The following is a 144,179-nucleotide window of genomic DNA, read 5'->3' as shown; positions in this document are numbered from 1 at the left end:
CCATGATTTTTTAATATTTTTAGAGTATTACAAGGTTATGATGATACATAAGTAATCCGGTTACTGTAGTTTTAGAGAATACAAATTTATTACATAAGTCTGTGTAAAATAAGTGATACCCATTTCAAAGCCATTTTAACTGCAGGACATCATACAATTTAATGTATTTAGTTTAACACTAGAAGTTCTCTTATTGGGTTTTTCTACACAAGTCTATTAAGCCGGGTGGCTCTATAAGCAAGATTCATTTAATATGTTAAAGACACAAGATGATGGTATATGCTTAGTATCTATGCTCTATGCTCTGTGCATTCTGCTTTTCTAAAAGACTTTTATAAAATTTTTACTATGTAAAATCTATTTACAGTCAGTGACGAACAGAGAGTTTTATGTAACTTTTAAAGAGCAGACCTGGGGATGATTACATTGATCTGTAATTGATTTAATTACAATTACTTTCAGATTTTATTGTAATTGATTAAGATTGATTACTCACACTTGTCTCTGTAATCAATTAAATTACAATTATTTTATGAGAGTAATTGATTGATAATTGATTACATTCAATGTAAATTAGAATCTCTACTTAAGACCACCCCTGAATTAAGACCACCCCTTATTTAGACTATTTTTTACAAGGTTCTTTATGTCAATGGTAACATGATCCAGAATTAAGAACAGCCACTTATCCACTTTTAAGACCACCTGATTCGGTTCATATTATTTGCTTTATTCTTAATTTTAATTAACAAGGTGTGAAAAACTGTTATTATTGGGTCACTGTATGAAATAAGGTGAGAAAGTAAATTTTAGAGTGGTTTAATGTTGCTTTCAGCTTTCAGAAAAAATAATTTTTATTTGATGGGTGATTTATGTACATCATATAATAATTGATATTGAAATCTGACCAAAGAGAATTTTATGTTTATTATGTTAAATTTCTTAAGAAATATGTTTTCCTCTCATCTGATATCAAAGCACACTTTTATAGTGTCTTTTATATTGTATTTGTAGCTTAAGATACATGCTGTTTTTTATACAAAATGACTAAAACAGACCATGGTCATAAAGTATGTAAGCAATGATAAGAATATTCACAATTAAGACCACCCCACATATAAAACCACTTTGGTCCAGCCTAGATGATGGTCTTAATTAAGGGATTTTAATATATAAATGTAAAACAAAAGTTATACTGTATCATGTAAAATAAAGGCACCCTTTGAATTAAAGTAGTTTCCTGTTAGATCTGAAAGTAATCAATGCCAATCAAATTGTAATCATAATTACTGAGTGAATTTTAGCTGTAATTGATAAATTACAATTAAATTAATTAATTTTGGGCAAGGTAATCAATTACATGATGATTACAGTGTAATCATGTAATCGATTAAAAAATCAATGATTACAATTAATGATTACCCCAGGTCTGTTAAAGAGGTCTTCTCTACTTGACGATGTTATACCGGTATGTTGAATATCTAAGTTATAGGCATTGTAGTTCTCCAAAGGGGGACTTACATGTGATTCCCTATAAAAGTCTTTCAAAACTAAGTGCCCCTCATGATAGGCCTTTTAATCATGCTCCTGCAGTCTAAAAAAGCTTTCCCTGGTATATTACTAAACTTAAAACTGTCTTAAAAATCTTCTCCAAAACTGAAGTTCCCAGAGCTGAAAAAATATAAAAAAATCACTCTGTGATACTCTATAAAAATTATGAATTATTGGCAAAGGACCAAATCACTTAGTTTATATGGACTCATATAGAAATATAACTATATGGTAAGTATCTTCCCCTTTGCCCCTATATTTTTTTTATTTTATTTATCCCCTCCCTTCCCCGGGTATCCTGTCCCCTGCCCTTGTGCCCTTTGACTTTATGTGCCTATTATTCAATCATTTATTTGTTTTCTTCTAGTTTCTTATCAGTTGCTGATGATTTTAGTGGTTAGCCTGCCCATGCTCTGCTTTGTGCCCTGTCCTGTTTTTGTTTGGGGTCCTCCTGGGCTCCTTGTCACTGGCTCTTGTTACTTGGTTGGGTGGGGGTTGCGTTCATTGAACGCCGCCTCTCCTTATTGGTCTTGTGTGTGAAACAGTTCCTTTGAGTACCTCGATATTGGACATGTTTCCTTTTGAAGCGAACCTTCACAAATAGTTCATAAATCATAACAGGAAGTGATGAAAAAATGATACTCCTTACATGATATTATCTTACTTCTGTATTAAAGAGTTATGGCAATTTTCCATCCTGCAGTGAATATTAGGTCAAGGATTGTTTAATGGGGAACATGAAATTTGAATATTCTTTGACAGACAGTTAGTTTATATTTCAGATCATCAGCAACTATATGTGGGTCAAGCGATACTATTGATATACTTATTTCACTACACAGAGATCATATGATTTATCAGTCGCCTTAATTTTACTTTGTATCTGGTACAGATATGTTATTCTATAGACAGTGCTAATTCAATTATACCTTATTACAATGACATGAAAGTAGACATAACTTTGAATCATAGACATACTGTAACAAGCCTTCAGTAACACTATGATATCTAATGCAAAATTCATTTTTCTCATTGTGTTGGCTTTAAAGCGATTTTTATACCTTATTACAATGACATGAAAGTAGACATAACTTTGAATCATAGACATACTGTAACAAGCCTTCAGTAACACTATGATATCTAATGCAAAATTTATTTTTCTCATTGTGTTGGCTTTAAAGCAATTTTTATACCTTATTACAATGACATGAAAGTAGACATAACTTTGAATCATAGACATACTGTAACAAGCCTTCAGTAACACTATGATATCTAATGCAAAATTCATTTTTTCTCATTGTGTTGGCTTTAAAGCGATTTTTATACCTTATTACAATGACATGAAAGTAGACATAACTTTGAATCATAGACATACTGTAACAAGCCTTCAGTAACACTATGATATCTAATGCAAAATTCATTTTTCTCATTGTGTTGGCTTTAAAGCGATTTTTATCTTTTCGTAAAGAAATTGTAAAGGAATTAATTGTATTCGTAAATTAGACAATATATAACGCATGTTTTGGTAATGTACATGTATATTAAGTCTACTATCGTTACAGTTAACTGATAATATTAAGAATATTGAAACAAGTTATATCTTGCAAACAAATTCTACAACTGACTGTATACACATGAATGTATGTGTATTTTAGCACACCTTCTAAACCTGAATGAAGACAAAAATTCCTTTAAAAAAATAACAGTTAATATTTTTCTGAGAATTCAAAGAAAGTTTAACAAAAAGCAAAGAAATAAAATTAACTAACAAACTTCGTTGTTTTGGTTTTTCAATTCAGATAAATTTACCCCACCCACTTTGACAAAATATAAAACCAACAGATTTTATGTTTAAAATAAACACATAGTGTTAATTAAATATCAAATACACTAAAAGAACCTAGGTAACTTTTGAGTTTTGTACAAAGACCTATTAGAAAACCATGTTAGAGAATATGCAAATATTGGCACTTTTTTCTTTAATATTTTTATAGATACTTTTTGGATAAATAACTTAAAAAGCTTGACTAACATTGTGGTTTACATATAATTTGATTATTTTTGATATGTTTTTACACTTTTTATCGAAATATGCATAATTTGTGATACAAATTATATAACAAAAGAGATATATCAGTTTTTCATATTAGACGCCATCTTGAATTCTGAAGAGGTATGAACGCTGATTTTGTTCAAGATTTGAATTTTTGTAAAGGAGAAACTTTATACATGCTTTAGTGTAAGTTTTAGGTCTGTACAAAAAAAATCACTGAATGAGCTATTATGAACGTCAAATTTATAAGGCGGCCATTTTGAAAATGGCGGCCATCTTGGATGAGCAGAGATATTTTTGGGCCCACTTCACTTTTTGAATCTCTACAGTCTTAAGATGATTTCCTGAATGTTTCATGCTTGTATCACAATTTGCACTATTTTGACAGAAGAGACCTTATTTCCCGCTCCACTACGAGAAGATTAATTAAAGAAGACAACCTTATGATACCAAGGTAGGACAAGATTTAGTTGCCTTTATTTTATCTTAAGTTGTACCCTTGCGTGATTCTATAAATATTTTCAATACAATATTATAAGTGTATGGCCTTCATCATAAATACTTAATAGAAAGCTAATATTATGATAGGAAGTTAGATAAAGTTTCCTTTTAAAAAGACAGGCTTGCCCAGTTGTGCCATCACCCCATCCCTTTAAAAGTTTTTTTTTTTTTAAACTCCTAAATCAACTCTTAATGATAAGGAAATAATTATAAAAAAATAATAAATTGACCTTATATACCAGTAAAAAAACAGGTACCTATGTTTTTTACAGGAATAGAGGGTCAATTTATTATCACTATTTTTTTGATAACGGTATTTGTATATCATAAAGGGTTTCTTTAACAGTAACACTTCTTTTTGTAAAAAAACGATTATTTGTTTGTCAAAAACGATTTGAAATATATTCTCTATTGTTTAAAACTAATAAAGAAAATAATCAATCGTAAAAATACTAACATTGGCTCTCCCACGTGGATGAAATAAAAATATCTATCTATCATACTGAAGAGAAACAAGTGTACACATTTGATTTTTTTACTTTTTTCGCAGAGAGAGTCATTCGTTTTGGCAGTTGCTAATTTCATTTAAGTAGCAGCTTTATAGACAAGTAAATGCACTAAAGGACTTCGTTTCGTCATTACCCGCATTCAAAATTAACAAAGCCAACTCGCTGGTAAGTCAATACGATAAATCAAATGAAAATAGAAATCCTATCTATATAAATAAACTTGCAATACCGAAGTAACTAAAAATAGCTTCGATTTCCGTAATATGTCTTCGTCTGATTCGGGAGTAAGACGCAATCACCCGAATTGTTACGATTGCAGCGGAAACCTAGACTGGTTTCCCGTTCAATCATGCACTAAGAAATGTATGCAGGAAACCACCTAACCGGAACAACTTTTTCAAAATACATAGCTTGCGGCTATGGCCGCAAGCCAAAAATATAACACAATACAACGTTGATCATATTACAATACCTGTCAATAGTATTTTGAAATATAAACTGTTTTATGTATTACAATCTTTAAAATCATTTTCATCCTAGTGAAAAAAAATTGTGTTTATTGTTATTGTCTATCAAGATGTCCAATATTCTATTTATCACATACCCAAAATAAAAACCGTTTAAAGTGAAATAAGAGTCATTTTACATTTTCGCGCCTACAGTTTAACGCTAACATTGAGCGCGTCTTTACACTATGTTTGTATAACGCTAATGACGTCACGTCAAAATATATGCACGGCCGTGCAATACCATATTTACGGAGTCGCAAAATCGGCACGGGTGTGCGATAATTATCATTATGACACTTTGCATTACTTCAATATTGATATTCTGTGCACTTTATTTTGCATGCTGCCCTGTTTGCGTCCCTTGATATGCAATATTGTACTTTCTGTTTTGAATCGCCTTTTAGGTTTAAGCGGGATTTTACCAATAATAATTAACAATATTTTTTGTTTCATTTTAGGTACTTTTGTACATATGTTTTCATAATGCAGACAGATTTTCTCTTTATTGCAGATACCCAAGTATGATAAGATAAAACGTATTTGTTATTTTACATTTTTATTTTACATAGTTGCTGATATCACATTAAACATGCCATAAAAGCACAGTCTCAATTGGTTAAAGAGTGACAAACTTCTACAAAATAAAGTCTATTTGGAATTATAACTCTTTTTTTAAACAAAATTAAATAACTTTTTTATAACAAATATCTAAGTCACATTTACTTACGTTTTTTTTTTATCTCCGCTAACTATTTACACAAAAAGTTGTTCGCTTTAAACTCTTTCCGATCCTTCAAATGAATGTTATAAAATTGATATTATTACTTTGGAAAGTTGCCAACATCCTAAATAAAGCATTGAAGTCATGAAATCGAAACTGAATTGTCGATTTTCAAAAAAAAATGATTAAGGTCAATTGACGGAAATCACCTTGGTATGGTAGATCCTTTTGTGATGTTTTCTTTATAGGAGGGGTGATTTTTTTTCTTCTTGTTTTTTGGGGGTTTTTTTTCTTGTTTTTTTTTTGTTTTTTTTTTAAATAGAAAAAAAATCAATACTTTTTTCAATTTAACTCATATCTTTAACTAAAGACTAGATGGGGTTTCCTTGGCCGAGTGGTTTAGATCGTTGACTTCAAACGACTTTGCCCTCATCGCTTTGGCTTCGAGTCCCGGCAGAGATTTTGGATTCTTTGATGTGAGGAAGCTATCTAGCTAGCATACGAAACGTCGGTGGTTCTACTCCGGTGCTAATCCTGCCTGAATTTATTCCTCCACCAGTAAAGCTTGAAAGTCATCAATTCACCTATACTATGTCGGCGCGACGTAAACCCCAATCATACAAACAAACTGACTAAAGACAAACAGTATCATTATCCGCTTTCCAATTTGAGCAATTTCAGCTTTTAAACCGGTGTCGCGTAATTATCCAACACATGGGAGTGTTTTAAAAAGCATGTATTGCAGCTATTTCTAATATGACAATCTTCGATATGAATAATTATATTCCTGTTCTAATATATAATTTTTATTTCTAAAATGTTGTTCTGCGCCCCCGCGGGGCGACGTTTTATTAATCAAACTTCGCCCCGCGCCCTCGCTAATGAGCGTCCCCGTAATTTAATTTGTAAATTCTCGCATTTTCGCTTGGCGGGGTCGTGGGGCGAAAACACGCTGATTATTATATCATAATATTTATTCAATTCTGTTGAATATTTGTTTATCATAAAAAAATATTTGTGTGCGATAATTTTCTCTATATATATTTGAAGATATATATGACGCACTACGCGGAAAAAACCCGGTCTTAATGACATTTTTTTTTTCGAAATTTGGTTTTTATCTCATTTTTGTAGAGATATACTTTCTGAATAAGATAGTGAAAACTATTTTTAAATATTTAGATACACCTATTTATAGAACGTCATACATTTGAACACTTTATTAAAAAAATAAGTCGAAAAATTTAGTTGGCGTTTATTAACTGAAGAATTTTAAAGCGGCAATTTTATTTATCTTAAATCAACTCAATTAGTTTCAAAGTTTATTTCAGAACACACATGCCAATATGAGCTATAGCATATAAGCATACATTACATAAAGGGGCATAGCATACACATGAAAATAATAATATTAATACAATTCATCTTATCAAAATGGAGAGTGACACACATTTCCAAGGACATGATGGACAAATAGGTAGAAATCTATTATCAAATTTTGTTTCTCGCTTTCGGGTGTTATTCTGACCATCACCGTATCCAGTGTGTCCCACTGGAACGGAATATGCTGTAATTTTCTATCAAAAGAAAACGATAAATATCCGTAATGACAACTGTTACAAACTTATTTTCTAACATGCCTCTATAAATCACAGTGTGGCAATACCACGTGACATTGACGTCATTTTCGGCATCATTTCCAAGACAAATGTTGCTCGATTCGGAAAAGAAAAAAGCCGTAAATATTTTATTTCTGTACCAATTTCTTTGGGATATGCACCAGTCTACGGGGAAAAATATAAGCTTTCCATAGAATATTGGATCTTCGTCAGTATATAAGCCGTTTTATCAAACACTTTGCCTAACCTTGGAAGTTGCTTGTTTTAGAGCGGGCTTCAGTTGCAAGCTATTTCGTTTTCTGGCGTTATCTGGTCTACGCCATGATTAAAAAGTCAGGTTTACATCAACCGGGAGTACGGAAGGCAAAACTCTACCTAAATATGTTCATTTTTTTTATTATGAATGACATAAATCTTACATTTTTCTTCAATTGTCAAATCTGGCACCAGTTCCAAGTCGAAAAAAAGGACTACAGTTTAAAGCCGATTTTAGAATCCGTTGCAAATGCGAAGCAACATGCCTACCGTTCTCTTTCTATAATTATGTTAACCATGAAAAACTTTTTATTTTCTATACAATTTACATAAACACAAATGAATATTTAAATAATTTTTCCTCGCTGCGATATTTAAGTGATTTTAAAAGTAGTAAAATTGTTGTCTGTACTGCAGTATTTGTAAAGAAATTGATTTACTCTTTAATCATTGTTCTTTCACGGTAATGATTATGAAACATTTATTTGTGTCATGTAGCAATACTAAACATGGAATAGAAAACAGAAACCCTAAATTTCCCCTAAAACGGCAAAATTGAAAATGTTTCAGGCTCTGATTGACTTAGCTAGCCTGTCCAATGAACGTGCACATTCCGGATCACTTCGATTTGTATGCTGTAAAAAGGGTTACGCCTCAACGCGGCAATTTTAAAGTAAAAAAAGAGCTATTTATACGTATAACCATATACATGTATATATAAAGAACCTGTAGCAATCTTTTAGTATGATAGATTAAGCTTTTTAACACAGTGGCACTCGTTGATAAAAAATATTTTTATATCCTGTTTTCATACCCACGGTAACCGTTTTCGTGAACTGGATATAACTTCGTTAACTTAAGAAAACTATTAAACACTATCTATTTTATAATTGCATTTATTTCTGTTGATGAACTGCATATCTGACAAATTTAGTTAATTATATCAGTCAACTCAGCTTTATCAGAGAGCTCACCAATATACATTGTAAAGAGAGGAAGGGAACGGAATATTTGTGGTTTGAAAACATTTAAATCGAGTAGAACTTTTTTAACAATAATGTCTCTTTCAACTGAATAAAAACGATAGGACTATTTGGGACTATTTCTTATCGATGTGGCCATTGGCTGTAAATGCAAGGATTATTGCACGCGGCATGACCTGCAAATGTCCTAAACAGGCTTTTTGTAGCATTTTAAGATTAAAAAAGGATCGCACATTAAAATCTAAAACATGATAAACGTGACGCATATACTAAATAAGTGATTTATCTGATATGTAAATAAAGAAGTAAGTCATTTGACAGTTGAAGGATAAGAATTGAAATTACTCTTCAAATGTAATCGTAATTTTACTAAGCTTATGTTAGCTATCAATTATTCAATGGACGCATCAGTGGCATATGGACCCCAGTCATAGATCTTGCCGATGTTGCTATTACAGATGTTAATGTAAATATTTATATAATTATTGATAATCATTGTTATTTCCGTCTTGTTGAATGTTTTGTTTCAAGAAATTTGATTTTGATCGATGGATGTTGGTTTGTAAAATCATTTATCTGTTAACTATTTTCTACTTTGTTTACTCCACATGGCGTCCATTCTCGTTCTTATTTATGACTATTTTGGGTCTTTTTGATAAATAGAGAATTATAAGTAATGCAACTAAGTAACAATTCTATCAGATTTACAAGGCAAAGTTCCAAGTTCAAATTGTGTTTTAGTTTATCAAACTCTATAGAACTTTATTATACAACAATTCCAGAAAAATATATACCTTTTAAAAGTCTCTCTTTTGAGGACAGAAGAACCTGTTCGTCACATTCACGAGTGTCAGTGTTTGTCAGAATAAACTGAAAAAATACCTTTAGCTTAACAACACTCGCGTTAAAGTGTAACCCTTTCCATATCATACAAAAGTGTTTTTATATTAACTCTTTCTCTCACTGAGAGCACATATATTTCTTATCAATTTCGCCATTGTGAAATAGAATAAAACACATTTAACTACATAGGAAAGGATGAGCAATACTTTAAACATCTTCAAAACGAAACCAAACATTATTTTCCGACAGGACTAAATCAACGTGATTTGACGTGCACTATTGCGATACAAGTAAGTGTTGTTGCTTTAAGGAACAATCAGTTTTTTCATAATCTCTCTGTGAAAGATCAACAATGAAAAACTAAATTGTAGAAAGAGAACGGTAGGCATGTTGCTTCGCATTTGCAACGGATTCTAAAATCGGCTTTAAACTGTAGTCCTTTTTTTCGACTTGAAACTGGTGCCAGATTTGACAATTGAAGTAAAATGTAAGATTTATGTCATTCATAATAAAAATATGAACATATTTAGGTAGAGTTTTGCCTTCCGTACTCCGGTTGATGTAAACCTTACTTTTTAATTATGGCGTAGACCAGATAACGACAGAAAAACGAAATAGCTTGCAACTGAAGCCCGCTCTAATACAAGCAACTTCCAGGGTTAGGCAAAGTTTTTGATAAAACGGCTTATATACTGACGAAGATCCAATATTCTATGGAAAGCTTATATTTTTCCCCGTAGACTGGTGCATATCCCAAAGAAATTGGTACAGAAATAAAATATTTACGGCTATTTTCTTTTCCGAATCGAGCAACATTTGTCTTGGAAATGATGCCGAAAATGACGTCAATGTCACGTGGTATTGCCACACTGAATCAACAATATTAAATGTTATTGTGCACATTTTAAAATATTTTAGTTGAAAGAATGGAACAACTTGGACAGCTCCGTATAATGGTCACGTGACTGAATTTCACATACTGTTACTGTCAGTTTGTAAAATAATAAAAAGTATGACCATCCTAACCTATACATTTCATTTAATTATAGAAGGATTGAAAGAATTCATCTATTTTTAAAATCTTTTACTAGATTTGGCTTAAATATACAGTAACTCTTTAAGGACCATGAATACATTCTTATTACACAGTATGGACATTTGTTTACTTCATGTTATTATAAAAATGTAAGTAAAGTAAATTAGAGTTACTGGTACACGATTAATAGAAACAATACACCCTTACACTTTCGTGTATAAGATATTTTCTCAGCAACTCTGACTTTAAAATTAACAACATTTTCTTTAAAACAATTTCATTTGAATGCGATAACATAGTTTACCTTATACTTGAAAAATATCTAGAAAGGGTTTCCACTGCTGCCATGACCACTGAGGGTAAAAAACAGCGCCTTTGGTTGTAGACTATTTCTCTGTAACATTGGCTAGCTGTTGTATTTTTTTATATCATGCATACGGAATTTAATCTTTAGATGTGCAAATCCCATATCAACTAAACATTGCGCATGTCCTTAAAAGAAAATTTAAATTATTTTGAAAAATGAAAAAGCCTTACCAGCTACGATTAAAAAGGAAAACAATATACATGTATGTGCTTTTTAACAAAACTACAGTGTTTACGATACGATTTTGTCATTGGGAAAATCAGAAAAAACTGTTAAAATCAGTTTAGATTGCCGAGTACCTAGAAGTAAGTAAGAAATTAAGTAATGAAGATTTCTTAAATCAATACCTGACCTGGTACTTTCATATGATACTCGATCTTTTCATTTTGTCCTGTCATAAGGTGACACAAAAAATCGTAACGTATCTTTACCATCTGGACCTATTGTTTGACCGTCGTCATTCAGGAAGTTGCGTTGTTGTAGGGTTTAAAAATATATTTGCCCAATCTTGTGAGAGAAAAAAGAGGCAAACTGACATTCTGACTGAAGGGACAAACTTTTCTTCAGTGTCACGTGTGGCAACACCACACCGTATACCCTCATTACCTATGAAATAACCAAAAATGAGATCCAAAGTTAAACATAAATTAATGTGACATTATGCCTATCCAAGTATAAATGGTGGGTATAAATGTCAAAGTCCAAACAACTTCAGATTTTTACTTAATAGGTTTAAAATTTAAATTATAGATACTAGTCCATGTGAATAATCAATAATCCACATGAATCACAGTAATTTCTAAAGATATGTATAGGATATCGACCGTGTACGAGGTCTTTCTGTTTAGGAAAGACCTGGTCACGAATTTCATGTGACACCGAGAGCGCGTAGCGCTCGAGGTGTTTCATGAAATTCGTGACCAGGTTTTTCCTAAACAGAAAGATCGATGTACGAGGCCGATATCCAACTTACACACCGTCAAAGTAATTGCTTGAGTAATGGCTGATCTGAAACATTTGATGTAATGCACAAAGATTATTTTTTTAACACCGCTCATTTACAGGTAAGCTTCTATCAACGTTCTGCTTAAATATAATATATATATCTTGCATTTAACACTGCTTTTCCCTTTAAAAAATAATAAAAAATGTAAATGTGCAATTTGTCAATAATAAAGAGAATGGGTCTGTAATGGAAGGTTTGTTAAAGAATGAATAATTATGTTGATTGTATTTCGTATAAGACATTGCAAATTCTAGGACATTTGCCCCCTCCCCCGAACAGTTTTCCTCTCGGACGAGTGCCCCCTTTATGCTGTGGCAAATTGTTACTTGTAGAGGTAATCTCGTGTATGAATATTATGTATTGTATTTTATTTGTTTATGTTTTTTTGTTTTTACAAATTTGCGCAGTTTTTGTTTATTTAAGCACAATTAGAATTTCGACAAAATGCGATAAACAATTCAAAATTAATTTTCAACATTTTTAAAACATGGTGGGGGGAAGCAAACGTCCAACCCTTCCAAAGATATGAAGGGGCAAATGTCCGCTACTGAAAACATGGAGAAAACTTCCGAGGGAACAACTGTCTGAGCGGCAAATGTCCGGATACCCAGCAGACCAGGAAATACTTACATATGTTTCTTGTTGGCAAGTGTGAGATACATTTGAAGATGATCGTATAAAGAGTTATAGAATAAAGTATGATCGCTCATCATATAAATCGTTATACTAAATCACTTATAACTTTGCATTAACATTTCTTTTTCAAGATTTCTTATAATAATATCCGAATCGTTTCTATCGCTATTTTAATAACTAATGGGAGATGTGCCCAATATAGACCAATCCACTTTAAGTACTTGTATATGCATGTCATTATAAGCTAGCTTTGGATTATACCTTTAACGTTGTAGTGTAGCATTCTTTGAAACTAAGCCCTGGATTCGAAGGTTTTCAGGGGAACATTATCTTGTTTAAAAGAATGTATCCAGATTTTGTAAGACAGGAATATTATGACAATCGTTTACATTTTATTTTCATTTTCAATTTTTGATTGCATTTCATGTTTTCTTTGTCTGCGCATAAGCAGGTCTATTTTTTCACGTGTTTTTCATGACCGGGTCTGTCTGACTAGAACAGACCTGTGCACGTGCAAAAGATAGACCTCATAACGGACTTTCTTTTGTTTAAACAGGTCTATCCGAAAAATATAGACTTGTCACAAACAATAGAGGAGGTGTGTAACCTTCGGAATAGGTCGTTAATGCCCCGTTGATAAAAAAAAGAGGGACATGCCTGTTATATTTCAGGCAATTTATGATATTTTATCCTTGGCAATTTTCATAGTCAACTATTGTCCAATGGACATTATAATAGGCAATCTTTTTAAATATTTAGTCAATTGAACTCAACAGATTGAGCGTAATGTACCTTGAAGATATAGGTTAAAACAGCTTTTTTGAACCTTATTAAAGCAACGATCTGTATAATTACTGTAACAAAATCACGATATCACCTGAATAGGTAACAAATGATACTATTTAATAATTTTTAAATTATTTAGTGTAGGGAGACAGCAAAATGGTTATTCCTACGATTTAAATTTTTCTTTCAATATTCTATAAATGTCCTCAAAATGAAAAGACTAAGCAGTCAAAGGAACAAAACTTTTCTTTTTTAAATAATAAAATGGTGGTTTCCCAACATGACACACGTGTGTCTTGTTATATCATTCAGTCTTAAAAATAGCTGTTAATATAGAGAACTACGAAAACGTTAAAGTATCTGTTAAATGAATGACTAATACTTATTTCAATATATGTAAATATAATTACGCTTCAACCCCCCCACCCCCACCCCCCCCCCCCCCCAAAAAAAGTATATAGTATTTATACAGAAATTCATGCTAGGACTTAAGAGAATGACATTTTAACATGATTTGAGTAAATAAAATCAATTTACTATTTTTGTCATTTATTTGTGTAAGTATCCTTTTGATTAATTCTATAAAAATATACTTTATAGTTACTTACTTCAAACTCCTCCTCCAACTTATAATCTTTCCTCAAAATTCCGACGTAGGTAAACTTTAAAAACTTCAATTACACACAATAAAAAGCATTTCCCTGTTAACTAACATGTGTTACGCAAGAAGAGTGACGTCATTTAAATCGCTATAGTGCACATTTATTTTCGTGTCATTAAGACCGTGTTTTCTCGAGTCGTGCGTCATATTGTATATTAAGTGTAGGTTTAATACTTAATTTATTGAACGAGTTGAATAAAATCATATTATGCGAGCCTCTGGTGAGTATAATATTGTTTTATTTAACTCGTTCAATAAATTTAGTAATGAATATTTACGAGTATAATGCTATATTTATGATAATATATCACATAAGACATATATAAAATAAGAACGGTAAACCGTTTAAAAGAGTCATTTTATATTGACACGCTTATAGTGTAATGTTAGCGCGCTTTAGCGCTATGTAAATGACGTCACGTCAGTGTTATTACACAAGACTAAGTGTAAAATCGTTTTTTTTAATGGATTTATTACACTCCTATGCCGAGGTTTATATTATAAAATTTAAAATATATATTGTGTAGATCTACTGAAAAATATTTATTCGATAATTTGAATCATGGGATAGAACACATAGCATACTAAGCCCTGCCTATTAGTTAAGCACGAATTTCTGATAAAGCGTTATCTTCCTGATTAAACGAGATTATAGTGTAGTGGAAATGATCAGCGTCCCTGTGACTGTCACTTGTAAACAGTGCATATGCTTATTCCTCCTTATAAATATACATGTATACGTATGTCTAAAGAATGGAAATAGATTTTAAAGTCTTCAGGACATACAATCGTATAATAATGGTTTTTCTTATGCCTAATAATTTAACTACGACATGAAACTATGCGAGGATATCATGTAAGATGCATTTACATAAAAGTACACGGAACAGAAATCAGAATATATCCCCTATATGAAACGAAAAATACCAACAAAAACATTAACAAATGAAAATGTTATGCCGTTAATGCAATGTGCATGTAAAGCCACCAAGCGCACGGTATAACATTTTAACTGAGTAGCTCTTTACTCATTTACGAAGTAGGCCAAAACGTGTTTCACATGTTGTTAATTGCGGCTGATCCACTATATATCTCTGTACACGTCTGTACTGTAATAGACTGTATGGTAATAAAGAAGCTCTTGTAATGACGCAAACTTTCGTTCTGTCCTTCTGTAACTTGATTGCTGGAAAAACGCACATGCAATAAACTATAATGTGTCTTATATTAATATAATTTTGCTGCATGATAATAAGAGGATATTTTTTTTGAGTGAAATATGGAATATATTTTCGTGAACATATGTGGCATTTTATCATGTTGGGGGAAAATATATACCATGAATCACGAAAAACGAAAATAATCTTTTTATTAAATTTCATTATCAAAGAAAAATGGTAACGAATACCCTTGCTTGCTACGCAACTGCAATTGTACAGCGCGCAGTGACTGTTTTTGTACGCTACATCGTGACTTCATGTAAACAACTTTTTAAATGTCTGTACAGCGGTAATGACTTTTTCAAACAAAATGGCGAAAGAAGTCCCTTGAAATAAATATGAGTTTTGACTTCCCCCGCTTACAAATTTATATTTCATATTTGTTTTTAACAAAATGAAATATATTTGACTGATATAGCACCATATTCCATTGGTAAAATTAATTAAATTATGTATCATACATACAAGAAAATAAAAGAAAAATACAACGAAGAACATTATATTCTTTAGATATTAAGTGGATAACCAATTTTGAACGGGACTGTTAAATTGTTAAAATATTTCACCAAAAGACCATTACGTAGAATAATAAAATAGTTTATACAATTGTAAACCAAGAACATAATAATCACACTGTTCATAGCTTTCGCAGAAGCAGTGGGTCCATCGAAGCGGCGGTGGAGATTTTGTCGCAGAAGCGATATTGACGCAAATGACACGTGCGGTTTTATAATATTAGAGTAGAGACACCTGTCTGGTGAACCAAAGTGTGATTGCTACGTAAAGTAAGATTAAGCCGGTTTTTTTATTTTATTTAAATACATTTTGTTTGATTCGTCACGGAAAAAGATGACCTTTTATATAAATCTTTTGATTTTCTTACTTAGATATAAATCTGTTAATTTTTTAGTGATTTCCACTTGTCAAACAGAATCAGACTTGTAATGTTTAAATCAGTTTACTCCTATCAATAAATTAGTATATTGTACCTTTAAAAAATCACAACAAACGAAATATCATGTTCCCTATAATATCATTACGATACTTGTACAATATTTTTAGAATATCTTTGATCTACCATATCACATTTAGAAAAGTCGGGATTGTATTAGATATATAGAGATCCCGGGATTTGACCACTGCCATGTCACATTCAGAAAAGCCTGGATCGTATTTAACAAAGAGAGATACCGGGAATTGACCGTCTGCCAAATTACATTCAGAAAAGCCGGGATCGTATTAGATATATAGAGATCCAAGCTGGATCACATTTATAAAAGCCGGGATCGTTTTAGACAAGGAGTGTCTATCATCACCATCATCATCGTCGTCATCAGCATTATCGTCATCACTAATAAATCAAGTTAATATAATATAGGGGAAATTATCATTGAGTGGCATGTGCGGCATAGTTTAAATATATATAATAATGGGTATATAACGAAGGTCAATACAAGTTGGCAATCAATTAATTCTATGATAATATACATGTATCTAAATCATATATCAGTAAGGTAGAAGTAGCTAGTTCATTTTGAACAAACACAAAACAGAACAGAACTTTTATTTCGGATTTATACATAGTACATCATCACATACATACGGAATATTATGTTGTAGTAGCTTTCTGATGCTTTGTATTTTTCTACGAGCAGCGGTGGAAAATTGATATCTCGCGAGACCGAAGGTCGAGCGAGATATCAATTTTCCAACGTTGCGAGTAGAAAAATACATAGTCTCAGAAAGCTACTATAACATAATTTTCCTTTTATTATATACCTTTTCGTTTTATTCAGAAAATGAAATGCATTTGTCAAGAAATAAATTCATGACTGACGGATGAATACGTAATTCTTGCAAACTGGCCACGCCTTTAATAATTTTGGTTCCCGTTTCCAAATGCAACGTTATACAAGGCTAAGATCGGAACCAACGTCAAAAATTGTCCGGCACTTCCATATATGGTACCGTATTTGTCACTAACATAATACGGAAATTTCTATCCGCTGAAGCGTATTTGCGCTTCAATATTTGCGTGTATTTTAGCGAGAAAATTTATAGGTATATAATAAATAATAATATTCAGGAAACATGTACTTTCAGTGCACTCAATGTAAAGAAATCATGATATAAATATTATAAAGTGATCAATAATTGTAATGAAACTTACGTTGATTGTTATTAAGCCTCAGTTGAGGATGAACATATTTAAGGAAGAAAATCAATATCAAAACTTTAAAATAAAAATTTTTGATCTATCATTGAACATTATTTAATAGTGAAGTTCTAACAGTCAAAGCATTTTTGTAATAAAATGCTAATTTACATAGCTCATTTCTATTATTACTTTGCACCAACGCAATAAATTTGTACATACTTGGGTTAACAAAATAATATCTTTTAATATAAAGGTTACGAATATTTGTATAACATGGAGATATAAAATCAAGATAAAAGTCGTCTTCTAAGTCTCTTAAAGCAGCACGCCTCCAGATTCATGCTAATTTTCATAAAAAATTTGAAAATGTTTTTGAAATGTTTTATTGTGAAAATAACAAAAATTAAGCCCATTTATTACATTATCAATGGCACTTACAAGCCATGTAAATTACTAAAACAGTGGTAAAAATATGCATAAATAGACCTTACTGCGTTCGTAACGCAGCAGAAATATAGTTGAACATTAAAACAAATCAGTCATTAACACAAACATGTAAAATATTACTTGAATCTTGAACCATTTTAAATGTTTCCTAAAAAGTCGTAGTAACATATTTCTCAAGTTTGATTTGTCAAAATATTTTGACTAATCTGGAGGCATGCAGCTTTAAAGAACAACATTGGCAGTAGCGTTCATTTCTATTGTATTGTATTTATTCTGTTTCTAGCAAATATCTGCCAGTTTGTATTCTTAGGTTGTGTGCAGAAAGTTCGTAATCTATAGTTGACAAATCGTCCTCAAATGTTTCGCAGCATATATATCTAAATAACTTTACGTATACAAAACTTCACATGTACAGACATGTAAATAAACACATGTTTCAGTATGATAATTCATTTTAAAGCTGCATGCCTCCTGATAAACCAAAATATTTCAAGAAAATCAAACTCGCGAAAAATGTACCAATTAAGATTTTAAGAAAAGTAAAAAAAAGATAGAAGTTTCAGGTAATAATTTACATGATATACGCGATTTATGCCTGATTTTGTCGTATTTCTGGGACATAAGATAACTTATGTCCCAGCGTATTTATAACGTTAATATACGTACCTGTTATAACCATACATATTGATTGTATTTCATTATGCGGTATAGAAATCTTACAAAGAACAAGGGATGTATATTATATATAAACGTTCCTGAAAAATCGAAAACCATGTGGCAATGACTTTTTTCAAGTATTCGGATTCACAATAGACGAAAATAAGATTATTGTTGATATTACAAATCTATTCTTATAAAATAATAAAAAAGTATTATATATGATTATGACACAAATTAACAAGGAAGAACATGTACCGTGGTAATAGTAAAACATAAAAGTATTATACAAGTAAAATAACTTTGCCTAGTACATACAGTTTCACAATTTTAATTAGAAATGCACGTGGTTAATCTGTGCTTCGTAATAGCCTTCGATCTGAAGGTAACAATGTTCTAAAAATAGATTTTACCTTATCACCACTACATCACCTGTACTGACTTTCGGACAAGGGATTAGGGAGTTCACACTATACATGATGTTAATCAGCGTATATTTACTTTGTTTACATGCAATATTTTAAGAAATTGTAGAATGCAAAAAAGTTGGAAATGGAATTTAGTGTGAAAAGAAAAGGGACAACTACACACTGTACTTTTGAAAAGTTAAATTTAAACATATGTCACAATCTGCTCTGGCCTCTATATTTGTCAATAAAACGGTTTTGTCATTCAGGCGGAAAAAAAGTTTGACTCTTTTGATTGATGAGGCGAAGTTTTACAAAATGCACCAGTAATTCTAAATTGGCGATGATTTTTAACAACAAATATTTTGTGTGAGACATAAAATAAAAAACAAATGTATTTTATTGTCTATACGTAAACAGTGGATGTTAAATCACGGACCTCAATTGTCAATTCAGTTTAAATATACATGCAAGCATGCATGTACGTATACATTATTTCTGATAAAGTAACTACTAGAATCGGCATTTTTTATTAGGTAAAATAGGAAAAACGCAGAGTTTTGCGTATTCTAAAATTATTAAAGAATTAATTTAAGATATTATAGTCATTAATCTAATACTGGTAGCACTTTGGTGGATAGATTCATGACTTCTCCAATCTGCGTATTTTACATAGAAACAAAAAATTGTACGGTATATCTGGGACAGAAAGATACTTTTTCATTTTTAGTCCCAATTTCTTAAAATCATACCATATCATATCACCATTTCTAATTTTGATAAACAGTGAAACAAAAACAAATTGCCAAGCGCCGGCATTTTTCTCAAATTGACATGCAGGGAAAGTATTGCCCCGAAAGTTATTTCTTTTTCACCATATCATCTTTTTTTTTTCCTGATGGTTTTAAACCATCTCAATCATGCTTTACACAAGTTTAACCCCAGGAACATCATTTCCATTGAGAGAAATGTGAATAAAGGTATTCGTAACCATTACATGTTGTATAATCTACATGTAGATTAACCAGTTTCCTTGTCCGAAAGTTATCGATATGTGGCTATTTTTAGAACAGGTCTCTTATCAGTGACGTATACGATGCTTATCTCAGATCGTTCCCTATTAATTTCTAAATATTTATTTTATACGTATAATTTTTACAAATGTGATTAAGAGTAATATGTAAATTAATATAATCTTAACTGTCACAGAAATTATTTCATTAATACAAAGATTTGTATCTGTAAGCGACGCTGGGCCAATCAACAGGGTGCATATGTTGTAATTACAATTAGGCGACACAGGGCCGTGATACCATCAATCAACAGGGTGCATAACATTACATCAGTTAACGTCACTTGTGCCAGTTATTTAATTATGATCCGACTTTAGCTAAATGATCATCCTAGGGTTTTATGACATTGGCCATGTCTCACTGATTTGATCCCAAAGAATGACTTCCAACTGGTATTAATAAACACAATTGTTACAGAAATAAGTATTTTTCAATTATTAACGAAATTTCTGTGTACGTTTGTCACCTTGTTTATAAATACGCTAAATGAAGAAAAATATTTTCTTTACATTATCTAATAAGCAGAATATGAAAAATATATAAATATTAAGTTGAAAATATCACAATATAATTCATTGTACCTTTCATCACAGGAACTTGAAATTCTATCAATATTAATGATAGTATCCAAAATATACCCCCTATACAGTATAAATATACAGGGGTAAATTTTGGATACTATCATTAATATTGGTAGAATTTCAAGTTCCTTCGCTTTCATAAAATATGCAGTGCATTAAACTGGCGTGAAGTATAATTTTATGATAATGCCTTTTCATCTTTTCTCAATTAATTCGCTTTGTGACACAATATTTTGATGTTGCAAGACTCAAACTTGTTTTTATTGGCAAAAGCATTATACAGTGTCAAGTTATTTGGTCTTTCTTTTAAAATTGCATTTTATGGACCGTGTTTCACACTGTGTTTACAGATATCTTGTGTAAAGATAATATATCTTACATGTGTGCACTAAAATGTGTTTATTTTACATTCAGAAAGAGAAATTATCAGTATTATAAAATATCAAGTTTAAGTATAATTAATCTTTAATGCAATAGCTATTAAATTCGAATTAAGGTGTTGAATTTTTTAATTGCTTCATCATTATATTTTTCCTTTACCATGATCTTGCACATATAAATTTTCATCAAGTTATGTAACGTGAATTACTATTTTCAATGTTATACGAACCGCAGCCAGAAAAGCCGGGATCCTATTAAAACATATAGGGATCCCGGTACTCTCCTGCGCATCGGTCGAATGTTCCGCTATCGCTCACTTTCTTACAGTCTGAAGTAACGGGGGTGTATTCAGTAAGCTGCAAAGGGAGCGTAGGATCCCGAGAATTGACCAGTCCAAGAATATATTTTTCAGATAAGCCGGGATCGTATTAAACATATAGGGATCCCGGGAATTGACCAGTCCAAGAAGATATTTTTCAGATAAGCCGGGATCGTATTACATGTAAATTAAAACACATAGGGATCCCGCGTATTGACCAGTTCAAGAATATAGTTTTCAGAAAAACCGGGATCGTATATTAGACGTACAGATAAAGAGTAAATTATCATTCGGTCTATTGGCCATAGTCGGAAGTGTCACTAAACACCTTTAATACACCAATTTTAATTAACACCAGGGACGATACGTTTTGGGTCCTGTACTGGACATATTTTTTAAGGAAAATGAGGTCCGCTACAGTTCTTTTTCATTTTATATTAAAAATTGACAAATAATTTGTTCTTCTTTTAAAAATATTCATTTTAGACATTCATATCTGTTTATAAGTGAAACATGTTATTTTTATACGATCCATGGAACTTGATTACTTGTTAAACATCTGTAATATATACCTTATGTTTTACATTTGTATTCTTTCTTTTTTCTCTTCAACGTGAAAGCCTTCTGGTATAGTATATATCATTGGAAAAACAACAACACGTTTGTTAATTTGCAGATAAATCAGCATTTTTATATAGTATTTTACACGCCTTTTACGTAAAATAAGCATGCAAATTAAGTCGAACTTGTATTTACAATAATCACGGATTTATATTACATGTAATATAAATCCGTGCAATAATGTATAAATACTCAACTATAATGGTCACGAAAAATAGTTGATTTTCCTTATTAGATATAAGAGATCCCGGATAATCGCATTAAGAAAAGCCGGGATCGTATAAGATATATATATATATCCCGGGAAATTTACCATTACCATCTTGCTTTCAGAAAAGCCGGAATCTATTAAACAGTACAGAGAGGGAATTGACCACCTGTCATACATGTCAAAAGTTTTTTTTTGTTATCAATTATGTCAGGTACGTATATTAACAATATACGTACCTGATTATGTTAAGTATATCTTCTGATCTTTTTTAAAAATAATATTTAAATACATGAACATAAAATTAAGCCAAATATTGTATTAACAAAAACTTTGATTTTTCCAATTATACTATAATTACAAGTATTGTGATTTCCGCATTTTAAGTTTGTTAATAAATAACTCGAAATATATTTAAATCTTAAGTTAAATTCATTTACTGTTCATTACATACAATTAAAGAAATAAATAGTTAACGTTTAATCGCCTCTCATTACGACAATAATCAACACAAATATAGTTTATGAGTTTTCCCTATATATCTAATACGATCCCGGATCCCGGGATTTTCCTCCCACCCTTATACGGTATGTTTAACTTCCGGTATTGAATCGGTGAAACTCGACAATTTCCGTCACTGATGTACATTGTCGAGCTCACCCGTGCAATATCGTGAACAGTGGTCACTCGTTCTTTGTTGTATTTGTCCATTTGTTTTGTATGTTGTATATGTTTCTATGTGAGAAAGATATTCATTGGTTCTCTTAAATATTCTTAACTTCTGCGCACTGTTTGCTTTTCCTGTCCCGCTCACTCTTTACCGTCATCTCTTGCGAGTCAGACATATAGTAAATACTACTTAATTTATTTAGCATTAGATCTACATTTACTTTTTTCAATTTATATTGAAATAGTTTATATAAGTAAATATCTTCAACAGGCGCTGTGGTAAGAAAGAATATCATTAATATTGAGATATTGATTGTATATCTTATTCATGTATTTTTGTATTTTCTTGTTCCGCGTCGATTGTGTATATATTGTGTTTTCATTCTATTTTTTGTTTTTATATGTATTGTATTTGTAAGATGTATAATTATTTTATTATATTTTTAGACCATTTAACTTGGATTTATTGATTAAACATCGAACCTACGCCCAGAGTTTGTTTCTGTGATCCCCCAAGTCCAGAAATATTTTACCCTGCGACACATGTATGATAAATGCACAAAACGACCATATTTTGGAACTTTTGAAGAGTGTCATGCCTTTTTTATAAAAAGAATTGACAAAAATTGATTACAACGCAGATGGCGGTTGATTGAAACGCAGTGCGTTTGTTCCGAAACAATTATTGTCTATTATGAGGGTTTACTTGACATAACTCATTTTTCAATAGAGTACAACACTTTTCTTGCAATGACATCAGAGAAACGTGTTTCTTTAGTTTAATTTAAATAATATGATTATTTATGCAAATAGATGTTCGAGTTGCGCTTCCATTTTCCTTCCATTGTAATTCCTTTGGTGGAATAGTTTACGTTCAGCCTGGGACTTGAAAATACCTCGAGTTCGAGGTTCAACAACAGACATATAAAAGAAATTCCCGTACACATTAACAGAACATGTTTCTTAAATATGAAAAACAATCTTAGTTTTAAATGTCACTGTGTTAAATTACCATACTGAGAATTGTATCATAGTTTGGGGACGTTTCTGTTGAAAATGTGTCATAGTTCAATCGTATACATATACGAGGGTGCATCAATCAATTCGTAAACTAGTTTAAAAGCGTCAACACTACTGAACTTTAAAGGCTGTTGAAACAAATTATTTCAAATTGAATCGTACTATGTACACAACTTTGACGTCATCACTTATGACGTCATAAACCGTAAATTACGTCACGTTACGGGCGTCCGTTTGAAAATGGCGTCACACAGCGTCAACGAACAGCGCATCGTTATATAGTTTTACATAAAAATCGTAAAGTATTTCTCCGATATCCGTGAAGATTTGTAAAAAAAGTTTACGGAGAGGCTGCTCTGTCAAAAGGTGACATTTCAAATTGGATGAAGCGGTTTAAAGACGGTAGGGAGGCAACTGAAGACAACAATCGTGCAGGTGACTGTAACCAGTGACTGTAACAGATCAAGAAACACTGGCTGCCATTCAGGAGTACATACTCCGAGATAGACGAGTAAGTGTGGAGCACGTAGCAGATAAGTTCACTTTTTCATATAGTCGAGCTCACGGCATAATGACTGATAAATTAGGAATGCGCCGCGTTTCAGGAAGATGGGTGTCTCGTTTGTTGACGTCGGAGCAGATGGGGGTAAGGGTAAACATGTGTCAGCAGTACGACAGGAGGTATCGTGAAGAAGGCGATTACTTTCTAAATCGAGTGATGACATGTAATGAAACGTGGATGAACTTTTTTGAGCCGGAAAGCAAACGTCAGAGTTCTGTCTGGAAGCATCCTTCCTCGCCTTCCCCTACAAAAGCGATAATTTCCAAGTCAGCCGGGAAGGTTATGGCCATTATATTCTGTGATACATACAGTGTAGTGCTAAACCACTTTGTTCCTCCGAAAACGACAGTCACTAGGAACTATTATGCAACATTACTTAGAACGAAACTCATGGCGGCAATAAGGAGATAGAGCCTTCATCTACTTATGTCCGAATTCATATTACATCACGACTACGCGCCGAGCCATTCAAGCAACGTTGTCATGGTTACACTAGAAAATCTCGACGTCGAACTGTTACCGCACCCACCCTCTGGTTCGAATCCTGACCAGCATCACGTTATGATTTATTAATTTACTTGCAAGAATTAATTTGAAATCGTTTAACTACAACTGGTTTTAGAATACCTTTTAAATGGTGTTTTTATACACAATTATATTTTGTTATTTCATTACAGAATCTTTCAACCGAACTCTTTGTGAAATTATGCAATCTTATAATTATGCTGTAGCTCACACACCCTATAAAGGCAGATACATGTATTAAAAATACTACACAGATAGTGTCCTGTGTGTCAGTGTGTCCTGTGTGTCAGTGTCGCAGTAGTGTGTCCTTTGTGTTCTGTGTGTCAGTGTGCCCGTTGTGTCAGTGTTGCACTAGTGTCCTGTGTGTCAGTAGTGTCCTTTGTGTTCTGTGTGTCAGTGTGTCCTGTGTGTCAGTGTTGCACTAGTGTCCTGTGTGTCAGTGTTGCAGTAGTGTCATGTGTGTCAGTGTTGCACTACTGTCCTGTGTTGCAGTGTGTCCTGTGTGTCAGTGTCGCAGTAGTGTACTGTGTGTCAGTAGTGCCCGTTGTGTCAGTGTTGCACTAGTGTCCTGTGTGTCAGTGTTACAGTAGTGTCCTGTGTCTCAGTATGTGAGTTGTGTCTTTTGAGTTTGTGTTGTGTGTATAGTGTCACGTGTGTAAGCATTTGAGTAGTGTGTGAGTATTTTTAGTTATTAATAAACGAAAGATTGTTAGTATTTTGTTGAAGTAGAAAGATTTTAGTATTTTAGTGGAGTAGCGGGGGGTCGAACTCGCAACCCCTAGATTTGTAGTCAGACAGTGTTACCACTGCACCACAGCGCCCGCTCTGATTTATAACTATTTTGGAAATCCCTTTATACATTATCACATTAGTAAACTTGAAATTGAGTAATGCAATTTAATTTTCACACCTTAATAGTTAATATAGCGGTAAGCTCTAAAGTGTTTTACAATGGCTGGCATTCGTATCCTTGCTCGAGGGGTTATGATAAAGGACTTTACAAAAACGAGTAGTAAATAGAAAATAAGTAAGACTGTTGACATGCAATAAAAAACATGCCAGAAAAAAGCCATGTTTCGTTAAATAGAATCGCAGTTCTAATATTGACAGTAAATAAGCGAAATTAATACTTGTTATTAATGATAAATGATGGTTTGAGACAAGTCTTTTTAATCTAATTTGAATCACATGTTAAAGATAACACTGTTAGTGGAAATTAGGTGAAAGAAGTATGTTAAAGCAGCAAATCTCCAGCCTCATACTAATTGTTATGAAATTTTTAAACATTAAATGTAAATTAAAGGTAAAACATTTTCGAGGGAACAAAAAAACTAATTTACATATCGCAAAGAACACTTTCAATCCACGTAAATTAGCAAATAAATTTCCAAATATGCAAAAAAAAGCAAATATATGACACGTTAGATGAATTCTACCAAATGGTATTACCCCGCACTCTACGTCGACCAAGGCACACAGTTGGTTATTCGCGTGATACCAGAATGTAGTTGGTAATTCGGATATTGCATGTATATTAACGGTTAACAAATGTTACGGTTATATAACAAGATATGTGTTTCCATAATAAGGTAACACCCCTTCACCATACATCGACCAAGGCACACAGTTGGTTATCCTATTCGCGTGAATCAACAACTACCTATCAGCAGGTAGTTGGCAACTCGAACTTTGCATGTTTACCCATGATAACAGAAAGTGTTTTTTTCCAGAATCAATATGACGGGTATATAGCAAGATAGATGTATTTTTCAACATTGAAAAAACCCGTCTTCCCATGTCCTCCAGGGGACTCAGTTGGTTTTTTGCTTTATACAAAACTACATACTGGTAATTCGAATATTGCATATATTCCTCCGAAAATAAAGTTTTTTTTTTCTGAAACAAATGTTACCGTTATATAACTAAATATGTGTTTTCTATATGTATAACATGGTAACACACACTTCACGATAAATCGACCTGGGAACTCAGTTGGTTATTAGCTTGAATCCCAAACTGCCAACCAGAAGGTAATTCTGGTAGGTAGTCTCTTAAAATAGAAAGAAAATCACAAAAAGTAACAGATATATGACATGATAGATTTATTCTACCAAATGGTATCACCCCGTCTCCCTACGTCGACCAGTGGACCCAGTTAGTTATTTGTGTGAATCACTAACTACCTACCACAAGGTAGTTGGTAATTCGAACTTCTGCCGTTAGATAGTTTGGGATTCGCGCGATAAACAACTAGGTTCGATTTCCCGCCTTTATTCTGTGTTTTAAAAATGTATGATGTGTTCTAACATTTCATGCTGTTTATAGTGGATTGAATTGCCGACTACCAGCCGTTGAATAGTTGGGAATTACGAATAGGTAGTTGGTTATCCGGATATCCAACTACCAACTACCTACCAAATTGACGCTCATTCATTGTTGTATCTTTAAAGGGACTCCACTGAGGTTTTTTGACATGATGGTTCTGAAAATATTTATTTCAGATAAATGGACAATTTGATGTAGGTTTAGACCAGTAATCTTTCCGCAAAGTTTCAGATCATTCGCGCACTTTTTTCAGAATAATTATTTAAATTGTAAAAAATGGATCCAAAATGAAAAACCTTTAATCACCATTCACTGAAATCGGGCTCAGAAAAGCATAAAAACACGATGTTTCAATTTATTTCAACATGTACTTTTCTAAATACCTTTGCATAATTTATATTTCTGTTTAAAGTGTCTCAGCTCATTTATGTAAGAAATTCAAATGTTATGTTTTAAGGCTTTTAAACCTAAGTGGAATCCCTTTAACAACATTACGGTTAGCGGATAGAATACATTCTATACATAAGCCATCAGTTTTTAAAAAAAAAATCACATTTTATAAAGTTCCTGAAGTAGATAAATGTGTGTTTTGGAAAGTGTCCGCATAAAAACCTAAATTGTTTGATTTCTTGTAAATGACATGCAGAAATAAACGCTAGATTAATGTAAAGTTCTTGCCTACATTTTTGAAATGTATGCTTTGAAATACATGTACGTAACGATTTTATGTTTTAGCGTACGTAATGTTACTTTTTTTATTTCTAATGGGTCTTTAAATGTTCTCCCTTGAAAATGGCTTTAGGGGATACTATTAGAAACCGGATAGCATACGGACATTCTAAAACTAATAACAATTGCAATTCAATTTTTTTTAAAAAGAGAAGAAAACAAACTAATAACAAGGGTTAACATTTTATCTAGAATCTGTGAGCAGAGTTTATATATTGTCAAATGCTTAGCTGGTCACTAAACTGTAAAGATATTTGTTATTATTTTGGTAAATAAATGCCAGTGCGTTATTGAATACGGATGTTCTCTTTACATGTAAGCTTGTTGTTTGTAAATATTTATCTTATATTATTTCCACACCGATCATTTGCTTTCGAAATTGAACCTCGTTACCGCCCAATATACTTGTTTTTTCTGTATTGGAAACTATCCAATATGAATTTTTATGTACCATTAAGGATAAAAGCCGATATCGATAAAGTATCCGAATGATGTCTGTACACAGAAAATTCAATTTGGACTCACCAGGCGACTTATCCAATGTATGTTTACAAACTACATGTATTCATTGCCAAATATATACCTTATGATTTTACACCTTATAAAATACAACCAAAGAACTTTCAGTCTTTGAACCACGTGATATTTTCCAATATAATTCAATAATGGATCCAATTTTATCAATTTAGCATTGATTCGATTTCCAAAGTCCATATAATCCATATTAAAGACATATCGTACCCCATACAGCCTCGTTTTCATTTTCAAAATCCAAAATATTTATATCAAATGCATATCGTACTCCATCTAACCTCGCTCTCATGTTCAGAGTTCAAAAATCATATCAATTCCTTAATTGTACTCGAAGTAAGAGTTCGGACTGTGTACTCGAGCAATAGAATTCAGTATTATACCTTACAATGTAAAATAACCTCGAATTATCATTAATGTAAGGAAATAGGATGCCTTCTTAATTATAGTTGATAACCAGAGAATTGTCCTTATATTGTTAATGTAATAACCTCTTGTACTGTTCTTTTTTCTATATAAAGGGTGTCCGTGGCCAAGTGGTTAAAGACGTTGACTTTAAACTACTTGCCCCTCACCGAGGCGGTTTCATATCCCGACAGGGACTTTGGATTCTTTCATGTGAAGAAGTTTTCCAGCTAGCTTACGGAACGTCGGTGGTGCTACTAAAGTTCCTGTTCGTGCCTGAAATAATGCACGGAAGGGCAACTGAGGTAAAGTTGGAAGTCGCCATATGACATATACTGTGTCGGTGTGACGTAAAGCAAACACTTTTCTTTATAAAATCTTATATAAATTTGTGTTTTTTTACCCACACAGACTGACATAGCGGAACAGTTGTCATTCAAACGGAAGACAGCAACCTGGGTATTCAAGGAGCATCTCCGACCAATGATATATAATTTATGGCTGACCAATATTTAAGCATTCATGGCGAGTTCACTTTGTACCTAAACAACACGTACTACTCGGAAAATATCAGTAAGATTTTAAAATGAGTTTGAAGAAAAAAAGAACATAAATGCTAAGTACTATGGTTTTATCATGTATAACGTTGGTGTAATGCGTTAAACAATCTGTACTAAGTTGTCGATATTCTGTACTGTGTTGTCCACAATCTGTGCTGTGTTGTCCGTACAATGTTTTGTGTTGTCAGTACTGTGTTGTTCGTACTCTGTGGTGTGTCGTCCGTACTCTGTGCTGTGTTGTCAGACTTCCCGAAAGTTAAAAAAAAGTGTCAGACATTAGGTCTGACAAACCATGAAAATCTGTCGGACCGAAACGAAATCTGTCAGACCGAATAAAATTAATCAAAACCAAAGGAAAACTTGTGTTTGTATTCCTAAGACACTTTTAGGTTTTATTTTTTTCGCCGTAAAAATCGGCACAGTCCGTACAGCTCATTTTCATCTCCTCCCTGTCATACACCAACGATTCACGGTCCTGCTTCCATTTTTCATTAAATTTTGTCTCAGATCTATTATTTTCATCCTTTTAAGTACTGCTGTACTGCAAGCTCCGCAGGCGTAGATTACGTTTGGCACCTTTAGCGCCGCCATTTTGTATACATGCTGGACAGTCGGACCGATCCGGAATAAAAAATCGTCGGACCTAATCAAAATTTTTCGGACATGTCCGTCGGACCGACGTATTTCGGGAAGTCTGTTGTTGTCCGTACTCTGTTCTGCGTTGCCCCTACTCTTTGCTGTGTTGTCAATACTCTGTGCTTTGTGTCCGTACGCTTTACTGTGTTCTGCATACTCTGTGCTCTGCAGTCAGTACTTTGTGCTGTGTTATTCGAACTATTCGCTGTGTTGTCCATATTCTTTGCTGTATCGTCCGTACTCTGTACTGTGTTGTCCGTACTCTGTACAGTGTTGTCCGAAAACTGTGCTGTATTGTCCGTACTATGTACTGTGTTGTACATGTACGTACTTTGTATTGTGTTTTCTGTACTCTGTACTGTGTTGTCCGTACTCTGTGCTGTGTTGTCCGCATTATTGACTGTCCGTACTATGTGCTTTATTGCATTGTGCTGTTCATCAGTGCATGCACGAATGGGGTAATCAATTTAGAAGGGCTTCATTGTTTAAAAACACGTATACAATAAAACAGGGTCCATGCGTGTTACATTAAAATCATCATGAATATCGTATAAATTCGTATAATAATCATGAATATTTAATATTTCTATAAAATATTGTGTATATAATATATTATGTAAACTTATCATAAATAATTTGTACCTGTAAATATATTGTAAAATGAATATTATATAGTTATGTAAATATCATGAATATTTTATATCTATGTAAAATTATCATGAATGCATTATTAAACAATATCATGAATGTTTTTAATGTTCACCAGTTATAAATATATGTAGTCTACGTAAAACTGTCACGAATACTTATGAAAAGTTATCATAAATATCTAGAAAACCTTATATTAATGTAAAGTTATAATCCTAAATATGAAGAATATCTTATATGAATGTAAAGTCATCATAAATATCTAGAATATTTTATATTTATGTAAAGTTATCATTCATATCTAGAATACCTTATATTTATGTAAAGTTATCATAAATTTCTAGAATACCTTATATTTATGTAAAGTTATCATAAATATCTAGAAAACATTATATTTATGTAAAGTTATCATAAATATCTAGAATTCATTATATTTATGTAAAGTATCTAGAATACCTAGCATTTATGTAAAGTTATCACATATAATATTAATTTTATAAAGAGTTATCATGCGTATCTAGAATATCTTATATTTATGTAAAGTTATCATATATGTCTAGAATACCTGATATGTCAAGTTATCATAAATATCTAGAATATCTTACATTTATATTCAGGTATTGGGACGGACGAGGTGATCATTTTACAGTTATTTTTTAGGGCTATTGATGAGGCGAAGAAAGCGTACTTTGGTCAGAATATTACAAACGTGATGTCAGAGAAACTTCTTGATATAGCAAGAACAGTTGGGTCACCAAGGAAACTGAAGGTATGACGTCATCCGCCAGCTACTAACTAGTTCTATAAGCTCTCTGGTTTAAGATTATCAAAACATTGTCACACCATCACATGTTTATACATGTTTCCTGCTTTGCTGCTGGAGCAAATTTTCAGCTGCGCATGAGCAGAGCTATCGATCTTCCGCTGTTGCTAAAACTAGATATTTTTCCTAAAATAGATAATTTTAAATGAAAAATGAAATTATATATTTAAAAGAATTCAAAGTCCCTGGCAGGATTCGAACCCACATCGGTGAGGAACACGTGTTTCGAAGCTTAACTGAAGGAATACCTTAAATGTCTCTTAGGTATTGTTTTAAGCGCGTAGAAGCACCAATATTCAAGAATCTAGTTGGGGATAGCTATGTCACATAAGAGATTCCAACACCCAGGCAAGACTCGAGCCTACAGCTGTAAGAAGTAAGTGTTTTGAAGTCATTGGCCTTAAACATTCGACCAAAACTGCCAATTTAGTTATTTGTATGGAGGTTTAGGGCCATTTTGTTCAGTTTTTCCTACTTATATGGCATATTATAATGCCTAGCAGTCAGCGCTACTTTCAGGTGATTTATACGCTTTAAATTCGTTATACAATGTAACAATATTACGTGATATATATTTGTTTTCTAAAGAAGAAAAATGTATTTATTGCTTGGGTTTAACATGCCTCATTAATTAATGAATTATTTGTAGATAATTCATTATAGAAGTATACAGCTGAAAACACAATTATAGCTTGCTTTACACTTTAGTGCCTACATTTTTAGTTTGTCATAAAATTGTTTCATTTAAAGGCAGAATGCAAAATTCGCTTTTTTATTATCATATTATGTTATAAGTCATTTTCTGACAGATAAAAACAATGTGTTTTTGTGAGAAGGGCTTAAGGGATGAACAGCACCGGCCACAAAAGTTACAGGAGATATAATTTCAGCAATGTACATGGACTGGGCAATATGTACATGTGTAGTATTGTCCGACTATATGGGTAGTCCGGCCTCGGTGACAAAAATGATGAAATAACATTGTGTTATTATTTTCAGTGTCTTAACGTTAGAAGATTCTTTCTCTTTTAAAATGTCTTTTTATAATAAATGGTATACAAATTTTTCCTTGTAAAGTAAGTTCAATTTAACATTTAACCCTTTAAAAGATAATAACCCTTTTCGACGGATTGGTTTTCAGAACAGAAATGCAAACACAATGTATATAAATCATAATCATTGTGTAAAATGCATTGGAATTTTCAATTATAACATCAATTTAGAAAGATTCATACAACTCTCTTCTTGATAGAGCTAAATTATAAGAATATTTAATGGAATCTGACTTGAAATGGAAAAAATGATTTATCATTAGTGGGTGGGATAATGTTTTATACCAGTCTGAATAATTATGTATTGATTATGCAGGGTTGCGACTTTTTGAAAGTAATGAATTTTTGTTAAAGTGTTTTAGATTAAATAATTTTGTGTATAAATGTGTGACTTTTTAATGACGAATTTTTGCGAAGAGTAACAAGGGTTTTTAATTTCACAAATTTTTCTCGTTGAAAATTCATTAGATTTTAATACATGACATTTTTAGCATTTTATACTTCGTATTTTTTTGAGGATTTTTTCCTGTAGCAACACATATATAGTAGATAACAAATATGCAAATATCTTTTCTGAAGGAATTTTGTCATATAAATAAATAACGTCAACAGCGTACACACTTTTTTATTGTAACAAAGTTGGTTTCATTGATGTCAACAGTATTTTAAAGGCTAGCATTTTAAACTTAACTTGTTGGTAATTATTTCATTTCTACAAGTTATTATTAACCATGTCAGGTCAAAGAAGAAATTTATCTTAATATGGTTCTTTTATAAGTAATCTTTTGACCAAATATTCATATATTGTTTATGTCTTTGATTGTTAAATTGATGGTGGATTTAAGTAATATCGAAATACCATTGAAATAAATCTTGGTAAACAATGTTGTGAAAAATCATCGACACCAAGAAAGAAGTTTTGTGATATAGAATAATCAACTGTTTGATTACAAAACCTCGCATAAAATGGAGAACCATAAAGTTCGCAACACATACTTTTTAAATATAGTTCAATGCAATAATGAAGTATGTACACTATGGAAGGAACCTTTATTCTATTCGCATTAAATATTTCAAATGTATGCTGTAATATGTATCAATAAGTTATCAATTTATAATTTTTACTCAAAACGTTTTGCTTTGAAGTAGCGGCTGAGAATGTATGAGACTACGTTTAGATCATTTTCTGATTCTCAAAGGACATTACATACAATTTATTGTATATTATACTTTTTTACTTCAAATTTAATTTAACACTTCATTTTTTTAGTAAATAGATATTTATCATTCCCTAAAGATGTTTTATTGTCTGATAGAAAATTATCAATAAGAACTTATGACATTCCCAGAAACTTCTTTACACTTATCAAAAAGAAAAACAAACCTGAAATGGTATAAGAAGAATTCCATGTTATAATATAATGGTTATATGACCTCAAATATATAATATAGAATAACAAACAACAAAAAATATCAGCAGAAAAATAACAAATTAAAATGAGTCGCGTCACGACGAAACCAACATTGTGCGTTTGCGACCAGCATTGATCCAGACCAGCCTGCGCATCCGCGCAGTCTGATCAGGATCCATGCTGTTCGCTATCAGTTTCTCTACTTGTAATAGAGTTGGTAAGCGAAAAGCATGGATCCTGATCAGACTGCGCGAATGCACAGGCTGGTCTGGATACATGCTGGTCGCAAACGCACTGTGTTGGTTTTGTCGTGACGTGGCTCAAATATAGATAAATAAATAACAATTTTTACATAATCTCTATTAATCCCATTTGACATATGGAAAGCTCATTTTTCACTTTAATTAAGGGCATTGAGACAAGGGGAAACTTGTGTTTTTTTATTGACATGATGTATTTAAATTCATCGGAGGACTTGACATGCAATGCTAAACATTGGGTGTTAACTTTGGGCGTCCTCATAAGATTAGCTTCGGTTTACGTGTATGGCGCAAAAAGAGATAAGATGTGAATTATACCTGCTTTGAATTTCTGTCAAAGTTAATTGAATTAGTACAATTTTGCTAAACTTTAATGAACGCATAGTGATGAATCTAATATTTAAAACCTGTTGATAGACTCTAACGGCACGGCATTAAATGGTCTGGAGTGAAGGAAATATAAGTACATGTGTATATCAAGAATGGATAACGATTTCGGAGAAATTTTAAATTGAGCTTTATTATGTAAAAGGTTTGGTTTGATTTTAAGTGTTAAATTAAGAGTCAGCTCGTAAAGAAAATGTGCATTAACTGACTAATTCCTAAGGATTTAATTGGATCTTCCAATTGTGCGTTTTAATAAGCTATCAGTGTACAACATCGGAAAGTCTCACATTATTTGCGTTAAATAAATTCCGACCTGCAAAAATATGTGTAGCTTATTTTTTATATTTTTCATTCATAGTATTTAATAAGCGATTATAAACAAACATTAAATGTTATATAAAGGCCTTACAATTTCCTATAACAATGGAATTTTGATGCGTGGATTGGATAACAAAACACAATTGTACATACCATATGAGCCATCTAAAACATAATAAAAGGGGTTCTGCTAGGCATATATTTATGTATCACTACCTAACGTTTTTGTATTGTCTGATAGAATATTATCGGTAAAATGTGCGTCATAATATTCCCATGCACTTCCTTACAAGTGTTAACACCGTAGGGAACGTGTTACAGTATCGCGTTTTCCGGTTACAGTTTAGAATTTTCAAGATGGGGGATTATTTATGGGAAGAGAGGTAGGTGATCTTTATTCAGGTCCATACTACAAGTAGTTTAGTTTCTAAAAGATGTTTTTGTGCTTTGCTTGTAAGGAACAGAATCCGGTATCTAGTCATATATTTATTTAAACTCTGCACCGCAGATTTATCGCTATACTGTCTCATAAATATGCATATTTGACAGTTTGAAAATTTGAATCGAGAGACCAACGCATTTTTCTCCAATTTCGACATTATTTATGCATGCCAAGAAAAAGTAAATCTGCAAAACGTTAGTCCTTTATGTTAGGAAACGTTTATAAAAGTAAATGATCAGTTGAACCTATTTTCCTGTTCGTTAAATGCGTTTCAAAAAATAAACAATGTTACAGTATAGAGCGATGTGATTTGTGCAGGGTTACAGCATAGACCTAGCGATTTTTATCCGATTTTGTTACAGTTTATACCCAGATTTCGGTTACAGTTCAGACTTCGATACTAGGTAAAATGTATAAGTGTAACTGTTACATAAACTTTTAAATCTCTGTGAGCTTATTGGCCCGACGGCTATTCGTCCGTCTGTCGTACACATGTGTGTGCAATCTCATCTGCTCAATAACTACTTGACTAAATGTGATGAAATTTACATGACTTTCTACCAATTAAGTTGTTCAAATGGTTTCGGTTGTTTCTGTCTATTACAGCCCTGATTTTGAAAAATGGCAATATTTAAAGACCCTTCTCATCTCGAACCAAGTTTGAAAGTTATAGAGTATAAATTAAGGTCAGAGAATTCCAATATCTTCTCTAGTGACCGTGATGGAGGTACATAATAGTGCAAGAGTCGGCGGGATAAGGCTGTCGACTTCAAATCATCTTTCATTTACTGCTGTAGTTGAAATCCAATCATGCATTTGGATTCTTTGTATGTGAGGAATCTATCAAGCTAATTTACGGAAGGTCGGTGATTCTAGTCAGGTGCCCACTCGTGTCTGAAATGTTTCACAAAGGGTATCTGGGGTCTTTCTTTACACTAAAGCAGGAATGTTTTCACATGACCTCAGTGTCGTTGAAACTTAAAATCCAAGAAAGCCAAACGTTACAAACCCTAAATACATTATGGTAGATGGAAATTCCAACTTAAAATAAAATTTAAGGTTGCAGTATTGCTCACTTAAATACTGTTTAATCATTCTTAGGGTATTGCCTGCTTGTTAATTGTGTCTTTTGACAGCTTATCTATGGTATGCAGGCTTCATAACCTCCGATCCCCTCTCAAAATTTTATTTTATTTAGTTTCACTCATTGTATTCTCGTTAAGGACACACGCAATTTTTAACCTGGGGGTAATATGCCACTTTTCATAGAATGGCAATAACGTGTCACATTGAAGGTTCCATGATAACCGCCATATGAACACATCCACAGATGTTAAAAAATCTAAAGTGTACCAGTTCATGTTTAATGTGAATTCTGCTGAATCCGGTGCTAGGAGGCGTGGACGGTAGCTTGCAGTTACCACTAATGTCCATGAACAGGTTTAATCAAACTGAGCCTGCAACAGTTTCATGTTTTCCGTGTTGGACTTCTGTTAAGGATTCCTTTTTCTCTATTTTATTACTAATAGGCATTATTATAATGTGTAATGAAATCAAGCAATACTCTTTCTTCTCCCAATACAATTCGATAAAAGTTGTTGTCGTGAAAACAGTCCTTACTTAGGACATTACTTATTCTGCAAAAAGTCTCAATCTGAAACTTAAAGTAAGAAAAAATAGCAAACTATAACTTTTCTGCTGAAGAAAAAAGTAATACAACCTTACAAGAACGTATTAAATAGAAAGGTATGAGTTATTTCATAAAAATAATGTATACACGAACTTTGTTTGAAATTTTGCAAGTATCTAAACTGTAACTGAAATCTGGGTATAAACTGTAACAAAATTGGATCAAAGTCGCTAGGTCTATGCTGTAACCCTTCAAAATTAACCTCGCTCTATACTGTAACATTGTTTATTTTTTCGAACGCATTTTACCAACATGAAAATAGGTTCAACTGGTCATTTACTTTTATAAACGTTTCTAAACGCAAAGGACTAACGTTTTGTAGATTTACTTTATCTAGGCAAGCTTAAATAATGTCGAAATTGGAGAAAAATGCGTTGGTCTCTCGATTCAAATTTTCAAACTGCATAATCTGCATATTTATGAGATAATATAGAGATAAATCTGCGGTGCAGGGTCTGAATAAATATATGACTAGATACCGGATTCTGTTCCTTACAAGCAAAGCGCAAAAACGTCTTTTAGAAACTAAACTACTTGTAGTATGGACCTGAATAAAAATCACCTACCTCTCTTCCCATAAATAATCCTCCATCTTGAAAATTCTAAACTGTAACCGGAAAACGCGATACTGTAACACGTTCCCTACGGTGGTTAAACAGAAATAAAAAAGCCTGATGTCACAGGGTGAGAAAAATGTGCAGCCTGATAGGGACTCGAACCCGGGACCGTCGGAATACCGTACCGCGGTTCTACCGACTGAGCTATCTGGCCGCTTACACATGTTCTCCCCTATATAGTGAACAGTTCTGAACCGTGACACTGATATGCTATTAGACGAATTTCATGTTATCATGTAACGGTAACTTGAGTTATAAATGTACGTTGGAATAAAAAAAATTAAATGAGCAAATAAGTATCCACAATAATAATACCCCATCCCCGGTCTCAAAGCGAATTCTGATGACAAAACCTATATACCCTTACAGTATAAATACAGCAAACTCATTTTTCACTTTAATGTATGCCAATGAGACAAGGGGAAACTTGTGTTTTCGTGAACATTGTGTATTTCAAGTAGTAATTCACGAATTCGAAAACCTGAACTCTCGCTCTCGCGCTTCCCGAGATTTCGAGCTCTGGGGAATCGACGCCATCATTGACGCTATATGCCTATAGAGGGAATGCTTGATGATTCTGCGATATAAACGATAAAAATACGAATTAAGACTGTAAAACATTGTCAGCTTAACTGGAAATATGTAAGTTAAATGCCAATAATTCGTTATAGGGTCAATAATGGTAGAGTGACTATGACATGAAAAGTCTCATAAAAAATAGGGTAGGTGGGACAGTGATTGCAACAAGCAATGTTATATACCAAAATGTTCGTTAATGCTTGTAGTTTATGAGACCACCAGCATAAATTGGCATAAATGATGGCATTCAGAGAAATCCAAGATGGCCGCCAAGATGGCCGCTTTTGATACTGAACTTCACCCTTAACTTTACATGGCTAAAATTTTGCATATAATTGGATACATTTTTAATATTTATAACATATTCAAGTCACTGTAAGGACTGTACAAAGATAAACATATCATTTAAAACAAATTTTCATGCATGATTTGTATTTTCTTATAAAGATTTGTTGATAAAATAGAAGTTTCGCAAGAAAGTTTGCTTTTAGCAGTGGGTTAACAATAATTGTTCTGCAGGAATTTTATGTTATTCTACCAAATGAAGATTTTTGGATATGAATGGAAGCTCACATTTGATATTCATTGCTATAATCGACTGTTAACGTTGTTTTTCTTTCGTAGAACATGATAGAATATAAAAATAAAACGCACGTTGGTATTTTCATGGCAAATATATTTTTTCCAGTTAAATAAAGAAAAGTTTATTTAATTTTCAAAGATATGAATTCTTTTGGATCATTTTAGAATGCATAATTTATGAAAAGAAATGTTAAGTTTATCAACTCTTTTCTATCTTGACCTCTTTTCTATATTTTAGCAGTTATATTGCATGCCCCCCCCCCCCCCCCAATAAAATGGAGCATACGCTGAACACGGGTACACTAAACGTATGATATAGTCTTTTATATGTTAAAAAGACCCTTCATCATTTCATTACGGGTAACCAAGTAATTATTATTATCAAATTTGGAAAATTATATTTTTTGTCATGTTCTGAAAAAATTGTTTATGTACGGAGTACTTTAATCACTGTCTTAGATTACTTGTGACGGGTTTCCTTACCAATTTAACATGCATGGGGTATGGCAAGGAAGTATGCAACATCAATACTTTTGCCCTTCTTGTTTTCTTCCGTTAGAACAATATATTCAAGATTCAGGCATATTTGCTGTAAGAGAATTACAGATTTACAGTTGAGTTAAGAAGGCAAGTTTGTTGCTAAACTAAGTAATGGGTGTTTTCATTCTGTACAGTTTGACTATATCCTTGAAGTCACGGAAAATAAAGCACTGGAATCCTCTGGAAGCATTAAAGGTCTAACCCATAATGACTGTGCTCTCTCTCACTGGTTTCTTGCAAGGCCATTAATTGCTAAGTATGCTAATACTAATGCACATGATTCGTGTATAGCCGACTGTTTTATTTTTGATGCTACTGCAGTATGGCCGTTGTTCAGCTGCTGCAGCCTCAGTCAAGGATAAAAACAACATACCAGATGTAGGCTTTATCATTCTGATAAATTGTAGACATTTTGTCACATAGTCAAAGTGCACTGCACATAACTGAGTTATTGTCAGATCTATTTTAGAAAGCCTTAAAAACAAACACCCATAAACCGAGGTGAAATTGTTGTAATTCAGCCAAATATCCAAAAGAAACAAGAATTTGCAACAGAGTTACCAATGTTCCCTGCCTCAGGAAGCATAAAATTGTGCTATTTCAAAAAATTGAGGCATAAAAATTGAGGTAATTTTCAGTATGATCAATACCAGATCTGCAGATGCAACAATAATTTTTTAAAGAAATAAAATGAAACAAAGAATTTAAAAATCTATCATGATCAGCTTTGACCTCTAAGTGTGACCTCGACCTTGGAGGTAGGGATGCAGCTGTTGTGCATGACAAATCTTCTTATTATTGTAACTATTTGTGCAAAGTATTTTCAAAATCCCTTGAACTATGAAGTAGTTATAGATGGGACACAAAATGTACCCTATCACAGACTATGTTAATCTTTGACCTTTAAGTGTGACCTGAGAGGTAGGGACCTTTTGTTTTGCGCCTGACACAGGTGTTACGCATGACATATCATCTTATCATTGTGACTATTAGTGCGAAGTATCTTTAAAATCCGTTGATCTATGAAGAAATATACCAGACTCCGTTATTTTTTTACCTATAAGTGTGACCGTAACCTTGGAGGTAGGTGACTGTTTTTTGTGCATAACACATCGAAACATTATTGTGAACAATTGTGGCAAGTATTGACAAAATCCCTTCAAAGATAAGAAAGTTATTGACCGGACACGACATTTACCTTCAAATAGACCTTGAATGAGCAAGTGTGACCTTGACCCTGGAGATAGGGGTCTTATAAAAATCATTTGTGCCAAGCTATGTTAAATTCCTTTGATAAATGACAAAGTTATGGATCGGACACGAAAGTGTGACGGACGAACAGACGGACGTAGCCTGTTTCTATATCCCCCTTTTTTCTTCGAAAAGGCGGGGGACAAAATCCACCCACAAAATTCTCTACTTGATATCTCACTGAAAACGGTCATGAGTAACTTGTCCTCATAAGAGAACCACTAATTATACAGCATGAGAATTAGATGAACAGTTTTATAAATGACTCTTTCATGTGTGGAGAAGTTCCAATATTAGATTCAAATCATGAAGAATCTAATAGCAGGATTATTCTGCATGTTGCTGTCGCTACCTCATTAGGTGTACAGCAAGCCTGTTGTTTTTAGTCCTTATACATATTTTAATTGTACTTCTTATAAAATCATTTCTCAGAGCTTAATATGGAAAGTATTTCTTAACTGGTAGTAAAGGTATGCTCAGAGACCTGACAAGATATATTCCGGTACATACAGTAAATACATTCAGTGTTCTGCCTCCACAACAAAGAAGTATCATACTTTCTGTGTTTTATCTTTTATCTAAGTTTGTGATGCCTGTCATCATTCCGTAGCATAGGAAAGAGGAAGTCTGTTAATGATCTTAAAAATCTGACCTAGGGAAAGATCTGGTACTTCTAATTCATGCAAACACTGCTGCATTTTAAGTTTGTTGGTCTCTTGTACAGTATATCATCCCGGGTTCGTTGCAAAAAGGGGGTCATATCAAGGAAATGACCTTCAACAAATGATAGCTTTATACTTCATTTACTGCGATGTATACTTCAGTTATTTGTATGGCGTTCATCTTAGAAAACAATAATTCCTCCACTTCATCATCTTCGGATAAAGTTAGGAATGTACAATCCACAGCTTTTGACACAACCTTCAGCCGTACCGGAAATTTTGAGTGACCATGTATATACTTGTTCTAACCTTTGCAGCGATGATCGTGTTTGTTTAGGCAATGCACAGACGTGTACCATAACAGTCTGGTCTTGCAAAGGGGTTCTACAAGGGCAAAACCATTTACCATGTCGGCAAATTTTGAGACAAATGATAATCGTGATGATTGTTGTCCATAGTGAAATTGAAAAAAATACACTAAATGTTACATTGACTGTGGTTTGGCATAAATAACAATATATTTTTTAAATCACTGTGTCATATACGCATGGAAATGTACTGTAAAAAATGACATTGAAAACCCTTTAAATTTTATCAAATTGAACCACTATATTTGTTTTGGTTTTGCTGAATTTTTACATTTATGTAAGCAAATGTATCAATGTTTATGCAAAATAAAAGAAGTTAGTTACCAAATAATGTTACTACTTGTTTCTACACTCTTAAATGCATGTACATGTTTGAACTTATATAATGGTTTTCATAGGTTTTGAAATAAGATAAAGATTTATTTAAAAAATGTAAAAAAAAATCAAGCATCTATCTTAATTAAAAAATAAATAAGATTGGTGCCAATATATACATTTTTTTAACTGTATCTTCTATGATTTTTCACTTTATTCTTAAATTTGACGCTGCGTTGATTCAGAAACTAGCAAAATAAGTTTAAAATTATGGAAGCTCCTTTAATAAAATGCTAAAGGGCTGATACAATTTATTACAATTCAAAATTTGCAATAAAAGTATAGCTTAAAGAATATTTCTTGAAAATTTTTCCATGATGGCGGCCATCTTGGCGGCCATCTTGGATTTCTTTGATCGCCATCATTTTTGCCAATTTATGCCGGTGGTTTCATATAGTACAGACATTAATGGATATTTTGGTATATAACATTAATTGTTGCAATGACTGTCCAGGTTCATCATTTTCTAGGCCCTGATTGTCACCTTACCATAATGTATATTATTTATGTAGTTAGTCTCTGAATTAGCGGTACTTTTTAAACAGTGGGTGGGGTAGGGGTAAGATGGAAAGTAAACAATAGCTTAGAGTTGATGAATTTGTTGTTTACTAAATTAGTAATTATGCTTTAAACATGCTGTTATGTTTAATTTGAATAATGAACTTTATGGAAGCATGGTCAACAAATATTTTTATTTGATCAGCTGATCAATGACATCGAAACTAACTTAAAAAGTGGGTTAAGATTTTTTAACTGAACAGAAGAGTGAACAGGTCTAAGAAAGTCACTCGAAAAAAGTATATAAATACACAATGTCTCATAATTAATAAAAAATAAAATATATTCATTTTCTTTTTTTTCTTATTAAATTGAATGCCTTTTCCTTGAATAGCTCACCTTAAATAAACAGTGTGATAAATAGATACCTTTTCCCAGCCGTTACACCTTCACCATTTACCTGTTTACTTGAAAATGAAAGAGCTGATTTTCTACAGTTTCATATTGAACTAATCAATGTAAACAGTTGATTTGTTTTATATACATCATGTATTTCACTGTTTTCAGATTTGATCAGCCTGGTAGAATAATTATCAACAAGGTGTTACCATATTTCCAAAAATTCTGGTGCCTGATTTAAGTGTAAGCCACAATGAAAAGGGAAACGCCAGAACACAGATTGGTGCCTCTCCAGATAGAATTTTCAGATGTGACTGTCATGGGCAAAGGCTAGTAGAAATTAAAAGTCCCTACAATTGTGTAAGTAAAGGCACTTCCGTTGAAAATCTTGACTTCATCTCTAAGAAAGGAACACAGTTTGACCCTCAAAGAACCCCACGCATATTACAGCCAAATACAAGGTCAGATGGGAGTATCAGGCATACCCATTAAGTGATTTAGTTTATTTTTGATGAAAGGAAAATCCATGTGATAACAATAGAATACAATGAATTGTACTGGAAACAGCTTGAATCCAACTTACAGTATTTTTTTGAACAGTTTGTGCTACCAGTAATGACTGCCAACCAATATGAGTCTGGTAGTGCTCTGTTTGGTCAATATAGTTTAAATCAGAAAAGTGCCAGAAACGAAGTACAGAAAGAAATTAGTAAGCTGAGTGGAAACTACTTCTGTGGCAAATGTAATGACAAAATAATTGAGGAGGTCAATGACGACACTGAAGCAAGTATTTACTGCGAGTGTTTTTGTGGATGTGGAAAATGGTTTCACTGGATTTGTGTCCAATATACACCAGATACAGACAATTTTGATGTTGAACCAGAATGGTTTTGTTCAGATTGTATGAAAAACTGTGAAATAGAATTTTAATATAAATGGCAACGTATGGTTGAAATAGAAGCAAAACTAAATCTTCCATGCTGAGAAATTAGTGAAACTAAAAAAAAGAGATTTTGTTTTGATATATAAGGAGCTGAACAAGTATTTTTGTTATCTCTCAAGAAATTTTTCAAGAGTTTCTGCAATGCTTGTAGTAAGTTGTTCACCCAAAAAAGGGAGATAGCCATAAATGCCTAATTGTACCTTTAATGTGGTTTTTGTAGTTTGGTACATTTTTTTATTATGTCCCTGATCCTTCTTATAAACTTTTGAGATTTCAATAATAAGATAAACTAAGTGTAAAGTGATTTTCAAAAAGTGTAAACTGTGTGGTATTGATCCAGCTTTAACATTTAATTGAAGAAAAACTCAGAGGCATTATCAGAAATTCTGTTAACATGTAGATCAAGTATTGCCTATAAAGTGGGGCAATGTATAAATGATGATAAAGAAATATACTAAATATTTATTTATTAATTCCTTTTGTGTTTTAAAATAAAGTTATTAAACATATTAGTTAAATGAATGTTTTTCTCTTTATTTCTTAAGAACATAAGCACTTGTAGTAATTTTTGTGATTGGTGATGAATAAGTGATGATTGATATTACCAATAATGAGTACAGAAATATGGCTGATTACACGAACTCGATGGAATCGACTCACTGGAATCAAAAACAAATTATATTTCCCAAGAGTTTAATCCTAATGGTTTGCATTACCTTAAGGAACTCCACTGAGGTTCAAAATTATAAAATCATAAAATTTATTTTGTTACACAGATCAGCTGGGGCACGTAATACAGGAAGATATGCAAAAATAATTCAGAAATATACTAAAAATGAACTCAAAAGCGTATTTTTGTGCTATTTATGAAACGATTTTCACTCAAAAGCGTTTCAACGCTTTTCCATTTGGTCATTTTTCACAATTTGAAGTATTATCCTAGATAAACCACAACAGCGAATTGATCTAAAATTGCACACAAGTTACTGATCTAGACCTAACATCAAACTGAGCATTTATATCGAAAAATTATTTCCAGTTTTGTCATGTCAAAAAACCTCAGGGAGTCCCTTTAAGTAGGTCATCCTTTAACAGCTTTGAGATGTATACTAGGTGTTCATTTTAAGTGATAAACCAAAGAGTTCTTAAATGTGGACTGGGTTTAATTATTGAAAAAAACACAGGAAACTGTTGAAAATACTTTTTATTTCATCTCAGTATCACAATAAACAGGATTTAAATCGAGCATTAAGAATATATCACAAAATGAGAATCAATCATCTAACTATGTATGCGAGATTATTTATCATCCTTAAGCAAATTATTTCTGACAGTAATCTTTCAGTTGTATATAAAAAATAATGGTAAATGTCACAACTTGATATGATACTTGAGTGTAAAATATCCAATTAATATAAGTAAAACAAAAGATCAGTAGTATTTTCCTGAGAAAGAAATGCAACAGAACTAGTACAACAGATATAACAAATACAAAAAAAAACTTAAAAAGTACATGTTACTCAAGTGTTCATGTCCTAATAGTTAATTACACACTACAGCAACTAGAAAGCACCTATTGTGAAAGACATGACAAATGGAACAATATTTACAAAAACAACTTGCAGAAAACTTTAATGATATTCAGGTCAGCACATCTTTGTGAAACAACCTCACAAATTGACTTAGTAACTATAAAAATAAATAGCTTGAAGTAGAACTTATGAGCCGCGTCATGACAAAACCCCAACAATGGTTTGCGACCAGCATGGATCCAGACCAGCCTGCGCATCCATGCAGTTGATCAGGATCCATGCTGTTGGCTTACAATCCCTATAGTAAGTAGGGAAAACTGATAGCGAACAGCATGGATTCTGATCAGACTGCGCGATGCGCAGGTTGGTCTGGATCCATGCTGGTCGCAAACGCACTATGTTGGTTTTGTCATGACGCGGCTCATATGATATCACAGCCATGATATCACGTCAGCACTTAGTGTGAACACCATTACAAATAGACTATTATCTTTAAAAAGAAATAACTTTCAGTACAACTTACATATCAGGTCACCACATATTATGAACAAAGTAACCACTTACTATAAAAATAAATAACTTGCAGTTTAACTTATATGATATATACACATAATCATGGCCATGAGGAACCCACATCTCCTGCTCTACGCTTTCTTCCTCTTCGCTTTCTCTTAAATGACTCTGTCAATGAAAAGATATTATTAATATAATGAGTTAAATATTCTATTACAACGTTGTGTAATTTATTTTAGTCTTTGAAAGGTTCATGAAATGGATACTTTTTCATAAACACTTTATATTGACCTTGTTCTTTTAAAGGTACATGAAGGGAAAACTTTATCATAAACAATTTAAAGAATAGAATGTAAATTAAAGGTGTGTACATAATTATCTTACAAAAAAATACTAAAACAATGGCTTGTCCCCAACAGGGTTTGAACCCTTGCGGTTAGCAAGCATTAGATTACTAGTCAGACATGCTAACCACTCAGCCACACTGCCACTTATGTGAGACGTCTTGCTAAAATATATATATTTGTTAATTTTACTATGATAAGTTAATAAGTGAAATTGCCCAACCGGTCAACTTACTAGTATCTCGAAGTCTTCATTTTCAACCTCATCAACTCTTAATTGTTCATCTGTTGGAATGTCGCTCAAGTCATTATTTTCGCACCGTAATGGAGTTGCCTGAAAAAAATTAGATCTAACATTTAAATATGATCTGAGTTGCCTGGAAAAATTAAAGCTAACATTTTGAATATGTTCCATCATTTAAAAAGCAAAAGTTAAAATTAAAAAAATTGAGTCATATGATTATGTATGAATGTGATGTGAACTGTGACCTTATGTAGCAATTACTTGTGTGTCGGGTTATATTTTGCATAATTTTGTCTTATATTTATTTCAGATTTCTTAAACTAAAAGTTATACAAAGTTTAGAGTGTATTTAAAAAAACAAAAATTAAAATGAAGAAGATGAACTACTTACAAAATACAGTTTTCTTGGTTTACTTTTTGACATGGGAGGAGTATATTCTCTGTTGGTCGCCTTTGAGGTGGTTCTCTGCTTTTTTGTGCTTGTCAATCTGTTAGGAAATATTGATGGCAAAACAAGTTTTCTTCCAGGCTTACGACATTTAGGATGTAAAATTGTAGATTTTTCCTCCTCCGTAAAATGGCAGTCACAAATACGATGGTTATCTGTTGCTTCCCACTTTCTGAGTTTGCCCGTTTCATCTTTGTAATACCTTTTAATGCGTGCTTGCCACTGTTCATATAGCCACTTAGGTTCTGTGGGTATTGTGTAGAAAGTTTGACATGGACTATCACGGCTTCTCTTATGGTTGCACAAAGGCACACAGCAATAATCATCACAACCCATAGTACCTGCAAATTAAGTTAAATAAATTAGTTAGTTAGTATAATTTGAGTGACAAATGTATTATTAACAGTTACAAATAACACCCACGGTAGGCCTATTGTTTACCATATTTATCACACTTTTTTGAATTTAATAAACCTAATTAATGAACAATGCAGTAAGATAAATATTAACCAAAAATTAAGTCAGTTATTATACATTGTTTCCTACCTTTAAAATAAAATCGGTGATAATTTATGGTAAGTCAACTGATTTTTGTTTACATTACCCCACCCACTTTTTACGTGAAATTGGAGACAGTTTTACCTCTAATTTACGAATGCATTCTCATACTGTTCCAAAATTCTTAGCAATTATGATAAAATATAAGTCCAATTAACTTACAACTTAATGAAATGCCTTAAATCAGCGTTTTGGTGGTAAACTTTATTTGTTTACATGGTTTTCCATCTCAGTGCACCGATTCCCCAGAGCTCGTCATCTCGCGTTATACGGCGGTCTCGCGAGACCCGAGATTTCACCTTTTCGAAAAGGTCAATCAGAGGATTTGGCATGCAATGTTAAACATTAAGTGTCTTCAGCAGATAACTAATAAAATTAGTCTCGATGCCAAAGAGTTGTTTTACATATTAATTAAGAGACACAATTATCATATAATGACAAACAACATACACAAATTTGAATGAATCGTAAGCTATAATTATTTTGTGGAGAGTTCATACGATGACAATGTCAGCATAGTATTTGCATAATCTGCATAGTATTTACAGACCAACCCGGTGATGATCTAAAAAGGAAATCTGTTTCTTTTGTTTATTTGACGCACTGTATATCTTCACATTTTGAAATACATTTTGTTCTGTTTTGGCATGTAATTCAAAGTTAAACCAGATTTTTTTAATGATTTTTTTTTTCCATTAGAAGAACACATCTCCAGCTCAAATTGTATAACGACGTGTGTGTGTGTTAAAGTACACTAATGATTAAAGTACATCCGTCATTAAACAAGGTCATCTAATTATATATACCCAGACGGTAATTTGTTCTATACATAAATTATACCAACAATTTATTTTAGGTGAATTCGTCTCATATAAGGTTCAGCAATAAGCTGGTGTGAAAAAAGGCTTATTCTGCTTCATTTGTTTCCTGTTTAGGTCAATAAGCAATATTGCTCTGTTTACCAAACACTTCAATGTATGTGAGATATTGCTTCTACTAAATGATTAACAGTTTACCCAGATAACTTAGATTGATAGCTTAAATGACTTTTACATCGAAATATTAACAAGTTTTATTTGTTTGCACTTTAAGTCAATGGTGCTTTCCCAGTACACTTCTTATACACTTGCTCATCCACTTCCTGTTTACCGACTGAGTTTAATTTCAACATTAATGCTCAGTGGTAAATTTTTATCTTAACATTACAGCCTCAAGATATTTTTATACAAATGAAACCCGGCCTTTTCTGTCTTTGACCCACTTTTTTAAAATCTTATTCAGCGTCAACATGACGGACGCAAACGATGATTACATTTGTCGACACGAATTCCTTTGATATGTGTGACCATTGTCTTTAACTCGAACATGTCCTTGTAGTAAATGACTGAACAAAATCCTATTGTGTTATCGAGAATGGTATCACTAACAAATACCTGTCTACAATTTCAATGATGATTTAGTCTGTTTCAAATGATATATTATTATGTAGTGTAACATTCTTTATGTATTCTTTTTTCTATCTATTCATATGATGACTGTGACACACTTCGATTATTTGTGATTTTTTTACGTAAAACTTTACGTAAAAAATGCAAACATGCCATTACACTTAACGGCAAATTAATAAAATCTCTCATGGATAAAAATACTTGTGAAAATTAATTATTTGTTTGCCGGTTTGTTTGTGTAAATGTGTAATATATATAGTAAGCGATACATGTATGAATAAAACATGTTCCGCTCCATACAAATTGCTACTAATTATCTAATAATACCCAAATCACATTTTTGAAGTTTCTGCTGCGTTTTTTTAAATGTGCTTAACTTCCCTGGGTTTTGGCGGTATTTAGTTCTGATATTGAACAGGTGCAATAGGATGAGTAAGAATGAAAAATGTTGTTTCTATCTTAATTCGCTCCCTGTGTTTGAAAACGTTTGTTTACGAAACATCACTATATGCAATAAAATTATGTCTATTAGAAATAGAAAACAGTCGATCATGTAGAAAAGAACACTAAGGAAACACAAGTTTACCTTATATCGGCACTGTAATTGTTACTTAAATATTAGAAACATCACCATATGCAATAAAATTATATATATATATTAGAAATAAAATACATATAGATAAAAACACTAAGGAAAAACAAGTTTACCTAATATCGGCACTGTATTTGTTACTAAAATATTAATCATGTCTACACAGTTTGGCCTGACATACCTTATTTAAAATAATTAGTATATAGGAATATAGGATTGGTCTGGCTGTGATGAAATATAAATCAATCGTCCTGTATATGGTTGGGATACAATATAAAACAATGGTCATGTCCCTGGCTGCGATAAAATACAAAACAATCGTCCTATCTATTTGCAGTATATAAGAAGATCAGTCACAGCCTACAAAATATGATAAACATGTTTAAAGGCACATAATGCCCCATAATCGAATATCTTTTCATCGTAAAAAAAGGAAAACATATTTTTATAGTTTTAAAACATATCATATAAACTACACAGCACGCTTAGTTTAGTTTTATCATATTTACTGTACTTAAAGCTCGAAATAAGTTCTTGCAACTTAAATTAATCATTTTTGAACCCGCTTCCTGAAACCGACAAGTACTTGTTTCATATGAGGAATCATGATCGTGATCCGAGTAGAGCTCCAACCCACGATACCTAAGTGTGGAGGTAGAGAACGTTACCATAAGGCCACCTCTCCCTTTCTGAATGATGTATAAATTACTTTTTGCAAACTACCATTATGCAAAACGGAAATAAACATGTAAATACTTTAAGACATTGAAATCGATGAAACTTATTCATACCCTGGAGAAAAGTATTGCCTTAAAGTGTAGTAATTAGTAAACAATATGATTTAATGATATCCGTATACAAGGGTAATTGATTTATACATTTGTCCTTAACACAAAAATTACAGCTGCACAGTTACTTGTCCAAGAACATGTCTAATTCAATTCCAGTAACATTTCAGGAGAAAACACGATATCATGCTGTACTTGCTTCCGGTCAATAAACAATTGCGTTTTGTCGAACAAACAGGATATTGCTTCACAGAAAATTGCAGAATATCGCACTAAAAATGAATGATGCCTAAATGACCTTGCTTCCATCGACATAAACAAGTTGTTAGACAAGATTGCACATACAGACATGGTCAATGATGCTTATAGAAAAAATAACTTTCTTCATTATTTTAGATTGTTTATCGTATCGTTTAATGACTCTATATTTTAGGCCAGTACGGAATCAGATAATCATATTTCCTAAACTAAGATGAAAAGCATGTATTCTTTGAATTCAGTAATAAAAATGAATTAGCATCATGTGATATATTACCTACATACCGAGGTAATCAGTTTTGTCAATATTCATTAATTAATTAAACTATTTGCTCTTATCGTTTTGTATTCTTTTTTAATTTCCGATGGCATAACCTGTTCTTCCTTCAAAAACTGAAAGAAAATAGATAAACATATTCAATTTTACTTAAACCATGCATAACTTAATTACTTACATATATTTGAATGACCAAAACAATGGTTATGGCTATTCATTATGTTAATTTGTCTGAAGAAACGTTACAGGTTGCATAGCCAAGTAAAATTATTAATTGCAGGACTAGACACAACAATAAGAGGAAACGCCAGACAGTCTTTATTTGATCTGAGATCATGCCTTGTAAAATAAGGAAAATGAACACTCAAGGTACACATTAATGTCAATGTAGCAGCAGTTAGTAAAGAATCATGTTTTGCAGGGCATTATAGAATGTTGTTTTTGTTAAATGAATAATTGTTTGCACTTTTAAATTAGATCTTACCATTCAAAGTGTAAAAGATGTACAATTGTCATTTATTTCAAAAACAGATTATTAGAGTGTTATACATTCCAAATGATGGAATGTTAGAAGTGTAATATTTTTTTTATTTAACCTGTCGAAAAAAGATATAATTGTCTAAATAAAAGTATTTAAATGTCTACGTTTAAAAGATCGAATTCAAATCAAATTGGAACTTATTTTTTAAGAGTTAGTGCTTAATAATATTAAGTCATATTAAGTAAAATGTCTTCTTTTCTTTTCTTGCTTAAAATAGTCATTTATTGAATTATGCTGCTTATATTTTATTATGCAAAATACAGTTATATTAAAATAAAAATGTTTTACATATATTCGTGTTTAGTCTTAATGAATGCAATTGGGACACTTTGCACATGTCACAACCGTCTTCCATTTGTTAACAAATGTAAGTATTTACCTGAATAAATTGTCTACAATACATGCTGACATACCTTTTCAAGGAAAGGATAATGAGTAAAAAAAATGACACATTTTTATATAGTGCGTTATATATAATGGATCAAAAACACTCAATATTAAAAATCACATACAAACAAACAAATCAGCATCACGTCTCAAATATTCTAGGCTAATGTACATTTATTGCACGGCTTATTGACCTTCCTTACAAAGCATTTTTAGCTTTTTGCTTTTTATGCTCAAAATTCAGAAGTTTGGAACAGAATAATCTGTCCTTTTATCTTTGCCCAACCAGTGATTTAAGATGAAAGGAGCCGTTTTTGGTTAGTACATAGCACATGGTTAAAAATGAATCCAATTTATTTTGAGGTCATTAAGTCAAGATCAACGTGACGCATTGTGAAAATACTTGTCCGATCAATGACTTTACATTGAATGAGCTACAGTTTAGTTAAATTGGAAGGGATATTGCCCTTGGTCAGTATGTGCTCCGTATTAATTTTAATGGCATTGGCTTATGGGCACAGTTACAGGTAAAGTAACACCCTTGTCTAATCAATGGCATACACTTGTGTTCTCAGATTTAGAGTGCAATTTTATTCCTGTGTCCCTATACTAGGTAAAGGATTTGTACAACTGACAGTATATTGACACAAACGATTTTTGAACATTACCATAGTTCATTCAACAAATATTAATGAACACAGACTACAAACATTTAATGACTATCTATGCTGTATGTTAATCATGTCTGTAAAAGTACAATAAAAGTGACTGAATCTTGCCGGTCTTGCAAGTATATACTTGTTCATAATTAAATAAAAAGACGTGCCACTAATCGTTAGCTTTTTAACTTAAAACCTGAAATAATTGTCAAATATGATTTTAATGTATGCAAGGGGCATACATGTTTTAATAAATATACATCTGTTAACATTATTGAATTTCTGAAGGGTCATAAAGTGTTAAATCCTTGATGACGTAAGCAGACGCTCTTTTCCAGAAAGTTTGATACTAAATAAACCGTGATTTATCTCAATGTCTTTTTGTTCACACATTTTTTGTATCAGGTCGAACATCAGAAATGGACATTTAAAAAAGCCAAGATAATAAAATATTCATGAATAATTCTTACAACGTGTGTAGAATTGATAAACATATATTTAACGATGCGTTTGTTAATTTGTTAAGCATACACGTATGTAAACATTACAGAGTAATTAAATTTTTATGATACAGTAAATGACTCCTAAATTCTTTTAATATTTTAAGTTTCTTAACGAGTGTTCTGTTACTATTATAGAAGATGCTTATTTAGTTTTTATTTTACCCTTGTTAAATTTCGTCGTGATAATTATAATTATAAAGGCTAGTTACGTTAATTATGTCTTATTTAATTCCTAAAAGTATTTCTAAGCTTAATTTGATTTCCAACAATAATATACAAAAGTCTAAAAATTCATCATTTAGCTTTTTTGCGGAACTGATCTCAAGCGGGATGCCCGTTTTGTCGGTTCACTTGTTGCTTACTTTACTGTTTGTAGGAAGCTTAAACAAAGTTGTTATGTTTCATTCATTAGGAGTGTTTAAAGCTTAATTCTGATTGCTAAACCTAATATTTCCTGACGAGTCTAAAAAAAGATATAAATTTTAAAACTATGTTCAATACACATCACAATATACTCTGAACAAATACGTTTAATGTCATGTGTCATGGGGATCAATTGCTGATATATATGAATGTAAACTTCATCTTGCTTTTAATGTAATACAAAGAAATAAATCTGTCTAAATTCCACTTCAAAGCACAAGACGAAAAAAATTTTTTTTTCTAAATATATTGTAACTAATCCTGTATTTACTCCTTAGTCATGTACATTTTTATTTTGCTAAGATTATTGGTATCTATTTAAAGGCACTCCACTTAGATTTTAAACATAACAGGACTGAAAATTATTGTCCCATTTAGGATTGTGATCGTTTAGAGGATACTGTTCACAGCAATATAAACGGCCGATGATAGCAAGAGGCCGCATAAAATGGTCCCTTTTTTGACCTGCGATTAGTTCTGTAAGTTTTTAAAGTCTAATACATTTTGTTAAAAATTCACCATGTTCTACAGTCTACCGTTTAAACACCATTTGGCTGATTCCGCTGCAGATTCGTTTTTGTACATCTTTGGATGGTCTTCTTTGCACAAAATGACGACCAAAGTCCTTACCGAAACAATATGTCCGGGTGATATCCGCGTGGCATGGTCATTTTTGGGACCGGCGATTTGTTCTTTTGGTATATAAATTGCATTGAAAACAACACATTCTAGAGCCAACCGTTTAGAAATTATTTGTCAGATTCCGTTACAAATTCGTTTTGGTACAACTTTGGAGGGTCATCTTTGCACAAATTGAGCACCAAAGCCCTAACCCAAACAATATTTCCGGGAGATTTCCGCGTGGCATGGCCATTTTTGGAACGGCGACCTGTTTTCTCCTATAGAGATAAAGTGCAGAATTTTTCGTGAAAAAAACACCATAGAGTCTACCGTTTAAACACCATTTGTCTAATTCCATTGCAAATTCGTTTTTGTACACTTTCAGAGGGCCTTCTTTGCACAAAATAAAAACCAAAGACCTAACCCAAAAATACGTCCGAAAGATTTCCGCATGGCATAGCCATTTTTTGACCAGCGGTTTGTTCATTCTCTCTATAAAATGCGTAAAAAACACCATCTTCTTGTGCCAACTATTAAGACAACATTAATCTGATTCCGTTGCAGATTCGTTTTTTGTACAACTTTGGATGGTCTTCTTTGCACAAAATGACGACCAAAGTCCTAACCCAAACAATATGTCCTGGAGATTTCCGCGTGGCATGGTCATTTTTGGGACCGGCAATTTGTTCTTTCTGTAAATAAATTGCATAAAAAGCAATATAGTCTAGAGCCAACCGGTTAGACATTATTTGTCTGATGCCGTTGCAAAATCGTTTTTGTACAACTTTGGAGGGTCATCTTTGCACAAATTGGACCAAAAACTTTGTCCGGTTGTCCGAGCGATTTCCGCATAGCATTGTCACTTTTTGCAAGAAAAATAAAATGCAAAGTCACACCATGGAGACAAAAACCTCCTTAAATTTTATTTTTCATTATTTTGATCGATCATAACATAATTAGAATATCGTTTAGTGTAGTTAGACAGAACGCGTTTTGGAGCACGTTCTCACAGGAGTTGTCGTCTTGTACAGCTAGGCACTGTAAAATGAACGCTACATACTTTAAACAATTGAATTATCAAGTATAGATTGTGATGGTTTAGAGGATACTGTTCACAGCAACATAAGGCTGATAAAACAAGAGGCCGCATAAAATGGTTGCTTGTTTAAACACGGATTAGTTCTGTAAGTGTTACAAGTCTAAGATATTATGTTAAAAAAGAAACAACATATCAATCTATATAACAATCTACCGTTTAAACAACGTTTGTCTGATACCGCTGCAGGTTTGTTTATATACATTTTTGAAGAGTCTTCTTTGCACAAATTGATGACAAATGCCCTAACCCAAACAATATGTCCGGGAGATTTCCGCGTGGCATGGTCATTTTTGGGACCGGCGATTTGTTCTTTCTGTATATAAAGTGCATAACAAAACAACATATTTTAGAGCCAGCCGTTTAGATACTTTTTGTCTGATTCCGTTGCAAATCCGTTGTTGTCAATTTTGGACGGTCTTCTTTGCACAACATGAGCACCAAAGCCCTAACCCAAACAATATTGCTATCCAGCTAACTTACGGAACGTCGGTGGTTCTACTCAGGTGCCCGTTCGTGCCTGAAATAATGCAAGGAAGGGCACCTGAGGTCTTCCTCCAGCAGTAAAGCTGGAACGTCGCGATATGACCTATATACTGTGTCGATGTGACGTAAAACCCAAAACAAACAAAAAAAAACAATATTGCCGAGAGATTTCCGCATGGCATGGCCATTTTTAGACTGGCAACCTGTCTTCTCTTATATATATAAAGTGCATAATTTTTTGTGAAAAAAAAAACACCATATTTTAAGGCAATCGTTCAAACACCATTTTTGTGATTCCATTGCAAATTCGCTTTTGTACAGCTCTACATGGTCTTCTTTGGACAAAACAAAGACCAAACCCAAAGAAATTTGTCCGAAAGATTTCCTCATGGCATGGCCATTATTATGACCAGCGTTTTATTCTTTCTGTATATAAAGTGCATAACAAACCTTGAAACAAAGTGATCCCTCGGAAGCATTAATCAAAACAAAATTACATGAACATTAGAGACTCAGTTTGATTGAATCTGTACACCGTCCAGTTTGTTACTTTTAAATTAACTTCTTATGTTATTTACGATAAGTATGGCCTCATGTTGTAAAAACATTTTCTAGTGCCGAAATTAATTTTAGTGGATGGGGTATGTTGCTTGTTTCTCCTATATAAAATATATAATATAACAATTGAATTTATTACTTATTACTTTACAATATTCTTTCCAATGGGTGTATAGAAACTTGAATTTGCACGACTGAACAAAACATTTAAACATTGAAAAAGAAATGCTTTACAATTTCATACCAGTTTGTGTTGCCCAATCTTTCCGACTCTTCGTTTCCGTCAAGCCGCATAATTGGCTCAAACTGGTAAGGTAAAGTCTGTATTTCTTCATCTTCACTCTCAGAAAAAGCATTATCTGACGAATATTCGCTCCCGTTGTCATACGTTTCTTTGTAGTCGGCCATTGTATGGACTCGGAATGACGTCACACCCAGCCAGCTGGGGAAAAATGCCGATCGGCACTTTCCGGAAATATTTCCGTCCCTTTCCGTACAGGTGTGTTTAAAGGGGAACTTTATGGGTTTATAAGCAGGTAACCATTCGGTATTTTTCGTCGATAAGAAGTGCATACTTATATCTTGCTATATTCAAAACGTAACAAGGTCAATCAATGGGACCTTTAAGACAACCATTAAGACAACACTTGATTCCGTTGCAGTTTCTAACCCAAAACTTTTGCCCAGGAGATTTCCCCGTGTCTTGGTCTTTTTTTGGACAGGCGTTTGTTCTTTCTTTATAGAAAGTGCCTAAATTTTCTTAACGGAAATCCATGCCCGGATCATGCCTTATGGAATGCAGTCCAGGTGGCAAGACCCACGTTGATAGGCCTTTTTCGTAGTTATTAACGGCAAAGAAATCTACGCCCGGTTTACGCTTAAGGGAATGCAGTAATTTCTTAGCGAACAAGCAAGCCCGGTTCTAGACTCAGGAAATACAGTCAAGCTGACCAAACCCACGGAGATAGGCCTTTTAATTAGTTATAAACGGAAATACATGCCCGGTTTTAGCATCAAGGTAGACGGTCAGTCTGATCAAACCCACGCTGATTGGCTTTTTTAATAATTTAACGGAAATCTTATTCCGGTTATTGCCACAGAGAATACATGGTCATGGTGATCAAACCCACGGTTGTAGATTTTAGCGGAATCAATGCCCTGTTCTAGCCTCAGCTAATACAGTCAACCTGACAAAAATCAGGATGAAAGCCCTTTTATAGTTCTTACCGGAAAACCAAGCCCGGTTCTAGACTTAGAAAATACAGTCAAGCCTACCAACCCAACGAAGAAAGAACTTTTAGTAGTTTTTATTGGAAGAAGAAGCCCTGTTCTAGACTCAAGTAATACAATCAGGCTAACCAAACCAGGAAGATAGGCCTTTACAATAGTTCTTAACAACAAACCACGCCCGGTTCTAGCCTCTTTGAATACATTTAAGCTGAACAAACCAACGGTAAAAGGCCTTTTAGTAGGTCGTAGTTGAAATCCATGCCCGGTTTTAGACTCAGGAAATAAGGTCAAGCTGACAAAACCCACGGTTATATGCCTTTTTAGTATTTCCTAACAGAAATCAAAACCCGATTAAAGACGCGAGAAATAAAGTAAAACTGACCAAACCCACAATAAAAGGCCTTTTTTATAGTTCCTGACTGAAATCCATGTCCGGTTCTGGCCGCAGAGATCACAGTCAAGCTGAACAAATATTTTAATAGTTATAAATACATGACCGGTTTCAACCTTAAGGAATACAGGCAAGCTGAACAAACCCATAGAGATAGGCTTTTTTGTAGTTATTTACGGAAATTGAAGTCCGGTTCTAGATTATGGGAATACAGTCAAGCTGACTAAACCCACGGTGATAGACCTTTTTTAGTAGTTCTGATCAGAAAACAAAGCCCGTGTATAAACTCGTGGAATAAAGTCAAGCTGACCAAACCTACGGTGATAGTCCTTTTTCATAGTTACTTACGGAAATCGATACCGCCACTAGTTTTAGGGAATACAGTCAAGCTGACCAAACCTACGTTAATAGGCCTTTTTAATAATTCTTATCAGAAAACCAAGCCCGCTTCTATTATCGGGGAATCCAGTCAAGCTGACCAAAATCATTGTGAAAGGCCTTTTTAATAGGTATTATCGGCAACCCAAGCCGGGTCTCACATCAGTGACTACAGTCAAGCTGACCAAACACACGGTGATAGACACTTTAAGTAGTTCTTTATGAAAATCCACGCCGGTTCTAACCTCATGATTTGCAGTCAAGCTGACCGAACCTACGGAGAGCAAAATCACGCTGATAGGCCTTTTTAATAGTTCTTAACGAAAATCTATGCCCGCTTCTAGCATCAGGTAATACAGTCAAGCTGACCAAAAATATGATAAACAAGATCAACAAGGAATCCACGGTGAAAGGTCTTTCCAATAGTACTTAACGGTAATCAATGCCCTGTTCTGGCCGCAGAGATCACAGTAAAGCTGACCGAACCCACCGTGATAGGCCATCTTAACAGAACCGAAATCCATGCCCGGATCTAGCATCATGGAATACGGGCAAGCTGACCAAACTTACTGTGATATGCCTTTTTAATAGTTCTAAATTTAAATTCATGCCCGGTTCTTGACTCGGGGAATAAAGTCAAGCTCACCAAACCCTAGGTGAAACGCCTTTTTAGTAGTTCTTAACTGAAATGCAAGCCCGGCTCAATACTTAGAAAATAGAGTGAAGCTTACCAAACCCACGCTTTAAGGCCATTTTTGTAGTACTTTGCGGACATCTTTACCAGGTTCTAGCCTTGGGGAATAAAGACAATCTGACCAAACCTACACGGAGATAGGTCTTTTTAGTAGTTCTTATCGGAAAACCAAGCCCGGTTCTAGACTCGGGGAATAGTCAAGCTGACCCAAACCTCGTGATAGACAATTTTCATAGTTATTAAACGGAAATACATACTCGGTTCTAGCATCAGGAAATAAAGTCAAACTGACCAAATCACGGTGATAGACCTTTTTAAGAGTTTTTATCGGTAAACCAAGCTGACACTATCCTATTCTAACACAATCAACCTGACCAAAGCCACGGTGATAGGAATTTTAATAGTAATTAACAGAAAAACATGCCCAGTTTAGCATAAGGGAATACAGTCAAGCTGACCAAACCCACAGAGATAGGCCTTTGTAGAGGTAATAAACGTAAAAACAAGCCCCGTTCTAGATTCAAAGAGTCAAAGTCAAAGTTCCAACTTCATGTTAACCTTAGGTCATAGCACCAAGGAATATAGCAACACAACTCTTGGTGTTTGACCTTTTAAATGGTTCTTATGTCAAGTTCACTCACGCTTATAGCCACAGGGAATACAATGACGCTCACATTACCCACAATGATAGCCATATCTTATAGTTCATATCTCAAAATACCCTGCCGTGGTATCTTCAGGGAATACATTGAAGCCCACACAACCAACGTAATAGCCCAATTTAATAGTTTTTCTCTCAAATGAGCCGCATTGGCAATTTGTTCTTTATCTCTTTGTCGATTTTTCGAAAAACAGCACTATTTGGTACAGCCCACCATCAGGGAACCATTTGTCTGATTCCGTTGCAAATTAATCATAACACTAGTTTAGAGGTTCGTTGTCGTGGCAATATAAGGCAGGAAGCAAGGAAAAAGCTGACAGAGAACCACAATACATTGCCCTTTTCTCGCTTTGCGATTTGTTCTTTCTCTATATAACATAAACTAATCTTTTTTTTCGTAAAAAGCCCCCTTTTTACAGCTAGTCCACAGAAAACCATTGGTCTGACTTAAATGCGAATTAGCCATAACAATAGTTCGGAGGTTTGTTGTTACGACAATATAAGGCACAAAGCTCTAGCCCAAGGGAAATAGCCGTCAGAGCCCATTTTTGATTGGCTATTTGTTTTTTCTCTATATATTAAGTCTTCGATTTTTCGTAAATGGTGCTGTTTTCTGCAGGTTACCGTCAGGGAACCGTTGTCAATTAATCACACCAATAGTTTTGTGGGTTCGTTGTAACGGCAGTATAAGCTAAAAAGCTCTGGCCTAATGAACTGCCATCGCTTTAAAGAGTATTCATATATGCTAGGACTATTTTCAATATATTGAAACTTAACCCTGGGTTCAAACCCCAGAAGGGTCAACATTTTTTTTTCTTTTCTTTTAACATTATTTATGCATCTCTTATATCACTTTTGGGAAGAAAAGTGGCTAATTTTAATTATTTATTTAAAATAGGTATTTGTTTGTTAAAAAAACTGATAACAAATATGGTACCTGATATATTCAAAGTGCAATAAAATCCAAACTAGACGGTCAAAGTATGTAAGATTTACCAAATTGAATATACTTTTAAGAAAATTTAGGAAAGCTTTGAAAACAGGCCCTCATTTAAATTAATTTAAGGATAATTTTTGATTAGGCTCTCTTATTAGGAATTTGGTAAAAAAAAACGTGTTTAAATGGATGGGGTAGGGTAACATTTTTATACATTTTTCATAAATTTTGAGAAGAAACAACAATTTTTGAATTGTTAGCTGAATGTTACATTTTATTTCTTACCAAAATTTAATGCGAAAAAAATTTCATATGGATGATATTGTAAATTGTTTAAAGTTTCGGTGTCCTTCTTTCAAGATTAAATTCAGAAAAGCGGCAATAACTCAATTTCCGTACGGTAAAACTTTTTTTGTATCGTAGTTTGGAGACCTTTCTGTTGAGAAATGTAAGGGTTAAAACGTAAAATCGTATACATATACATGCACAGTGCGTTAACTGGAGTGCAGGTACATGCTCATTGATTGGCCCATTTTTGCTGGAGTGAGAGAGAAAGGAAAGTTGATAGAAATATCATATTAAGATGCTCGTTTGTTGGTTATACTTTTTTCTGGGGTATCATATTGTGACAACAGGGAGTGTGTTTGACTATGATATAAAAATTTTGCATACATGTTGTCAATTTTTTAATTCCTTATAGCCCGTTGGGATTAATATTAGTTATATTTTTTTTATTTTGCTTTTGGATTTTTGTTGTTGTTGTTTTGTTGTTTGTTTGTCTTTTGTTTTTATTCTTTGTTTGTTGTTGTTGTTGTTGTTTCTTTGTTGTTGTTTTTGTTGTTGTTGGTTTGTTTTTTCTTCATAAAAATGATTATGTTGGATACGATACTGTGCTACATGCTACTTGCAAAATATGATTCTTTTTATGGTTGTTTGTTTGTTTTTTGTTGTTGTTTTTTCCCTATCATGTTTGTTTACCCGTTACTAAAGAAAAAGATTTGTTCATTCACATTGAAACAATTTTGTTTACTTCTTATCTGTTAAGATTGCCAGTGCCTTGCGTCAATATTAAACAATGACTATAATCACTTAAAATGTTTTCCATGATCCGATCCTGCATACAGTCTCTTTTTTATTGTTTATGGAAAAAAGCAAACACGTTAATTTGGAAGCATGCTGATTTAAAGGCCCATTATGCCTCGGCAATGCTAACATTTTATTTGTCAAAAACTTTATTTTTGTATTTTGTTTCAGTTTTCAAATTACACAATGTACTCATTTGCCATATGCATAAACTATCTTTTGCTGATTTTGTGCAGCAATTGGTATAATTATAGTGGATAAGTATTTTGTATGGAGGTCAAAATACTACTTCTTTGTTAACAGTTGGATGCCTTACAAACACATTACTGCATTTTCAGTGCTACTTCTTCATCTAACATCTAGCATGATCTTAATTCTATTATGAAAACATTATTAAACGCATGTTTCACATTTCTACATGGATTTCTGAGGCCCAATGTGCCTTTAACAGCTAACGATACGTCAAAAAGTAAGTATATCATAAACAACAAACAACCGGAAAAGTATTGTATATATGCGTCGTATTAAACATAGGGGTAGATAATTTTGCTATAGTCATGTTATCAGTATTATAATTATCATCATTATCATTATTATCTAAGTTATCTTCAGTAAAGCAACAATCTTTATTCTCTAGATAACATCGTGATACGGACGGACACAATACAGGGTCATGTGGATGAACAATTTATTAAAATAACACGATTTTTCTCTGTGTTTATAAATACATGTTTATTCACTTATTTGGAATTGTTTACGTCAGGCGGTTAATTTATAATTTTTTGACATAAGAACAAAATATAGTGATAGTGTGACTTATTAGTAAAGGAATTTGTAGCTCTTGAAGTAAAGATCAGAAAAACGATAGGAGGTAGGTACGCCATTTTAACATTTCAAAATTTGATACATGTACAATTTGTTTACGAGATTTATCAAAATTAGAATACGGTACACGTTTTTAGTGTGGTTAATCGGATAATTGGATCACAAGAGAAAGTTCTAGGTTTCAAAAATATGACAAAATAACACTCATGAATGAATTAATCTACACGCTTTCTATATATTTCTTGATGATAATATTAAATAAAGCAGATAAGATGCAAAATAAAGTCACGTGACACGCGTTGGTCTTCTAATTGAAGTAAAAGGGTAAAGCAATTTAAGTAAAGGGGAAAGCTGACAATTTAAATGACCGGGTGTTTATATTCGCTGGTATAAAATCACACGACTGTCGAAGCGGTTTGTTTCTAACCGTGCGGCAGGGGCACATTGATTTGTTTTTATTTATGTTATGAAAATATCCAGCCATATTAAGAAATGTCATTGCTTTTTCTCTGAAGACAGCAGATATTCTATTTCATTTCAATAGGTTTTAGCCTACAAGTACTTAAAAAGGCAAAATAAAGAGCAACGTTTGATAATAATAGAAATTATGTCTTAATTATTTGGAAATTATATTTGTTATAACTAATAAAAGCAAATTTGCCTAGTTTAATTATGGCTATGTTTCTATCACCATACGGCCTATGAACCACTAAACTTAAAGGTTTATTTACTTTAAATAACTCAATGTATCAACAGTTAAACTGATATGAATTTCGCATCTCTGTAGAACGTAGATCTTACCGAGAAACCTTTCAGTTACCGCAGTCTTAATCATGTTTAAGAAAAATAGCATTGCAAAATAATACAAATACTTATTTAATTGCAAAAATAACTGATAACATATTAAAATACATGCCGTATTAACTGGTGTAAGTTAATCTTGATTGGTTACGGTAAAACGTTTTGTAACATTCAATCATCGCGCCTGCGCCAAGTAGTGTTGTGGCAAATGCTTGAAGCAGCGTGTCTCAAGATTCGAGCTTATTTTTAAGAACACTAATAATTTATGAAGAAAATAATTAAGATTTAATATTGAGAAGTGAACAAAGATGTAATTTAGACATTGCAAACGGCACTTACAGTCCACGAAAATTAACCCCCTAAAATGAGGTAAAAATATGCAAAATTAGCCCTAACATGGTGCCAAATACTGCAAAGTCATTAATCGCACACAGCTTGAATCTTGAATGATTTTACTTAGAACATTTACTTAAAATTTGATTTTCTTGAAATAATTTTGAAATATTTCTGGGGCATGGTCTTTCAGGTAGTTTTTGAAAGGCCCTGTCTGGAAGCATGTTACTTTAATATTAAAGGAATTAAAATTTTACATTTCAGGAAAACGAACGAAGATGCACAAAGGTTTATCTTCTGTGTTATCAATAATTATAGTTATCACCCAGGTACAGTGCGATATCGATTATAAAGTATGTAACCCACTTAATGCAACTGTTGGTAAGTCTATTTATATAAATTATCACTAAACCGTCTATTTTCGGTTATGCTCGTATATCTCCGCATATTTCCGTATATTTCCGTATATTACCAAATATACCACTTACTTTCTTAGGATCGAATGAACCCCCTCCCCACCAAACCACGGGTATTATTGTTGTTTCTAAAAAAAGAGAAATCCGTGTCCTTCACTTGATTAAACTGATTATTACAACAGTTTGTAAATGAATCACTGCTGTATCATTTTTTGCGAGTCTATATACATTGCAATCCAATGTGATCTAGAAACAGTAAAACCTGTGATCAAAGGCCACCTAAGTTAGAGACTAATAATGGTCTTTATAAACAAGTGGTCTTTAATTGAAGGTTAATTTATTCTATCTAACCAATAAAGGGTAATGGAAGGTTATCAAAACGTGACCTCTATGTTCACGATTATTTTTATTTATATATGGTCTTCAATACAAATTTAACTGTACATTATTACTCGATGTGTATGGTTTATTGCGAGCCACAGCACTTGATACTTCCGATCACTGTATGATTTATTGCAAGCTTATTTAAATTAACTTGTATTATTTATAGCGAGCACAGTTTACTCACTGTGTGATCGCATTTGATAAAGGTGTTGTGTCATTAAAGTAGTTTAATATGTTTAAACTAACAAAGTACGGTAGTTATAAAGGTCATGTGTGTTTGCACTTGATAACACAAGTGAATTATCTTATTGTGTATGTTAAAGTATAGAAAACTAAAACCTTACTTTTTAACTGTAGCAGTCACTTAGACTGATTTTTAAGAAGTTATGGTTACCGTAATACTTTACTTTAACTATTTGGCCTTGTAACGGTTTTTGTGTTCGTTTTTTTTTTTTTTTTTTTTTTTTTTTTTTTTTTTATATGAAATTCGGAAAACAAGAAAACAATAAGCTACTGCTTTTCCTCATATACAGCAGTACTGCTAGAACCAGGGAAATTGCTTAAAGGATATAAACCACACGGTCTTAACCTTAAAAGTCTTGAACGATTACATGTTAAATAATATTCTCTCAAACTCATATAACTTATTTTGTCTGAAATCGGTTTGCACACATGTATACTGACCAATGAAAATCTTGAGATTCGAGGCAGATTTCAGAAATAAAGTTTCTTAACCTCGAAGTCACAAAAACGGGTAACCGTTACAATTAAGCAGCCTCCTCTGAAAAATGCTTGAAAACTAATCAAGATTTACTTTTATGTAAATTAACATTTTAAAATCTGGTGTAATTTTTTTAACGACATGAATTTATAAGCCATTTAAATTACGAGAGAAAAAAAAATTACTTTACAGTACCCCCTCCACCGCCGGAACTTGCCGTGTCGTATTCGACGCGTGTGGAATGGAAATGGTTAAATACAAACACGTCAGTGGATATCACGGAAATTTACAACGGTATCACGGATATGGGGAGCCAGGACATGTATATTGAAGGTCAACATGTCAAGGTCGTCTACGATTATAAGGAGAGCCAGTATATAACGTATACACAAAGTAAGTGACCTATATAATATGAGCCGCATCACGACAAAGCCAACATAATGGGTTTGCGACCAGCAGGGACCCAGACCAGCCTTCACATTCGCGCAGTCTGTTCAGGATCCATGCTATTCGCTATCAGTTTCTCTACTTGTAATAGGGTTGGTAAGCGAACAGCATGGATCCTGATCAGACTGCGCGGAAGCGCAGGCTGGTCTGGATCTATGCTGGTCGCAAACCCATTGTGTTGGTTTTATCGTGGCGCGGCTCATATAAAGTTGTTATTCCATTTGAATTTATATGAAACTAGTCTGGGAAAGTAAAAGCGAGCTAATGGCGACATTTATAATATTTCTTGGACGACAATGAGACAACGACAAAAAAACGATGAGAAATTACAATGTGATAACCATTACATTTGAATCATAAATTGTCGTATAATAATCAAAGGCTAAATCTCACTTTTCATCACACAAACTAATACTTGAACATGTATTTTCTTAATATTCGTGCACTGAAAATTCTTGTGGAGTTTATTTTTTTATTTTTTTTTTTTTTTTTTTTTTTCGTTTCTGTAACCATCGTACCTTTTGTAAATCATCACTAATTTTAATATCTACTGCGATTTTAGTTTTATGTTTGCCAGTACATGATGCAACAAGTTGTACATTTGCATTTCTTTGCCTAATAACCTTTTATTGCTAATATCCGTAATTTTGCAACAAAAATATACTCATGAAATGGAGTGCTAGAAGGGGAATAATGACGTTATAAGTTTTCGTTAAGATTTAATTCTACTAATTAAGTCATGGAAACAAGCTTAGACGAAATAATGTTAGGAAAAATATCAGTTCCATTAACCTCGAACACAATAAAACAAGTGAGTTTCTTTGCACATAGAATATTTGTTTACTTAAAAGTAGTAAGTGCTAGAAGGGAAATAGTGACCTTATAAGTTTTCGTTAAGATTTATTTCTACTAATTAAGTCAGCCAAGCAAATTTAGACGAAATTTTTGGAAGACATCAAAGGGATTACCTTAACTTCTAACACCATAAAACCGAAGGGGGGATAGTTTTTCTTCTTAGTATTCTTTTTCTTTTTTCTTCTTTTTCTTTTTTACTTCTTCTTCTTTTTCTTCTTCTTCTTCTTTTTCTTCTTCTTTTTATTTTCCTTCCTCTTCTTCTTCTTTGTCTTCTTCTTTTTTTACTTCTTCTTCTTTTTCTACTTCTTCTTCTCTTTTACTTTTTTTCTTTTTTTTATACAAAGAACATTTTTTGACTTTAAAGTAACAGAATATCAATTTTTTGATTGATATGTACATTATTTGTTAATTACCACAAAATAAGAAGTAAACGTGTACTTCTGAGGGAATTGAGAATAAAACAAAATCGTTAATACCAAAATTAACTCTTCATTAAATTTCTGTGTGTTGTTGTTTTTTGGTATGTTTTTTTTATTGAATTTCCTTTTGTTTCTTTTCTTATCTTTTGTTTTTGCTTTTGATATTTTTATTATTATAATAATTTTTTTGCATCATCATCATAATTTTAATCATCATCTTCATCATCATCATCATCATCATCATCATTATCATTATCATCATAAAACAAGATACACGCAATTTCGGGCAAACATATATAAAAATGATAACTTTGAATTTGAGGAAAACAGTAATTCGCGAATATTACCAAAATTAAATCTCGCGTATAAAATCAGTTATACACTATTTAATGTCTAGCTTTCAGTACATGAAACATTATAATATATATATATTTTTTTTCAGGAGACGGATGCATCGTTAATGGTCTAGGGACGCTAGCGTTCTATGATAATAAAATATGGCTGACGGCATTCAAACTCTTGTACAATATTGCAAGAAAAACAGATGTGGTATGACCATATGTATATGTACTCTTTTTGTAATGATAACTTTATTAGACGACCATTCAAACGTTTCGATACACGAAAGATGTAATGAATAATTGAGCCGCGTCATGACAAAACCAACATAGTGGGTTTGCGACCAGCATGGATCCAGACCAGCGTGCGCATTCGCGCAGTCTGATCAGGATCCATGCTGTTTGCTATCAGTTTCTTTACTTGTTATAGGGTCTGTTAGCGAACAGCATGGATCCTGATCAGACTGCGCGGATGCGCAGGCTGGTCTGGATCCATGCTGGTCGCAAACGCACTATGTTGGTTTTGTCGTGACGCGGCTCAATTTATTAATCAAAATATTCAAATGTTGTGGTGATTAAAAAATATTGTTAATAAGTGGTTTCTAAAAATAGAAGCAGGCCTCTATCCCACTTGGCACCATTGTTGTGGTGTTGAAAATTAAAACCTTTTTGATTTCTATTAATAGAATTTAGTTACTTATTACCTAATGTTCTTAGTTTGCTCAGGAGTACTCTTTAATAGGGAAAAATCTAATCGTCAGGATGACACCACCCTTTGAATGCAAAGGGAAATAAAACACAAATGTTGAATAAATTTAAATCAACCAAATTTTTAATGAACTAAGTTTTTATTTACACTTAACTAAAAGTTACTTAAAGCTAAACAAGTTATTAATGTGTACTAAAAATGAAACAGTTCTTATTTAACCAAAAATATGAAAATCAGAATAAACTAGTTGAATAAAAGATTTAAACCAGTTAAAAGTTGTTTAAACTGTAATTACTAAAAATATGAAAAATAACCTTAATGATTCTGTGCTGTTAAACTAATAAACCTAAATAGTAGCAAGCCCTGTTTTAATCTATAGCAACAAAAATAAAGATCTAATTATTCAAAATGGCTGCCACTTAAAACAAAGAAAAGATATTAATTAATCTTAATTAATTCTGTGAAAATAATTACTTAAATTACTTACAAATTTATCAAAAATGTTTTAGTGATTTTAGATAATCTCTAAGGTTCATTTAAATGCCAAAGTGCCTAAAATAAATTAAATAATTAATTAATTAACCTTAGAGATAGAGATCTTACTTTTTCAAAAATCAGCAGCAGAATGATAAAATTGCCAGAGATGCTTGTATAAATGGACTTCTGAATCCCAGAGGGAGCTAGCATCTACCTACAGGTGGCACTATATGTAACAACTTATCTGATTGGTCAAATTACAGCCAACCAGAATTTACTTAACAAATACTCTAGGCTTATCAGTTCTTTACATAACTATTCTAAAAATAGATTATGATTCATGGAAAAGTTTAACATGAAACAATATTAACATTTTCTACAAAAGATGATAATTATGACTAATTATTACAAAAAATACAAAGTAATCAAAATAATCAAAATACTAATAAGAAACTAAACATATTTACAAACATATATAAATGCTAAATCAGTAACTTAATGTATCTCACTAAGTTTAAAGGCCAGTGTAAATTAAAGTAGAACCATTCTCTATATGTTGTATATAAAGAGTCTTAGGTTATGCTAAGTGTCTGTTAAAGAGTGTATCAATAAGTTCTACTATTAATCAACTATAATCAACATTAAACTAATGAATGATAAGAATGAAATGTCTATAAAACAATACATGTTCATTATGTTTAAACTTTAAAATAAACTTAAATCTAAGTTAAAGTTTAAAGACTTTAATATTTCTTGAAAAATATTCCTTAAGATTATACATGTTATACTTATTGAGTAATATTATGCAATATTATATAATAATTATATAACCTGTTGTAGTTGGAATCCAACTTTACAACAATACACCGGTTTTGGAAAAAGAAAAAATTTATTGCAAAAAGCAGTAAATTTTTTCCCAGATAAAACTTGGACTTAAACTGTATTAAAAATTCTTCATAGAAATAGCATATTATCATATCAAAAATGTTCATGTCAATGTAATATATGGATCAAACTGTAAAGTATAAAACAATAAACTAACAAATCTACTTAAAGAATGAATAAAGAACATATTTACAAAAATGTACAAGCATGCAGTCAATGTGAAATATTATTTATCTCATATTACATGGAAATAGAAATATCTTATCAATAAAATCTAGGCATCATGTAAATACAAAATGAGAATATAATAATTAAAATGTCATGTCCTGGAATAGAAGAAATACTATAATACAAGTGTAATATTATCTATAAAGTATAATAAAAGTTGTACAATATTATTCTTCTTTCTGTCATCATCGGGTTTTCTTTTTTCGTCATGTTCGGGGTTACTAGTGTGCTGGCACAGCCACCTGACATGTTCATACTGTGCCCAATGTCTTTGCACTAGGTTTTGTCACAATTATGGGATTTGATACTTATGCGCGATAACAAGTTATGTTTAATATAAGTGCATGATGGCACAACCACCTTAAATGTACATTGCACCCAATGTCTTTGCACTATGAATATTTGAATGTTGCGCGATATCATTATTTGTCTCTCAGATGCACGATTTGGTAATGTTTCTCAGATGCGCGATTTAATTATATTTACTCAGATGCACGATCTATTGATTTGTTTCACTTTGCGCGTTATTCATTTCACTTATATCAACACTTCATTCTACACTTTAGATTTTCTTTATCACTATTCAAAAAGACACTTTATCACTATTCATATAACACTTTACTCGAATTATCTTTATCACTTTTTATACGAAACACTTTCTAGAAAAGAATATCACCTTTTAATAGAATCGATACTGAATTTTACTTTAAATTTGTATAATGCCTAAAGTTTCAATAAAGAATCAGTTACACCACCATGTTAAAATACAATCATAAGAAATATAGCTATAACAGATGAATAACAATACTGTATCATTAATAAAGTAGCATCAAAATGGTTAACAATTATACCATGAGTAAAACAGGTCTATCTTATTACAACCAAAATATATAATATCCAACTTAAATCATGTTAGTCTAATGACATGTAAAAATACATATTAACTTTTAAATAAATCGAAGTTTCACACCACTGTGAAAAAATCACAAAAAGCATATGTGTTAGACCTAGCTGCGATGGAGCTATGCACATCTATGGTAAACAAACGCTAACTTTAGGATCATTACTTAAGTGAAAAAAGAAATGTCTGTGAAACATATCACCAGACGCCTATAGATCTTAAATCCTATAGAAAATAATAAGACACAAACACTTGGTCTTCTAAAAACAACAAGCCCATAGCAATTTAAATTCTATATAATGGCACACATCAAAAGCCCATAGCAACTTAAATTCTATATCATGGCATAAAAACTTATAGAAAATTAGAATCTATATAATGGCACCTCAGTCCATAGAAAACTAATTTCTATCTACCAAAAATACAAAAATCTCATAGAAACTTAAATCCTATATCATGGTACCTCAAACCCATAGAGATTTAACTTCTATCTAAAAACACAAAAACTCACTAAGCACAATCTAAAGCAGCCTTACATAAGTTCAAACAGAAAAATTTGTACTTAACAAAAAAGTTAACAAATAATCATACAATATCAATTATTGTAACAAAAATCTAACTCAACATATCAATATCTTTATATGTATACAAAAGTCTTTTTCTTAACATTACAAAAAACAACATGGTATGGTATGACAGTGTAACTTACCTTAAATTACTTCTTATTAATTTGAAATAAATTGGAAAAGAGAAACGTAATAAAAGGTGGCATCTTTTCTATCACCCTAAATGTTTTTATACTTGTTTTGAATAATATTTGTCTGTCTATGAACAAACTCGGGTTTGCTCAGTTTTACGCAATCGCGATTTGAATAGTTACCGATCTTATTCTCTTGTCTCGGATAAACGCAAGCATCTGGTCCTTGGTATTGGTCATCTGATTGGTATATGGCATCTTCTCGTGGTATATTGTCTTTGCCGGGTATTGGTTTGTCATCTTTGTTAGGTCTGGTATTGGCATCTTCGTCATCGCCTATCGGTATTTTATGGTATGTGACTACTCAAAGGTTATCGTAAACAGTAGCCATGCAGACTGTCCAATCGAAGATTGCATCTTTTGGTCTGCTGTTTGTGTCGGTGATGTCTTCAGTTGGTATGTAATTGGCATTGAAGGGTCGTCGTTTGGCTTTCTTTGGCATCAGTTCTGGGTAGGGCGTTAAGTTGTAACCCTGAACAGGAATGGAGTCTTCTACTGTTGCTGACTTTATTGTGTCTGATGCCATTTGCGATTCGTCATCTGGGTTGTCATCGGCCATTTTCTTGAAGTTTTCAGTTACTGTGTGGACTGACTCTTGGCCTGCCGAATCAGTCCCTTGGAGTTTAAATGTTTCTTTGGTGGAGCTTCTTCGATAACTTTGTTGTCAGGTTTTAGATGAGGTTGACTTCTGGGAGGGAGGCAGCAGTCTTCTCGACAGTTTGAAGAGCAGTTTGTGTTTTGATGAAAATCTTTATTTCTGGTACTGCCTTTATCTTGGTAGTTTTCATCACCCCATGTATATCCATCTTTCATCAATGATTGTATAAATGCAGATGTGAATTGATGGAACTGTTCTTCTGTTATAAATCGGTTTGAATTCATGTCATGAGGATTTTCTTTGTGGTTGTCTGTAATTGTAAGAGCTGTGCTTCTTGTTTTACATGGAGTACTGGTACGTGACAGTCTTTGTCTGGGCTGGCAATGTTCATTGTGGTAGAATGTTTGTTCAAATTTGTATGTTTCTGGGTCTACGTAGCTGTCCTCAGGTTCTTGTTGAAAGTTTCTAGAATATACTTCATAAGTACGGTATGACGGCTGTGTTATTGGCGCATGACATGGAGTCAGTCTATTCAACGTTATTTTGTTGACTTGTGGAGTATAGCATGTTTGTTCATCTTCCCTGGTACTTCTTTGTAATAGCTGGAGTTCTTGAAGACGTTTTTCTAAGAGTTTGACTTGTTCTCGAAGATACAGGATTTCGTCGTAAAGTGAAGAAGATAGTGGCAGTTGTCTGGATGTTGCATAATGGTCGTCATGGTAGTAGTCGTCGCTCGGGTATGAAGTTGCGTATTGTAGTGAAGCTTGTAGAGGAGAATAGCCAGAGTAGATGTAGACATCTTCTTCTGATGTGTTCATGCCGACATTTGTTTGAAGTGTCCTGGATAGCGGTTCCATCTCAGTATTGTGTTTACGTGTCTAGTAGCTGGCCATTTCTGAGGCTGACTCTTCTGTGACAATTTGAGGAGGTTTGACAATGTGAAAGTGGAAACTTCTTTCTTATTATTTCGGAGCCAATGTACAGACAAACTTTGATAATCTTTTATTTCGGAGCCAATATGCGGACAAATTTTGATAATCTTTTATTTCGGAGCCAATGCACAGACTAATAATGGTTTGCCAAGTGAAGTGCCTTTTAAAATGAAAATTTAGAATTTATATTATAATGATAGACCGAAAGCTTTTTTGAAAATAAAAAAAAAAAAATTTTAAAAAATAAAAAAAAAAAATAAATAAAAATTAAAAAAAAAATTTTAATAAAAAATATAAAAAAATAAATATAAATAATTTCTTAAATAATAAAAATTTAAAATAAAATACAAAAAATGGTTTTTAAAAAAATTTTAAAATAAATTTAAAAAAATATTTAATAAGAAATAAAAATTTTTTAATAAAAAAAAAATTAAAAAAAAAAATAAATAAAATATTAAATAATAAAAAAATAAAAATAATTTTAAAAAAATAAAAAAAAATAAAAAAAAAAAAAAAAATAAAATAAAAATTAAATAAAAAATAAATAAAAAATAATAAAATAAATAAATAAAAAAAAATATAAAAATAAATAAAAAAAAAATAAAAAAAAAAAATTTCCCCCAAAAAAAAAAAATTTTAAAAAAAAAAAATAATAAAAAAAAAAAAAAAAAAATAAAAATATATAATAAAATTAAAAAAAAAATAAAAATTAAATAAAAAAAAAATAATATATAAATATAAAAAATAAAAAAAAATAATAATAAAAAAATAAACAATAAAAAAATAAAAAAAATTAATAAAAAAAAAAAAATAAAATTTAAAAAAAAAAATAAAAAAAAAAAATAAAAAAAATAATTATATAAATAAATAAAAAAATAAAAAAAAAATAAAATAAATAAATAAAATTAAAAAAAATAAAATAAAAATAATAAAAAAAAAAAAATAAAAATAAAAAAATATAAATAAAATAAAATAAAAAAAATCCGCCCCTTTTAAAATTAAAAAAATAAATTTTTTTAAAAATAATATTAAAAAAAATAAAAATTAAAAAAAATAAAAAAAAATAAAAATAATTTTCCTTAAAAATTTTTTAAAAAATTTAAAATTTAAAAAAATTAAAAAATTAAATAAAATTTTAAAATAAATTAAAAAAATAAAAATAAATAAAAAATAAAAAAAATTATCAAAGGGAATAAAAATTTTTAAAAAAAATTGTGTTTTGGGAGTTGGGGGAAAAAAATTTACTATTATTTTTAAATCTATTCTTCAAATTCTGAACCATTGTTGTTTTTGGTTTTTATTTTAAAAAATATTGTTTTAAATTTAAAAAGGTTTTGGTTCTAAAAAAAGAAAAAAATTTTCCCCTAAACTATTGGCACGCTTGTTTGTGGTTTGAAAATTAAAAAAATTTTTGTTTCTAAATTAATAGTTTAGGTTAAAATTTTTACCCAAAAATGTTTTTAGTTTCCTTTAAGGGTAACTCTTTAATTTTGGTTTTTGAAAGAACCTTAAATCGTTCAAAAAGGGAAAGACACCAAAAATTTGGGAAAAAGGCAAGGGAAATTTAAAACAAACCAAATTTTGGAAATTAAAAATTTACAAAAACCACCCAAAAATTTTTAATTAAAAAAAAAGTTTTATTAAAAATTTTCATTTTAAAATTAAAATTTTCTTAAAAAATAAACCGGTTAAAAATTTGTTTTTTAAAAACCCAAATTTTCAAAAATTTTAAGGAAAAATATTAAAAAAAAGAATAGAAAAATTTATTTTTTTAAAACCCATTTAAAAGTTTGGGGTTTAAAAAAAGTTTAATTTAACTAAAATGAAAAAACCTTAATGATTTGGTGCTGGGTTTAAACTTTAAAAACCTTTTTTTAATTTAGTTTTTTCAAGCCCTGTTTTTTTTAACTATAGCCCGGGTAAAAATAAGGGAATCTAATTAATTCCAAAATGGGCCTTGCCAAGAAAATAATATTTAATTTTAATTCTAATAAATTCTTGTTCATTACTTTTTTACAAATTTATCAAAAAAAATTGTTAAAAATTTTTTTTTTAAAATTTTTAAAAAAAAATTTTTTTTTTTTTTTTTTTTTTTTTCTTTTTGGTTATTTTATTTTTTTTTTTTTTTTTTTTTTTTTTTTGTAAAAAATTTTTTTTTTTTTTTTAAAAATTTTTTTGTGATTTTAGATAATCTCTAAGGGGTTATTTATAATGCCCCAAAGTGCCTAAAATAAATTAAATAATTAATTAATTAACCTTAGAGAGCTTTTAGAGATCTTACTTTTTTCAAAAATCAGCAGCAGAATGATAAAATTGCCTGAGATGCTTGTATAAATGGACTACTGAATCCCAGAGGGAGCTAGCATCTACCTACAGGTGGCACTGTATGTAACAAACTTATCTGATTGGTCAAATTACAGCCAACCAAGAATTTACTTAACAAATAACTCTAGGCTTATCAGTTCTTTACATAACTATTCTAAAAATAGATTATGATTCATGGAAAAGTTTAACATGAAACAATATTAACATTTTCTACAAAAGATGATAATTATGACTAATTATTACAAAAAATACAAAGTAATCAAAATAATCAAAATACTAATAAGAAACTAAACATATTTACAAACATATATAAATGCTAAATCAGTAACTTAATGTATCTCACTAAGTTTAAGGCCAGTGTAAATTAAAGTAGAACCATTCTCTATATGTTGTATTTAAAGAGTCTTAGGTTATGCTAAGTGTCTGTTAAAGAGTGTATCAATAAGTTCTACTATTAATCAACTATAATCAACATTAAACTAATGAATGATAAGAAATGAAATGTCTAAAAAACAATACATGTTCATTATGTTTAAACTTTAAAATAAACTTTAAATCTAAGTTAAAGTTTAAAGACTTTAATATTTCTTGAAAAAATATTCCTTAAGAATTATACATGTTATATACTTATTGAGTAATATTATGCAATATTATATAATAATTAATATAACCTGTTGTAGTTGGAATCCAACTTTACAACACAAAGTACTGATTGATTTTTTTAAGACTGAATATCACACTGTTTATTTTCACATGAACCATTGCCTTAGGGGCAAATTGCTAGATACGTTTCATGTTTCTTCATTCGTGGACCGTCCCTCACAGTAAATTCTTACGCAAGACACGAAACGCTAGTAAGTAACTTCTCCATAGTTTATATACGGGAAATAGTAAGTAACTTCTCCATAGTTTATATACGGGAAATACACAAATAATATTTTAATGAAAACCCATGTATGATGTTGTCTAAAGATATTGACTATATAATTCATACAGATACGTGTTTGATTTCTTAAAATTATTACATTGTTATGCGTATAAAAGTTTAATGATCTTCGGCAAAGGCAGGCCAAGACGACTACATGCGGGTCAGAACGCAAAGTATCACCTTCAAAGTCGAAGTAAATCTGGGGAATTCTTTTTTTTTTTCGTGAAGTCATCAATGTCTGTGAAACGTAGCTTCTTAGTCATCCTATTTGTGTAATATGTAAATTTATTGCATCGATTAATGTTTTTTCCTGAACTTTATTTCTCTTTAATCATTGCACTAGTCATATTAATGCGATTGCGAAGGCGAGACATAGTAAAACTATTCATGTTCTGGCCAATCTAATTACATAATTGAACCCTTCATTATATATAGTATTGATTTTGTCTATAAATACATGTAGAACAAATTATACAATCCCGTAATCAGCAGTACATAACTGTTTGTAAAAAGCTTTTATCATCGCATTCTTTTAGCAACTGCCATATTCATTTTCTTGTTTGTGTTTTTATATTATTGTTATTATTATTATTATTATTATTATTATTATTATTATTATTATTATTATTATTGTTATTTATTATTATTATTATTATTATTATTATTATTATTATATATTATTGTTGTTATTGTTATTGTTATTATCATTATTACTATTATTATTATTATTATTATTATTATTTATTTATTTTTAATATTTATTTTATTATTGTTATTATTATTATCATTATATATTTTTGTTTGTTATTGTTATTGTTATTATTATTATTATTTTATCATTATTATTATTATTATTATTATTAATGTTGTTGTTGTTATTATTATCATTTTCATTATTTTTTATTATTATTATTTTTTTTTTTATTATTTATTATTATTTATTTTAATATTATTATTATTATTATTATTATTATTATTATTATTATTATTATTATTTAAACCTAAATATATTGTTACATAATTATAGTATAACATATTTTTTTAAGCTTCCTATCAGAATAAATCAGTGGCTTTAAATCTGAGTCCTAATTATTAATTTTACACGACCCGCATTTTTCCTATTGAACATAAAAGAATCAAAAGTGTTGAAAACAATTACGGAAACAATTCAGGTATGGCGTGAAGATTTTCATCGCCTGAATAATACTGAATGTAAAATTCTTTGTCATAAAAGTAGCAAAATGTAAAACAAAGTAGTATTTTGATTTTCCTACAAAATACTTAATAACTATAACTGTATTAAATGCCAAAATGAGACAGGAGGGAAAGATAGTTTGGGTAACTGGCCAATGATTAACGTTTTTGAAAACTATAACAGGACATTCAAATAAAAGCTTTTCACGAAAAGCTTTTTTATGGGGCAAAATGGGCCTTTAAAAATACCAGTCCCTGAGTTAGACACTATACTTTATCAGATGAATAAGATCATATTTTTTCACGAAGATTATCGAACCAGACAGTGTTGTATTAATTTGTCATTTTAATATGTGTTTAAGCACTTGGTGTCAAGTGTTTAGATAGAGGCATTATGGGTAACTTAAGATAACCAGTATGTTCGAGTGTGGGCAATTAACTTAACTTTACAGCTGAGACGTCGCCGGTTAGAATAACATATATCACGTTCTGGAATAACACGTGACCAAATTATGCGTCTGGAAAAAAAATGTTGAAGTTGTTTGTCCGAATTATGGTAAAGTTGCCGACAAAGATCTGCTTACCTAATAGATAATTGTGTCGTCTTGAGAAATTGATTTTGTGTTACTTGAGATAGGCCTTCTTTCTAGACTAATTGGAGTTCGAAATAAGTAGAAAATACGCAAGGAAAAACAAATCTGATCTATAGTTTAACACTAGAGGATTTTTTTAAGTTATGTCAGATATCTGGGTCAAGGATTCAGAGCAAGGTCAGCGTTCTCGTACACAGAATATTTACTCAAATATCCCACACATGCGATTTCTGGACATAAACAAGCTAACTATTAAATAAAAATGATAGGTAGATTGTTATTGTATCTGCTAATAAGTAAAATTAAGAATGACAGCTTATTACTCGCAATTATTTAAATACTTGAAACACTTGTCCCTCACATTTTTCATTAGGATTTTGTGCGTCACTATTTTATTAGAATTTAGCGCGTCACTATTTGATTAGGATTTTGCGCGTCACTATTTCAAAAGAATTTTGCGCGTCACTATTTTATTAGGTTTTGTGCGTCACTATTTTATTAGGATTTTGCGGGTCACTTATTGATTAGGACTTCGCGGATCATTATTTTATTAGGATTGTGCGCGACACTCATGACACTATTTCATTAGGATTTTGCGCATTATTAATTTATTAGAAATGCCTATTTTCAATATTATGTAAGAATATATTCGTTTTTAAATATCATACATCTCCGTATAAAAAAAAATCATAGGTGTGAAATAAAGAATGTTAATGCTGCAATACATCATTTCCTATTAATCCTTTCCCCTATTACCACGGTTTCAAATAAATTAAATTGTTCGTTTCAAATTGGTCTACCACGTATTCGGACATACTAAGAAATATATGGAAATAATTTGGATAAGTGATGCAGTAATGTATTCTGTAATATGGAATACATAAAAATGAAGAAACAGATAAAAATGATTAGCAAGAGATACTTACGCCAAAAACCGTTTGCACAATTATAGACCACGTGATTATACACCATTCAAAACAGTGAAGCAAAAAAACACTGATAAATACAATAAAGAATTGTGTGTTCATAAAATGCTTTACTAAAGCTAATATATGTTATTTTTCTATCAACATTTGTTGCAATACAGAAGGTATTTCATATGCGTATCTTCGCGTTTTCTCCTGTCATAAGATCCGCAAGTATGAAAACAAGAAAATAAACAACAATGGATTGTGAATACGATGGTTCCCTTTATCTGTGTGATTACTGCTAGCGAAAAGCCGAAAAAAAATACAATGTAAAAATGCGAAAAGAAACGAAAACGCAAATGTTCGAATTAGTGACACAGCTAATAAGAAGCGACACATGCCTTATTTTCGCCTTTTTTTGTCGTCCTCCTCGAAAATGCGAAAAACACAAAGGGAAGACAGTAACAGTTTGTCATTTGTTTGTGTTTGGCAGAGAAAAAATAGCAATGCAAAAATACTACATGGCGTAACCAGGTTGACTTAGAAAGTTATACATAGCAATTTAGATTTGTATAACACAAGGGAGATAATTAAGTACAGCCGAAATGTATAATGTAAACAGCACTTGCGTTCCCTTAAAACATTATGGACAGTATTTGTAGTCGTGCTCCGTATATTCAACTGAATTATGACTGTCCTTGTTTTGAAATTAATGAATATCTTAGATTGGTATTTTCAATTTATTTTATGTGATTACATGTTCATGTGAAAATTTCAATGCATAAAATATCTTTAAGGACATATTAAGATATATGATTTTTAATTGATTTGTTTCATGTGTGCCAAATATAACACTCGTCTTTGCTTAGTATATAACAAATGATCCTCATTATTATAAGTAATGTTAGGCTCATGCAACACCCCCTATTGAATTTGAGCCGCGTCACGACAAAACCAACATAGTGCGTTTGCGACCAGCACTGATCCAGACAAGCCTGCGCATCCGCGCATTCTGATCAGGATCCATGCTGTTCACTATCAGTTCGCGGATGCGCAGGCTGGTCTGAATCCATGCTGGTCGCAAATGCACTATGTTTGTTTTGTCGTGACGCGGCTCATTTGTATAATAGACTTGTCCAGGCATCAAGTCATCTGTAACGACAATATTCTTTCATGTATTTTTCACTACCGTCCACAGTACATTCATATAATACAAGGAGGGACACATGGGGCAATCCTTAACTGAGACAGAGTGCCCCAACCCGAAAATTGAGTTTGTGGATTATATAACACTGTTCGATAATCGATGACTAAGCGTAAATTGCTTCTGATATTTTTTCTATTTTATGATTTTATGAAATTCAGAATAATGAGTTTGTGTTATGTTTCTTTTCAGGCGTATGTGGGTCAAGCTTATGTAAGGTCGACTCTGACAGAAAAGTTTCAAACTTGTCTATATCTGTACCAATTCAACATCACTGTACAGTTAGATATGTACTTCTCAGGTATATCTTTTATATCTTGACTTTAAGATTGTTCTTTCATATATAATTATGTATATATAGTCTGCTTTAAAAGATTAAGGTATTCACTTATCATAATAGTTCAAGTTTTTTATTCAGAAATTTCAGTGACTGTGAATATTTCTGTCCTTTGCTGTTGAATTATCTAGTTAATATTACGTACTCATGGACAGTTTAAGATGGACCATTTCTTTCATGAAAATAAAAATAAAACATACGCACAAATTAAAGGAGAACTGTTGGACCGTATATGTCATGGAACGTATATGTCACACGTGTGGGACATTTTGAGCACCACTAAGATCAAAACGTCTAAAAAAAAAGTTACAAATTCTTATATAGATCCAGTCAATCACTTTAATGGTAAAAAAAATGCGAAATGAAATACGAATACGAATACGAATACGAAAATTTTATTCAGCATTAAACATGTTTAAACAATGTTTATAGCCTATACAAATTCTATTGTACAGTGTGAACAAAAAACATAGAAGAAAGAAAAGCAAACAACAAAATGCATTTTAAATGCAAATAAAGAAATATACTCAGAATTGAATTTGATATTGATTTTTTTTTTTTGGGGGGGGGGGGGAATTCATAGCCCGACCTAGGTGAAAAGCGTTGCAACGCTTTTCATTTTATGTCATTTTTTCATCATAAAATGATTATTCTGGTTAAAAGGGATGGGGATGAATATGAAATTTTGCACAAAAGTAATTAATACAGACCTTCATCAAATGGTACAAAAATCTTGGGAAAATAATTCTAATCCAGTCATGTAAAAAAAAACAACCTTAGTGTGTAGTCTCGTTATTTTTTTTTTTTTTTTTCGAATTTGTCATAATTACACTAAACACCAAATTGGATACGAACTTTTCTCCGTTGCTTTGATTTCGCGAACCATTCTCGAGTAATGCATGATTTATATGGCAACTGGTATGTATTTAAATTTATACGAGTATGAATTATTTAGGCAGCGGGGATATATTTTTAAAGACTCGGGCTCTCAACACATGGGTCGTGGGTTTGTGCTCTATCTTAGTCTCGACCATGATTAATCACTGATTATTTCCAAGAATCAGGCTCAAAAATGATTAGTAGAACTTGATAGAACGTGTTTAACCATCGAGCGGACATGAATTTCTTCTTAAAACAAATAATAATAAATGTCCTATAAGGCTTAAAATGAAATTTCTTAACTTTCAGCTTTCGGTTGGGGAATGGCCCTATCACGGCCTGATGAAATGGTTCCGGTAAGGCTAGAAATGAAAGGAAGTGTCACATACAACAATACTAAAGCCGGCGTAGTGCCATTCCACGTAGTTGGTGATTTTATTGAGTTTAATCCAAAACCAGAGGTAGATCAGACACAGATGCAAGTAAGTGGATTATGTCCCTTAAAAAGATACAATGTATTGGATAAAAGTTATATTTCAGACATGAATTAGGATATACAACACGGATTCCACCGTATTCCAATGCTTTGTCACTTTGTCAGTCTACATAAGGACAGTGTGACAGCAATACAGCTTGACGGACGGACAAGGGCGGAATTGTATCCCCCCCCCCGCTTCCCCAATCACCCCGTACCTCTAAGTGTTGGGGGAGGCATAAAACACATGATTAATAAATTAACCCTTTCGCTGCCAGAGGGTTATTGTTTTATTGTTAACCTAGTTGCCAGAGGAATATCTAAGAAATGACTATATTTATTAATTAATATAATTATTATTATTTGTTATTAGTATTATAATAATTATATATGTTTCCAAATCTGTTAGTATATAATAATAATTATTGTCGATGTTATAATTTTCTTTATATTTATTATTATTTTTATTATTATTTTATTAATTTATTATTATTGCTATTATTATTATAGAAACGGCTAAAGCCGTCCATATGGCAAATACGCCGAAATTAACAGGAACGGCTTAAGTCGTCCCTATGGCAGTGAAAGGTTTAATACAAATATATCTTTGATTCTGAAAATAACCAAAAAAAAAAATCCAAATTGACTGACATCTTTTAAGAAGAGTAACGTTTTTATAAAATTAAGTAGAGTAAATAAAGGTCGTAAATCGCATGCCCGGTATTGTCAGGGTTATTTTCTGGAATTTTAATTTAGATTTTATAAAACATAATTTTAAATATCAGTTGAAAAAGTATTCATAGTACTTGCTTGAGATGTGTTCTTTTAACTTATCCATCCTTATGAATGCATTTTCATTAATACGAAAGAAATATGAAAAAGATGCAACCATTAGCCAACTATTATAATGGTCTGGTTGAACTGCTTATATAAGTTAAAGAAGTTTTATGCATAACAGGACACAGTCTGGTCCGACTGCACAAATCTGCAGACTGGTCTTTTGACATGGACACGCAACAATAAGCGCAAATATGCAAACACACACAAAAGTTCTTCTAGCATTAAATAGTCAGTTTGACCCAATCATTACAGTCAGCATACTAAGTATTTCCATATTAAAACTTATATTTTTAAAAATTAATGTTCTTATAGAAATGACCAGACTAGGTGAGGTCGAAAAATTTGGGCTAAAGCTGATTTACATAATAATTGACTATTTTCAGATACAGCCAGGAGTGTTCTGTTCGGGACGAATGTCAAGAAAACCAATGAATATTTTACCAGATAGTTTCAGTCTTGTCTACGAGAAGATAGACATGGATTATTCGAGGATTACGTATGAATCTGTAAGTATTTTTAACACTATTTACTTTCATAATACCAGTATAATGGGGTGATTTTGTTTCTTATGTTTTTGTAACTCGGGCGTTAAACTTGTTTTTTTTAATATATTAATATGATGTTCTTATATTTTGTATAATACGTTTTGTAACTCTGAAGACATTAACCTTGTTTTGTTTTTCTTTTCATATAATATTATGTGAAATGATGTGATTGGATTCAATATGACAAAATATTTTACTTGCCTTTACATGACATGTTATGAAACAATATTACGCGATTTTACCTGACATGAATTGATATCAGTTAATATGATATGATATAACATGGTATGATGTGATAATACACAATTTTAGATGACATAATATGATTTATATGACATTCCGTGACGTGGTGTGACGTAATATTATATTACATGATATGATATGTTATGAAGTGATATAACATGATATGATATTTGATATGAATTTTGATATGATGCGATATATTATGTGGATTAAAATGATCAGATATTAGAACTAATATGATATTTGATATTATATGATATGATATGATATGATATGATGTGATATGATATGATAATTATGATGTGATGTGATATGATGATACACGATATTATAACATTTCAACGAGGATATTATAGGGAAAAACTTTATTCACTGAATTGATTAATAAAAGTGGACATCGATGCTTTAGGCGTGCGGCGTGCAGTATTCTAAGAAATTTAGACGTTCGTTATTCTAAGAAATGTATCAAATATAATATAATCTCCTCGCTTTAGATATGGTTTGATTCAAAGAAACGACTGGTACGAAGAGATTCTAAAGAAGCCAGTGGAAACGATCCTGACCCGACCTCGGAAATATTTGATTTCAATTTAGGTACATATATGTATTTTGTTTTACCCTTTGAATCTATGATATAAGCGGCAAAACTTGCCAATGTTACTCATTTACATCTAGCCGTATCAGTCTTGCATTATAATAATTTTCTGTCGCACTTATGCTGATTTTCTTAAATGGACTTGCCCAAGTTCCATTCCGGGACTGTCCATTATTTTTTTTTCCTAATCAAGGTGATAATTCTAAAGCTGGTGAGGCAACAGCATGGATACTTGGTTGATGACTGCAACCTATTTTTTTATATTTGAACTGCTTGAAATTAAGAAAACCATTGTTAAAATACTTAATCTAAAACAGCGCAGTAACAGTTGTTCATATATAGAGTAAACAGTTTACAAACAAAGACTGAATAGTAAAAATATTCAACTCTATAGAAAAGAGGGTGTATAAGTATCCAAGGTTCCAACCGCACTAGCGTCGTCGGATTCTCATTGTGAGAAAGCAATCCAGCTAGCTAACGGAACGTCGGTGGTTCTACTCAGGTGCCCGTTAGTGCCTGTAATAATGTACAGGGTGGCATCTGCCGACTTTCTCCACCAGTATACCGACCTACACTGTTCAGGTGTCACGATAAAACCAAATAAAAATATGTCTTTAAGGTCTACACTTCCAGATAATGATAAAAATAGTATGCATAAAACCAAACTTAAGAAAAATATATTTATAAAGTGTTTCAGAATAATCTTAATAACGTTTTGCATGTTTTTATGCACACTTTGGCCGTATCAACAATTTTTACCATATATCTAGTGGGTATGAGTAAAGGCTATTTTTGTAAGGGCCTTATGCTTGCTTAAATTATTTTAAACATAAAAAAAAACATAAAAAATGTTCGGTCGTCTGTTGTTAAATAAATAACGCTATACTTTTTAGAATATTAATGTTTCATGCTTTTTTTTCTATACCCATGCAGGTGTGCATTACTCAATCGATCCGTACATGGGAAACTGTGAACCTATATCTCAGCTAGACTTGGGTGATTTATTTGTTGCAAGCAACGGTAACTTGACCATACGTATGATGTCAGCTGCGGAATTCTTTCACGCACAAAATGCTAAAATACAATATATCGGAACAGTAAGTGGTCCATATAGTACCCCATACAATTTATATTATACATGCATGTATTTAAAAATGAAATAAATAAAACCTAGAATTGTAAGCGTTTTAATCCTTTGAAGGTCATATCTTTTTGGTCAGGATATAAAATTGATTAAATTGTAGGGGTATCCGATCAATCGTCAAACGCCCAAGCCAGATTGAATTTAATTTTTAAATTGAAATACCGTCATATCCGATCGTTTGTAATGTTTTTGTGTAGTTTCTTTTGTTACCAGGGATTTAATTGGCTTGTTCCTTGTAGAGAGTGACACGAGGCGTGACATGTGACGTGTGGGCGGGACTATACCTGGATGAAGAAGCCAATAGAAATTTTACAATAGAATGGTACTTTACTCAGGTATGATACTATATTATATTCTTTGACTCCCGATTATCATACAAGAATAATTCAAACAAGAAAGCGTTCATTTTTCTTGCTAAATAAATGTTTGTAAATGCGATTTATATTTTATATTATCTTTTACAATGGCTAGCATGTATATCGAATTTGGTAAAACCTTTATCTATCATCTAATAATAAAATGAATAAAATTGACGTCATGAATACTACTAAAGTGTTAAATAAGTCATCTGGTGTAATTTATCATTTTACTAGGTTAAGTAAGGTATTTATAAAAATAATGGCCAATGGCTTTGTTGAGAAAAATACTGCAATAGTATTTTGTTTCATTTTAACATTTTCTGATGTTGAACGTTTCACTGGATTAATTGCTTCTCAAATATCCACCAAAGTGTATCAATCAATGTGTATCTTAATCTTTTTCGGCCCCGCAAATATTCTCCCCGTCTTAATGATCATTATGGTTCGAGGAAATCCTAGTTAAGTTTTTATTTGTTTGTATTTTATTATCCGTTTATATTATGTTTGTTGCATTTGCTATTTGCTGTTCTTTTTGTTTTTCTTGTCTTTCTGTCTGTATCTTTAATGTCTTTGTGTCTTGTTCCGTTATAGTTTTAATAGGTCTGTTTTTGTATGTTTCGTTATGCACTTTGCTGCCGTTACATATATATCCGTCTTATGGTAGCAGGGTATGATTTGTTTTTATGTCATTCCCGTTATGTGTCTTGTTGTCTATATTGTCATGTCTCTTATTGTCTGTGCCACTATGTTTCCTGTTCTAGTTTTGTGTTTTCAGTTCCGCGTTTTGTAGTCTGTTGGTCTGTTGTATGTTCTGGTATGTGTTTGTGTGTTTGTTCCGTTAAGTCTTTTGCTCTCTGTATTTGTCAACTTATTTAGTTGTGCCAAATTCCTTCAGTTTTCTGTTATCGGTTCTCTTTGAGATTGTCCTGTTATCGGTCCACGAGTTCTGTTCTTTTTTCTGTTGCCATTAAGTTTCTTTTATCTGTTCCGTATCTGTTCAAATCAGTGTCTTGTAGAATGATCCGGTCTTTGTTGTTTTCTGTCGGGTGAAGTCCCTTTTGTATCTCTTTTGCCGTCTGTTCCGCTATATCTCTTTTCCTATTTTCCGTAAGGAAAATAGAATTGAATTCTCTTCAAATTCTCTTTGAATTCTGTATGTCTTTTTAACCATACGTTTAGTCTCTGTATATATGTTCTGTTCGTTTAGTCTATAGTGTTCTAAGTTCTGATTTTGTCAGTCCCGTAGTCATTTCATTCTTTTAGTGGAGAAGCGGGGGATCGAACTCACGACCCCTTGATTGGTAGGCAGACAGTGTTACCACTGCACCATAGCGCCCGCTCTGAATAATAACTGTTTTTGAAAGTCCTATATACATCATTAATTCAATGCCTAACAAAACATGTATTGCTATTAAATTTTAACACATCTACCCACGTGACTTTTTATATATCGTCAAAAAGAATATAACTTGATTTAAGTAATATTTTTATAGATAACTTTGCTGTTGCTTTAAAATACCCTGGAAATGTAGTTGAGGATGCCTAAAATTCTTAGGTATATCAAATGGTGTGATAATATTCTTGTAGAATTTCCCTAAAGCCGAGACTGAATTGTGAGATTTTCAAGAGCTGCTATGGTATCGCAAACACATATACCAATCTCCAGATTTTAGACATTTAAAGCAAATAAACGTGCTTTTTTGCATAATAAAACGTTTTAAGTTCCATGAGAAACTTGTCATTGAATTCAATTTGATGATAAAAGAAAATCACTGCAATGTTGATCAAAGCGCTGAAAGCACTGAATGCGGCAGCTTAAATTGGGCTATTATAACACAAAGTATGCAAAGAAAGAATGCGAAATATCATTACGTCATATTTGATAAGTGTCTTGTACATTTTTGCAGTTATGGTATTTAAAAGCCTTGAAGGTGTTATATTTCCTGCTGTTAAGTTAGAACAGAACTAACCTTTTCAGACACAAATTTGCATTTTAACCACTGTACAACTTAATGATCTAACACTTTACATTTCCCGTTATTTAAATACTTTGCTCGTTGACATACTGCTAGATTTAAACAAAAGACACATTCCACTAAACTTTCAGTAAAATTTACCTTATTACAAACTTTCTTAAATACGGTCAGAATTCATCTGTGACGTAAAAGATTTGACTGCTTCACGGTTCCTGGCACAACAAGTTGAAACTTTGTAGGTATTAGGTCTTGTGAAAGAGGCATGTAGCTCAAGGGGTAAATGAGTTCTATGGAGGGGAATATCCACCAAAAGTATATGTATCTTGATAACAGGTTCATATTTGAATGTTACAATCCATGTGTGTTGATTGCATTCTCATTTATACATATTACATTAGTCCATCTTCTATGCATACTGATTTATATACAGGATTGCAGGATTTCAAATGCATATATGCCATTGCAAGGAATGGTATTGAAGATTGTTAATGCAGAACTGGTATTATTGCTTCTGGTAGAAGACAAATTATTGTGTAGACTAAATGCTTTATAATGGTATGACTTTAAGACATAAGCAAAACAAAGCTAAAATTTTATAAAAGCGAGAGGAAGGTGTGGGGGGGAGGGGAAATCCCGGAATCCGGGAACGTTTTAGATATTTAGGAAAAAGTATGAAACTTTATTTGTGTTGATACTTTTCGCAGTTTCAGGCTATAAAGGATAATTTCTTTGGAGTGTGCCGTATGTCATGACCGGTAAATTGATTTAAACTAAAAAAAGATTGAAATATATTTTAAAGCAATAATCATATTAACAAACTTCAAAAGAGGAAATTACAATGCTTATCAAGTATCTATGCCTAAACAGAAAAATCAAAGTTTTCGTTTATACACAATTCAGCTTAAGTTTATGGTCATGTATTTAATTATTATCATTTTTAGACAATATTATAAGATATACCTAACATTATTGATAAAAGAGCCTTTGACGTCTATGACCAATTCCTGGGGACTCTGTATGTTTAGTACCATCATGGCTTTTCTGAATTCGATATTGTAGTGGTTTATTGGCCCTTGGTGTGCAATCCTGATGGTAAAGTTGAGATTTTACGTTACCGAAGGAGTTTACAGTAAATATTTCTTCCATTACAGATGATAATTTACATCTTTCTATTCCTTTATACTTTTTCATATTTTTACAAGTTAGTTTTCGTCCTTCCTTTTGATTCTCATAATAACGATTTATAACACGAAGGCGTGTGTATCAGTAACTGTTTTCGTCAGTAAATCCAATGAATATAGACTTAAGGTGAAAACACATCTGCAATAAGTATACAAATTAATTTAAAAAAAAACTAAAATAGTTACGAAAAAAGAAAAATATTATTTTATCAATAAAGTTGTTTAAAAATCAATCAGAAAGATATTTTCCGATTCACCAAATCGTTTTGCGACAGAGTAAAATACATGTGACATATACGAGACCAATTCCTAGGGACTCTGTATGTTAAATACGATCACGGCTTTTCTAAAAGCGATATTGTAGTGGTTTTTTGGCCCTTGGTGTTAATCACTTGTGCAATCTTGAAGATAAAGTTGAGATTTTACGTTACCGAATGAGTTTACAGTAAATATTTCTTCCATTACCGATGATAATTTACATTTTTCTATTTCTTTATTTTTTTCTATATTTTACAGGTTATTTTTCGTCCTTCCTTTTAATACTCGTAACGATTGATAACACGACGGCGTTTGTATCAGTAACTGTTTTTTGTCAGTAAATCCAAAGATAGACTTAGGGTGAAAACACATCTGCAATAAGTATTCAAATTATTGGGGGGAAATAGTTACGAAAAATGTAAAATATTATTTTATTCATAAAGTAATTTAAAGATATTTTCCGATTCACCAAATCGTCTTGCGACAGAGTAATATTACGACATGTACTGTTATGAAATTTAGAATGACAAACATGTGACGTATAGATTTCGGCTCGATTGCCATTTTATTATGATTTAAAACAATTTTTGTGTAGTTGCTTAAACGATATAGTCATAATTTAATTATTTAAATAAGCAAACAGAAATATGCACACAGTTTGAAATATTTACAATTCAGTAAACAAATCTATGAATAAGAATGCAATCAACATACATACATTTGAAGCATTCAGAGATAAACATGTCATCAAAATACATATAATTACGGCGATAATTCCCCACCGTATATAAATCGGTTGTGGGAGTATAAACGTCGACGGCTTGCAATATAACCATTGCTTAACGGCACTGGTGATATAAACTAGTAACTGTTAATACTGGGCCGTTTAACCTGCCTAACTTCTTTATAACTAATAATGTAACGATTTGTTTTGTAGGATCATTGGATAGAAGCCGTCGGCGGGATTATACAACCAGCATCATTATTTAGAATAGATATATGGCAGGTACACGACATTTGAAATTTTTAGAAATATATATAAAATAAACAACTACAAATTTAATTATGTGCAATGTGTTCAATAGAATTAGATTTTATAAATACATTTTTTGAGTTGGGTTATTTTGTCAGCACATAGATTCATACAACGTATAGTGGTACTGACATAAATAGTAATGTCGGTAACTATTTCTAATGAATACATCACCAATTTTGTTGAAAATTGTAGATTATGTAAAATAAGTATTTAAAATGAAATATTACTTCCCACTGAAAGTTATCAAACGGAATTGGTCACCATTGATAAATCAGACATCAATTGTTTCGGGTGAACATTTCATTTTGTCACCCTCAGCGCGATGTGATATTTAAATCTAGTGTACGAAGGCCGCACGACATTGTGCTAAACTAATCTTAGATCAACTACATCCAACAAGTTTTGAATTTCAGGGAGGTCAAGACAGACCAATAGTTTACAATGTGCTAAAGTTTAACAGTGAACCACCACCTCAAGATGTGTTTGATGTCGGTCAATGTTTTGTGGCATCTCAGAAGTACAGACTTCTCGTATATTTTGCAGGTAAAATGAAAAGAAATAAATAAAATATCTTATACGTGTCAAAATGAGGTATTATCTGAGATTCACACTTTATGTATTATAATTTAATTGGATGGCCAAAAACAGTTGGTTCTGACAGCATGTTTATTTGGAAATATAATGATGAATGTTTTTCTGGTTGTCAGTTACCATTTACGTAAATTACATATATCCTTTTTTGAGAAATGAATAATAATAAATCACCATTTTTACATGGATTTCTTTACAAAAGTTCCTTAAAGTAACACAAGTTTTAATTTCTCTAGGGACTTGACTATCATCTTATGTAGGTCTGAAACCAACAACTTGTGTGCATAGTTTTAGATTATTTGCTCACTTTTATTATTTTCAGAATGATCATTGCGAAAAATGATACAAAAAATATGTACACATAAACATACATGTACATTTAAAGCTGCGTGCCTCTAAATATTTTTAAAAAATCAAACGCGAGAAAAAATTGTTTTAAGATTTTAAGAAAAGTAAACAGATTCAAGATTCGATTAATAATTTACTTCTTATGAGAGATTGATGACTGACTGCAGTATTAACCACTATAACTGTACTGCGTTACTAACGCAGTCAGGGGTAATTTTGCATAAACTCTGTTTGGCATTTACGTTGATTGAAAGTGCCATTTGCAATGTGTAAATTACTTTCTTTGATGACTTTACAATACATGTATCTTACTTTTAGAAACATTTTCAAAGTTTTCGTGAAAGTTATCATGAATCTTTAAGCATGCCGCTTTAACACAAACCATCCTAAGAATTTTATAAAAATTCTGATAAAACATGTATTTCTTTATATCATCGTGAATATGTGTCCGTTTAGGTCTATGTAATTAAACATTTCAAATTGCACGTGTTGACGCTTTAGGACCTCGATGGAGCTCCTTTAATGAAAAAATGAGTATGCTTGATCTAAGATAAGTAACACAATGCATGATACATGAGGGTGTTACAAACATACAAGAGTGTCCTTGAAGCCACTTGCCCTTAACAACTGTGAGTTTAGAGCCCGCAGTGAATTTAGGATTATTTGTAGGTGAGGAAGATATCAAGCTAGTTAGTGCCCGATACCAGGCACGTGAGGGCATCCGGGGTCTCCCTCCATAAGTAAAGCCAGAAAGTTGTATATGACATTTACAGTGTTGGTGGGACGTAAAAGACAACCAAAACAAACAAAACAAAGTTGCTTCCCTTTATGATATACCGTAAACAATAAAGATAACAGTCGTGAAGGGTCCGTCCTTTTCTAAACTAATTCCATTGTTATTGTTTCAGTGGTTAACAATGGAAGTCTGGACACAGTGAGCTACAGTTATTTAAAAGAGACGCTTCATTCACGCCTTGTTACAGCAGCCTTTCTTCCGCCGTTACGTCTCTCAAAATTATCTGTAAGTTTTAGAATATCTCAGAATTTAACAAGGTTTACAATTTTTAGAATCTTAAATTAGATTGGCGAGTGACTGGCGGGCAGGCGTCAAACAGGAAGTTTTCGGTTGATAACTACAGTTCAGAATGAAACTGGTTTATAACAACAGTTCGGAACATAATATTGAAACAAAACTTAGTATTCAGCACGCTAATGCGAAAAGCACCCGCAATGTTGCTTTAAAGATCGGAAAATAAATTCTGGCTTGTCAATACAATAACGAATTAGATACTGCAATCATACTGCACATAGCAAGTTTATAGGGTGACCTCATTTTACCCATTTAGTTTATGATCAAGGTCACTGTTAATAACTATCGAACAACAGTTTCCGGTTGATATGAGATATTTTAATCACATTTAGTAAAAACAACCTCAGTGTCACCCTTACTAAAAGCAGAAAATTAGAGTTAAGAATAAGATACTGTAATCAAGATTGATGTATAGCAAGCATATATTGAGGCATCACTTTAGATTTTCAAGGTCACTGTAACTATAAATAGATTTTATATTGTGTTGGTTTATACATTATGTTAATTTTTGATATATATCTTAAAAGTCATGCTTTTACATTGACGGTATATATAACAATTAGCCCATATTCTGACATTTCATTTTATAATGTTTTTTTTTAAACAAATGTCCGTGTCTTTTGGACAAAACTATCTTAAATGAAATGATTCATCTAAAAGAGGTCATATACAATATCACACTTAATCATGATCGTATTATAATTATGTGCATGTTTTTCTATGCTATTTATAGATTGAATTCGTGGGGATAAGTGACGTATATGTTGACGCCATGCTGTTGGAGAACTCCCCTTTGACAAACCCTAGGATTGTCCCGCCTCCGCGACAACAACACACAATGGAAGCTGCGTATGATTTCTTGAAGGGTCAGATTGGCGGAAAGTTACGTATAACACTCAGTAGTACCACACATCAGGTATATTTTAGATTTTTTTTCCCATACATGTTCCTGTTCGAATAATTTTCGATCGCTTGCTTTGTTGTTGTTGTTGTTGTTTGGGATGGGTAGTTTTTTCTCTTTTGTTTGTATTTTCATCCTTGAGTCATATCGGAACATTAGACTAAGATAAACGTATCAATGGTTTTTATAAAAGAATATATAGGAAATCATAGATTTTGTTTTGTCTTAAAGCATTTAGTGGAAATAAGATAAGGTAATCATTTATTACAGTGATTTGTGTTTTGACAATAATTTCAAAACTATATACATGTACACAATTATAATAATAATAACACCCGGCCTAATGGGCTTGTAAGTCCCCTTGCTGACACTTGGGGTTTTCTTCAGGTTGTGCATATACATATGGACGCAACATATTAAATCACTCAATTTAGATATCAGGAGCTTTGAGGCGCAATTGTGTCTGTATCCTTAAATGACAGGAGCTTGAAAGGTGTTTTTGTTGTTTTTTTTGTTGTTGTTGTTTTTGTTTTATGGAGCGGTGTGTTGTTTTGGTAATTATGTATTGCAAGGCATGGCGCCCACATGCGAAATAATATAACTATGTCAGCAGAATGTTTGAAAACATACCGTGCAATATTATATCAGAAATCATTCAAATTTCATTAAAACATGTAAGCGCAACAAGGGGTTGAAAACTTGCGGGGTGTTGTGTTTGTAATATGTGATGCACGGCATGGCGCCCACATGCGAAATAATAAAACCATGTTAGCCGTGTGTTTGAAAATATACCGTGCAATATTATATCAGAAAGCAATCAAATTCCATTGTAACGACGAGAGATTGAATTATACACAGTGACAATTAAAATTTGTTGAAATCAACACTGTTGAAATTTATCATTTGCGAAAAACAAATTTAAAAAAATGTTGACTGTGTAAATGAGATGGAGGAAATCCCGGGATTCAAGAACGAACGAAATATGCGCATCGTTACATAAATGCATAATATAAAGGGCGGGAAAAACTTTTAGTGCGTTTTTTATATAATAACAACAGACGTTTTTGCCGGTTTTGCATACATAACTATATTACGATTTTACACTGGCAGTGTTAGACTATCAAAAATACTAGCCGATTTTGTGTTTTGATGTGTTGTTCATTTTTTGATTTCAGAAAACTGTCATACTTGAAAGTCGGGGTATTTTGAAAATCGACTACAGTCAAGAGTTTGCGGCTATTACTACAACCTCTACGACATCAACAACAGAGGCAACTCCGCCACCTCCTGACATACCGACCACAACGAAACCATTGGTTCCAACAAAATACAACACACCAGACACATTACCTACACAAAGACGTGAGTTTATACGCATTTATTTTACCCCGCTAAATACATTTGTTGTATAACAATATTTGAACTTAGTCAATCTCGCTATTGATGAATTCCATTATTCTTAACTTTTAGATGTTAAAAAGCATAATGCGAAGTTAGTCTGTCATCAATGATTAGCGTTTTTCAAGTCTATTTCGTCAACAAAAATTGCTGGTAACATGAGAGTATTATCGTCTCTAAAGGGCGAGATTTAGTAATAATTAAATAATCGCGCGAGACACAAGCGAAAATTAACATAATTATGCGATATTTAGCTTTAAATCACTCCCTCAATTTTCAAAGAGTGAAATTTAATGCAACATTTGGTCTTTTTTCAAATTTCGCTAGTCTCTTTATACAACAAATGGAGTCCTCTTATGGACAAAATTAAGTACATTGTACTACATTCTGCATGTTTGGAATTTTGCGAACTCTTTATACGGATATTAAGCCGTTTTATTTCGCTAGCTAAAGTGTACTGGCGGAAATTATCGCTTAGCAACTAAGAATTTAAAAACAAGAGATATTACTAAATTTTGCCCTTTCGAGGTGATAATGCGTGTTACTAGCGAAAATTTTGTGAACGAAATAGGACACCGTGGTAACGAGAAGATATACATGTATAACATATTTAAGACTGATGTGTCAGGATTTCTTGGTTAGGCATGCTTGAGTTTACACAAAGTTGTATTTGTTATTTTGCATGCTTTTTTATGGATGTCTATTTTTTACTTGTTATACATCGGTGTTGTATGTGCATCATAAACCTTAACGTGGAGTTTTATCCGTAGACATCCGACTATTAATTGAACGGATATGCATGTAGAACCCCATCAAAGAAATGTTGAACGTGGCATGCCAAGATGTCCTTCAAATAAGTATATGAAGGAACAAGGATGTTCGGTTTTTTATGAAATCAAACTAATGCTATCATTGTGTTTTGCTTTGTTTAATTTTACGTAATATGAGTTTAAATGGTGAGTTCTAAACAAGATATTCACAGATTTATTTCTTTTAAATTTCAGCATGCACGTGCCCTACGCCGAAATGTGCAACGCCATCAAGTTCCCCGTGCCCAACATTACCGCCAAGCACACAAACGCAATGCCCAAAAATTACATGCCCTCCTTCAACATGTCCCACGGTAAATAATCGCGCCTGTCCAATTAGAACATGTCCTACACCTCAACCATGTCCATCTTGTTCTACCCCTTCACCTTGTCCTAAATCAACAGTGCCGACACCTTGTCCGACACCTGCTCCAAGCATGTGCATGAATAAAACATGCCCAGTGACTACTCCATGTCCCAAAGTAACATGTCCGAAATTGACTTGCCCGCAACTGTCATGCCCACCAACCAAACCTTGTATTTCTGTTCCTTGCACTACGAACTGCCCCACTCCTCCAACAACAAGTCCGTGTCCAAACATTGAAGGAAATCTAGGTCATCAGCAAAGTCAACAAAGTGATAGTGACTCCGGAGTTAAAGGCGGTTAGTAATTTTAAATATTGCATTCTATGACAAAAAATGAATTAACATAAATGAAACTTTATAATTATTTTACAAACTAAATTATACCAGCAAAACTATTTACTCTAAGCAAATCTTAAAAAATGATTGCTTAATTTTTTAGGACACCACTACCATTTGAAATCGAGAAAAGTAAGGTATCGATATAGGTTTTAAAGGTCTTTTATTTTAAAGTATATATCTTTTATCGCTTTGATGGGGGAACGAAATTGTTCATATGGAGAATTTAACTGGCTAACTTAATATTAAATATTTCTAGTTGACTAATACAATACAGTGTTACAAGTAACTCGTGCATACAAAACTGAAGTGCTCTGCGCTAAACTCCTGGGTTCCCCCATTAATCGTTCTTGGTACTGCTAAAAACTTAAGACTACTAAACCTTAGCCTGTTGGATGACTTACATAAACTTCTTCAACTTCTAGTTTTGGAACTTTTTTTTCAAATTTTTTGATGAAAAATTGTATTTGATCTGCCAACAATATAATTATAGACTTTGTTCAGACAAGCTGACCTTGCTCAATACTGATGGCAATTTCGATTTTAGCAGTTAAATGGTATATGGTATAGCAACATTATAAAATAACACGTCTGTCAGGGTAAAAGTGCATATCAGCAACCTCCCCTGAGGGTATTATTTCAGTTTAAGGGCTGCTTATGTGCACTATTACCCTTAGAGACATTCATCTTTTTTTTATTATACTGAACCAACAAATTAATATTTTAAAACATTTAGGGCGACCAGGGGAGAGAACTACAACATTACGTTTTCTTAAGTCTATATAGATTACTCGCCCTTGATGATTATTGACCGCATGATATATCGAAATAACGATATGTGGCGTCACATAAGGCTATATACATGTATTTAAAAGTTCATTTTGAGGTATAAAACAAAATAACGAATAAATGGTTACTGTTTATTCATATCTTCTATTATAGGTGTAGTTGCCGGAATTGCGATTGTGATGGTCATTGTCGGCATTGTAATAGGATTTGCTGCAATAATATTGTATAAGAAATTTAGAGTCGTCAGCCCTGATAAAAGAAATTTTATAGACAAATATCTTGATGACGAAGAAAGATACTGATAGTGGTGAAAATATTCATGATACAAAATATTTAACTTTATATAAGAAATCAGACTTTACTGAAACTTACACATGAGTCATTGTGTTTGCGTATATTGTGACGTGCAGATCTGTGATATTGATGTAATTATTTACGTTGCCAATCGGCATTTCCGTGAAATTCCGTAAAAAGTTTGTGTTTGTATTTCCCGTTCTTTTTTGTGTACCTTAATGCATGCGTCAGGAATCGAATATTTGCCAAAGACAGAATACTTTAATCCGTGAGACACTTGACCAGAATCTGTCTATATTGAGACAAATTTGGCGACTAAGTGTCAATTTAAGTGTAATGAATTATATGTATGTCAAAAAGGTTAACATTTCATCTCTAGGTATTTCGTTCTCTATGTATATAAAAATTGTTTTGAACCGGAAGCATTTCATTATTATCATTTTCCTTGCCATGTAAAGGACCATGGTATTATTAAGTTTAATGTTTGTTGTCTACATTTCCAATAATAAAAGCGTTGATTTTGAGAATACATTGTTTGTAGTTATTTGTCTTTTTCTCTCCATAAAAGTTCGGGCGAAAGTTGGCGTTATAAGAGAAATATTGAAATTATTTTTATTTAGATTATATAAACGTCAGGATTATCCAATTTCAAATGACGTATAAAGCCCATTATAAATTTTGAGAGTGCTGTATATTCCATTTGTTCACGTCACGATTATCCAATTAAAATCGACGTAACAAAGGTGCAGTATTGTATTACATTAAAATGCAAATGAATTTATGTTACATTTCAAATCTCAAGATGTTTCAATATTGTCTTTCTATTTGAACCGATTATCTTTTTCCACCTTTGTAAAAACAAATGAAAACAATATCACCTCTGGGATATTGGTCTTAAGGTCTTTGCTATTTGTTGTTTTGTAAATTCCTAGCGCCTTCGTAAAAAACTGAGCTTTTACGTAACAGTTCTTCTGTAATATTCAACGTGATAATGTCGGGCCTTTCACTTAGATCGTGAATTTGCCACGGGAATGTCTCGTCACCATTAGGGTTCTCCAACAACAGAAGTTAACTTGCCTTTGAACCTAAGTTAAACACCTTTTTTCAAGTAGAATTTATTATATATTGTACAATGAGTTATATTATGATAAAGGTCACTTCCAAGAATATGGGCCTGGAAAATGTGATATTCACCAAGGCATTCGACCTGCATATACTTGGGTTTTCACCGCAATCATCGTACAGTATGACAAGAAGAAACTAAATCTGTGTTTTGGTAAATTTTAAAGTTGTCTGCGGATTACTGCCGTCTTGTCAAACTGCTGTACCATGCCATGATAGTCACAAGTTCCTAGTTTCTTCCGATAACCATAACAGTTTTCAACTTATTCTTCTTTTTGACGAAAACGTATTTAAAAGGGGGTGTTTTTTCCAAAGATAGATATATCTTTCTAAATAATGTTTCTTGTCTTCAAACTGTTCCTTGCCATGATAATGAAGTTTTCGAAGTATAATGTCGATACCTTTGTTAGTTTTCAAAATAATTTAATAAAATTGGCAAATGTTAAAAAGGGGGATAATTCTTAACATATAGCATAAGAACTCGAAATGTGTCGTTACGCCACAGATGCCCCCGAATGCATCCAAAATTTCAGATGTTACAATATTTAATTTGCACAAACTATTTTTTTTCTTTTTCATTTTAAGTACAAAGCCCTTGAAACTATTCAATGTAAACACAAACCATTTTTATACAAACTTCAAGGCACTGAAAATATTTAGTGTTAACCTTTTGTAAATCGCATATTGCATATTTGTAGCCTAAATAATGACTATATACAAGTGTTGAAACTGAAAATTCAAAATATTTCCAACATTCAAGAGAGATAACTTTGTCAAGAATTATTGAAACGCAAGCAATTTCGAAGTTGAACTGCTTATTCATAAGATGTATCTATATGTCAAATTTAAGTCAGCTGTGCAAAACCATTGAGGAGATAATGAACGGAAACTAAAAATTTCTGACTTTTTTCAAAGTTGAAGAGGAATAACTCTGTCAGCTGTTATTACCATTACCAAATTCGAACTTGACCAGTGTATTCTTATGAAATATCCATATGTTAAATTTATTTTGAACATGTTCAACTATTAGGGAGATAATGAACTGAAACTAAAAATTCCTTTTTTGCAAAGTGAAACGGACATAAATCTGCCAAAATCATCAAACCACGACCAAATTCGAACTTATCCTGCGCATTCTTTTGATGTATCCATATGTCAAATTTTAGTTGAATATGTAATACCGTTGGGGAGAAAATGAACGGAAACTGAAAATTTCATATTAAAGGGGCATAACTCTGCCAAAAATCATCGAACAATGACCAAATTCAAACTTGACCTGCGGATTTCTTTGACGTTTTAGTTAAATATGTTATACCGTTGGGAAGATGGAATGACGGAATGACGGAACAGGGTAACACTATATGTACCATTTGCGTGGGCATAATAATAATCTAGCCTAAAAAAATGCGTCTTTTTATGATCAGCAGGTATTCCAAGTGTCCAATTAAACCTTACAAAAGCCCTATATTTTATTTCTCAACCCTTTTAAATTTTGGTGTCTTGTTGAAGATTATAAAGGATATACTCACTGGCCACACAACTGACCCATCGTTTATTTTCTTTGCGTTTGGGCAATTAATGTAATTTTTTTGTTTGGAAGTCGATTATCACTTTTTTATTCTTTTTTATTTTACGACCACAATTTTAATATTCAGCGCTCTTTTCTTCATGTAATAAGCATCTAACATGTTTCCCCATCACGTATATCAGTACCATACAACACATACAACCTATTTCTACGGAATAACAAATTCATTGCTGACACACAATGTGCCTTTGGAAATGGCTACATTTAAAAATTGTTCACATCAACAACGACGGCGATGCAGCAACCTTGATAAACAAGCCGAATACGAGCATTTTTCCTTCTTTATCAAAGCATCTACCGGTATTTCTTGAGGTTTCATTCTCGCATGTGTAAGGTCAAATGTACGTATTTAGAACATGTTAATAATATTGATACTTATGCGAAAAAAATCAAAATAAAGAATTATGTGTTTACATGAATAATACTAAATGATCGAAAAGTCTCGGACACAAAAAAGGTGTATTTAATATATTGTGTCTCGGGTAACCGATCCGTGGTCTTTATGGTCCTCTTGTTATACCTGTATATACATTTGTTTTGTTTGTTTTATTTGAAGAAAAAATGTTGTGTGCGATTATATTAGTTTCATACGTTTAAAATGAGCAAATAATGCACTCCTGATGGGAGGATGTTATATCAAAAATATAATGGGTAAGAGTTTCAGAGATTAACGCGCAGACCTCAGAGGAAGGGTACATGGATCATCTTCAGTTTCCCGGCTTTTAGTCTTTTTGATGATCCGTTAATCTAAACACACATGCATTTCTTGCGTTTCATAAAACAAAAGAAGAACACCTCCTGTATGTGAATGTCAGCTTTATTGGTTACATATTTCATACTACAATAAAATAACAATTTCTGTATGTTAACTGTAGGTGTAAGTGAGGCTGAAAACATTCACTTGAAAATTTAACGAATATAACACACATTTATCAAGCTAAAAATGAAAAATAATACTTATGGTATGTTGACATTAAATTCTATCATTATAAAGCACATTTTACACATTATTAGAATGACTGTATGAATGGGTTATTCTAACACGACCCGCATTTTTCCCTATTGAACATAGAAGAACCGAAAGTGTGTGTTATTATGCTATAAAATCACTGTTTGACGTTCTATATTTAGACATGTGACGTAATCATTATACACGTGACGTAACCACTAAAAATGTGACGCGCTGACAATAAGTACGCAAACAAATCAGACGCAATTTAGATAATTATCATGTACGGCAGCAATTATTTTTTGATGTCGTGTTAGAATCGAAATAATATATCCAAATCGATGATTTTATTGCTTGATAACATCACTGTTTGTCGGTCGGATGCGCATCATTATATCACTCGGGCTACGCCCTCGTGATATAATTCCCCGCATCCGAACTCCAAACAGTGATGTTATTGAGCAATAAAATCACAGTTTGGGATATATTATTTCTTAAACAACAATGTATATATAAGATTACTTTGACAACTTAAGATATCTCATAAAAAAGTCAATTGTTGTTGTTGTTCTGTTTATTTTCTTTTTGTTATTCATGATTTGTTTGTGGTTAAAACTGGAAGTTTATTTGCACAATAATCAGATAAATTTCACACAAGCGTAAGATACACTGCCCATATAAATTTTAAAGAATATGATTAATTTTTTAAAACATAAAAAAAAAAATATATTTTTGACAAATAAAATCAATATGACGGTAACAACAGATAAAAGAAGAAAAATGTTATCAAAGCAGTAAATCATTAACACAAAAAGACATATAAATAAATACAGTACCTTTTAAAAACAAAATCCGTTTGAACAGTTGTATGTCTTGTTTTTTTTTTTGTTTTTTTTTTGTTTTTTTTTTGTTTTTTGCGAAAAAAGGCAATATTGATTCATTCGAGAATGACAAAAAGATAACATCTCAAACAAATCACTACTTTATTCAATGTCTACTTGCGTTTGTATCGAATCATATATTCTGGATACATCTGGTTGTTGTCAAATATCACGAAGATCGTTGGATTCTGGTCGTCATCTACACATGAATCGTATAGATCGCTGGCTCTATCTGATTTGTCTTTAGGTGGAGGGCGACTGTAATTATGTTCTCCGCATACGTATTCTCCTGGCAGAATTTTTGCAACAAACATTGATTTGTCTTTACCACGCTCTGCATAGCTATCAGAGTAGCTTGAATTAGTCGCAAAATAACAACCTTTTCCGTATATTGTACCTGCAATACATACAAACCTTAGACCACCATCAGGTACCGTGATTACATATTAAATCATTTAAAATCAAATTTCATTGTCTCACAAAAACGTTATTAATAAATCTCATTTTTATAAAGCATTGATATTACATGAGTTTTGCTAACAATGGAAGACTAATATCTATTACTCTTCAACATTGATAAGAAACAAAGAATGATACTTCCCTTTAAATGTTGCTTTTAATGCAAAATCATTATTAATGTTTGCTGCAACTGCATGTTTGAACATTCAAACAAATGATGCTTTATAGACATTATGTAATTATTTCTTTGAAAAAGACAGATTGCTCTAAACCGTCGATATAGTTTGATACTTCTATTACCATATGAATATCAAACAACCAACAAACAATTTATATATTGGAGAGATCAAATTGGAAAAAAATTCAAATTTATTGTTTAAAAAAAATCATACATAGAAAGAATAATTAAGCTCTTATCAGTATGTAAAAATCTGGAAAAAAGTGATTAATCACAACAAAATAACATAAAAATTGCAGACTCGGCTTGATTGAGTCAAAGGAGGACAGAGGACATTACAGCAGATAGCTGTATATTTTTTCCACACTTTGTGTTTTATCGTATGAAAAAGAGAGAAAAAAAACAGTTTCACCTGTTGCTTGACCATTGAGTCTGAAGTCAAACCCTTGCTTACAGATGGCAGATATATTATTGTTCTTTGTACCGTGAAACACTCTTGTTTCTCCAATGTCTTTTTTCTGTTTCAACATTTTCGATCTCTTCCTTTAAATAAAGGGAATCCAGAAACATGAATATGATACGATATATATACTACGATATACTACTACATTAAAGAATACATTACTGAACGTTAAACAATATTACATTTTTAGAAATTGCATTTATTTTAAACTGGGATTTTATATGTCTTTACACTTAATTCCCTGATTAAAATGAATTTATATTCATTATGTTAGTTTTTTGACTTTGGATAAAATTATATAAATATCTTTATTAGACTGATTCCCGAAAATGGTTGCCTATATTTGTTGGAACTGCTCGCTTAACTATTTTAATTATATACCCTGCTTAGAAACGCATTCATGCCCGCCTGAAAAAAATGCAAAGATTGTAAGTGCTGATTTTTTCAAGAACGGATGGACGGCCGTTCTAGTGGGACAGTAATAATAAAGCTACTCTACTGTTCTCTCTATTGTTCTTTTCGGCCACACAAAAGAAAATAGCCACAAAAAAGCATTACGGAATGAATGACATCAAATAGAAAGAACAGTTAAATAATGTCCCTCTAGCCATATTATTACTATCCCGTGAGAGTGAACGGACAGACGGAGCCTATTTCTATATCTCCCTTTTTCTTCGAAAAGGCAGGGGACAATAAACAAATAACATATAAATTTTGATCAACTGAACTACGTTTAGCATTTTATTGTATTGGAGGGTAGATATGTCCATTATCACAATTTAAACCAACTTACATCATGTAATTTTCCCACAAATCACCATTTTCAATCCTTTCTATTGATTTAATACGAACTTTCCACAGAGTTTTGAGGAAGACATTTTCTATTTCTTTGTATTCTGAATCTGATTTATTCAGCTGTAATGAGGAAAATAGTCAAGGTATTTTCTTGTTAAATACTACTAATATTTTGATATAATATGTTTGAGACGATGTCAGATTACAGGACCGGGTTGTTCAAAACATTGGTTAAAATTAACAAATGGGCAGCTTATTCACTGGTTAAATTCTATTTTAATTGCTTGACAGTTGGATAGTATCCTGGCTACCTAACCAGTGGATTGCTTTTTTTATCCACTGGTTAATTACCACAAAGCTAAAAGATCCTGGAAACAAACTTTGCCAATTTATTTATATTTTTTAAGGAATCAGGAAGTCCCCAAAGAATGAATTTTTCATGTTTTGTGCTTTCATGATTTTGGAATCAAAACAAAAATTGTATCAAAGGCCTTCAAGTATCGGTAGATCTTTTTTCCCTAAGACACATATCAGAAAAAATCCTTTTTCTTCTTTCTTCAAATTTTAAAAAGAAATCACTTTCATTTTATGGGTCATGTTCTAACAAAGAAGATGAATACTGACACTGAAAAAAGGTTATGACTGTTTAACTGAACAACAACAAATTGAATTGATAAATGGATTTTACAGCTTTTTTATAAATGTTTGCATTTATGCATATGCAGTTCAAAAGCAATGTTCTGGTTAAGAAAAAATAAGCTTATATTTGTCAGAAAAATCTGGTTTCAAACAAATTTAAATGATTTTACTGTTTTAATGTTAATTGATAACTGGCTAAGGCCACCCGGTGGTCATAGACTAGTTAAAGATGACCACTGAATAGCGCATTTTATCCGTTAGAACTTTTTGGAACAACAGAATTTATTCAAAAGACAAATTTTAGCCAGTGGATAATTTTTTTTATCCGTTGGTTATTACTAACACATGCTATGAACAATCGGGTCCAGATGATTTAAGATTTTTCTATGGTTTAAGTCATGACATGAGCGGACAATTTTGGATCTTAACAAAGTTAATTGAAAGAGATAGACGATATTGCTGATATTTACTAGCAATAAAAATATTTTGAAATAGTGAAGGGAATGTTGATACGGTCACTTGTCCAACGCATCCTTTTGGGAATATTGGTATTTGTTTTGTGAACATGTTATTTTGAAAGATTTATTTCGAAATCAAGAATATTTTGGATTTTTTTTCACAGCTATCCCGGGGGTACACACAAACGTTCATAGTAAAAGCTTCGACAATAAGTGCAATAGGTAGTGTTATGACTACCCATACACCTTATACGCACTTGCAAACAATATATACTGAGAGTAAAAAAGTAAGAAAATTATTATGTGGGAATTCATTTTTAAATCCCTAGTTCTATCAGGGGTTGCGGGTAAGGTACCGAATGAAAAAATTCTCATTTATGACTAAGGCTTAGTTCTTTTTGTTTTTATTACCCTTTACTATATGTGCATAAATATTTTTTATAGATAAAAATAACATGGAATCCTATGGACTCTCTTTCTTAACGTGATTGACGTAATAAACTCGCTTCATATGTAGTGAATGCAAGCACGTGCCGTAAAAGGTCCAAATAATGTTTTTACTGGGGTTAATGATCGGCGTTTTAACCAGTTCATTGCCTTTTATAAAGGTCATTAAGAATTGATATAGTTTGACTTACTTTTACATGATTTGGGTTTAATCCGAAATTAGAAATTGGTCTTTGAAAAAGCTGTTGTTCTATTGATTTTATGAATGAAAAAATGTAGACATTGTGACAATTTCGACATCTTATAAGAATCACCAAAACATAATGTAAGACAATATGTCAGAACGGAATTTCTGAAATTTGTGACAATATAAATTTGACATGAATCAGTTAACAAAGGCCAAAATGTCAACCATCAATACTGAACGATTTATGTTGCCAAACGTTTGTATCCGAAGATGAGACAAACCATAGAATGTACCACTTTCTTTCTTTTTGCAATGCTATTTAAGTGACTTCTTTTGTAGTTTGAACGAACTTAAACACGTTTCTTAACGAAAATGTCCGCCTACTTTATTGTGCTTTGAATATGATCCTAACCTCCCATTTGACTCAACAAAAAAAACTTTTTCTCACAGCGTGGTTAAAAATAAGATATAAATACTTCAAATGTGATCGAGTCACCGACAAAGTTCTAGCGCCATCTGCAATGTAAAAGAGCCCTCGCAAGTGTTTTGGAGCCAACACAATCCTTCAATATGTATCGATATAGTAGCTATATTGGCGATGCCTATTCGTTTATCGACACAATTGTATGGTTTTATAAAGGCTAATAATCTAGATTAAAGACACTATTTTTGAAAATCATTCAACATCTACGTAACCATGTAGGGAACATGAATTTTTCACTTGGAAATCATCCAGTCAGTGAAGAAATAAAAGAACATCAACATACATAGCGACGTAGTAGATACTGAATCTATTTCAGTCAATCTGCAGATTTTCTTTTACTCTAAACATGAACATAAATCGGCATAATTCCGCAATTAATTTCGACATATTGAATTGTAGCGTTGGTTCCATCACGTTTGCAAGGGTTCTTCCATATTGCCGAATATTTGAGCACCATGCCGATAGCTAGATCACATTTGAATAAATGTTTATATATATTTACGATTCAGGGTATCATCATTTATCTCACTGTACAAAATTACTCAAGATATAGCTCCTTGTGTGTCGTAAAAGATCTAGCAAAATATTTTGAGGTACATTGTATTTCATATCGAAATTGCATCCAAATGGATTAAACAAATGTTCTACGTGGCACGGCATTCTTCCATTTTGAAAAAAATATGTTCTATTAAATCAGATAATTTTAAAAATTGCGTTTACACATTCAAGTTTGCTTTAGACGAGGGTTCTTCAATGTAAGTAATGTGGTATTTTGTTTAATCATATCACCAAAATGTGAAACAACATTTTTTGTGATAAGCTATGCAAGTGGGGATGCGCGCCCTTCTTGGCCTCTTGTGTATCTATTTGTGGATACATTCAAATTCTCCCATCTACGCCCTTGATCGGTTAACTTATTTATCGTGACCGGTAGTGCAAATGACAGCTATAAATGTAAAACTGTGTTTGTACAGTGAAATTAGCTTGAAAACATATTTATGTTACCTTTAAAGATCCTGTAACACATTTTTTTCATGGTTTCATTTCAAAGATATGATGCTCAAATTAAGATTTGTTAATATTTTAAGTTCCAATAAGCATTTTTTATAAAGATATTACCGAATTTAAAATTTCATGAAAATAAAGGGAGGTAATTAGAAATTTATTTTCTATAAATTCTAAGCCAAAGTTTCCATTAAGAAATGAATGCATATAATTTATTGATTAAATATAATGTGCATAAATATTTGCAGTACACATTTTACATATTCTTCGGTGTTTGAAAATTGCTTTATTTGCATAATTATATACATATATAACGTTTTGCAAGTGTGGTATACAAACACTAACAATATCAATCACAAAACATACAGGATCTGTAAACTATTTGTGTTTTCTTTAGATAAATTGACGCAAGAAATGCTTGTAAATCAAGTAAACTGCGCTTACCGGTACAATTAAAATATGATCCGAAAGCTCTTTCCAAACTGGTATCATCCAGTTTTCCGGTGCCATTATTGTTTTACTCATTCCACTGCCTGAATTGTGTACGTATCTCAGACTATAGGACAATTAAAAGTTTGAGTCTTAAAATGGTTGAAAGAATATGGTAATACACATTCGGGTTTAATATTTTAAAGCTAATGTGTTATGTCAAAGAGAATGGTATAATAATGAAACTATGCCAGAAAAGATCCTTGCAAGTAGTTAACCATCATAAAGCTTAATTAAATAATAAACTTAATCAAATAGCTTGCCATTTGATAGTATTTCCTATCAGAAAATGGTATTGAAAATGTGCATTTGGAACATACTGGTTCAATTCAAAATCGAGTTTGTTGATGAATTTGGGCCGTCTGCGCATTTTCCTTATGGTATCATATTCAGTATTGCGCTGTGTCATACTGCGAAATGAGACGATATAGCCATATGAACATTTCCCTGTTGTCCTAAAGTTTGCTCCACCAGTTGGGTCGGCAACAAAAGCTGCTTCTAACTCATTGCTTTTTATTTTAGCTGCATTTCCTTCATACTTATCCTGTTTTATATAAAACAGAAGAAAGATTCACACTGGAGAGCAACATACATTTAACGAAGCCAAAGAGCATTGGTTATATTGAGATAAATGAGCAATGCCAATTTTAATAACAATATGATTTAGAGGTAAAATGTGAACAAGGATGCACTAACGAACCTAAATTATCAGGATTTTCGAATTTTCTAGAACTAAAGTCTGTTTGTACGAGGGGTGTTTAAATATGAAGTTCTTAACAAACAATAAATGCCAAAATAATTATCTTAAACATTCAAAGTACTCACCACCATATGATTTTAAACCAATTTTACTGATACTGTTTCAGATATTCTCGTACAATGGCGGATTTGTTCGACTAAGCATTGTCATGCAACAACCTGCCACCAATGAGACCAGTTGCTTGACGACTGTTTATCAAAGATTTCTTTCATTTATGAAGGACCTTACCTTTGTAAAAGGTCTTTGATTTCCTTTGGTTTCCCATAGTTTGTAATGTATCTTTCGCTAGGGCTCATAAAAATGAACCCTCGTCTCATCGCCATATATGCGAAAGATCGATTGTTGTATTTAGGGAACTTTTTCAACAATTATTTGGAGATACTTACCCGACCAAGTTTTTGCTCTTTTGTAAGGAGATTGGGTATCCATCTGGCACTTATCCTCCTCATTTTTAATCACGTCTGAGAATTGTTTGAACGGCTCCTACAGACATACTGACGCATTAAGCTATATTCCTAGTTACAAATCTTGCATCAGTAACAATCAAATCCTCTACTTGTCAACCATTTTTGGCGAAGTTGCAGTTTTCAGACGGTGTGCATAAGGTCCACTGAATCTACACTACTTTTAAATTTCTGACACAACCGTATCACAAATGAAAAAGAGAAGTTCATTGTTCCCATAAACACGACATATTTTGAATATGTATTTCGCCTGTGTACTTAGAATAAAGGGGTTCTTGATATAGGACCGTATTTGGTCAGTTGAAGGAGACCTGTTTCCAACCTTTTACATCTCGTATACACGAGTAGATAGCGTTAAGCGAGTTATTGTCAAAGCAAGACTAAACTGATTTACACATGTATTGTATCAATTGTGAGCTAACACAACCGTCTATGCGATGCATGCACATAGTTCGTGCAAATCGTGGTTAAAAGCGATATATTGACCTAGTTACATTCACATTTGAACACCCCTCGTGCTAAACTAACTTCCATTTCTTTCATAATACTTCAGAAGAGTACCATAAACGTTATCATAACTGTATCTATATGAATCTTAGTTTAATTCTGACACAATTATCATAATAATACGTTTATAAAAAAAAACTGTTATAAAAGAATTTATGGCACTATGTTCTATATGTATTACCGAATGTCCATACTTTCTCCATCTGCCTTCGGGGTTTTTCCAATACCACAACCATTTTGTTCTCCATGTTTGGTTGCCATGGTTTACCGATGACGGTGTTGATAATCTTTCTATTTTAAAACATCTTCCTTCATAATCACTATCACTCATGCTTTTAAAATATATGGTCATTCTACAAAATAATAGACTTATTTGATCAACATGACATACAACTTACTTTAATAATGCACTTAAATTATAGTAAATAATAAATGAATTGACAAACGATCTTTTATAAACGTATTAAAAGTCATACCCATTAGATGCTATGTACTTTTCAGTTGCTGGATCACAAAACGCCTGTTCTATTCGTTCATTTTCATTCTCTCCAAAAGCTGTCCATCTGTTTGACCAGCTTTCTCTCCATCTCCACTGATACGGCAAATCACAATGTACATTCTGACAAGTGATGCCCCAACTACATCTCCCACGCAAATGATACTGGCATATCTTATCTGAAGAAGTTCAAAGTTTGTGAAAGTTATTAATTTTGATCCACACATGCCATTAAATAAAGATTAACAAGAGAAATTCTATATTAATCACTTTCGCCTAGAATCGTTAACATTATGCATCTCTATATTCCTTCATAATCACTATCACTCATGCTTTTAAAATATATGGTCATTCTACAAAATAGTTCTGTAATATCATAGGCATACAGTTAAGGTCAAATCAATTAAATATTCAGTCAAATGATCCTTCTGTTGCATTGCCTTATTTACGCCACGTACACTTGGGTTTATTTTATGTGTGTGATAAATATTATGTTGCTTGTTTTTTTTGGGGGGTTACAAACCGTTTATAAAAATATTTTGGCATATTATTGCAGCCTGGTCATTTGTACGGTGACACAAAAGTGACATTTGTTCGTTTTATTTATTTCGTGTGCATGAGATAATATATCGTGACCATGAATAATGTGTCGTGGCCACGAGATAATTAAGTGGTGCGCACGACATACTATGTCCACAGTATATAAATTATTTGAACCCCAACCGAATCTTGTGAGACGATGTCATTGTCAACCATTTTCTGACGCTTGACTTATCTAATATATTAGTATTTATATGGATACTTATGGACGTTATGTTAGTAAATCTTTATTTATATCGTAGAAGAGAAAGTTAAATAAACTGTTAAGTTATGTAAAATATAAATGTTAGCATTAAAACTATAAAATAATCGAAACTCACGAACTGCTTTCAGGTGATCAACACTGAACACGAACAAAATTCGTCTTATTTCAAGGTTTATTTAGTCAAACATTGAATTGTGATATCGAATTACTAAAATAATCAATAACAAACGATAATTTAGTCATCTGCAAAAATATTGGTGTATTTTGAACATTAAATTAAGATTTTAACCAAGGAGGTCAAGTCCCTAAACTGAACGTTACTTGCCGGTGATTGTGAACCCTACTTGTGAGTTTACGAATTTTATCTGTACAATGACTTGTGAGTATTTTTAAATATTTAACGAAGAGAACGTTAATCATGTAACGTATTTATTTGTTTATTGACAGGCAAAATGGAAGAATTCAGTTGTCTTCATTGCCCCTTTCTCTTCAAAAAAAAAATTCGAAAACACTTTTGCTCACAATTTTGACATAAGTACAAAAGCTTAAAATAACAATTTCTCAGTTTGACAACAATAACAGAAACATTAAAATCATACTCCAAAGACTTTAGAATTATTCCAAAAGACCAAAACAAATGAATTAATAAAGGACTCTAAAAGCAACTGATATTACAAAAACAGTAAAAGTTTCAAGACAAGAAGGAATTGAAAAATAATCTCCAATCAGGAAATATCAAACAATCAAAACGCCTGTTAAAGATGTTCACACATCGACAAAAGATGCGTTTTTAGTACAGATGACGAAGAGTTTAAGTTTAAACTTGGTGTCAACTTATTCCACAGATCCCACATTTAAGTTGTATTTTCAGGATATGTTTGTTACACGAAAGCTACTGTCAAGACCCTCAACTACAAATGATTCATCCAAATCCATTTGAAATACAAGTATATGGCAATTTATAGAAAAGAACTGGATTTATATATATCTTTTAACTTAAGATCACTTATGATAGCCAATGATAAACTTTTCAAGTTGTGTGAAAGGAAAACTAACAACTAACACGGGAAAGACTGTAAACTATTTAAAAATAAGTTGAAATAAACTTGCAAGAGTGAAAACTACCTTTAAGACATTTAACAATTATATGCAGGAAACTCCTTAAAATTATTTATTAAGAGTGATCCTAGTCGCGCATGTCAGAAATAGAAATTCAAGGCATTTATGAGAATAAAAATCCGTGTTTCAAAAAGCATAATGAAATCAACGGTAGGTGTAAAGCTTTCAATATGTCGATATAAGTAATCTGCCAAAAATCCTGTGATAATCTTTCGAGGAGGATGGATTGATATGTGACGTTATATAACGGTCACGTCAAAACTAACAACAATGCCTTTGAATTTAATAGTAGAAACGTTTATAGTGCTAATGTTATATCTTAGCTTTCTATCTTTTCAAAGAAAAATGAATGTTTAATGAAGATAATATTTGTTGGTTGATAATTCCTGTCAAGAAATAATTTTCTTTCAAATTTGTATTACCAGCTACTTCTTGCTGGTATTTCCAGGGAAATCGAAAACACGATGAAGGTCCATTCATGTGCAGTATTAGTAACGTATATAGAACTAAAAGATGTGTCATGCTCTTGTGACCCAATAGCTTCATATTCTGCAAGACATAATTTGGAACATAGTACAAAAATAATAAATATCATGAAAAGTGTCTCGCAAGTTATGGTTCAGTGTAAACACAAGTAGGGTACAGATCATTAAAATTGTTTAAGCAAGACGGGTACAGTTATCAGAATGTTCGCCTCTATTATTTACTATGTTTTTATCAATATTCAAAGATATCCACACAAGTGTCTGTGCGGTAAGACGAGGTAAGACAATAAAGTTAAGATTCAGATATGAGTTAAAGTGAAATAAAACAATTTCATGCATAAATTTGCCTGTGTAATCGGCGTGTGTTGACATAACAAAACACGAAGCGAAGAGCACAGCGTTTTATGAGCATAAATTTGAAGAAGCTGGTTATAAATGTATCTATAAGCAAAGAAAAAATATTTCTTAATATGATTTAAATGCTTACATACCGTCACAGATTAAATGCAAGCCGTCTTAAAAGGTTTTATGGGTCAACCCGCCTGTTTGTACTGAATTGATGTTGAGATCTTCTCACAAGATCCGGTTGGGGTACAAATCGTTTATATACTGTGATGTCGTGTCCACGAGAGACTTAGTCGTGGCCATATGATAATTAAGTGGTACGCAGGAGTTACAATGTCGTGGCAACGAGATAATTAAGTTAAGTGCACGAGATAATTTAATAATACAATGTGTGTATGTTTGTGTGCGTGCGTGAATTTTTAAATCCTAAATGATAAAAAAATCGTTCTGCGTGGCACTACATTCTTAGATTTTTAGAAAAGTATGTTATTTTAAATGGGATACTTTTAAAAAACTGTGTTTACCCTTTCCAGCTTTGCATTGGATGTATAACTTTCAATGTAAGTATCGAGGGATCTCATTTACACAGATCATCAAAATGTGCAAGAGCCACATTTTTTTGTGATAGGCTCTGCACTTGACATGCAAGGGGGCCTGTGCGCCTTCCTTTGGCTCCTGTGTTTTTATTTGCGGATACATTCAAATTGCCACAGGAACACCCTTGATAGGTTTACTTATCTTTTGTGGCCGGTAGTGCAAATTGAAGCTACAAAGATAAATTGTGTTTGTACCTGGGAATTAGCTTGATTTAAAACGCACATTTGCTGAGGTCTGCATAAAATCTATTGCATAAAATTTTTTCTATAAATTAGTTGACACTAGACCTGCTTAAAGAAAACTGCTTACCTGTACAATCAAAACCTGATGACATTGCCAATGGTCAAAAGAACGCATATAAGGATGTTTGAGGTCAAGAATTAAGATAACCATGACAAAATCCCTGTCTGATGAATAATTTAGAAGGAATAAGTCATGGTTTACATAACCTATACAGATCATTGCACCTAGTCAGAAGACGCCGTCATTCAAATCTATGTTTGTTTCAATTGTTTATTTTATTACTTTATTATTTATTTATTACTTTATTTATTAAGTGTTTCGGTAACTGTAATATTATTTTTATAATATTTCTGAGAACTATTTTAGCAGACTTTGAATTGATTTCTTCTCAATATTGAATCTTTATGCAGCCAGATACATTTGATAAAAACAAAATCTGCATATTTTCAACCACCCTCCGTATCATTTCTCTAGTGATACCTGATATACGTATACATGTATATTTGATTATACCGACACATTTCTATCAACATAAATATATATATCAACATAAATAATAAGATAAAATTTAGACTTAATTGCTTTCTAATTGCACAAATGCACAACGAATAAAGTGATATGTTTTATAACAATTATATATGATGAGCGCCTATTTGATGCAAAACCTCTTGACTTAATTGTGACTTCAAGAGAGACCAGTTCTTATGAACCGTTTACACGTTTTTACGTCCGGAAGAATTTCATCAATTGATAACCAATAATCGATGGGTTATTTATATATATTATATATTTATTGATAAGAATAATATATTCTTCGGCTGATTGACACCAGCCAGAAATGGCATTCTAAGGACTCTTGTTGGTCGGTTATGTCTACATTACGAAGCTTGGTATTTTCAGGAAATTGAAGTAGGTAAAAGAATGACATTTTAAATAAAATTAAGCCATTCTGTTTTAACTTTTTACATATCAGACACTGAATCTTGTCATACTAAGATAAGCAAAATGTAAGACGGAGAAAGATGGGGCCTTCCCACCAAGAGTATGATTTATGCGACTATGCACAACAGTTCAAGTACCAGAAATAAGTATTACAATTCCTCGAATTTCTGTTTGCTAATGGCATAACTTAAATATCTTCATGAAAAGAGTTTGAATTATGTAAAACTTCATGACCCGTAGACAACACACTTTCCCCAGACTTACGAATTATCTACATAACATATGAGCCTACACGAACGGAACACAATGGTCGAATGTTTTTTTTTGTATAGAAATTAATTTACGTTTAACCAAGTATGGAACTGTTTTCATTCTTCAGCAGTGCTTATGCAGTAAGTGACGACAGCAGGTTACATCAAACTTGCACGATTGTAATAGGGAATAACAAATAACATTTTTGATTACAAAATCTCATTCCTAACTCTAGTTATTGACCAGATACAAGTCTTCTATTTTCAGGAACCTTAAAATTGACCCAAAGGGGTTAAATTCAAATCCAAGCAAGGTCTTTACATAAGCTTGCTGCTTACTTTCTATCTATTGTTATTAGCCGGAAGATATCTATTTTAGTAAATGGTCCGAAAGGAATACATAAGACCATTGAGAATAAGTAATCCGCATGATTTTCTAGTCAAATTATGAAATGTATGTTCTTTATATTTATCATTATTTGATAAATGTTTTTGTGATTACAAATAGAAAAACAATTATCAGCGTTATCTTTATAAGTTTTATAATTTCAGGGTAGCTGGCTATATTTCTAAATTTGACTGAGATTATTTGCTATATGTATGGCTAGTGCGTGCTATACACTCAGAGTGCTCTCTGTCAGAGACGGATGAGAAGGAAATTTTTGCCGCTTTATAAGGGCTGTAACATTATGTATGGGAAGTCAATATTCTTAGGAAATATGAACATGAGTCTTTTATTCATAATAAATATGACCCATTTTATGTAAAATAACGTGAGTTTCAAATACTGCACAAAATATTGACATAATCACACAAAATATAAATTGAATACCACACTAAAGAATTATTTAAAATAAATGTTCCTTATGCACCAACATTGTGGTTACTATAATATTTTTGTTTTTCCGTCCGTTTATCCGGAAAAAAATGTCGAATGAAAGTTTAAAATAAAATTGAAATATTTCATATCAATTAAATAAAAATGACCACCCAATTTGTTACATTTACATCTGCATAATCCAAAGAGCAAAACTGGCATAACGTTTATTCTCCTGCAAGCTTTACCTATGAACTTTTTAATTCTGTAAGTATAAAAACTTTAAGAAACTTATGTCTCTTAATCAATTATATTATTCATGACATTTCGATATCAATATTTAAATTAATATAAATATAATGTATAATAATAAATAATGTTGTCAGATGAACGAGTATGTAATTATTGATGTTGCATAATAATGATGCTAAATAAACAACAAAACAATAATAATAACACCTACAATGGATGCAAATGGATTTTGAGCTCACCTGAGCTAGCTCATGTCGTTAAATGTCCTTCGTCTGCCGTCCGTCCACATTTGTTCGTTAACACTTAAGTGGTCTCATTTTCGCCTCCTCATCATCAAACGTTGTCTTGATACTTTTCTATGTAATTGCTCGAATGAGTTTGAACATGTGCCATCTCGGATAAAAAAACTAGGTCACAGGATTTATCCTGGGAATTTGTCTGCTAGTTTTTTTTAATGACTTTAGATGAAGTTCAAATATGGGTCACCTTGGGTCAAAAACTGGGTCACATTGCCCAAATATGAGAAACCTTGTTAACACTCTAGTGGTTACATATTTGACTCAATGATAATCAAACTTGGTTAGGATGCTTGTCTTAGTAATTGCACTGATGTGTTCGATTGGTCAGGTAAGCGATCTAGGGCCATGTAAGCCCTCTTGATAAAGCTTAATTAATTTATGTATATATTTATTTGTATATACTTACCATCACAAACTGGTACGTAAATTGGCGGCAAGGGGACACACTTTGGACACACACCTGTTAATAATTGAAACAAATCAAACATGTTAAACGCAATAACATATCTTTTCATCAGTTTTCTTTTTTTTTCTTAAATTTTGCAGTGAACATAATATCGTAATCATTTCTTGCTAGATTTAAGAATATAGATTCATGAATAATTTGAATACTCATATCATTGCAAGGTTAAAAATCTACTCAAAGTATAGTAACTTATGATTAATTTTGTTTGGTGTAAGTCAACATCTGTTCAAAATACATAAATTATACTTTTCAAAGGCTCTTTGACTGATGTAAAGAGACAAAAGTGGAAGATCAATTTAAAGGAATTACAAACCTCATTAAGCGGTTTCACATTCAAACTTTGAACTATAATTTAAATAACTTTGTGTCAGTTTGTTTAACAATTTACGCAAAAAAATATTTAAATATTGTGTCTTCAATATTATTAATACTATAATTATATAAAAAAATACTAAATTTTGCCTTTTGAAGTTTTAAAATTTCAGAATACATGTAGTCAACTAGTATATTATATTATGTATATACAGTGTGCATGTATATAAAGAAAAAAGAAAAAAATCAATGTTTTGTGAATTATGAATTTTGTAATTTATTTAGTTTATTAGTTTTCGTGAGATATCTTACTATTTCAACAAAAATTCAGCAATCTAATAATTTTTATTTTAATATTTTTCAATATACATATACATGTACTTATTATTATCAAACTAAGACTGATATGAAACGAATTGAAAATTACCAATAATGCCTTCTGTATGGCTGATTGAAAATATTGTTTTCCAAATTCTTGTTTCTTTGTTAGCACATTGTATCATGATGTGACCAACCTTAGTTCTTGATATTATATTTACTTCGAACGGGATCGTTTATTTCAATGCTATTTGAGAGTATTAATAACTGAGTTCCACTCATGCCGGTGTAACGAAGTAAAAAGACCCCTATAGAATAATGATCCAGGTCACAATTCTATAGCTAAATATGGCCCCTTTCTGTAACATATTGAGTCCCTCTGAAGAAAAATCCCCCACCATAAAAAGCATTAGAAATATTGACTTATTTTCGATCCTTGAAGATCGTTCAGCACGACATTATAGTTGTGTATACATGTTATGTGGTACTCTTAGTTTCTTCTATTTGGCCTTTTTCAACCTGGGTGGTTCCAGTATTCCTACTTGAATACTGTATAATCACCCTGAGGATATGTTGCCTGCTTTTTAAATTTGTCTTTTGACGTCTTGTCTGTGATACGCAGGCTTCATAACCTCAGACCCCCTTTCAAAATTCCATTTTATTAACTTCCGCCCATTATTTTCTCGTTTACATGTACGTATTCTTTTACTTGGGGACCATACGCCGCTTTTCATGGAATGGCACTACTGTGTCACATTGAATGTTCCGTGATAATCGCCGTATGAATACATCTGCGGATGTCTCTAAATTCAAAGTTTCACCATTTTCGTGTTTAAATGTTGAATTCTGCTTCAGCCGGTGCTAGGGGGCGTGGAAGGTAACTTGCACTTTCTAGTTCCGTCCATGAACAGACTCAATCAAACCAAGCCTGTAACATTTTCAATTTTGTCGTGCTGGGCTTTCTTTAGGGATTCTGTATTTCTCTATTTTTCCTATCTTATCGATGTCGATAGGATAAATGAAATGCTGTTTTAAACTTATTCAGAGAGTGACATACTTTTATATTCTGATCTGGGTGATTTTATCGTATGATTGAGTCTGTTATAAGATATTAGACAATTGTGAAACACGCCAAATAGCACTGGCTTAAGAGGTTATCAATCGTCAGCAAAATTCAGTAATTGAATAAATAGTCCCAAAGGAATATGTGACAACATTCAGATAAAGAACGTGTCAACATTCCAGAGCTGTCAGATATTTTTACTGACATTAATCGTGTCAGAATAATCGTACAGTTTCACTGTAGATATTTTGTTTTACAACGAGTTAATGTTTTCCAGTAGCGACACACTGAAGTGTATCATATTTCAACAAGTTAAATGTTGATTCTTCACATCAAAGACGCCACCAAATGATATGAACATCACAGGTAATGTACAAAATTAGAATTAAAAATCGTTCTCTATTACAGTTGAATATCCGAAGTACTAATCACTAATTTTTTCTCTATGTTCTTGGTATGTGTCTGAAATTCTGAAATGTTTGTCTGTTGAAACGTCTAGTAGATTGAAATTAATTGGATAATAAGTAAAATTGAAATGATGGTAAACTTCAAGACAATATGTGCCGAGAATATGTTCATTTAAATATTGGTGCGAATTGCATAATGTTCGAATGATTTTTAGGACGAACTGTCTGTTATTTTACAAGTAGCAAAAATATGTATGTAATATCAATAAATTGATATATATAATCAATTCTTAGTAACGTATTGTTTACTTATTTATAACAAATTAAACTACTTGATTAAACAAAAGATTGCATATTTGCCTAGAATCTAGGTATAGGACCATTAAATGTAATAAAATATCAAAGCAAAAGAGAACAATCGTCAGTCACAGAATCCTTCAAAATAACCTATTGCAAATATTTGTGATACATTTTAAAATAAACGTACTTTTTTCGCACAGTTATTCTGTTTTATAACTTAAATGTTTATTATTTTCATGAATTACATGTCGCACACTTTTTGCCTGTTTTGCAAAAAATATTTACGCTGCGTCCGTATGCCATAAAAATCTCAGTTGAATATTTTAGTGATACCTCTTGTTTGGTTCCCGTCATTAGACTATAGACGGGTCTGTGTTGAGGTAAGGGTTGTGGGAGAACCGCCTGTCTGGCAGTGCGCGTGGTTTAGGCTTTGTAACTTGTAATTTAATAATTCGTCCAGTTATATTGACCATAGTTGTTCAACGAAAACTAAAAGCTAGCATACGGAGAGGAGCAACATAGTAAATTTGGCGACAATTTAAGGCTGAGCCAATCTTCTATAGAGGCGGAGCAAATGAAGTGAGTGACATTGCCGCAGTTGTTACCTCTTTCAACGGTTAAGGTTTAGCTCGATCGACTATTAATAATAGACTGACTCATTGGCACGTTATTTATAGGTAGATAAAATTATATTATTATAATAAGAATATGATATGGAACTATCACTTAAATTAAACGTTTATTCTTATTCCTTAAAGCTTTGGGACATGCTGTACATTAGAAAAGCTATTTTATTAAAAAAAAATGAAAACAATGTAATTTAGTTGGAACAAAAAAATGCACAAAATCAAGTCTAAAATTTTCCCCATTGCTATACGGACAAATGCATATCTACTAGACTGCACGCGCCGTCTAATGAACAAGCTATTTCTAACTTAACTGGCGTAATTAAACTCTCTGTACATGTAAAAATGTCAAATCGTAAGGATAGCAAAATATGCGAGGTTTGTGAGAGATTTTACATTAGTAAAGGCCTCAAGAGACGGTAGGATTTTGAAGTACAACACCAATTAAAACTAAGATGTACAGACAAATCTTAATGTGTGAAAGCTACTATTTCTTGAATTCGGAAACCTTAAGTCTAGATGTAAGGGATAGGACATGTTTTATTTTGAAAATCTTGTCGTACAGATTTTAACAGACCTCCCACAATGACAAGTAACAGATGACCAAATTATCTCCTGATAATGGGTGTAATGAATGGAATTCCAGAACAATTAGAGCTTAAAGGTAAACAAAGTAGTAAGATGGGGTAAAAATGATGTTGAAAAACTCTTCAGGAGACCCAAAGTTGTGTTATGTTCGAATCCCAAATTATTCCGAAAATGATAATGTCACGGTATTGAATTGTTCTCCTATTAGGGGAGGGGAGGTAGTTTGTAGGCAGCCAGATAGCTTAGTCAGTAGAGCCGCAGTACGGTATTTCGAGGGTCCCAGGTTTGAGTCTCTGTCAGGCTTCACATTAATATATATAATATATATATATATATATATATATATATATATATATATATATATATATATATATATATATATATATATATATATATATATATATATATATATATATATATATTAAATGGAGGTGTTTTCAATCATTACTCATGACGAAAGAAAGTATTTAGTGAGTAAAGTATGTAAAGGATAAATGTAAAGGGATCCTTTTTAGGGGAAACCTCAGATGATTCTTACAGTGTAGAATTACCGTCTGAATGCAAGTGTTGTATAGCTTTGAAAATTGTACATCTTATCCTTAATTAGTGCTGTACAACTAAATCCTACCGTCTGTAGAGGTCTTTAGGAAAACACGCTTATAGTGTTTAGCTTGAGAAGAGAATGTGTTGTTTTGAAGGGAGTTTTGTTGATTTGTTGGTTGGTTGAATTTAATTGTGGTCATCTTAATTGATCAGGGTCCATTGGTTGCAATTAGTTGTTTTGGTTGTTGTATTGTCATCGGTTGTAATTAGTTATTTTCGTTGTTGTATTTTATTTGATTGTTAAGTTAAATATGTCTGGTCAAGATAATATTAGTTGGTGCTTTGTTTTTGAGGATACTGTATATGTACATATTGGGCGCATTAGTTTAAGTTGTTTTCTGATGCTGATTAGATGTTGTGAAGTTAATATTGTTGGTTGAATGTTTGTGATTTAAACTGTATTTTAGAGTTGTAAAAATATTCATTTTTGTAGGGATTTTTTTGTTTTGTTTGATCATAGGTTGTTTAGAGCCTGGGCTTTCCAGGTGTCTAATATTGTTTCGCAAAATAAACGTTTAAGTGAAAAGATATTTCGTATAAGTGGCTCATAAATGATGTGTGTTTGTTTTAGGTGTAAATAATGATCAGAGTTCTTTGTTATGGGTGTGAATAATTATCAGAGTTTTTTGTTTATATATATGTATGGATTTGATAGAAAAAGATAAAAAATACGTTGTTAACTAAACAATTACACGCTAATTTTCCAATTGAAAATATTTCAATTTTAAGTCAGGCGGTGCTGCCCAGCCTCCATATCTTGGAAATTGGTTCTAGTTTTACTAAATCTTTCCTTAGATTAAATAACATAAAAGCAGTCATTTGCCTGACAATTTGGAGGCTCGTCCGGGATATTCTCTTTAAGTTTGAATGCTTTCTGGCAAAATATTGTTTGTTAAAATATGATAACAAGATCAACAAGGAAAGGCGGCGTTCAATGAACGCAACCCCCATATGATCCATCAACAAGAACCAGTGGCAAGGAGCCCAGGTGGACCCCTAACAAAATCAGGGCAGGGCAAAGACAGAGCACGGCCAGGTTAATCATTAAATGATAAATAAATTGTAACTGATTATAAATTCAAAGAAAAAAATAATAGGCCCACAAAGGGGAAAGGGACAGAAGACCGGGGGAAGGGGGGGGGGGTTAATCAAAGAAATAAAAACTAGAGGTAATGGGGAAGATACTTACCGTAGACGAGAAAACAACAAGGGACACAAGCAAAAGTGTCACCAAAACAGTATGAAACAACATAGACATACATCTGAGGAACACAGAGGGGCGCCGTCTTGGAACGGTCAGCAGCATAATAACGACTGCTTGGGAGTTTAAACCTGTTAATGGTGCACCAAACCTCGCTCTTAGCCCCACCATGTTCCTAAAAAACGAGACAGTGTAAATAAAATGAATAAAACTTTGATAGAAATGTTTTGTGTGTTAAACCTTAGATCATTTTCGATCTGTTGGTGAAATAACAGTGTAAAAAAGCTGTTTGGCGTAAATCGATAACCCTGTGTTGTAGTGTTATACAAGTAAACTCTGTAGAGAAGCGGTGACGGACTGTGTTTACATTTTATCTAAATTTAAGAATTAATTGTACTTAGCAGGAGAGCACCCTTGGTTGAATATTGTTTAAACGATGATATATTTAAGATATTTGTTGGGATAGTTTATATCAATGATAAAGATATAGCTTACAATTTGTTAGACACCAGTAATTGATAAAGCTTATTACTGTCCAATGGGTGATTTTTAGCTCACCTGTCACAAAGTGACAGGGTGAGCTTTTGTGATCGCTTTTCGTCCGGCGTCCGTCCGTAAACTTTTACTTTAAATGACATCTCCTCATAAACCACTACGCCAATTTCATCCAAACTTCACAGGAATGTTCCTTTGGTGGTCACCATTAAAATTGTTCAAAGAATTTAATTCCATGCAGAACTCTTGTTGCCATGGCAACCAAAAGAAAAAACTTTAAATATCTTCTATAAAAAAAACCCAAAGAGATAGAGCTTAGATATTTGGCATGAAACATCTTCTAGTGAGTGTCTACAAAGTTTGTTCAAATAAAAGCCCTTGGGTCAAAATTGGCCCCGCCCCGGGGAGTCATTGATTTTCCCTATATGCATATTGTAAAAACTTAAAAATTCTTCTTTTAAAGAACCCAAAGAGCTAGAGCTAAGATATGTAGCATAAAACATGTTCTAATGGATGTCTACAAAGTTTGTTCAAATAAAAGCCCTGGGGTTAAAATTGGCCCCGCCCCGGGGGTCATTGATTTTCCTTATATGTGTAAAGCAAAAACTTAAAAAAATCTTTTTTGAAAAAACCCATATCGCTTGAGTTTAGATATTAAGCATGAAACATCTTCTAGTGAGTGTCTACAAAGTATGTTCAAATAAAAGCCCTGGGGTCAAAATTGGCCCCACCCCAGGGGGTCATTTATTTTCCCTATATGCATATAGTAAAAACTAAAAAATCTTCTTTTAAAGAACCCAAAGAGCTAGAGCTAAGATATATAGTATGAAACATGTTCTAATGTGTGTCTACAAAGTTTGTTCAAATAAAAGCCCTGGGGTCAAAATTGGCCCCGCCCCGGGGGTCATTGATTTTCCTTATATGTGTATGGCAAAATCTTAAAAATCTTCTTTGAAAAAACCCAAATAGCTAGAGTTTAGATATTAAGAATGAAACATCTTCTAGTAAGTGTCTACAAAGTTTGTTCAAATAAAAGCCCTGGGGTTAAAACTGGCCCTGCCCCAGAAGTGTCATTGTTTTTAACTATATGTGTATAGTTAAAACTTAAAAAACCTTCTTTTAAAAAACCCAATGAGCTAGAGGTTAGATTTTAAGCAGAAAACATCTTTTTGTTGGTGTCTACCTTTTTTGTTTTTTTGGATTTTTACGGCACGTCAACACATAACTGGCCATATCGTGCCGAATGGTGTCTACCAAGTTTGTCCAAATAAAAGCCCTTGGGTTTAAATTGGCCCTGGGGGGCGGAGGTCATTGCTTTTCATTATATGTGTGTAGTAAAAACTTAACATCATGAAACATCTTCTAATGGGTGTCTTCCAAGTTTGCTCAAATAAAAGCCCTGGAGTTTAAACTGACCCTGCTCCGGGGGCCTATATACAGGTGAGCGACCTCAGGGCCACCATGGCCCTCTTGTTCATAACAGTGTACGTAATAGTTGAATAAATAGTTATTTTTATCGCCGGTGACCTGTTTGTAACTGTTAATAATACTTAACGGGTTTCGTAAAAGTTTATAATCTTACTGAATAGTAGTCAATTTATATGCAATCATGGAATATGAGAAAATTGTATCACTTGGAGAGATGTTTGGGTTGAAGGACGGGTATTTACGTGATTATGTTCAAAAGAAAGAATCAGAATATTTTGAAAGAGAAGAAAGAAATATTTCACGTGAAGAAGATAGACGGCGATTTGAGGCTGAGCGTATAGCAAAAGAAGTTGAACGCGAGGAGGAACGACGGCATTTTGAGACTTAGCTTAGAGTAAAAGAAGCCGAACTAGAGGAAAAGAAACGTTAATTTAATGGTGAAGTAGAGATGAAAATGAAAAAGCAAGAGATAGAATTGATGAATCTAAAAATCAAGGCTGGGGATCGCCTTGATACCCCATCTAGCACCGTTGAGTGTGTTCTTGAGTAGGAGGCTGTCAGAATAATCGTACAGTTTCACTGTTGATATTTTTTACAACGAGTTGATGTTTTCCTACAGCGATGCACTGAAGTGTATCCTAATTCAATGAACAAGCTATTTTTAACTCAAGTGTTGGCGTATATTAAACTCACGGTAAAAGTTAAAATGTCAAATCTATGGGTAGCAAAAAATGCGAGTTTTGGTAGAGATTGTACATTAGTTATGCAGGCGTCACACTGTCCCGAATTTGGCATCAGATGGACACACGAATAAGGAAATGTTCAAATTCGGATCTGATCGTAATAACATCGTGCCATTCGTGATGGCATCTTTTGCCATCGTATGACCCCGGCTAAATATGTCAAGCTCCGGCAGCAACTTCGTGAGCGGTTCCAAAATCTTTGGCATGCCAAAAAATTGCCCGAAGACATTGCGAAAGTTCATTTTCGTGTTGAATTCGTATGTCAATTTTGCCTTTCGTAAGGCCGTCGTGAAGCCATCTTGTCAAATCGTGTAGTCTTCGTCTTTTCTTCGTGTGATCATCGGTGCAATCTGGCATTTTAAGCCTCAAGAAGACAATACGAAGTAAACACGAAGATTCCCGATAGTCTTAACAAGGGAACACGACTACGTGAAGCCCCCGCAATACCGTGTGTCACAATCGTATTTTGGTACGATGTCATCGAGATGGGACCATGATGAGGCCGAAGAAAGCAATTTTTAATGGCTCAACCGTTGCATGTTTATCATCGTGGACATATAAACGGCTGGACCATCTTCATCATCTGTCACTCTTGCACATCTCTACACAGACATCAAAAGCTTCCATTATTTGCAATTGATTTACAATTATTTTCAGTTTATTTCCTGCAGAATAACATGCTTTGGTGATGAGTCAACGGAGAAAAAGAAGGCAGAAGCATTGCTACTTTTAAGACACCTTAGAAAATATTATGAGGCCCACCTTGGGTGGTATGATAAAGTTTAATCAAATATAACAAGCAATTATCATAGTATTGCAGGCAATCCATAAGTCCCCTACCGGTTAGAACCCCATCAACATTCTGAAGGGCCATTTTCGGCCATTCAATAATGTTTCAATTTTTCTCTATTTTAAGTAAATTTGTTGGAAAAGTTCTTTAAAAGTGATCACAGGAAACAGTTTTTATGAACAGACAGACAGACGGACTGATGGACACTCTAAAGTTAATATTTGAAACATCCCTGTTACAAAAATATAACATTTTTAAAGCAAAATTCTTAAAGAGGAATTAAAGATGCAATTTCATAAAAATTTTCAGCTCTTTTTGACTAATCACAAATATTGTTATATTTGCCATGCTTTAAGCCTATTTGTTGCCAAGGCAACAGATATTTTTTCAAAATAGGAAGAACAGATAAGACATGCATAATCTCAAGACTGCTATCTACCCATATGTCAAGTTTCATAAAAATATTTCCAGTACTTTTTGCGTTATCACTGGATCCAGTTTATGTGTAAAATTTGCCATATTTTCAGCCTATTTGTTGCCATAGCAACCAGAATTTTCAACATAGGAAGAAAATAAAAAGACGTGCATAATCTCAAGACTGCCATCTATCCATATACCAAGTTTCATAAAAATATTTTCAGTACTTTTCAAGTTATCACGGGATCCAGTTTTGTGGACGGACTGACAGACAGACGGATGGACAGACGGACGGACAGACAGACAAACGGACGGAGGGTAAACCTAAAGTCCCCTCCGGTAAACCGGTAGGGGACTAATAAACAAGATCAACAAGATAAGGCAGTGTTCAATGAACGCAACACCCACACGACCCAGCAACAAGAACCAAGTAACACAAAAGGACCCCCCCCCCCCCCTAGAAAAACGGATAGGGCGCAAGGTAGAGCACGGATAGGCTTATCACTTAAATGATACATAATACGAATTAATGGTAAACGACAAGGAAATCAAAGAAAACAAATAAATGATTGATTTATTAAATAAATGAAACTAGGGGCAAAAGAGAAAATACTTACCGTAGACGAGAAAACAACAAGGGAAACCGGCAAAAGTGTGACCAAAACAGTATGAAATAACAAAGACGTGCATCTGAGGAATAAAGAGGGGCGCCGCCTTGGGCCGATCAGCAGCATAAGTACAACTGGGGAGTTTAAACCGGTTAATGGTGCACAAAACCTCATTCTTAGCCCACCATGTTCCTATAAACGAGACGGTGTAAGTAAAATGAATCCCCGCCAAGTAAATTTATAACAGTTGTTATGGTTTCAAAAGGTAAAATAAGTAAAACACCGAAATGATCATGTAGATACATATAAAGGAATACCCATATGACCAAAACAAATGTACTCAATATTTGAAAGGAAGACAGAGTAACAAAAATCACCTACAAGGGCCCTACGAAGCAAAGCAGAAGACGAACATTAAGGCAATCCAGTCCTAAATGGCATTAAGAACTGTCCATCATAGAGTATCCCACTTGGTCCGTCAGATGTAATACAAAGAGGAAAGGACCAACTGTTAAAGTGTTGAACACTAAGCATGTGGTATATCTAAAAAGGTAGGGTCAAAACCTCTTTTGGTTTAACGTTTGATAATTTTAGTAAAGGCCTCAGAAAAATTACAATGACATCTCCGTAACGGACCGTTACAATCATTTTTGAATCACTATTTTTAAATCAAAGTTACGATTGTAAAATTTTATAAAATATTTACGTAATTTTAATAGCGGTAGCCGTGTTTGAGTAGCTTGATAGTAATGAAAATATTTAGCTTGTTAAAATCCTTCACGTTGCTAAAAGCTATAGCAAATCTAATTTACTGAGATGCATATACCCCGTCATATGTTGCATGCGGTACGTCTCCATCTAAATGTGGATAGTTTACTATACCATAGTCAATGTCATCACTTTTATCATAGATTTTTGTGTGAATAGAATTGTTTTTGATAGTAATATGAAGAGCAAAAATAAAGTTTTAACGTAGTTTAATTAGCTCCCGATACTATCTGCAACTGAAATTTGCCGCTGTTGACCGTGGGTTGTATACCAACTGGAGGTGAAGATCACTTGACGCCTTCGTAACCACGTACGAAGGCATCGTACTCAAAATACAACGTCGTGTACCTATCCTGTGACCTTCGCGTGTCTTGCTGATAAACTACTTGGTACAAAATTGCATCTTTGAGGTGACTTCGTGTGTGTATCGGATGCGATCGCGTGACCTTCGGAAGGAATCCTGTGTGACTCGGATGCGATCGCGTGACCTTCTGTAAGAATCGTACTTATTTTGGCTGTTGAGAGACTGTCGGGGCTATCACCGCACGAAATTAAAACTTTCATATTCGTATGCCCATCTTGTGTCAATTTCGGGACAGTGTGACGCCTGCATTAGGGAAGCACGCTTATAGTGTGTAGCGTTGATTTTTTGTTGGGAAGAGAATTTGTTGTTTTGAAGAGAGTTTTGTTTATTTGTTGAAAGTTGGTTGAATCTAATTGTGGTGATTTTGTCCAGGCGTTATCTTTAATAAAATGATTCGTTTTTGGTACAATAATGAGTGTGTTAAATACTGCACGGTATAGTGATCTAATTGTCCCCCGCCTTTTCGAAGAAAAAAGGGGAATATAGTAATAGGCTCCGTCTGTCCGTCACACTTTCGTGTCCGGTCCATAACTTTGTCATTTATCAAAGGAATCTGAAATAACATGGCACAAATGTTTGTTATAATAAGACGATGTGTCATGCGCAACAATCAGACCCCTACCTGCAGGGTCAAGGTCGCACTTGCTCATTCAAGGTCAACATTGTTTATTTGATGGTATATGTCGTGTCCGGTCCATAACTTTCTTATCTTTGAAGGGATTTTGTAATTACGTGCCATAATTGTTCACAATAATGAGACGATGTGTCATGCGCAACAACCGGTCACCTACCTCCAAGGTCAAGGTCACACTTGAAGGTCAAATGTTAACATAGTCTATTACAAGGTATATTTTGTGTCCGGTCCATAACTTTTTCATTTATCAAAGGAATCTGAAATAACTTGGCACAAATGTTTGTTATAATAAGACGATGTGTCATGCGCAACAACCAGACCCCTACCTCCAAGGTCAAGGTCGCACTTGCTCATTCAAGGTCAACATTGTCTATTTGATGGTATATGTCGTGTCCGGTCCATAACTTTCTTATCTTGAAGGGATTTTGTAAATATTTGCCATAATTGTTCACAATAATGACACGATGTGTCATGCACAACAACCGGTCACCTTCCTCCAAAGTCAAGGTCACACTTGAAGGCCAAATGTTAACAGTCTATTACAGGGTAAAATTTGTGTCCGGTCCATAACTTTTTCATTTATCAAAGGAATCTGAAATAACTTGGCACAAATGCTTGTTATAATAAGACGATGTGTCATGCGCAGCAACCAGACCCCTACCTCCAAGGTCAAGGTCGCACTTGCTCATTCAAGGTTAACATTGTCTATTTGATGGTATATGTCGTGTCCGGTCCATAACTTTCTTATCTTTGAAGGGATTTTGTAAATACTTGCCATAATTGTTCACAATAATGAGACGATGTGTCATGCGCAACAACCGGTCACCTACCTCCAAGGTCAAGGTCACATTTGAAGGTCAAATGTTAACATAGTCTATTACAGGGTTCATTTTGTGTCCGGTCCATAACTTTTTTATTTATCAAAGAAATCTGAAATTACTTGGCACAAATGTTTGTTATAATAAGACGATGTGTCATGCGCAACAACAGGACCCCTACCTGCAGGGTCAAGGTCGCACTTGCTCATTCAAGGTCAACATTGTCTATTTGATGGTTTATGTCGTGTCCGGTCCATAACTTTCTTATCTTTAAAGGGATTTTGTAAGTACTTGCCACAATTGTTCACAATAATGAGACGATGAGTCATGCGCAACAACCTACCTTCAAGGTCAAGGTGACACTTGGAGGTCAAAGTTTAACATTGTCTTTTACAGGGTATATTTTGTGTCCAGTCCATAACTTTTTCATAGATCAAAGGATTTTGTAAATACTTACCACAAATAGTCACTTAAATAAGAAAATAACACCTGCATCCCTACCTCTAAGTTCAAGGTCACACTTAAAGGGCAAAAATTAACATAGTCTGTTTAAGGGTTTATTTTGTGTCTGATCTAGACTTTCTTCAGGATTTTGAAATAACTAGGCACAAATAGTCACAATGATAAGATGATACGTCATGCATAACACATGTGTCCCACCTCTAAGGTCAAGGTCACATAGATACATACATCCGTTCTTTTATCCGAAAAAGATCTCCGAATGGATTTAAAAAAATAGCTTATAAAAATTTCATATTAATTATAAATGATAGCACACTATGTATTACTTTTATATTTGTATAATACATTTGTACTGAGAACAAAACTGACACAACTTCTATTTGGGTCTTGCAATTCTTGTGTGTCAAGAATTGCTTGTGATTTTCTGCTTTACGAATTAAGCTTTGTGTTAATTTATGTATCATTTTGTCACTTGTATCAAATAATTGGATAACCAATGAAGTCGAACACCTTTTCATGTACCTATAAACTTTGCAATTGACTGTTCAATACCGTAGGTATAAAAAACCCTTAGAAACTTCTGTTTCTCAATTCGTAATTATCTTTAAAACAATTCGTTATAATTATTTAGATAAAGATAAATGTTAAGTAGACTGAAGCTAAAGAAAACAGCGATATGTCGAAAGAATGTGCATCCTAATATGATCATATTTCTTATAAATACTAGTAATGTAGTCAGATGAACGAGTATGGAATAATTGATGTTGCACTATAATGATATAAAGTACACAACGAAACAATTATAAAAACACCTACAAATGATGAAACTGGAACTTTTTTGAAACATCTTCATTCATTTATCATAATGCATATACTTACAATATTTGACATGAACTTTACGGGGAATTGGCAGCAGTCGATCTGGAAACAAACCGGTTAAAAATTGAAACAAAGTATTCACATATGTTGTGGGCAATTATATTTCGTTTCATCAAATTGTTGTGCAGCCTAAAAAAAACATTGAAATTCTTTTACGAAAAAAAAAAGAATAAATATGCATGCTTTTGTCCTTTAAAATTTAAAATTTATGGATTAAAGCATAATGCAGAACATGTCATCTTTATTGTAAAAAACTCCGTGTTTTTATTTTAGTTTAATGCTATATTTATCACAAGTGCGTTTTTCTAGTTTGGTGGTTCCAATATTCCTACTTGAATAATGTTGAATCACCCTTAGGATATGTAGCCTGCTTTTTAAATTTGTCTTTTGACGTCTTATCTGTGATACGCAGGCTTCATAACCTCTGATCCCCTTTCAAAATTCCATTTTATTTAGTTCCGCCCATTGTTTTCTCGTTTAGGGCACACGCTTTTTATTACTTGGGGACCATACGCCGCTTTTCATGGAATGGCACGGAAGTGTAACATTGAAGGTTCCATGATAACCGCCGTATGAACACATCTGCGGATGTTTCTAAATTCAAAATGTTACTATTTCATGTTCTGCTTAAGCCGGTGCTAGGGGGCGTGGACGGTAACCTGCACTTTCCAGTACCGTCCATGAACAGGCTCAATCAAACCGAGTCTGCAACATTTTCAATTTTGCCGTGTTGGGCTTTCTTTAGGGATTCTGTATTTATCTATGTTATCTAAACAATAAGCATACAAGTGGTCTTTCACAATAAAGTAAAGGTATTTGATAAATCATAGCACACATTTTAACTTTATATGCATAAATTGGTAATTTCGAGAGATGTACAAAATACATTTACTTTTTAAAAGCACTTTGACTGACATGTTTAGTGACAAAAGTGGAAAATCGATTAATAGGAAATCAAATAACTTCCTAGGGCGGTCTCACATTTAAACTTTCAGGCTGTATGATAAAAATTGTTCCCAATAGTTTTTTTACACCATTCTTATACATATAGTATCATGATGTGACCAACCTTAATGCTTCACATCATATTTTACATAAAATGGGATAGGGCTTTTTTCAATTCTTCTCGATAATGATAATAAGTGGTTACTTCTAGAGCCGATGTCCGCGTGGTAATATATAACCACGCGTGTGTTTATTACGCGGTGGCGTAATAATCAAACGGTTGGGAGAGGTTCCGTGATAATCACACGTACAGTCATGAATTATATACGATTATTTTCAAAAATGAATTTCGCATATAATGGTATCTTTTGTGCAAATACTATGCTTTTTCTAAAACATGGGAAAGTCTTAAAACATATTTAATTGGTATAAGACAAAAGGGGAACTTACCTTATCACTACATATAAAAAATTTTAACTATTTACAAATTAACACCCAAAAAGAAACGCAAAATCTTAGAACCAAGAAGTTACAGATTTTTTATTTTTTAATTTAACTAAGTGGTCCTGTTATAACCAAATAATGAGAATGGTTATGCTTATTTGTTATGTTTTATCAAGGATAAAAATCAATCATTGTTTCTTATTTTATCTAATATGTGGGTTTTAACATATTTATTCAACAAAACATTTAACAAGTGAACAATGTTTACAAAGTAAAATCACCAATCTTGATTTTTTCCACAGCTACCAGTATTCAATTGATTTATAATAATAATAATCATAATAATCATCATCATCATAATCATCATAATAATAATGATGATAATAATAAAAACCTAGAAATATAACATTCCATTTATAATGAATTTCGCGTCTGATGACTTTTTGCGGAAAACTTTTATTTTCCAGTATATATACATAGTAGCATCTTGAAAAACATATTGTGCAGGTATTCAAAAAATGATAAAACAATTGTCCTTTAATAAATTCGGTTTTGTTTCTCTGATAAAGATAGACAATAATAATAATTGTTATTATTATAAATAATTTAAAATTTTAAGTGAAAGATTCGATGCATAATTAAAGAGATATTATGAAAGTTGGTTATGATTTTATACGCTGTTGTGCATGGACATGTCTCATACTTTAACATAAGCATACATTTACAAGCGCCCGAAGGTAAATTTAACCAGATACACCTAGATCTACTTTAAAAACGAGAATTAAAATGTGTCGTAGAAAAAAATGATAAATGCGTGTGATTACAGCGCGACGAAGTAATAATCATACTTTTAGGAGAAGTGCTGTGATAATAAAATGTACGCTCGTATATTCAATCGAACACAACTGCTTTAATTCTTTACCTCCATGAATTTTGTATCTGATGCTATATATAATAACATATTTTTGAATATACGTTATTATTTTCCAACACACGATAACACCAAAAACATATTTTGCAGGGATTCTAATTTAATAGATCTATCTATCTATCTGTCTGTCTGTCACACCCACCCTCCCACTCATCCCCGACAAACCCATTCATCCAAAAAACCAAACCTTACCTTCTTACCCACAATCCACCCGCCCAACCACCTAGTTACCTACAAACCCACCCACACACCGACCAACCCTACCTACCTAACTACGTGACTCGGAGCGACATGTAAACATAGGTTAGTGTCATGACGGTTAATATGTTTCAAGGTTAAAATAACTTTCAATGGTATCGCACTAGCACGAAAAGCATAACGAGTATGTTTGATACGGAAAACAAATAAGATACACGAATTTATCAATTCCGAATAATTATTTATGCAAGAACTGTGCTTATGCATCTTGTTTTCGTGTTTTAACATCTGCAAAAGGCACTTATTAAATCTTTAGCCTTGAATGCACACTCGTGCAGATGCTTATGCACGAAAGTGGTGACACACTCTTTTGATAAGTCACCTTTTACTAGAAGCAAGATCCATATAAAAATAAATCTTTTGCAAGACTGATGACTCACGGGTGTTTTCCTTCGCGTTGCAGAGAAGTGTAAGAACAATGAACATTCCTATTTTTGTTACAAAGCGAACACAAATACTGTCGAATTTAATAAAGAACACATCGCGTTTTATTCGGTGTAAAGAAAGCTGCACTTTCTATGAGTAAAGAAAATAGTATTCTTGTATAAAAGTTAGTCGTCAAGATCAACAGCAAATGCTCGTGACGCACTTAATTTTAGCCTATGACCTGTAATTTGTAAGCTTTGTTAGCGGCAAGTAAATGGAGAACTGTGGCGCCTGTATCTCATTGATTTCATAATTGCCCTTATTAGGTTGAATGACCAAATTAGACTTGTGCGGCCATTTAGGCTAAAGAGATCGGGCCGTGGACAACGGAGCATAAAGTTAAAAACATCACTATAACCATTATGTGTTTAAAATTGACATTATTTATTTATATTAGGAATATGTGAATTTAACCATAACATGTTGACAAAGACGATAGCGTTGATGATGATGATGATTATGCTGATTAGCAGAAGTATGTTGATTGCAATCATGATGATAATATTGATGATTGCAATGAGAATAAGTATGTTGATAATTGTTATGATGAGCAAATGTATGTTGATTGCAATGGTGATGATTATGTTGGTAATGATAATCATGAGCAGAAGTATTTTGAAAGTGATGATTTGGTTGATGATGATGGTGATGATGAACAGAAGAATGTTGATTGTAATGATGATGATTGAATTAATGATGGTAATTGTGAGCGGAAGTATTTTGATTGTGATGATGATGATGATGATGATTATGTTGATGATGGTCTTAGTGAGCAGAAATTTGTTGATTGCAATGGTTATTATACCCCCGAAAGATGAAATAATTTAAATTTTCTGTCAATTTAAAGCTTTGTATCGATATATTGATAAAGTTACCAAATATACCAAAACATTATCAGATAGAGTAAGATAGTTTATTATACAAATCGTTATTTAATTTCTAAATATGGAAATAATAAGTATTAAATATTTATTCTGGCTGTAACACGATGCATTGAAAAAGGAAAAGGTTAAAACAAAGCAACTCTTTTTATTTCCATTTTATCTAGGTCCAGAATATCTAGAAGATATGACATTTGTCCGTTTAAAACGTATATCGTCAATAAAAATGCAGCCATAAAAACGTAAAAATGCGTAAATACAATAAAAAATTGGGTGAAATTATATTACATGAATATTCCTATTAAAATTCAATGAATTAAAATTAAATATTCAAATACATCTGCTTAATACGAAACTAATACCAATAACATCATATCTGATGTATGTGAAGCTTATTTTAAAGAGATTAGCATTGCATTTTGTCGTGAATCACATCAAATGTATGCTAACAATACATAATCACATATCTAAAAGTTAGCAAGGGCATGCAATTTTCTGATTCAATTTTAACAATTCATTTCATGAACAAATAAATGTATTATCTAAACAGAATTTCGCATATAAAACCCGAAAATGATTTTAAATTTATTTGTTTCACTAATGTCATTTTACTGTTTTTGTTTCGCTGCTTCAATTTCAAAATAAAACGATCATAACATAATCATATTCTTTTCTACATATAGTCTCTCTTTGAATTTGTAACATATAAGTTTTACATTTCTTTGAAGTCAACAAGAAATAACACAATCTTTGCAAATCGTTTCATGCGTCATTAATACGTGAATGCAGATATTCTTTTTTTACTTTTTTTTAAATACCATAATACATTTATATATTAAATAAAAGATCTATTATTCAAAAAAAAAATATATAAGGTACATTAATTGGTAACATTAGTGGCATAACAGTTTTGCGAATACATCGGTACCGTATTTTGTCTAAGTTTCTTACTGACCGGGTCTATTGAAACAGTGGGTGGAGCGATCCTTTCTCTGGCGTTATGTCAATTACGGAGTTATTGCCCTTTTTAATTTTCCATGTCCAGAAACTGCTAGTTGGAATTCAAAACAACTTCATACAATGGTCAAGCATAATTTGGGGAAGTGCAGTGCACAAAAAAACATAACTCTATCTAAATTAATAACAGAGAAGAATTGCCCTTTGATACTTTTCCATTGCTTTCTTTTGTCCGGAATATAACTTGAAGACTAATGGTTTGAATTGGATACAACTTCATACAATGATCACGCGCAATGAGAGGAAGTGCAGTGTACAATTACCATAACTCCATCTGCAGTATTTGCAGAGTTATTGTCTTTTGTTCCCTTTCCTTGTCCAGTGCATAACTTAAACACTAATGTTTAGAATTCAATGCAACTTCATATAATGTTCAAGCGCAATGAGAGAAAGTACAGTGCTCAAGAAAGGTTACTCTTTCTGGACTTTTTACAGAGTAATTCAATAAAACTTCATCAATGGTCAGTGATGATAATGATAATGATAATCAGTATGATGATAATGATTATATTGATAATGGTTATGATGAGCAGATGTATTTTGATTGTGATAATGATTTTTATATTGATGATGGTGATGATTAGCAGAAGAATATTGATTGTAAATATGTTGATAATGTTGATGATCATGAGCAGAAATATTTTGATAGTGATGAATACGTTGATGATTGTGATGATGAGCAGAAGTATATTAATTTGCTATGATGATGTTGAATATGTTGATGAATATGAGCAGATTACTGAAGCATTTTGATAATGCTGATGGTTTGATGATTGTCGACATGCTGCTTCCTCACGATAATGGTCGTCTTAATAGTTAAAATTATTAGGTTGTTTATGATGATGATTATGGATATTAGCAAAAAGTATGTTGATAGTGGTATGGTATAGAGCAGTTGCTTATATTAAAGACCTATAGTTATTAGCTTGGTCAGAAAGCAGAGCTGCTAAATGGTATTCAAAGGGTCCTTGGTTTAAGTACGGGCAGGCACATTATCTTTACCCTGAGACATTTGGCACCCAAAGGGGGACTGTGATTACATATAATGTATGCAGCTCAAAAGTGACTAAGAAATGTTAACTCTCTTTGCCCTTTGGAACAGATTAATTTACGCGCAAGAGTTCGTCAAAGAAAGCATTCATTATAGTAATGGGAGAAAATGTGAAAGCTGCCTGATAGGTAAGTGAGTTGAGTTGCAGAGTAATCTTCCATGTGTCCCTGGTTTTATTACAGGTCATACTGCACATTTTTTCTACCTACATGACGATTTTGACAGTGAGTATGACAATGACATCCTGCTGCTGCTTCTCAAAATGATGAAAGTTGTCTTAATAATTGTAAAATATTAAGTTGATAATTTCAGTAATGGTGAGTATCTACACTTACTGTGATAATGATGATGATGATCAGGCTAATGATTATGCTGTTATTCCTCATAATAATTATCAGGCTTTTATAACTTATAATATTGACTGTCATCTTATTGATTAAAAAACAAAAAATGTTGTTGATGATACATTGATGGTGATGGTGATGATTATGATGCTGATGCTGATGATGGTTATCATACTATTGCTTCTCATAATGATGATTGTCCTTTTATTAATTGAAATAGTCACGTTGCTGTTGATTCTGATGATGAGCAAATGCATGTTATTTGCATTGATGAGGATGAGGATGCTATTGATGATTATAGTGCTTGTGAGGATAGGAAGAAGCATGATGATTATTATGCTGAAGATGATATCCTTTGTCAATGAGTGATTTTTAGAGTAAACAGCTTTTTGAAATACAGAGTATGAAAAAAGTTTCTAAATACAGAGACAATCAATGTACTTCAGTAAAGACAAAAGAGCTCGTAATTTTTAAATATTGTGAGACATAATGATTACTGTCCTCATTGACTATTGGATACTTTAGCTACATATTTAAGTGTATAAAACGATATAGAAGTTCTCTGTGACAAACCTTCTCCTTTTTCTACAAATAAACTATGTAAGATGAATATATATGTTGATTTAATATTCTCAAAGCCAGTCTAAATTTATCTAAGTATATTATATTCTATGCGTAAATACAGCGTGTCTTTAACATGATACTTTATCTTAAAACGACAACACCTTCATGTGTGATATAAGGTGGAATAGGAGAAAAACATCTTCAATTAGACATTAATTGTAGAATTATATTTTTTATTGTAAACTAACTGATATAACAAGCCAAAAATCATATAGCATCATGTATTTAACTGTATATGGATTATATGATCAGTGTCAATTTAAATCGAATTGATTACTTAGTTATAAAAACGGATTTGGACATATATGGAATCAACAAATTCACATGAATAAAAAAAATGATTCCCTCTTACTTTTAAACAAAAAATAATGACCAGCACTTACAAGAATGGAATGCGTTGGTTTCGAAATCAACATGCAGTTGGTCAGGGGTACCAAGTACAGAAAGAAAATGAAAATTATGTTATTTAAATGAAATATTGGATGACTTTAATAACAGTTTTTGTTGCAAACTCTCATATATAGAAAAAACATATTATACCAGGAATCCGAATATAACAAAATATGCTCAACTCTCAAAATGAAAATGAACAGGAATTAATAAGATTAGGCAAATTTATGGAATGTATCATGAAATTATTTAAAATTAATAGTTAAATTTGTATATGTGTATAGATGTTTACCATGTTCAATGTATTGTAGATATGTGCCTGTATGTATGAGGTAAACTAAATTTGGCTGTAACAGTTGTGTACCATGTCTTTTTGTTACTTCCATGTGATTATAATTTAAGTACATTTCATTTGTTATAATTTTTTTCTTCTAATGCTGTATATTTCTTACATTTAAAATGATCAAAATATTTTGCTTTATTCTCAGATTAACAACAACAACATAAATTATGTATTAGTGTTCTTTAGGTAATTTTGCTTCGCAAAAAAGCCATGAACTCTACATAATGTATCCCTTTAATCATGTACATTCAATTGTTTTTTACAAAATAATAAGTAAAAGCATATGTGTTCATACGGAAATGCATATGTATATATATTTGGTCTCTAAAGGCAATACAAAGCAAATATTTATAATCAATGTACTATAACCAAGTAAAAGACATATTATGAATATATCAGTGTATATCTATATCAGTGATATTATAAAGAAACATAAAGCAACAACGTTATTCCCTACAACACTGCTTAATTCATAATTATAGTAATTAAAAAAACTTACATTACAGGTCCAAAAGGCCAAACACAATTTATTATTAATACCATGTAAATCCAGATATTAAACTGACTATTAAACTCTAACTCAGTATAAAACAACTAAATTTGCTAAGTGTTACTGACACGAACTGCATGAAATAGAAATTGATGATACTTCTTCTTTTTTCCATATTAATTAAAATTCAACACTGAAACTCATAATCTTGTTTTACATTCTGTTAATCAATAACATAAATAATTATTTTTTATTAATGAAAATGACACACTTCAATTGATACTCAGTGTGCCGTGACAATTTATATCCCGACAAAATAGACACACCTGGCCAAACTCATTGACCTGATTTAAACATGCGCCAAGTCTTTCTTGACATTAATGTGCTGTAACTGAATTGAATTTTGTATTTGTATGTATATAAACAGAGAAAATGTAATTAATTAATTTATAAAAGAATTAAAGTTATTTTTAGGTACCAGTTCAAGCATGAAATGATAATGAGATACTATCTTCTGTTTGGATGTTTCATAAATCTTTTGATTGATTTGAAATATTCTTTTTTTAAATTACTTATTATAATATTTTCAAGGAAAATATTTAATCTAAATACTATACAATCATGTAACTATATTCCACGTGAGCATCAATGAAAATAGCAGTCAATCATTCTTATGTTATATTATTCAAATTTATCATTTTAAATTTTAACATATTATCGACAAATTACAAAACATAACAAAGCAGTGGTACGGTATTCTGAAAATCCCGGGTCCGAGTCCCGGTTAGGCTGCAAATTTTCAAAGTTGAATTTAACCCTTACATATTTGACGCCCAAAATGGGGCAGTTACTGCATACAGCTGACAGTTTAATATTCATATTGTCTGTTCGATAACGAATTTTGATATAGCGGGGAAGTAATTGTCATTGTTCAGAACTGTTCACAATTTATAGAGGTAGATGTGTAAGCGGCCAGACAGCTCAGTAGGTAGAACCGAGAAACGGTATTTTAAGGGTCCCGGTTTCAAGTCCATGTCAGGCTGCATATTTTTTAGATCCAAAATTACCAATTAGGGGTCAAATACTTATATAGGCAAAATAAAATTAAATTATTAATCAAAATTAGACTAAAATAGTTTACTTTTATATATTGATTCTACATTTTATAATAATTTTGCATATAATTATACAAGTTGATTTACTTAAGTAAGATGTATGGTGGAGGGACAGTGAGACGTTGTATATGTAGAAAACAACAGTTACTATTTATTCACAGAAATTCTACTTTGTGGGTCCAGGATGTTACACCTGAGAGTATATAAAAGTAAACTCGAATGGTATTCAAATAAGTGAGGCATTTTTTCTGTTGCTAATGCGCACTATATGCTCAGTGTACTCTTTAGTCTAAGATGGGTGAAAAAAGATTTTGGTCGCCTTACTTTGTGTTTAGAAGTCGTAATATTATGTCCTGGAAGGCAATATTTATCAGAAAACATGACCAGTCGTCATTTAACAATAAATTAACTCGGACTTGTCCGACTTAAGACTTCACGTTTATATTTATAAGAAAATCAAATAAAAAACAATTTAAAAAATATAGTATTCTATACCTTTAAGTGAAATTTTCTGTATCATTTCATGGTAGGCGCCATTTTTAATGTAACACAATGATAAACGGTACGGTATGACCAATCTTAATTTTTCGGCTTAATAATATGGTAACAATAATCTCCGAGGTTTTCCGATTGAAAACGGAAGCGATGTATAAAATACCGAATGGCAATCTTAAGATGAAAAATAAAAAATGAACGATTTTTTTAAGTTTGGGTAATAATGAGAACACAAAATGACAAAGAATTGTTTGTTTGGGATCCTGTCAGTTTTGTGCCAAGAAATTTATCAATTTTACTGATTTACATCTTGACAAATCTATCTGTCAATTTACATTACTTTATAACTTTCATTGATAAATATGACCACCAACGAAGACGAACAATTTATTTATTTAACTATACAGGTTCTAAATGACCTTGTACATAATATCAGTCCCACAACTCTTAATTAAATTGAAGACATTTGTTTTCTATATTTATAGACAAAGATAAATGTTTAGTAGACAGAAGCTCCAAAAGATCGCAATATGTCAAGCATGTGCATTTTAATTTGATATAACTGATTAATAATGTAGTCGGATGACCGAGTATGTAACACATTGATGTGTGTTCATACTTATTCTTTCATGTACGATAACAACTATAAAAAAAGAAACTGGACTTTTTATGATTCAACAAGATTGATTTATGTTCATATTTACCACGAAGAGGTCCGGAAGAGAAATTGAGATCTGCAAAGAAACATGTTCAAATTTATTTTAAAACATCAAGCTTATTCAAACAAAATGTATCTTTTTATTAGATTATTAGATATTTAATACCTTTATCTAAAATTTGCAATTAAAACCGTATTCATTCATTGATCGATTACTATATTGGAGAAACTAAATGCATACCAGTATGATTTTAAAATTACTAATCTAAGTAATGATACAATGGCAAGTGTCAAACATGTGCTCCATGTACTTAATGATCAAGGTGCGATTCTCGATTTTGCTTTATCTAAACAGTTAATATACAAGCTGAGTTTCATAATAAAGTAATGGCATTTGATGAATCAGATCGCAACTTTTGTCATTTTAACTTGATTTAAAAAATTTTATCAATTCGAGAGCTGTGCAAAATACATATACTTTCCGAAAACACTTTGACTGGTATGCTTAGTCAAAAAAGATGAAAATCGATCGATAGAAATCTAATAACCGCACAGGTGGACTCATCTATGATTTAGCGCTCAACCCCTGAGAGATGTTCCACTTTTTCATAGTCTCTCATGTAAAGACTCAATCAGTGTGGACACAAGGGGGGCGAAAGGCGAAGGACGCGTAATGTGTGAAAAAAATAATAAAACGGGGCAATATTGGAATTAAAGGGACAAGGGCTGTAAGGGTGAATAAAGAAGGATGGAGGTAAGAAATGGGAGATGGGGAAGGGGAAGAAAATACTTACCGTTAACGACAATTTTATAAGGTAGACATCACAAAACATGCAAACATTCAAAACAAGTATCAATATAGACATGTGAAACACGCACATAGATGTACTGCCTTTGAACGCTCATTGGTAGTTACACCACTTGGGAGTTTAAACTGGTTTTAGGTGATCCAAACCTCACTCTAAACCCCACTATGATCCTATATGACACGAAAGTGCATAAACATTAATCCTCGCCAAGTGAAACTCTAACAATGGTCATTGTGACATTAGACGAAAAACATATAACACATAAATGATCGAGAAAATATGTACAAAAAAGGACAGCCTAATGACCATTACCGAAGTATTCGATTTCTTAAAGCAAGGCACAACAATAAGAAAATCATGCCAAGGGCCCGACGAAGCAAAACAGAAGACAAAAATTAAGACAGTTCAATCCCAAAAAAGCTTAAGGGCTTTAAGAGTCTCCCGCTCAGTCCGTCAGATGTAATTAAGAGAGAAAAGTGTGGCATCCAATTGTAAAAGTGTTAAGCACCAAGCATGCGGTATGCCTTAAAATAATTGGGTCATAACAACTTTGGATAAACCGTTTGATAATTTTAGTGAAGACAGCAGAATAACTACTATGACCCATGACCCATAAGTTTGTTTAAAACATCTCCATAGAAATCCGGCTTGCTAATACCTTTAAACAGTTTACACACAAAATATTTAAATATTGTGTGTTCAAGAATTTTTAACTTGGACTTATATTTTACAACTTAATATGATGTTTCCGTGAGAGATTAAATGCTGTTGAAAGTAAATGTTCCCATAATTGCTTGTTTTATCCCATAGTGTCATGATGTGACCAATCTTAGTGCTTAATATCATATATTACATCAAACGGGATGGATTATTTCTATTTTTTCTTGATAAAGTTCATAACTGGTTACTGTTACAGGCGGTGTAGCAAAGTAAAGTGACCCCTATAGATATAATGATAACGGTCACTATTGTAAACAAACATGGCACATAAACTATACCAAAATGACTCCCTCTGAAGTAAAATGACCCCCATCAGACACATAAGGAATATTGACCACCTGAATGACTGAAAGCAGTCACTGTTTTCGCAAATCACTTTTTTCGTAACATTGACATTATCTGTATGCAGACTGACACTTTTACTGAGGCTTACATACTTTTATATGCTGGTATTGGTGTTGTTATTGTTTCATTGGCACCGTTTATTTGATAAATTGCAATTGTGAAAAACGCCAAATAGCACTGGTTTAAGCGATTATCAATCGTAAACAATAATAAGTAATGGAAATGAATATTTGAACCCATTCATGTGAAGTATGTATCAACATTTCCCAGCTGCTTGATTTTATTACTGACATTAACTGACACTGTCCTTTTGTACACTGGTATTCACTACTCAGACCATAATATGTGTTAACTTAATGTTTACATAATACTGAGAACAAAACTGATAAAATTTCATTCCGTTGGGGTCCTGTCAATCTTGTGTCAAGAAATGTCATGCAATTTTCCTGCTTTACATATTAATCTATATAATTATATATAAAAATTTTATATTACTTTTAAATAACACATCAATAAATTGTGCAAGCACTGAAGACAAAGAGCTTTTTATTTACAACTGGCCTGTTTCATAATATCAGTTTACAGACCTGAAGAAACTTCTGCTCCCAATTATTTATAATAATATTGACGACTTTTTTATTTTCAATATTAAGACAAAGATAAATGTTAAGCAGACAGAAGCTCCAAAAGATAGCAAAATAATAAAAGCATGTGTATTTCAATATGATATTTCTTATAAATAATGTAGTCAGATGAACGAGTATGGAATACGTTAATTTTTATGCAGAGTTATTCTTCTAAGTGTACAACTAAACAATAGTTATATATAATAACTATAAGAAATTAGACTAAAATTTTTATGATCCAATATGATTAATTTATGTAAATTTTTACCACTTTTATAACGAACAAGAAGTCTTGGAGACGGAATGTAATCATCATCTGGAAAGAAACATGTGATATTCATTTTAAAACATCAAGCATATTCAAACAAAACGTATATTTTTATTGGATTATTAGATATATATACGTTTACTTAATATTTGCTGTTAACACCGTATTCATTCATTGAAGAAAATAAAAACATTTAATTTTAAAATTACTTATCTAAGTGATGAAACCATGGACAGTGTCACACATGTGCTCCATGAACATAATGATAATGTACGATTCGCGATTTCAGCTTTATCTTAACAGTAAATATACAAGATGTGATTTAAAGTAATGTCATTTGATTGATATAATCGCAACTTTGGTATTTTATCTTGATTTTAAAAATTTGATAAATTAGAGAGCTGTTCAAAGTACAAATACTTTTCGAAAGCACTTTGACTGACACACTTAGTCACAAAAGTCGAAAATTGATCGATTGAAATCAAATAACCGCATAGGTGGACATACATTTAAATCATAATCTATGATTTAGCGCTCAAGCCGGTGCTTGGGCCCTGAGAGATGTTGCACTTTTTCATTTTGTCTCATATACAGACTCAATCAAACCGAATCTGCAAATTTCATGTAAATTTGTTGTGATAAATGCTTCCGAGGAATTACCCATTTTTAGAGATTATTTTAATAGGTTTTGCATAAAAAAAAAATAGAATAAAAATCAAAAAAGCAAATGCAACGTTCTCAGGATGCAGCCCCCGACACACACAAACCACCACAGCAGGGCACCTAGAAGGCACCAAACCAAAACCGGGTGTGGACACAAGGGCGGCGAAAGGAGAGGGACATGTAGTGTGTGAAATAACAAGAGCGATCAGTGATCACATGTGTCGCCTCATAATGGCCAATTTCATGGTGGGACAAGTTTTGAGACAGACGGACAGACAGACAGTGCACAAATAGACTTGGTACTGATCATTCCTGTAAAGTTTGGATGAAATTGCATTAGTGGTATAAGAGAAGTAGTACGGACAATTTTTAAAAATAAAAATTATTAAAGGGCCATAACTCTGACAAAAATCATTGAACCGGAAAATGATGACAATATACACAACTAGACTTGGTACTGATCATTCCTGTAAAGTTTGGATGAAATTGCACCAGTAGTTTATGAGGAGTAGTCCGGACAAGCTTTTGTGTATCTGGCAACACACAGAAAAAAACACCTTTTTTATCAAAGGGCCATAACTCGGCCAAAAATCATTCAACCGGAAAACCCATGCAATATGCGCAAGGACTTGAGCTACAGATCAATCCTGTAAAGTTTCATTGAAATTGCATTAGTGGTATAAGAGAAGTAGTCCGGACAAATTTTAAAAATAACAATTATTAAAGGGCCATAACTCTGACAAAAATCATTCAACCGGAAAATCCTTGTGATATGAGCAAGCACTAGAGCTACCAATTAATCTTGTAAAGTTTCATTGAAATTGCATTAATGGTATAAGAAGTTTAGTAGCCTGGACAAATCTTAAAGTAAAAATCATTTAAAGACCTTAACTCTGACAAAAATCATTGAACCAAAAAATGCTGACAATATGTACAACTAGACTTAGTACTGATCATTTCTGTAAAGTTTGGATGAAATTGCACCA

At 32.3% G+C, this 144,179-nt stretch overlaps 3 protein-coding genes across 4 annotated transcripts; 1 reads left to right on the top strand and 2 right to left on the bottom strand.

The window, feature by feature from the left end:
* Nucleotides 1–45,842: 45,842 nt before the first annotated feature.
* LOC132722074 (uncharacterized) lies at nucleotides 45,843–47,867 on the bottom strand. Of its 2 annotated transcripts, XM_060706503.1 has the most exons (4): nucleotides 47,718–47,867; nucleotides 46,941–47,338; nucleotides 46,541–46,639; nucleotides 45,845–46,129 (listed from the first exon to the last, which is right to left on the bottom strand). In XM_060706503.1, the coding sequence occupies exons 2-4, from the start codon at nucleotides 47,331–47,333 to the stop codon at nucleotides 45,980–45,982; spliced, it is 642 nt and encodes a 213-aa protein (XP_060562486.1). In that variant the 5' UTR covers nucleotides 47,334–47,338; nucleotides 47,718–47,867; the 3' UTR covers nucleotides 45,845–45,979. The 2 variants fall into 2 exon arrangements, with proteins under 2 accessions (XP_060562487.1, XP_060562486.1); XM_060706504.1 differs by lacking the exon at nucleotides 47,718–47,867 and having other exon boundaries at nucleotides 45,843–46,129; nucleotides 46,941–47,710.
* Nucleotides 47,868–62,185: 14,318 nt separating this feature from the next.
* LOC132722080 (uncharacterized) lies at nucleotides 62,186–97,061 on the top strand. The gene is made up of 17 exons (XM_060706510.1): nucleotides 62,186–62,437; nucleotides 63,790–63,906; nucleotides 65,239–65,439; nucleotides 67,210–67,316; nucleotides 79,937–80,045; nucleotides 81,270–81,442; nucleotides 82,659–82,781; nucleotides 83,558–83,657; nucleotides 84,592–84,755; nucleotides 85,042–85,137; nucleotides 89,514–89,582; nucleotides 90,026–90,155; nucleotides 91,460–91,572; nucleotides 92,375–92,557; nucleotides 93,718–93,904; nucleotides 94,945–95,412; nucleotides 96,394–97,061. The coding sequence occupies exons 2-17, from the start codon at nucleotides 63,804–63,806 to the stop codon at nucleotides 96,540–96,542; spliced, it is 2,475 nt and encodes an 824-aa protein (XP_060562493.1). The 5' UTR covers nucleotides 62,186–62,437; nucleotides 63,790–63,803; the 3' UTR covers nucleotides 96,543–97,061.
* Nucleotides 97,062–101,187: 4,126 nt separating this feature from the next.
* On the bottom strand, nucleotides 101,188–112,590 carry LOC132722081 (protein mono-ADP-ribosyltransferase PARP12-like). Its single transcript, XM_060706511.1, has 8 exons — nucleotides 112,566–112,590; nucleotides 108,886–109,084; nucleotides 108,591–108,762; nucleotides 106,999–107,222; nucleotides 106,634–106,745; nucleotides 102,968–103,089; nucleotides 102,124–102,254; nucleotides 101,188–101,471 (listed from the first exon to the last, which is right to left on the bottom strand). Exons 1-8 carry the CDS (start codon nucleotides 112,588–112,590, stop codon nucleotides 101,188–101,190), a joined length of 1,269 nt encoding a protein of 422 aa, XP_060562494.1.
* Nucleotides 112,591–144,179: the final 31,589 nt, after the last annotated feature.

The sequence above is a fragment of the Ruditapes philippinarum genome, unplaced genomic scaffold, assembly GCF_026571515.1.
Source record: "Ruditapes philippinarum isolate M1 unplaced genomic scaffold, ASM2657151v2 ctg2281_1_1_1_1, whole genome shotgun sequence".
NCBI classification, from domain to species: Eukaryota; Metazoa; Mollusca; class Bivalvia; order Venerida; family Veneridae; genus Ruditapes; species Ruditapes philippinarum.
Note: the sequence above shows the minus strand (reverse complement) of the source record. Positions and strands in the feature narration are given on the sequence as shown.

Excerpts from the sequence above, each read along its gene's own strand:
- LOC132722074 (XM_060706503.1), bottom strand. The coding sequence starts at position 47,333 with ATGGGTTGTGATGATTATTGCTGTGTGCCTTTGTGCAACCATAAGAGA. Across the intron at positions 46,640-46,940 it reads AACCAAGAAAACTGTATTTT|GCAACTCCATTACGGTGCGA; the intron begins GTAAGTAGTTCA and ends AATTTTTTTCAG. Across the intron at positions 46,130-46,540 it reads ATGAAGACTTCGAGATACTA|AGTCATTTAAGAGAAAGCGA; the intron begins GTAAGTTGACCG and ends TTTCATTGACAG.
- LOC132722080 (XM_060706510.1), top strand. The coding sequence starts at position 63,804 with ATGCACAAAGGTTTATCTTCTGTGTTATCAATAATTATAGTTATCACC. Across the intron at positions 63,907-65,238 it reads CCCACTTAATGCAACTGTTG|TACCCCCTCCACCGCCGGAA; the intron begins GTAAGTCTATTT and ends ATTACTTTACAG. Across the intron at positions 93,905-94,944 it reads CACATTACCTACACAAAGAC|CATGCACGTGCCCTACGCCG; the intron begins GTGAGTTTATAC and ends TTTAAATTTCAG.
- LOC132722081 (XM_060706511.1), bottom strand. The coding sequence starts at position 112,590 with ATGTCATCAGGTTTTGATTGTACAG. Across the intron at positions 109,085-112,565 it reads ATCAGGTTTTGATTGTACAG|ATAAGATATGCCAGTATCAT; the intron begins GTAAGCAGTTTT and ends GAACTTCTTCAG. Across the intron at positions 106,746-106,998 it reads CTCGATTTTGAATTGAACCA|TCTGAGATACGTACACAATT; the intron begins GTATGTTCCAAA and ends ATTGTCCTATAG.